At 40.3% G+C, this 144,179-nt stretch overlaps 1 protein-coding gene and 1 non-coding gene across 2 annotated transcripts; one reads left to right on the top strand and one right to left on the bottom strand.

Moving 5' to 3' along the window:
* Positions 1-27,199: 27,199 nt before the first annotated feature.
* Positions 27,200-125,843, bottom strand: ADGRA3 (adhesion G protein-coupled receptor A3). The gene is made up of 19 exons (XM_010991045.3): positions 125,593-125,843; positions 103,915-103,986; positions 91,617-91,688; positions 86,767-86,838; positions 81,565-81,636; positions 79,082-79,242; positions 78,333-78,546; positions 74,020-74,184; positions 71,194-71,395; positions 70,102-70,257; positions 61,715-61,876; positions 59,146-59,349; positions 51,157-51,370; positions 50,740-50,948; positions 41,448-41,572; positions 40,038-40,161; positions 32,140-32,285; positions 28,717-28,812; positions 27,200-28,574 (listed from the first exon to the last, which is right to left on the bottom strand). Exons 1-19 carry the CDS (start codon positions 125,841-125,843, stop codon positions 27,332-27,334), a joined length of 3,960 nt encoding a protein of 1,319 aa, XP_010989347.3. The 3' UTR covers positions 27,200-27,331.
* On the top strand, positions 108,500-108,572 carry TRNAS-AGA (transfer RNA serine (anticodon AGA)). The gene has a single exon. It is a non-coding gene; the product is annotated as a tRNA-Ser (tRNA).
* Positions 125,844-144,179: the final 18,336 nt, after the last annotated feature.

The following is a 144,179-nucleotide window of genomic DNA, read 5'->3' as shown; positions in this document are numbered from 1 at the left end:
GTATAGTTAGCTGTGTCCTTGACTTGTTGGTTAGTCAACAGCACATGACAATACAAGTACAAAGGATCTGTTGTTTTGCTTTATTTTCTCCCAGAGTCCATCATCTCCCTTTCCTCTCATACCTGCACTTAGATTTTCCTTTGGGAAACCACTTCTCCTAGGCTTTTAACCCATACAGTTTTGGGAGAGCACTCTTTTGATGCAAGGGATACATAAATAACCCAGGCCAACACACAGAAATTAGCTCAGGAAACAAATATGTCACCGAAGCCATGGTAATTAGAATACGTGAGCATCAATCTTGGAACTGTTTCTGGAAACACAGAGGAGGACAACCTCCTTACTAGTGGTGGTAAGCAGGCAGACTGTAATTCCAAAGCTGCGAGCAGTCTGGCCCACATTCAGAGGAACTTACTGAGAGTTAATCCAACAGCAGAAAGCAAATCCAGGATAAAGAAGGAAAAATATTCTTGATGACATCATTTGCATCCTGTTACAGACATGCCAGAAAATGAACTCTTGGGTTTTTCTGTTATATCACCAATGAAGTTGGTTTAGTTCACCTAAGTTTGAGATTTTTTTTGAATCCGTTAAGCTCTGTAACCTCTACAAATAGCCATCCACAACATTCTCTCCCAGCTCCAGGCCCCTAGGCATCATTTACAGACCCTGAATCCAGACTTCCTGGGATTTAAATCATGGCTCTGCCTTTTACCTGCTGAGTGACACTGAGCAAAGTGTTGCACATTTTTGTGTTTTCTGATTCATCATCCATAAGATGGGAATGAGAACAGTGGCACCTGAAAAACAAAAACAAAACAAGCAAAGGAATGGAAACACCATATAGAGTAGCTGTAAGGAGTTAATGCATGTAAAGCCCTTAGAAAAGTATCTGGCACATCACACACACCATACAAGGAAGCCCGATGGGAGTTCGAGCTATTTTTGTTACTATTATTATCACAATGGTGATGATTATCATTATTATTATTTGTAATCCTGTTGCCTACTGCAGTGCCCCTCAATTATAAAGAGTGAATCACTTAATTATTATATAAGAGGATTTTAATATAGTACTTGTTTGTCTCATCCTGCAGTTTTAACATGGATCAAAAAACCAAGGCATTACAAGGCAGCCCTGTCATCTCAGCTCAGAATACTGTGAAAGCCCCAAATCTTCCTGCCTCATTCCTGCTACTTCCTTCTCCTTCCCCTCCACACCTCCCTGTACTCAGTTCCTGCCCTGTTAGTGTCATCTTTCCTGCCCAGCATCCATCCAGCCGGTCCTAGAACTTGCTGACAGATTTCTCCTTGGTCATTTTTGGATTCCAACTTCTGTCTTTCCCCTACCTCTTCATCTTACGGTAGTTTCTCTGCATTACTGCCACTTACTAGAAGAACATCCACTCCACTTCAAGGCTTCAGAACACACTCTAATCAGGATCCAAAATATAACCTCCGAGACACAGGAAGTTGCTAATACTATGTATTCCAAATGGGTAAGAATACAAATCTATCTTCTCTTCAACTAAAAACTCTTCCCACGTCTCTCTTCCCTACAAGTTCAAGGAGAATCTCTAGATTGGGTAGGTCCATTTCATGTTAACAGCAGTCAGTCCCAAAGTAGGATTAGAATGAAGATGGGGCCACATTAGTCACTTACTACCTAAGGAAGATGACAAGAGGGAAGAGGGGCCAGTTAGTTTGCAAATCGTGGGGATTATTCAGCTCTATTTAAAGAATGCAAGAAGTGGTTATGACCTGGCCATTTTGAGAGCTCAACACCATCACCAGCCTGGATACAGGAGAAACCACCATCACTCAGAATGTTACCTGAAGCAAAGCGGGGGATGAAGTAGCAAAAGGCTCAAAACCCACCAAAAAATAAATCTATGATTTAAACATGAGACGTTTCCAATATACTAAATTAGGAATGATTTGCTTATCTGTGGTCCTGCTGGAGGAAATAAAATGTTCAGCTTGGGAAATGAAGAAAGGAAACATATCAGTGATTTGCTCATAATGCTGGAAGAAATGGAATTATCTCAACCATGTGGATTCAAAATGTTCCCACTCTAAAAAAGTGTACTTGCTATATTTGGAAGACAATTTAAGAACTTAGAATTTCAAACTCCTAGAAATTTAATAGCGAATTTTTAAGGCAATTTCTAGTTTTCATACAACAAATATCTATAAGCTGTACTTTTATACATGGACACACTCAGTAGGAAACTTTTTTTCTACATGGCTTGCTACAAAAATTCTCACAGGTCAAATAAAATCTTATGAAAAGTTATAGAACAGAAGGCATGACACTGCATGTAATGTTGGTCATTGATTTTTTTTCCCCACCTAAAATGAGGTAAGAAGGCACATACACCATGTTAAATATTGAAAAGAAACTAACATGTACTTTGAAGAGAGACATTAGCATATTCATTAGATTTTAATGTCTCATTTTTCCTAGGTCAATTTCCCCAGAAGCAGATCCTGAGATGAAGGCGCATATGCAATGATTTATCAAGGAAATCTCATTAGTGAAACCAATAAAAGGCTGAAGGAAGCAAGACAGTGAAGAGAATGAAGCTAAATAAGGGTGTGACCTCAAGCAACATCCCACACAGGGTAGCTCCAGCCTGATGCCACAGAAGACTGAAAAGAAAGTTATACCTTAGAATTATCTGAGTCAAAGGAACTTGGCTTAAAAACTTCTGCACCCATAGGAAAGGGTCATTGGCAAAAAGGTCAACCCAGAAGGACATAAATTCCCATGTGTTCAGTCAAAGGCAGCTCTAGTAGACTGAAGAAAGTTCTCTCCAAGGTTGATAAAGTTTATGAATGATTTAATATAAGCATATTAAAGTATAGGGAAAAGGGATATTAGGGAATGTGGATGTATTTTTGACATTATTTACTACTTGGTTCTTTGATGATATTCATTTATTCATTCATATTATTCATCGTTAATGATATTCATTTATTTATATAACACTTTATACCATTATTTTTATATTTTAAAACACAGGATAGACATACTTTGTATAATTCAAACACACGGTATCTTTCCAATATGAATGGATATTTAATTGCTTATATAAATGCTTAAATGAATGGATTTAATTGCTTACATAGATCAACTCAAAACAAGTCTTCATTCTGTGATCCATCATTTTTATTTATCTAGTCGTTCAAAATTATGCATTGATTGGCCACCGTGGAGAGTCCATTTAACATTGTTGTTAATAACCTTGGAGTCATCAAGAACTCGTTTTAAATCCTGGCTCCACTGGTTACCAACTGTATGCTTTAGAGCAAATAATTTAGTTCTCTAAGTTCCTGTTTACAGCCGTGTAAAATGGGGACAGTTATATTTAAGGATTAAGTGAGATAATGCATGTAACTGATTTTGCGCAATGTCTGGTACATGGTAAGTGCTCAATAAATGTTAGTTAATACAACAGTGAAAATTATGATGATAATGTACAAAGTGGGGCAGTAACATCTGTGTATGAGACAGTATACTTGAAAGAAAAGCAAGATGTGGCTCCTGCCTTCCAGGGCTTAAGATCTCAGAAGGCAAATCATGAATAAATATTTAGCATAGAAAAGATAATACAAGAGAGCAATGTGTGATTGATGCCGAATTAAATACTTAAAAAAGATACCCCACCTCTAGCCTTTCCTCCCCAGTACTGTGGTCCTCACACTGACACTGCAGTTCTCTAATACATAGCTCTAACAGTGACACCCTTCTCCCCCTAAATTGTCAAAGACTCCCTTTTACCTGTGTAAAAACAGCCAGGTTCTGTAGCGCTCACCTATGGCATGTGGGCTCCCCGTCCCCCACCACCTACTATAGTTCACATCTTCCACTTCATCCTAGTGATAGTTCATGCTAGGACTATGAAGAATATGTAATATTTTTCAACTTCTCTGTCATTGCTCAAGTAGTTCCATCCATGTGGAGTATCTTTTTTCTACTTCTTACCGATGAAATTTCTCCATCTTTTTATATCCCTCCCAAGAGTCACCCCCCACATAAAGTTCCCTGGCTCCTCCATTCATATTACCTCTCTCCTGTCCATGCTCTTTTGGTACAGTTTTACTGAGTAGTAAGTACTGCCTGGTTTTACCCGGAGTCATGCAGTAGTAGATGTATAAAGGAAAATGGCCAGGAAGAGGGGCTTGTGCAATGAGATTGCGTCCGCCATTCAGCAACGTCCACCAAAATGTGGGTCTTTACACTGGATTGGAAGTTTTTTTTTTTTAATGGAGGTACTGGGGACTGAACCCAGGACCTTGTGCATACTAAGCATGTGCTCTACCGCTAAGCTATACCTGTCCCAACTATAAGTTTCTTGAGGCCAAGGATGACCCTAAGATAGCACAAAGGAGTTATGAAGAAGTGAAGAAAAACATCACATTACAATATTATGGAAATTAAGGGAAGATAATCTAAAGAAAGTAGACCAGGTGTCAAATCCTTCTGAGAAATCAAGGAAGATAATGGACAAAAGAGACTTGAACAGGTGAAGGCTTAGTTATTTCAGAAAATGTTATTTTCCAAACATACCATCCTTATATATGAATATACTCCTACATTAATGTCTATGTATAGATATTGGTGGGGATAGTAAAAATATGAAACTAGCAGTGGTAAACCAGTCACTCACAGTGCAAACAGAAACTATGAGACATGGTAGCTGATGGTAGGAGGTTGAGGAGATTTATGTCATGAGAAAGTAATCTGCAAGGTTTTTCAAGAACCTATTTCTGTTGAAGGATAAAAGGAAATGATTCACTTAAGAGGGAAATATCAAAAGTGCTAGAGAGAAGAATTATTTGAGAAGGAACTGGTTTTTTTTTTTTAAAAAAAACTCTGCTCAAAACTTTACCCTGTAATTAATCAGTGTAGCTCCCTAATTCTTATCATTCTAGAATATGGAAATTAAAACCACCCAAAATCCAGCTCGACCTGTCTGCAATTTAGCGTTTCTCCATTACATAAGTAGATTCATGTATTGAATTACGACAGCAATGGTCTGTCCACTGCTCCATTCTGAGGGAAACCCCCAATTTGCTCAATACGGAAAATGAACTGGGTCTGTAAGGCTGGGGCTCTCCCTTCAAGCTCCCACACCCACACAGGATGACCAGACTTCCCAGACTGTCAGCAAAAGCCTCCGGGGGTTTGGAGCTGATGGGGAGCAGCTTGTCTGTCTGTGGGAGGTGGCTGGCGGTTGTCCAGGCAGCATGGTGTGTTCATTAGGACTCATTTCCGACGAAGGGGCTTTCCTTTCCCTCCCCACTTTGGGGATTCCTAGTCTTCTTCCAGTTCTTTCCCTCCAGAGTCATCACCCTGCCCTTCTTTTCCCTTTCCCCAGCCCCAAGCCCTCAATCCTCTCATCTATAAGAGAAAGAAAAAAAATTGACCCAAGTATCTTGATTTAGCATTCAAGTCAGTGGTCACCTTTCATTTTGCTTTCTATTGGTGTGGGCTGAGGATAAGGAAAAAAGAATCCTCAAAAGACACAGAGAACAGATTGCTGGTTGCCAGAGGTGGGGGGTGAGGGTGGGGGTGGGCAGAATGAGTGAAGGGGGTCGAAAGGTACAAATTTCCAGTTATAACATGAATAAGTCATGGTGACTATAGTTAACACTACTGTATCGCACACCTGAAACGAGTGTGGAGAGTGGCTCTGAGTGGTTCCCATCACAAGAAAATATTTTGTAACTGCATGATGTGAACTGACCTTATTGGGGTGCTCTTTTTGCAATGTATACAAATATCAAATCATTACATTATACATCTGAAATCAGTATAATGTTAATTATACCTCAATAATTTAAAAAAAAATCCCTCAAGATACTAGTGAGAGGAAAAGGGGGTAGAAAAATACACTGAAAACAGATTAATGACCTGAGGCATTTATCAAATAGCTTAATAATATTACTAATAATGGATAACTTTATTGAGTGCTTAATATGAGCTAGACATTGGTCTCACCATGTATATATATACATGTGAGCCATAAATATATACACACACACACACATATATACACATATATGTGCTCTCTCTGTCTCTATATATAGAATTTATGTAATCATCACAGAAAATCAATGAGAGAAATGTGATTATTTTTGCTATTTTACAAATAAGAAAACTGAAGCACAAAGAAGTTAAATATTTCACCCAAGGTTACTCAGCTAAGAGGTGGTACACCTGGCATTTTGAGTCTAGACTATCCAGTGCCAGAAACTACACTCCTAATCATCACACCATACTTCAGGGATATAATGTTCTTAGTTTTGCTGAAATACTGTTTCTCCTAACTAAAACAATACTTTTGGATTATATTTCAAAAAATATATATCATTTTATATTACCACCTTGTAGAGAAAGATTTCATGCAAGTCAGTGAATTAAAAAATCAAGATCTTTATACAAAACAGAAATAGACTCATAGACATAGAATACAAACTTGTGGTTGCCAAGGGGACAGAGGGAGGGAAGGGATAGACGGGATTTCAAAATTGTAGAATAGATAAACAAGATTATACTGTATAGCACAGGGAAATATATACAAGATCTTATGGTAGTTCATGGAGAAAAAAAAGTCACAATGAATATATATATGTTCACGTATAACTGAAAAATTGTGCTCTACACTGGAATTTGATACAACATTGTAAAATGATTATAAATCAATAACAAATGTTTAAAAAAAATCAAGATCTTTGGTTCTTATATTGGTCCAGCTACAAGAGTGCAAAATATAATTGTTGATGCTGAGTGAATGTAATCATACAGAGAGTATTTTCTATAAGATTCTTGAGTGGAACAACTCTAATTAGTACATTAATTACTCTGATTTACACTGATGATTTATAAAAACACATATAACTTGCCATGGAATTGTGGAGGGAGTGTTAAATATACAGAGAAATTTGTGAGCAGACAAAATAGATTTGTCTCGGTTGTATGATTTCAGTTTAGTTTTTAAGTAAGTGCTTTCCACATGGCTTGAGTAATTAGAAAATTATGTGCAGATATACAGCATGGTTCTGTCACATGGGTTCTCAGGTGGGTAATTAGAGTTTACCTCTATCAACATACTATGAGTATTCTCAGCATCCAAGTGAAGCCTTCCTGAGAGGATCGTCTATGGATACAAATGGAAGAGTAATCAGCTGTTAATATTTCCTCAGTATTCACAGAAACAGTAAACACAAAAAAATCTGTGTTTCCCACAGAATTTCTATATAGAATTCATTTCCCTTTATGTTGGCAGAATCTAAAACAGCAGTTCTCTGTCTCTTGTTTGCTCATTCAAAGTAGCTAATTGTGTCTTTAAAATGTAGATTTCTAGGGGAAGAGCACAGCTCAGGGGCAGAGCATACGCAGGAGGTCCTGGGTTCAATCCCTAGTACCTCCATTAAAATAAATAAATAAGTAAACCTAATTACTTCCCCCCAGAAAATAAATTAAAATAAACATTAAAAAATTAAAATAAAATAAAGTAGATTTCTTGACTCTTAATTCATTAGACCTGGGGTGGCGGTGGGGGTGGAGGTGGCGGGGGGTGCTTGGAGTCTGTTAAACAAGCCCCTCTGGGAATTCTGGTGATGATCAGCCCATCTCTCTCTCTGAGAAACAGATCAAAGGACATCAGGGCGGCGTCTGGCTGTGCCCTGATATGCATGCTTTTCTCACAGAGCTCCTGCACAGTTTATGTACCTGGTTCTGTCCACTCTGCAGACCAGCCATTGGGTAAATGGTGAGTTTGTGGGTACACAGTTAAAGTACTTCCCTCAAACACTGCTGAGGGATCCAATGATGGGATTTAAAAACCAACACAAGGATTAGTTAAAGACTAAACCTGGAATATAGAACAAACTATCTGCCATTTATTCAACAGTTAACGTAAGGAAACATATATACAGCAGACGTTCGGGGGCTATCATTAATATCTAATCCCTCCTCATCCAAGGACTAATGAAAGTGCATCCAGACGAGGCTGGAGTCATGTTTTTGTCCTGTTACTGCATGAGCCATCTTCTTTCTTTTTCTTGCTTATTCCCATCTTGTCTCCTAGATGTTAATGTTGATTCTGCCATTTGCTAATTTAAAAATACTTTTAGACTATCTTCATTGCTCATTAAGGTCTTAACCAATTATGTATATATAACTCTGGTTATTCATATCTTTCTTGGCTACTGCACAGATCCGTGTAGAGTGAAAATTTGTTTCTCTTCCAGCTTGTTGAACATGTTGACCATGTCCAGTTGTGACAGCCTGGAAAAGATATAACCTTTATTGTGACAAGGTGAGGAGGAGAGAGAGTCTTGCCTTGTCACAAGAGGAGAAGGGCTGCCAGACTGAGTGACGTCTGCAACAGTTTCCATCAGTGGGCAGAAGTTTTTCTTTATTATGTGCCACAGAATTCAGTGCCCAATTGGATGCTGCTATTTTAACGTACCATTCCCTCCCCTCATAGGTTTCATGATCTTAGTCTGGTTCTTGGGTGACACAATATTGCATCAAAATCTGCTTGTTGGGGGTGCAGTTTGTGGTGGGAAAGGTATTTTTAGTATTTGGGTAAGTTTGGGATTTTACAGATTTGATTTTTTAGGTGGGGGTATACCATCATACAGGTTAGGTTTTCAACGTGCCAAGACCTGTAGAGAGAGAGTTGACAATTTTTTTTTTCAATCACTTCTTCCAATGATAATCTCCTAGGAAAATAAATGAATCACAGGGTGAAATCTTTCTTTATATCCTTCATTGTATAGTTTTTAATGCTAAAAGTTCTTAATTCGTAAATGGTGCTAAGGAGAAGAGCCAGATGGCTACTCCTGTGCTTCGGCAACAAGCACCTCGGGTGTCTGCAGCATGTTGGGTCAGTGGTGCCCAGAGAAGGACCCTAAGTAACCTGTGTGGGTGTGATCAGGCACAAGGTCAAATAACTGCCCAAAATGTCTGCCCAGGAAGCTTCTGCAGTTAACCAGAAAGAATTTCTGTATTGCAGCTCCTTTAAAAAGTGGGAGGAGAAATCTGTTACACTAAGCACAAAGAAAGCAAAATAAAACCTGGCTTTCCCATGAAGGTTATGTTGTTTTTTAACAAGCAAAAAAAGGAGAGGAGCAACTCCCTGCATTCTGCATTAATTCATTCTAGTTACACTCTGATAACAGAGCTTCAAAAGCAGCTGTGTTTTGGGGGGGGGGTTCCCCTCAGGTATATATCAGATTTCTCAAGTTCTCCACAGTCTCCCTTTTGAGGTATCTACCAATTCTCAAGATTCTAAAGCTTAGTTCCTGCCCACTTGTGTGAAATTCTGGGATTAAGTTCTTGCTTTTTGCTTGAAATTTCTTTGCTCTGTTAAACTTCTCAGAAACAACCAACAATTTACGTTTTTTTATTGTTGCTTTTGAAGCAAAGAAATGCGTCGCTTTGATTAAATAAAAGATATAGGTAAATTTTTTTTCTAAAAAAAGAAAATTTGAAAGGTCAATGGGATATCAGTTCATTAACTGTGACAAATACCACAGCGATGTAAGGTAGTCACACAAGGAAAAACTGGGTTTGAGTATAAAGGAACTCTCCATACTATCCTTGCAATGTGTATTAATCTAAAAGTATTTTATCAAAATATATCTTTTTGACAAATCTCAATGGGTACGAAGAGCAGAGAGATGAGAGGTAAGAACTGTGAGACTTTTGAGGTTACCTAGTCCAACCAGCCGCTAAGCACCGAAATCTTTTCATCAGCATCACCCAGAAATGTTCATCCAAGCTAAACGCACTTGAATTGTTTTAGGCAGAAATACCTCTAAGCCAGTAAGGACATTTTTCAAGACACCTTAAAGAAAGTTCTCCTCTTTACCCAGTCAAAGCTGTCTCTCTGCAGATTCCATTCAGGAGCTCTCCTGGGGGTCCAGCCAGGTCACTAGGTCAAGGGCAGGGGCTCCTCTTACTGGTACTCTCCGCTCAGTACCTGATGAATATGAAACCAATCTTAGCCCTTGTCCTAGTTTTCCAGTTACCATAACAGAATGCCACAGATAGGTGGCTGCAACAATATCAACGTATTTTCTCACAGCTCTGGAGGCTGAGGTTCAAGATCAAGGTGTTGGCAGGTTTGGTTTCTCTTGAGGCCTCTCTCCTTGGCTTGTGATGTCCACCTCCTGGCCGTGTCCTCACATGGCCTCTTTTCTGTGTACACGCCCCACAGAGTCTCTTCTTACAAGGACACCAGTGCTGTTGGATTAGAGCCCCGTTCTGTGACCTCACTTCACGTTAATTACCTTTTTAAAGGCCTATTTCCAAACGCAGTCACATTGCGGGTTAGGGCTTCAACGCACCAATTTGGAGGGACACAATTCAGTTAACCTTCCTTTTAAGCATTAAAGCCGTTTAAATGTTGGGAAACTGCATGAGATATCACAGGATACCGGTTAGGGGTGTGGACCCGGGGTTATTCTGCCCGATTCAAATCCCAGCTCCAGTCCTCGTCAGCAACACGGCTGACCTTGGGCAGCCACTTAACCTCATGGAGTCCTCACTGTCTCACCTGGAAATGAGGATAATAATGCTAACTACTTAACTGGTATTGTAAGGCTTCCACTCACAATTCATGTAAAGCACTTCACGCAGTATCTAGCACATGGTAGGGCTTTGTTTAACACTCACCATGATGATCATCCCTCTTGAATCTCCTCTGGAGTAAGAAATCCGTACTTTCTATTCGATGTGGTTTGAGCCCCCTCAGCCTAAACTGTGTGTCCTCCAAGTGACCATCTAGGTGTGTCCTTGCACACGGGTCAGACGAAGCCTATTACGTCCTAGCACGAGAACCTAAGAGCTCATTTACTCTCTCCGCACTCAGACCACAACACCTTCATGTTAATTTGTCCAGTAAAACCCTCGAGTTTTGTTGACTCCTGAGTCTTTTTCTTTGGAGATTCCTGCTAAACCAGGTCTCATTCTCACCTATTTTGGAAGGTCCATTCCCTGTAACAAAACTCATAATTATACACTTAAATTTTACCTTGTTAGCATCTCATCTTCAGCTCATTTGTTTCGTGTTCACAAGTCATTTCACTTCTTATCAATAATACACCCTAGATTTTTCTCTAGATCCATCCGAGTTTGTCAATTTGCATAGAGGAACATCTCTGTACCAGTGACCCTGCAAATATCCGTGTGAACAAAGCTTGAACCACAGCTTACCTGAGTCCTGGCAGAACACCATCCTGGAATGTAGAGAGGATTGGAGGCCTCTAAGGAGCTGCTATGAAGCCATCTCCCACTCACTCATCTCCCTGAAAGGTTGCTATGAGATCGATTCTCATCATCTCCTGGGTTCTGATGAAGCACAGGCAACTTAGCAATGGGGTATCCCACAACTAGTGCTGCAATCATTGCCCCCTCCTGCTTTGGTATCATCCTGTTCAGTGTGTGGTACACGGACTTGGGAACCAGCCCATCGACTCACTCTTCTTCCTGCTGTCTGTAAGTAATAGACTGCCTAAACCTAAAAGTGCCTCATTGTATCTTGACGAGTTGATCAGTGAGGTCTTGGCTGTGCCTTGTCTTCTAAGTCTGGGTGAGCTTGACGGTGTGTAGAAGTTTCCTTTTTAAAAAATTAGAAATAAACCTATCCATCTCTGATTCTTCCTGAATTCTCTATTCCTTGGAATCTCTCAAACAGCAGTTTGATAGTTTCATTCTTAATTGCATTCAATAGAATGCGTTGCAAGTCGCTGCAGCCAGGAAGCAATAATTTATAGCAGCTGTTTGTCGCTAGTTGCTTTCTTATCTTTTCATCCATTTGAACTTCCTTTGACTCTCAACTAAGTTCATTTCACACTGGGTAGCCTTTGTTGCCTATGTAACCTTCACCCGCCATTATCCCATCGGACAAATACTTTAACTCTGGAGATTCCCAACCTCTGACTTCCAGATAAGTTTTTTTACACTGAAGCACACATTCATTCTTTTGTTCAAACACTTACCAAGTGGTGACTAATAAGGGGCACTAAGACACTAAGTAAGGATTAATGCTGATCTAAGGTCCTTAATAGGTGTCAGTTCTTTATACATGTGAACCTTTTTGATCCTCACACAGGCTTATTTGGTATGTTCCATTATTATTGGGTCCATTATAGAGATAAGTAAAATGACACTCCCAAAGGTCAAATACTTTCTAGTTGTCAAATCTGATTCTCAGGGTTCGCACCATGATTCTGGAAAAACTTATACTAACAATTTATTCATTCCAAATATTTACAAATACTGGAGCTTCCTGTTTCTTAAACCAAATTTTGCATGAGTGCAACCTCATGTTTATCTAGGGAAAAAAGTCCTGGATGCCTCAGAGTAATAGCTCTTCTCATTTCCTTCTGTTGTTGGAGAAATCCACACTCCCACATGCACTCTTGTTTATGGATATTTGTATTCATTAGCTTTCGCTATGTAACAAGTCACCCAAAACTTTATTATTCATGGTTCTCTAGGTTTGTTGGGGAGTTCCTCTGTTCTGTGCTGGCACTGATGGGGTCGGGTGGTCTAGGGTGGCCTCATTCATGTATCTCATGGTTGGTAGGCTACTGGTATGGCAGGGGCTCCAACTGGGAAAGCCTGCCTCTGGTCCAAATGATCTCTCCTCCTCCTATACTAGCCCATCCTTCTCTCCATGGTGGCCAGGGTTCCAAAGAGAAGCAAGAACAAGTAGACTTCTGCTTGTGTCACTTTTGCTAATTTCCCATTGGCCAAAGCAGGTCACATGATTAAGCTTAACTTCAAGAGGTAAAGACTCCTTTTTAAAAATAACATAAAGATGGAATTTCCTTTCAAAATGGCAGACTAAGCTGACGTAGCAAATCTCCCCTTCCACCTCAAATAATTAGATACATTTTTTAAAATGTCTCTTTCATGAAGATTCCAGTCCCAGACAGTTTTAGAAAGGGGTTTAACAAATGTTCAAAGAACATCTGGTGGAACTTGTTTCTGTTCCTGATTCTGATTTTGATCATTCTTGGATGACTGTGTCCTTAATACTAAAAGCACAGAAAGTGGGTTTTAATATTATGGTCAGTTCATTAAGAGCATGAGATGTCAGGAGTGGGTATGACAGGAAAGGTAAAATCTGATACACTCATTAGCTTTTTTAATGTTTATATTTGTTTAGTATCTTCAGTAACATGCGCTCTCTTAACTCTAAGGATTCTACTCGCTCCATCCAAAAACTCCAGTCTTTTATATTTTCACTTATTAGCGGTCCAATATTGTTAGAATTCGTGAAAATACAATTTCCAAACTAAAGATAAAAAGAAATTAAATCTCTCACAGGCTTTCTTTGATTTCTCTAAATGAATGAATAATTCCAAATTAATGTCCCTTCGGGGTTTTTAAATGAGGCTAAAGAAAAGAGAGAAGAAATTTATACCAATTCAAATTAGACAAATTTATCTAGAAAAACAAGTTTCTAAAGCCATGTAAACCAAGAATTACTGGGTCCCCAAAATACAACCAAGTCCAGCCTTTTTAAAATGATGAAAATCAACATTATTACAAGGTACATGGACAACAGAAAAAAATATTTTGCCAAATTCAGAAGAGAATAATGAAATTGCACAGATCCTCAACAACCATGCTCCTCTGACCAATCTAATGGTACTATTTTCTATGACTTTGTCTCATTAACTGAAAAATATTAATAGCTACTGAGACCTCCATTTCTACATTAAGACCCATAGCTTTATCGCAATTAGCGCCTGTAATTTTTTTTTAAGAGTTGATAAAATTTCCATTATAAATAGGAAATGCATTTTGGGCAAACAGTTTGATATACCTTGGTTACCTCTGGAGGAAATTAAAAAAGCATTATTTGTTGATACTGTCATTGCTCAATTAGTATCTTAAAATGTATGCTGCAGAAATAACTACATTTCCTTTGCATATGAACTCTCATTAGATCTTTAACCATGGTCATTTGTGGTCCTTTGTCATTCACAGTTACTGTTTTACACTAATTCTTCTCTGAAAGCATTTATAATTAGCTACACATGAGAATGCTTCATAATGGCATCACTTCAATAACTTTAAGACCATACCAAGGGACTAAAAGCTTCCAGAACTGATGAAGAAAGTGATGGATTCCTGTAACTCCCAGCCCAAGATCAAGCAGAATAGTATTTACATGAGACTAAATGAACTGATAAGGATGATCAGAATTTTTACAATATAACTTCTTGTTTGAAAAAAAAAAATCTAATGGAGTGGGGTCTTCAATTTTTGCTAAGCTAGAATTACTGGGACCAGACCTGCCCACCATCATAAAGAACTAGAAAAATGGACAAAATATGTGAAACAACTGTTTCTGGACTTTGGAGAAATGCAGCAAAGAACTAGGACTCCCCAAGAGAGAAACAATCAAAGTGAGCACCACAGTCACCCCAGCTTTCTGTCTGGAAGTACAGACGTGCGGGAAGGAAGCACAAGTAGAGCATGGGATTGCCACTGAGTTCATGGAGGGAAGACTGGAATTCAGGGAAGCTGAAGTGGTTGGAATTTGTGGGAAAGAACCAGAGATGAGGACACCATACAAAGAGCGAGCTACGGGAATCTGCACAGGAATCTGCTCCAGACTCTAACTGAACACTACACACATAGGGTGAATCAGGAAAGAACAACTGAGAAATTATCAGAGCTCATGTTAGACTGAGAGATGTCTGAGTTTAATGGCCAGTGTGGACATGCCGCTTTGCCCCTTGAGAGCAGTGCCCACTGTGAATAGAGACCTGAGAATATCACTGCTAAGGGGTAGGGGTTAACTAGTCTTACAGCAACAGCTACCCAACAGAAGCCTTTACAAACAAGCCTTCAAAGAATCGAACAAACCCACAAGTAATTTAACTAACTTCCAGGGGGAAAAAAAAGCTCCTTAAGACAAAAGAATCAAATACTCAAAGCAAAGAATCACAATGTGCAGGCTTCAGTTAAAATTAGTAGACCAAGAAGCTGAAAAATGTGGTCCAATAACTAGAAAAAAAAATCAGTCAATAGAAAAAAATCACTAGAAATTACTTAAATGATGGAATTACAGAGACTTAAAAGAGGTATTATAAATATCAATATTTTTTTAAAAAACATGCACATAATGAGAAATTACAAAGAAGGACTAAATAAAATCATGGAGATATAATATTCAATATCTGAAATGAATAACTCACTGGATGAACTTAAGAGAGACTAGAAATCTTAGAAGATCAGTGAACTTGAAAATACAGCAATAGAAATTATCCAAACTGAAGAACAGGGAAAAAAAAACAGACAAAAAAATGAACAAAACTTCGATGATTTGGAGGCAACTGTGGGCTAAATTATGTGTAACACAAAAAAATTTCAAAGGAATAGGCTGTGGATTTTGTAAATTTTGTGAAAATAAACACACAGATCCAAAAAATATATACACATTGAAAACCACACCAAACACATGACATTTCTGAAAATCAGTGATTTTTGAGGAAAATCTTAAAAGTAATCAGAAAGAAAAATATTTTACAATAAATTAATTCATCAAAGGACATAACAATCTTAAGTTTGTATGTACCTAATTATAGAATTTCAAATACATGGAAAGCAAAATGACAGAAAGGAAAGAAGTAGACAAATCCAAAATTATGGCTACAGACTTCAACATCCCTCTCTCAGCAAGTGACAGAATAATTAGAGAGAAACCAGTAATATAGACATCTCAAACACCACCATCAATCTAACCTAGTTTACATTTATAGAATGCTCTCTCCAGCAACAGTAGAATGCACATTCTTTACACATGCTTATAAAACATTCAACAAGATAGATCACATGCCGAGTATAAGTTAATTTTTTAAGGACTAAAGACATACGAAGTGTGTTCTTTGATGACAAAGGAATTAAATGAAGTCAATAAAAATAAAGATAACTGGAAAAATCTCCCAACGTCAAAGAATAAATGACGAGGAAAGTTTAAAATTATTTTTAAATGACTAAAAATGAAAAAAAAAATGGAATGAACAAGCTAAAGCAGAATTTAGAAGAAAATGTATAGCTCTAAAAGCTTACACTGGGAAAGAAGAAAAATCTAGTATCAATGGACAAAATTTCCATCTTAAGAACAGAGGGGAATAGTCTCAACTTGATGAAGGCATCTATAAAAGTTCTATACTTAACCCAGATTTAATGGTGAAAGACGAAACGCTTTTTCCTTAATATTGGAAATGAGGCAAGAAAAAGAAAACATATGCAAATTAGGATGAAAACTGTCTTTATGTACAGGCAACATGATCAGGTAGATAGAAAATTCTAAAGAATCTCAAAAAAGTTACTATAAAAGTAAATTTAGCAAGTTTGCAGGAATATAGTTTTTCTATATACTATCAATAAACAATTAGGAAGTGTTCCTTCTTTCCTTTCTTGTTAACCCTGTCTTGCTTTGTTCCACTGCCAGTTCTCAACTGTTAATTTGTTAACCAGCCTTAACACGTACTATATGCGGAACAAAACCCTCAGTTAACCATAGCTCAGGAAACGCCTGACATTATGGCGGTAGATTACAAAAATGGCCACAAACTCTTCCCAACTTGTATGTACACTCCTTTGACATACAGACATTGTAGCTCTTCCCATCAAGGGACAGAAGCTATTCTTCACCCCTTGAATTTGGGCTTGGCCACGTGAGTGACTTTAGGGGATGGGACATTAGTAAATGTATCAGAAGGAAAGGCTTAGGAAGTGCTTCTGCATTAGAGTTTACTTTCTCTTCATGCTCTTTGGAACTCTGGGACCACTCTATGAAGAATCCAAAGTTAGTGCACTGACCATCCCAGCTGAGGCCCTCCTACACCAGCCAGCCACACATACAGCTGCCAGCTGACCACAGAGATAAGCCAACCTGTCTCAAACCAGAGGAAATGCCCACTCAACCCATAGAATTCTGAAAAATAGTGCTTGTTAAGCCACTACATTCTGAGGTGGTTTGTTACACAGTAATAGCTACCTGATACATGTTACTTCTGTTTTCATTTCATTAGTAAAAACAAATCACACACCCACAGCTCACTTCAACTACCAGCACATGCAGCAGGTTTGGGAAGAGAGATCCTAATGGATGGTAATTATACCTCAATGGTCAGTTTGTAAAAATCACATTTATTCTTTAGAGATGTATGTGGATATGTTTAGAAGTACAAATCATATGTCTAAGTTTGACATGAAATAGTCTTCATAGATTGGGCAGAAGGGAGGAGGGTGAAGAAAAAGGGGAAAACAGATAAAGGAAGTGACATATTGAAGGTATCTGAGTACAGGAGAGGGACAGAGGGCGTATTCATCTGCTTGGGCTGCTGTAGTAACACACCACGGACTGGGGGGCTTCATGTGTCTTCTCACAGTTCTGGAGGCTGGAAGTCTGAGACCAGGATGCCAGCATGGTTGATTTCTGGTGACAGCTATCTTATGGGCCTGCAGGTGTCCATCTTCTGTGTCCTCCCACGACCTTCCTCAGTATGTGCATGTGTATGTGGTGGTGGTGAGGGGAGAGATTGCTTTCTCTTCTGATCCTAAGGGGTAAGACTTCATCCTTATGGCCTCAGTTAGCCTTAATTACCTCCCCAAAACCCTATTTTCAAATGCAGTCACACTGGGGGTTAGGGCTTCAACATATGAATTTGGCAGGGATGGAGGAGACACAATTCAACCCACTGCAGAGGGGAATTCACTCTTATTTCTAATTTTTTACATGTTTGGAAGCGTCCATAAAATTTAAAAGATTTAACAGTATTTTGTTCCCTATTGTCTGCTTAGACTTTATTTAGAGAGACATAAATACTCCCTGAAAGAAGATTCTGGAAGGTTCTACAGTCCCTTTGTACCATTGAAAATTCTTGACGAAGTGGTTAGAAAGTCCAGCGCAAGATAATCAAGCTGTGAATTTGCTTTGACATCCAGTCTTCTGCTCTCTTCCAGGTGGTTCTAATGACAATGGTTCCAAGCCGGCAACAGGAAAGGGAGGAGACTGGCTTCTCCATGTCTGCCCCTTATCTCCCCCATCTACCTGCTGGGGGCTGCTTTAGCTTCTATCAGAAGTGACATGCTGGGGGAAGGGCTGAGAATGTATTTACTTGATTGGAACTGTCGTAAGTTGGCCTTGAGCTCCCTGGGTCTTACTCTGCTGCAGCTTTGTTGACAGACAGATGCACATGGTCACCTGGAATTCCTTCCTTAGTGACGGGAAGTCAGTGGCATATTGCAGACTCCTCCTGCTGGGACCTCCTTGCTCCTACAGAGGGCACTACTGGGTAAGCCTAGTGAAAACCTCTTTCCTCTGAGGTGCATGTCTCCTCCGTGGGAAGTGCTCACGCATCTTCTCCCCACATTCTGTGCCCGCTGCCCTCACAGCAGCAGCACTGTCTGAACTCTGTCACCAAAGCATCAGCCGGTGTATTAGTTTCTGATCACCACAGGAACAACTTATCACACATTTATGACTTCACAGTTCTGGATATCAGTAATGTCCAACATCAGTTTCACTGGGCTAATCAAGGTGCTGGTGGGGCTGCTTTACTACTGAAGGCTCTCAAGAGAGAGAACTCGTTTCTTGCCTTTTCCAGCTTCTGGAGGCTGCCTGCATTTCTTGGCTCATGCCACGCTGTTTCCATCACCACATCTCTGACCCTCCTGCCTTCCTTTCAAAAGGATCCTTTTGGTTACACTGGGCTCACCTGGATTATCTGGGATAACTTCTCCACCTCAATTTCCTCAGCTCAACCACATCTGCAAAGACCTGTTTGCCAAGTAAGGTGGTAACATGTTCACTGGTTCAGGGGATTAGGATGTAGACATCTTTGGGGGGGGGCCCACAGTTCTGCTGTCTTCTACATTTCTTGGGGGTAGGGGTGAGCTGGACCCTAATTCATTATGCCGCAACTTCAAAGGACACATAAGTAACATTGTAACTGACTAAACTTCAATTGAAAAACAAAACACACACATAAGCAGTCTTTCCAGGTTTCCTCATGGAAATCCCTCCCACTAGGCTGGAGGTAAAGAAGGGAGTCCACCCCACTCCTTACCAAGAATGACAACAGGTCCTCCGAAGATCTCTTCTCCAGTCTCTTCACAAACGTCTACCTGACCTTTTCTTTGGTCCGTAAGCCCTAGACTTGTGGAACACGGTCGTTCACAGTTCTTCAGTAAACCTGACATGTGATGCTTTTCCTCAGTTTGGTGTCCTGATGTTCACCAGATTGGCATCTTAGCTGAAACTGAGGCAGAGAACGTTCGAGTCTAACGTCCTATATGGGACTACTGCCCTAAAGCAGAAACATGAAATTACAACTAGATCTTCATGAATTTTTGTTAAATTCTGAAAGCTTGTCTTATTCTGTGACAGAATGTATTTGATGAGTAAAAAGGAACTTCAGTATTCAAAGGTGAATATTAAATGAGCAACATTCTATAGAATGCAAAAATATTTTTAGAAGAGTGTTTTTGCTTCTGAATAGCTTTTCAGTCAGTTATACTGTTCCTTCTTGAATTAAGAACTATCACTCAACCAATCTTCTGTTCATATGAAAAAGAGTAACTTTAACTGGAGAGCAAATCTCACCTGCAAAATATTAAATGTGGTATGTGAGGTTGGCGTACTGTTTTGCCTGAAGAAATTTATTTTTTCATTTTTAAACCTCTTTCTATTAGCGTCATGGCTAAACTCATTTATAAGATCCACAAAATAATGGTGCCAATATTATGTTCACATTATTATGCATTTTTACTCAAATGATGAAAATGAATTAACATTTATCCAAAAATGGAATTGCAGCTTTTGCTTCTCAGATCTAAAGTATTTCTTTCATCAAACATCCCATCAAAAGAGATGTCTCATCTTTGGGAACATACCAAAAAATGAGATGGAGGTTCTATTGCTATATCAGCTTGAACTCTTTTGGGGTGTCTGTCAACAGAAATCAACTATAGCTTCAAAAAGGAAAAAAAAAAAAAAAGCTGGTGGGAAGGAACTCAGTGATAGAGGATTCAGTGACAGAACGTACATCACAGAACTCACAGGTAGGGAACACAGCTAGACTCTAAGGTAATTCTAAACCCAGGCACTCTAAAGCATCTGGGCATCTCTTTTTGGTCTCCACCCTCTAGTTTTCTGCATCATTCTTTCTGGCTGCAGGATTACGTGGCAGAATACATGGCAGCCAAAGGATCCTCAGTCTTCTAATTATCAATCAAGTGGCTGGAAAAGACGTCTTAATTCAAATTCCCAGGGAAGAGACTGCCTGCTCTGGCTTGGGCCATGCACTTGTTCCTGGAATAATTAACTATGGCTAGATCACGCTGCACCAAGACGGTATCAACATAAGGTGAGATGAGGGGTGCAAGACAGACAACAATAGCAGGTCATTCCAATAGCATTTGGATAGAATGATGCAAAATACCTAAGAGACGGTTCACATCTGTGCACATAAATCCTGTAGGTCATGGGAAGTGTGTACTTTCCACACTGTTATGTCTGCTTCTGCGTCTGCAGAAGTGGCACCTAGCAGGGCCATGTTTTATGCTACCACCTCTGGTTGGCAATAACCATAGAAGGATGAAGGCAATAAAGATGTCAACACTAAACCCACATGGTTATAAACTTGCAGAGGCAACAAGCCAGAACTCAAGCCATGGCTGACATACTCCCTTGTTCTCTCTCCCTGCATGTGGGTGGGATTTATTCTCCTGTGGGTGTAGCACACTGAAGGGCTCAGCTTTATGTGGGTCATCTTGGCTGCAAACCCCTGTCCTCTAGGCACCAGGCTTTGCGTCCTGTCCCTATATGATGTCAAGAGCCAGTCCTTTAGTCAACAAAACCAGCCGGACCTGCCAGGCCTGTCATGGCATCAGGCTGCCAATTTAACCCTGAAGGCAGTAAAATGTATGGAAACCTCATATAAACACGACTTATCAAATTGTTTGCATTCAATGTTAGGGACTCTTAAGTTGTAGTGAAAAACCCATGTATCTGACTCAAACTAGTCTTTCAAAGTTTCCTTTCGTTGTTGATTATAAAATTCTGAAGTTACAGGATTTTCTTCAATTTTTCCTAAGGCTAAACTGTGTCGGGGAGTATCCTATGTGAGATGATCTAAATGTCTTCGGAAACATGGTTAGAATTGCTCTACAGCAAGATCCTCTTAGTGTCCTGTCTGTACTCAGGGACACTCATGGAATGTATCCTCAGAAGGAGCACGTTCAGGCATCTTTACCCCCATGGAATTCACGCCCACAAAGTCCTAGTGGCATGGAAGGAAAACCACCAAAACAGGAGTCATGAAATTTAAGCAGGTAAGGGGATCCTTGGTGGGAGGGTTAAAAACAGAAGCAATGAATAAACTTCAAACAGTATAGTAAGTAGTTTCTCACCTCACTCTAGGATGGACAGAAATAGCATATGATTTCCTTCAAAATAAATAAAAAAGGTTTATATATATACCTTACAAGGTTTAGATGGATAATCTTACGGTCTTCATTGTTTCCAAACAACGTGCACAGAGAAACGTACAGCTCTCGATGTGTATTACATAAAAAGAAAAGGTTAATCCCATTTTAAAAGGCTACAGAAGGGACAGCAATGTAAACCCCCCAAAACATGGGAAGGAGTAAAGAACGAAGAGCAAAAGACAACAGCAGTAGACAGCAAGCACACAATGAAGAAAAGGGACGATGCCAACGCTGATTTTCTGAAAAGGTTAATACAAGTGACAAACCTCTGGGAATACTGAATTTTTTTAAATGGAGAAAACACAAAACAGCATTATTAGGAATTCTGCCAGACCAAAACGTTCTGGAGATTGACTGCACAACTGTGTATGTATTTAACCTTTAGGAAATGAGCCTTCCACTCCAATCATTTTTAAATAGGAATATTAAGGACGTAGTTCAGCAGAATGGGCACTGAATTTCCATATATTCATTGAACTCTTTTCAAAAGTGACAATCACATAATTTGCAAACGGACATAAAACCTAGCATTTTTGTTGGGAGCCCATAATGGATCAGTACTTAAAAGTAAGAGTTTTTAAAAATGTAATGAAGATGAGGTGGGAATTAAGCTCACTATTGTCTATACCAGGAACTTATCCGTGCGGTAGTCTGGTTACTTGTTCACCAAACCGTCTACCTTTCCTCCCTGGACACATAACTAGACTACATTTCCTAGATTCCTTGCAGTTAGGTGTGGCCCAAACTGTGTTTCGGCCAGTGGATTGTGAGTAGAAGTAATTTACACCATCTCCAGGCCTGATCCATACAACGCTCCCTTGAGCTTACCCTCCATCCCCCGAGGAAGTACCTAGAGAAGGGCGGAGTCACGGAACAGCAGGAAGCTGGGTGAGAACCCCTGGGGAGAGCTGCCATGCCAGGAATACACCCACCAGACCATCCCTCCAGCAAGAATCCTGTACTGTGTTGAGCCTCTAAAAGGTTGCATTTTTATAAAAGTTAAGTAAGAATCCTGTACTGTGTTGAGCCTCTAAAAGGTTGCATTTTTATAAAAGTTAAGTAAGAATCCTGTACTGTGTTGAGCCTCTAAAAGGCTGCATTTTTATAAAAGTTAAGTTTACCCAGACTCAACATGAAAGTTTAAAAACAAAAACAAACAAAAAACTAAGCAGTAAAAATTGTTCATCATGGTTAACTACCGAATTGACATTTTTACTCAGTTTCATAAAGGAACAGACTCTGACAACAAAAACGCCTGTTTAGTACTGGAGCTCATTCCTTTCACGTGCAGCACACACTTTCACGAGACACGGTACGCATGATGACACCTGGCCTGGCAGGCAAGCATAGCTTGCATATGTGCTTGCTCATTCGAACGCTCTAAATTTATCTGTACAAGCAAAACTTCATCAATATTATATGCCAAGACAGAATGAACACAATGATTGCAAAACTGAAAACGTGATTAGCTGGACTCTTTATATTGTTGGAATAACTCAGTTAAGGAATGTAACTGCAGGGCCCTCTGAAAATATTTTGAACTTTCTGAATAGACTTGGGATGCTCTGATCAGAGTCTTCATCAGTATCTTCTCAAACTAGGTGGCGGTAGCAGACAATGGAATTCAACACACTCTTTTTCTACACACTCTGTTTTATAAATATGACACGGTTAGAAGGACAATACGTGTTTCAAACAGAATAAAGCATAAGTCTGTGGAAAAAAAAGTTTAACAAGATTCTGGCTAGGAGTTAACTCTAAGCATTCCAACTCTACAAGAGCAAAGGTAGCGGTCCATTGCAGACTACATAAATGAGGGTTTCTTAAATAATACGGTCCTCTCCTTCAGTGTCCACCTGAGTCATTGATATCCCTGGTTAAAAGATGCTGAAAAAAAGCTATCACCAAAGGCTGCCTGGGACTTCATCACACACAGAGCTGGGTACACCAAGGAAGACATAAAGGACTCCTAAACCTACAATGATTACTCCACATGTATTTCTCAGTTGATGCCTCCAGTGTTCCAATATTACCACTGGCTAGGAGCCGCTAATGGCCAATGTAAGACATGGTTCTACACGGGAGACCCACAGGTAGGCGGGGAAGAAGATTTAAGACAATACCAAAACTAAAAAAATAGAACCTTTTTACTGACTGCAATCTCATCTTGGTCTAAAACCAAGCAACATTACAGTCAGATTTTTATTATAGACAGATTTATAAACAGTTACAAGTTTCTCTTGAAGAGTTTGCTATACTTATACAAATAAATCTACTGGTTTTATTATCACTTATATTTCAGTGGGGAGAAAAAAAGTGAGTTGATCCATATGACAGTATTAATATAAATTTAGGGAAAATACGGCAAAATTAGCAGAAGTGATGAAATGACTTAAGTCCAGGAAACATCATAATACTTATAAATAATCAAGTTCTCTTTCAAGCTAAGAGCATTGAAGTGAATATTAAAATAATTAAATGATTTGGGGAATCTGGAAAGAAACACAGAATTAACATTTGTTTTAAGGGGGGAGGGTACAGCTCAAGTGGTAGAGCACATGCTTAGCATGCACAAGGTCCTGGGTTCAATCCCCAGTACCCCCTCTAAAAATAAATAAATAAGTAAACCTAATTACCCCCCCAAATAAATAAATAGACATTAAAAATAAATAAATAATAAAATTTAAAAAACATTTGTTTTAAATTTCAGATTGCTGTTGTATGCATCACTTTCCTTGATGATTTAATTTAATTCCTGCATTAAATGCATTCAATTAATTTTTTTTTTTACTTCCTCATCTTTTATGGCCTCAATCAACTTCAGTCTGGGTATCTGAACTCAATGCCTGAAACATGCAGATCTAAATGCTTAAACACCTATGTCTCAATAATGAACACAATCTAAATGTTAGCATCTACACAGAAATTGCCATCTGTTTATAAGATTATATTTATTCCTATAAATAGACTGGACATGGATGTAGAATATAAGTTACATGTGCAAAAAAGCCTGGGATTTAGAAATTAGCTGACACCTACTAATGACCTGAAATAGTGACAAATGTTTACACATGTATATAAATCTAGTCAGAAAAATACTCATAAACCTAATTTCTATTTGTTACCTGAAAAATAGGTTAGCCTGTAACACTAGCACAAAACATCAAATTATATATATATAAAATGTGTACAGTACACACATTACATATAATATATAACAGCTTGATTTTAAAAAACTTTCATGGAATAAAATAAATCATGTGTGTTTCCTTAAGTAGAATATAACCAATTATACCTCATTATGAAATTAAAATTCAGATAACTGGGATGAGAATAAAGTTTGGGAAAATTAGAGGTAACAGTCACTGAAGAGCACAGGTGCTTACCTTTGGAGAAGCAACACATGTACAAAGCACATTGGCCGTGGTGCCAGGTAACACGGTCCTGGTCCCAGATGTGCCATCACCTACTGGTGTGTTCAGGTTCAGCAAGTCAGAAACTCTTTGAGCCTCAGTTGCCATAATTTTTTAAATGAGGAAAATGAATGAGCTGATTTTTAAGAAAACTGAAACATATCCTAAAAATTTATGATTCTATGAGAAATAGAGAAACCTCAACTAGCAACAAGTCACACATTATAAAAGACAGACATGGGGAAGATGCAATGTTTTATTCACTTCCTAGACACAATATCAAGTTTCAATTCAATCAAATGCTAAGAAGGTAATTCATCACCTATGCTTTATGTTTCAAAACACTGAGAATATTTTCAGTGGATCTTCATTTTATTCCAAATATTTGATTTTATTCCACTCCCCCATTCTCCCAGTCCCAGGTTTCTCTTCTTTCTGTTACCTGTAAGGAGCTATATTTAAATTAATAAATGCTTACTGAATGGTGAACATTTTCAGGAAGGGAAATCCCTCACTTCCTGTGGAGCTAGGGAAAAGTAGAAGAACAAAGTTCTTTTCCTACGTAGAGTTGACCTATGGGTCAAAGAAAACATATTAAATATGGGAATGATGTATTGCAAAAACACAGAGCAAAATTTAATAGCAATTTAAAAATAAGAGTTATTTACTTCATATCTTACTAGCTTATATCTTGGTCATTTCTAAACATCCTTCTCCACAAACACTTACTAGGAGACCCTGGGCCAGGTGGTACTTTAATGCATACATGGCAAACCTTTCTACTTACTTGCCTTGTTTCCCCAACTGTGCAGAATGCCTTTAAAACCAACACCTAACAGAAGGCTTAAATAGAACTACCAGTTTTATTATTGCGAAGTGAAATAATTTATTTCTAAAGCACTAACCCAGTGAAAAGTGGACATTTACACTATCCTGGGTGATCAGCTGGTGTCGTCTGAGAAGTACTCGATGTTAAGGAGTAAATCTCAGGTTTTGAGGTTTATCAAGCTTTACTCCAGCATTTCTTGAATCTGATCTCACTCAAACCTTGAGACTACTGCCTGAAACAGATCTAAACTAAGCCGTACCCATCTTTTCCGGCATTGTCTTGTGTATCAGAGGAAACTGAATGCACAAAGCAGTCAGGGCAGACCCAATCTAACTGTCCCAGAAAAGACCCAGTGAGACTGGAGACAGGAGACAGGTGAGGACTGCAGTGCATCGACGACCAGTGATTACTTTTGGATCTGACCTGCTTTTGCCCCTAGAATAGAATTTTAAAATTAGTACTTTAGCATGAATCTTGAGCAATTTTGCCTGTTTAATAACAAAGCAACAGCCAACAATAGCAAAGAATCCCCCCCAAAATAAAGGAATGTGAAACTTATATGAACTCTTCATTTACATTCATATATGTGAAGGGGATTAAGAGGTACAGACTTCCAGTTATAAAGTAAGTCATGGGGATATAATGTACAGCATAGGGAACAGAATTAGTAATATTTTAAGACCCGTGTATGAAGACAGATGGTAACTAGACTTACCGTGGTGATCACTTCATAATGTATAAAAATATCAAATCACTATGTGGCACACCTGAAACTAACAAAGTATTGTAAGTCAAATATACTTCCATTTAAAAAGAAATAACATATGGGCTGGAAAAAAAAAAAAAGAATGAATAAGAAAACTAAACCCAAATATAAACCACTGAAAAGCCACTCAAAAATAGTATTAGTGAGACAAAAGTGGTATGGCAAAAGCAGTGCAATTTAGGAAAAGCTTTTTAGGCATTTCCATTTTCAAAAAAAGAGTTCTGTGAGATCGTCTTAAAAATGCGTAGCACTTAAAACCATATTTATAAAATACATCAATCCATAAGCCCTTTGGTGTATATGCCATAATCAGTGGAGCTAATCATGTAAAAAACTGGTAACTGATTTACGTATAATTCTCATTAAGCTGTCCCAATGCACAAACTTCATTAAAACAGAATCAAATGCTTCTATTGTAAAGTATAAAAATGTAACATTGACATAATGACAAACATCTGTTTATTGTATTAAATACAAGCCTGAAATGTTAAGTAGACGTTACAGATTCTGAGAAAATTACATTTCGGATTCCAAAAATGTCCTGCTGGTGCTTTGACCACTTAAAACAATGCTTTAGAGGTTTGTTTTTTCTTCTTTTTTCTAAATTCATAAAAAAGCAACACTTAGGGGATATACAATACACAGAATCCCAAACTTAGAAGTTTATTCAAAATTCCTTTGAATCCCTAAGGCGGCTGTAAACTGTTTTCACACGTTCATAGCTGAAAGGAATGTGACTATCAGTTTGCATGGACTTCTGCCTTGCAAGCCCACCAGCGCTACACAGTCGTTTCGTGTTTCCATAATCCAGTCCTGACATTGCCAGTGCTATCCGTACCCAGCAGGGGTCCGTCCTGACCGTTGCTTTTGACTGGTCCGTTCTGAATGGCCAAGTTGAGGCCATAAGACTTCTGCTGACCTTCCAGCTCAACCACAGTTGGCTTCCTTGATGCATCTTTTTTACTGCTAGTGGAAACGGGCTTGTCAAAATTCCTGCCGCTTTTGGGAAGTGTGCTACCAGCATCACTGCTGTCTTGCTGGGGTGGGTTGCACTGTCTCTCTCTGTAGGCTAAATAAGCCCTTCGGCTCCGGGAGTGTCCTTCCCCGCTGGCCGGTCGGCTTTTGGGCAAGCCGTTCTGCACGCTGCCTTCCACGCTGGTGGGGACGTCGTAGGCGTACTCCCGCAGGACCGTCAGGCGGCTGGCCCGGTGCGCTTTGCTTCTGTTTTTATGGTGGCGGCTTGGGTGCACGTTCGTTCGAAACTGCACTTCTAGGGGCGCCACGTGCATTTTAATATCATTGTCCATCGAGTGTTCCGTCAGACTGTTGTCCAGCTGAGGCGTGGCGTTCAAGGGCAGGGAGTTGGTTTGGCACTGAGCAGCAGCCGCCTGCAGGTTCGTTAATTTGCAGCCCTGGGAGGAGTTTTTGAAGCTCGACGCACTCTTGTTGGTGCAGGAAGACTCCGCACTGCTGTTGGTGCACTTGGGAGCCTCCCCGCTCGGCCCACTGGAGCTGGGGGGCTGCACGTTGACCTGGACTGAGTACGAGCTGCGGCCCGGGCAGCAAGTCATGATCCACGCGAGCCGGACGTCCTCCCGACTGACACAGTGGTGAACCACGACGAACGCACTGAGGCTCAGACACGTGGCTCCAAAGAAGAAGCTGAAAACCAGGTCCAAAGGGTAATACAGAGAGACAGCCAAGGCCCCAAACATCCACAAAGCCACATATAAGAGCAAAGTAAGGCTGGCCCCCAAGAGTTGAGCATGGAAAGTGTGCTCATTTTCCAAGGCTGATGTCGAAATCAGGGACAGGGACATGGAGTCCTGATGACTGACTTCGCCATTCTCATTGGCGGCCAGCCTCTGCTGCTCCTCCGTGGGCTCCTTCAGCTCGTATTTCCGCTCAGGGTGTCTTTTCAACTGAATAAATATGCTCAGAAAGTACATACAGTTTACGAAAGTGATGAAGCTGGCAGGGCCGTAGAAGGCTCCCAAGGAGGGTTCCCACGCCATCCAGCAACTAGGAAGAGAAAACGGGGAACCAGCTCAGACGCAACACATGTCAGCAAAGTGCTTAAGAAACTGCAGGAAACTTTAGTGCCTGGGAAACAGTTTAAAGAGAAGCAACTGACTCAGGTACACAGAGAACGTTAAATACTCACTAGGGTGCGTTTGGCCGACTGCCGTAATTCTTGATGTTCGCGGCCGCTGTAATGCCGCAGACTATGATAGGTATCCCGCCGCCGATCAGGTAAAACCTAGGAGGAATGACGGAAATAACAGTTCATCGTTCCAATTTATTAAGGTGTACACGTTGCAGTCTCTCAGTACTGCAAAAGCTATTTATTCCTGAAAGATTCATTACTATTCCTATTCCAATAGCAGAACAAAGGTTAACTTTTGGAGGCTGCTTTGCTAACTATAACATTTAAAACAATTTTTAAACTTACGTTGGATTTCTTTTTTAAAGCATAAAGTCTACTGAGTTTCTGAGTTTAGGAAAGCTGATCAGCTTCTGCCACCTTGTGGACAGGCGAAGGAACAGCTTCTGCAAGTAGGGGTTTTAGTTTAAACTTTGTTTCTGCTCAGGGAGGAGGGAAATGGGCTTCTTGCAGATGTAGCTGATAAATCAGAAAAGCAGTCCATTACAAAAACGACTTTAAGATCTCACTGTGCCACAGCTCAGACTAAATATGCAATGGTGTTACTTATATATTAATGTCCGGCTACACCTGCATATTCCGGGATGTCCTACCGCTGTGCTGTGTCTGTTTACCCTCAGGAACTGGGGGCTGGGCGGGGGGTGGGGGTGGGGTACCCGGATCCCAGCAGCTCCCTGCACTGCCCAGGCCCTTTCTGACCCCCTTCCCACAGACCAGCAGTGGGGTGGGACCTGAGGGAGACAGAGTGGTGGCTGGTCCTATGGGAAAAAAAAAAACAAAAACTTTTTTTTCTTTTTTTTTTGGCTGCAGCTTCTTTGAGGTCTCTGAAGAGGAAAGGGGAACTTTCTACCCTGGCTAGTTACTACGGGGTAGAGTCCATCTTAATTCTGCATTTGCCAGTTTCAGAGACAAAGTCCAAGTGCTGAATTGGCTGGATAAAGGCAATATTCATAACACACCTTTACACACATTTTTTTCTTAAGTCCTGTTCACAGGTACTAAAATCCTTTAATATGATATTATTGCTTTAAAAGACAGCTAATGACCCTATAACACCACAGGCCTGTCTTGTATCTCACAGATTAACGGGAGGCCAACATACGTGACGCTTCCCTTCCTCCTGCTAGACTAATTCGTAGCTGCGTTCTACCTGGAAAGGTATCATTTCACCCAAATTCATCTTGGGCTCCGCACTCCTCCATCACTCCTCCCCGGTCCCTCCTCCGGGACTGCCTGTTATTAGCCCTTATTTTTCAGCTTTCATCTACTTTCCCACTGCTTCTGACTTTCAGCCTACAAATATGTTCCCATTCTCCCCATCTTCTGAAGCCTTCCTTCAACTACCACCTACTTTCCTTCCCCTTCGGTGACAAACTCCTGGAAACACCAGCACCATCACCTGCCTCGCCTTTACCAGATTATTGTGAGGTGAGGCTGCTTCCAGCTCCCATGCTCTCTGGGGCCAGCAAAGACTCAAGGAAGGGCCCCTGCCAACCCTCCAGGTATCCCTGATGCTAGGGGTTCCTTAAGCTCAGGGACATGGAGGAGGGAGGGTGCCCTAAAGGGCAAACCTGCACTGTCTAAAGCGGGTCACTGGGAACTGCATACGGTCTGGAGCCCAAGCTGACTTTCACTAATTTTGTGGTTTTAATCATCACCTAACAGAAAGGAACAGCTGCACGAGGCTTGGATTTCCAAGTCTCTAGGCCAAACCATCTCTTGGTTCCTTTCATACCACTGACAGAGGCGTCATATCTCCTGTAATCTGACAGTGGCCGAGTGCTCCAGGGAACCACTCTCCACTGAATCTCTAATGTTCTCTTTCAAATCTCTTTATTTGCTATGGCCCATCTATGCGACTCTGGTATGGCCCACGGATCACTCTTAACTAACTTCCCCCTGGGAGAGCTTGTTCATTATCATGGCTTCAACGAACACATGTGAAAAAGTCTCCTGTCTCGTCCAGAGTACAGGTAGCTCGCCCTCTCTGCTGAGCATCAGGCTCCCAACATGTAAACTTTCCACAACAAAGTACTGGCGAGCCTGCCTCCCCTGTGCTTACTTGCCCGGAGCCCACCCCGCCCCATCTTCTTTTCCTCTATGCTTTTCTCAGTGGATAGAAGCATCGTCTGCAGAGGGGCCCTAGCTAACTAGAGCAGACGGTCTGCAGCCGCCTTCGAATTCTCTCCCATGTCTCTTAAAGCCAGCAGGTCATCCACCGGGGAGAAACTGTCTCAAGTCTCTGACCCTGTATCCCCTCTATTCTTTATGCCCCTGTTCTACTTTCATTCCTCACAGGGGACCATCAGTGACCCCCACAGAATTATTCTTATATGCCCCCTACTCTTGGGTATTCCAATTTATAGCTCACATTTTTTTAATTGACGTATAGTCGACTTACAATGTTGTGTCAATTTCTGGTGTACAGAATAGTGATTCAGTTATACATATATATATATATATATATATTCCTTTTCATATTCTTTGTCATTATAGGCTATTACAAAGTACTGAATATAGTTCCCTGTGCTGTACAGTCGGACCTTCTTATGTATCTATTTTCTATATATACAGCCCACATTATAATGCAGCCTCCCAAGGCCCAAAAATCATCTTTCACCCTTAATTCCTGCTACTCTTACTCTTAGGTTGTAGCCACAGCCAAAATGTATTTCTCCAAGTGCACTCAGCTCAGCACATAACCCCGTCCCTGGAGTACTACCTCTGCCTTTTACACTGGTCATCAAGCAGTTCCTAGGAACCCCCCATCGCCCCCCCAGAATGGATGACTCCTCCACTGGTGCTTTCACACAACGCACCTGCACAACAGCTCGTACCCAGCTGCAGTCAGCTCTTCATACCCTGGCTTGTAAAGCCCTCAAGGACGCAGGTCTGCCTTCAGTCCCTGCCCTAGTGCCAGGTACACACCCAGCGTTCAACACAGAGACACTGATCATTTCTACTCATCCAGCACAATTATCCACTGACGATTGTTAAAATTATAATGCTAGGAACAGCGTGACCCCAAAACTGTTTTGTCTTTTGTAGAGAATAACTACACTGAGCAGATTAGTATCTATCACATGACCTCAAGGAAATTACAGTTATTTTCAGAGCCTATTCTATGGCCAGCACCATCTTAGCTGCTTTATACACTAAGTCACTTATTCCCCACCACAACTGTATGAAGGAGAATCATTCCCGCTTTGTAGATGAGTCAGGCACCAAGAGGATACAAAACTTCAAGAACACTATCAGCCGGCAGGGTGCACAGCCAGTGTTCAAAACCAGGCGGCCCGGCTTACAAGCCCATTCTTTTATTTTCTAAAATTCCCTCAGCAATTTTCTGTTACGATCATGCTTCATTCAATGTAATATCTGACGAACGTTTAACATAAGACAGTACATGATGGTATCAGATACCTGAGCATCGGTCTTGGTGGAGGTGGCAGTTCATCAGGATCCTGGCATCTCTTAGCCTTTTTAGTGACTTGTTTATAGATATTTCGAGCTGTCACTCCCACCCATAGTACTGTAGCAAGGGTGGAATAATGAAGAATTATTCCAACCTAGAAAGAAGATTGAAGAATATGTAAACTAAGAGGGGGAAAAACAATTACCCTTAACAGTCATCAAGTGTAGCAGCTGCCAGTAAGCTTTATCAGAAAGACTGGGAAGTTACTTTCAAAAATCTGATTCAAAAACAGTATGGAGTATTCTCATGATCAACCCCTCTGCCTGCTAATGAAACACAGAAAGCAATCTAACAGGTGTGCAAACAGGCAAGCAGGTCCTCTAACAGACTAGCCGACAGCTGGATCCAGGAGGCCCACGGACTACAACTTACACCGAGATGACTCAATACACCACAGAATTCGCTTTGAAAAATAATAAACCAAAGGCATGTTTCTCCAAGATGCTATGCTATAAATTAGAGTTGAGTTCCTCCTTTTAAGGAGGAATGTAGAGGTCAAGGGTGACTGGGGTGTGAAAGTCACAGCACACAGAGGATAGGCTTTAGAGTCAAAGACCTGAACAGTTCTAATTCAGAGCTTTCACATACTGAAATGGTAAGCGAGTCACATAACAGATTGGTGATTAAATGAGTGAGCTAAGGAGTCAACAATTTTGCCTGGTTTTAAAATCAGAATCCACCCCTTGTGATACCTGAGCAAACCTGCATAGCATCTCAGGCACTGCCTTCCTCATGTGTAAACTGAGAAGAATGTGAAACCATTGTTGAGGTTTTCAGTAAGATCGTCTATATAAAGCATTTAGCACATTGCCTGGTACATGATAAGCAATTAATTGAAAAATACAGCAACACTTTTATTATTACTTATTAGGAGTATGGTTTTAAGGAAACAGTGTCAACCTTTTTGAAATTAATGTTCCTCATTTGCCTAGTGGATTATCAACCATCTCCCGTGGTTTCTGTAGGGACTGAATGGACACAATACTTGGGACATAATAAGTGCTCGATTAACGACGGTTAATTGCAACACACGTAAATGGTCACACCGAGTTTCCTCCTGGAGGGGTGATGGGGGCATGTTTATCATGTGATTTCTGTTTGAAGCAACACCAGTTAAAGATAAAATTCCAGATGAAGGCAAGCAGTGGGCAAAGAGACGTTTAAAATTTATTTTAAGAAAAAATAAATACCTGTGTGTCATCAAGGGAATAATTTAGCTTTCTTATCTAATTACTATCTTCTTATTGTTTCTTATACAATTATCACAGGTAAACTCCTATTAATAAAAATGTCCAAGAAAAAAGAAATATCATTCTAAAAGGATGGCTCTCTAATCTCAAGAAAATGAAATGGACTGACATTATCAAACGTAGGTCAGTCACAGAAGCATTCAGACTGCTGCCAGAGGTTCATCTTAATGAGAGCCAATCTGCAGTTCAACTTAGTGACATGAAGGCGCAGGGATTACTTTGCAGGGCAGAAAGCTAGGGTGGTCACGGTCCCTGCAATGACTGGAAGCGCTAAGAGGGTGGCTCCAGCCTGGCCAAGCCAGAGCAGTCAGAGTTTTCTTCTTCTTAAGAAGAAAAGTGGCTCCTTGGTTCCCACTAGGTTTTGCTGACTGCACTAGAAAAGTAAAAATTACAAATGTTTAAGTGGAACAAAAAGCATAAAATAACCCTTTGAACTATCCGGTGTCACACCGAATACTGTAAATAAAAATAGTATAATTGGATTTGGTGCACAGAAACCAAAACATTCAAAACAAATCACTGCTACTGACTCAAAATGGCAGGCTCTGCGGTTCCTGGAGTTCTAACGCAGAGGTCAAAAGTCAGAGGTCAAAAGAACAAGACGGGGTTGCAAATGAGTTTAAAAACAGAAGCTGAAAATTCTCTGAACACAGGAGGTGCAAGGTGGAGAATTTTCTTGTTTTGGATCCAAGTAAAATTCAACCTTTAGATTCTGAAGTGTTTTCCATGGCATTTCAAAGCTCGCAGAGAAGTATTCACACTTGAAAGACACCGAACCCCTCTAGTTAGACAATTATTACCAATCGTGGAATTTTAGGAGACTGATGTCACCTGGTAACAGTCACACAGGCAAGTCACCAAATATTCCACAAGAGCCAGAATAAAGGAGGCCCTGAGGTCTAGGAGTGAGGGTGCTCCTGTATTTTGGAATGAGGTTCTTCCTATTTTATTCTCCATCAGACACTTGGGCTATACATGAAATACAGCCTCACTGTCACAATGTCTTCCAAATAAATCAGAAATACATGTGGGAAGTTTGTAAATAAGTAAGATAATTCCTAAGGCAAGTAAATGATTTATTAAATGCAACGATTATAACTTGAGAAAGTCACCTTACTTAGGACATCAATTTCCAAAGCTGCAAAATGGATTCAAAATAATGATCCTAAAGAGTTGTACTTACATGTTAACCTAACCATACACAGTCACATACCAGAGACTAGACATCATGACAATTGGATTTTTAACCACCAGTAAACCTACAATAGTGCAGCATTCACATCAAAGTGTTCAAAAAATCTTTAACACTCGCATAATCATATATGCATACAAAAACCATACAAGAGCTTCCACTGCTGAATGCCTGTGATGGACCCCAAAATGGATAACACAATTTTGTATGTGCTTCCATTTTAGCCTCTTAGCATCACCATCTGGTTAGTGTTACAGTAGAGGAGACTTAAGCTGAAAGAGGTCCACCAGAGGTCACATGGTCAGTGGCAGGGCTGCAGCTCAAACCCAAAGCCTGTGACCCTTCTATTATGCCCTGCTGGTCCTCACTAAACAGCAAAGCACCGTTACTAGGGAGGGCTGGAGAGGAACACTCAAGAGTCAAAAAAGACTGGCATTTGAATCATGCCTCTGCCACCCAAAAGCCCGAGTGATTTGGGGCAAGTTATTTCAACTCTCTAAGACTCAATTTCTGTACTTATAAAATATATGAGTAAGAAATACCTCCTGGGGTTAATATGAAAGTTAACACACTTGCAGTAGTTGGCAAGTGGAAAGCTCTTCATATCCATGGATTGAACCTTTCCCAATGCATCTCATGTGCCCCTGCAGCAGTCCCCTGGATAACAGAGGACACCTGAGAAGGTCACTGGGCACTACATTTAATAGATTCAATCACGGAGTGGTAGAGCAACAAGGTAGCTTAAGTAAGATGAGCCAAATCCCATCACTGCGTAGCTAAGGAAACCAAGACCCAGAAAATTAACAATCAATTACTTGGCAGCACATCGTGCTAGATGTGCTAGAATCCAGATCCCTTCCAACCTTGAGTCAACGTCCCTTCTCCTCTGTCACCCAGCTTCTCAATTCTCCTCTGGCTCCTTTTGCAAAAGGGAGTGAAAGGCTACAGAATGCAGCCATGGTACCACCTGGAATGGACAACGTAACAAGCAGAGTGGGCAGGACCTGGCTGGTGGGGTCTTTAATAACCTCCACCAGTCACTGCAGGGTGGGAACCTGCTCACACTCTTCCTAAAATACGTGAGCCCTAACAGTGAGGTCATGTCACACCGATTATGTGCACTTAAAAGACTGCATGTAAAATATGCACGCTTCAAGGTTCAGTTTTAGAGATGGAAGAACAGCCCATCCCATTATTTATAGAAGAAACAGTAAGCCCCTAGTAGGTTAAATGGCTGGTCATACGGGCTGTTCCGGCAGACCCCGCTGGCTGCTAACTGAATTAAGTAAGAAGCAAGTTATGTCTGAGTCAGAGATAACAAGAATGATGTTATGTCTTCCATAGGGGAAGGAAAGAACATGGTCAAAAAAAAAAAAAAAACCAGAAGAAAACAACATACAAAAAACATCTAGAGACCTGCCCGCCCCGCTCTCTGGGCAAATCTTTAACTAACAGATACTCGTTCTAGAGGCCCTGAAAACTCAGTGCAATGCCTGTCCTTTTCATTCTAGAAATGGCATAAAATACCATTCAGGATGATGAAAGGCAGTCATCTTTACTATGGCCTCTTTCTATTCATTTCCTTAGTGAAATAAATTTATGTGCCTACTCTAAGGAATCAATGAATATTTTTAGACAGAATTGAGACGATTACTACCATTGTGTCCTGGGTATGCTCTTAATAGTCTACGCTCAAAAAATGGCTCCAGGGTTGAATGATTTCTGCTATTTGCAACAGAGGCCTTTTTTGTTCATTTACCCAATATTTGCTGAGCACCTACTACGTGTCAGGCCTTCTACTGATCCCTGGATAAACATCGGTGAATCAGATCAACATAATTCCTGTCCCTGTGCAGAGTCCAGGGACAATAAATAGTAAATGACAGTCAATTACAAAGTTCTGAAGGTACCATGGAATTTTAATAAGCACCACAGGATAATGAGGGGAGGGGAGGCGAGGGGAGGAACTGTTTCTCTGAAACCATAACAGTAAACTGAGACCATGTGAAGAAGGGGCGAAAGGCTGAGAAAAGAGAAGCAGTATCTTGTGTGCATCTGTCAAGCTGATTTTGTAGACTCCAAACCAGTTTGTTTTCAGATGTATAGTAACGGCCTAAATATTCTGCACAGTTAAGAGGTAACTGTGTCAATAACAGTAGCAGAAATAGCTAACATCGTTGGGCGCCTACTGTATGCCAGGTACCCTGGAGTCATTTAATCCTCTCAACAATTCTTAAATACACACACACGTATTTTTAACTGGATCTCCTGAATACAATATTGGATTGATCCTCAGCCTTAGGTTAATGACATACTGTAATGATTGGCCCAAGCACAGCCTGTCTTTATTTAGTTATTTAATAAGTTTTTGTTAACAATAAGTGTCCAAGAATCTATCGGTAAGACAGAAGACCTTGACAAAAACCTTCATCAAACTTTAAGATCCCCATCAGCCAAGATAATCATCATCCTATCTCCTGCACTGATCATCTCTCTGCTTTCCTTTTTTACAGTTTTATTGCACCTGTATATTTTTGTGAAAAGTGTGCTGCTTCATTTCAGTTACGTTTATCTTTATGAAAAAAGCTAGCGGGGCAGGGGGTGGGGGTGAATGTAATTTACAAGACTTATTTTTTTCACTTATATTCCTGGGACTGACTCGTACCACTGTGAATGCCTTGTTGTAATTCATTAATTTTGACTCTTGTATAATGCCACAGTTTACTCATTCACTCTCTCAGTGATGGGCATCTGGGTTGCTTCCAGGTTTCTGCTACTGTGCGGAGTGCTGCTGTGAATATTCATAGGCACATGTCTGCTCCAGATGGGTAAGCTTGCTCCAAGCCCATGAGCGGGGCTGTGGGTCCCAGGGTATGTGAATGTTCAACTTTAGAAGGTAAAGCCTTGCAGAACAATCCACTTACATTCCCACCCACTATGTATAAAACATGTGGCTCCATATGTCCTTCAATACTTGGCATTGCCAGGCTTAATTTTTGCTGCCAGAAAAGGCATAAAATGGTAACTCTCTTAACCTGCATGTCCATGACCACCAACGCTGAGCATCTCGTCAGGGGTCTACTGGCCCCCTGGGTTTCCTCTGCTATGAAATGCTTGTCACCCTCACCACCAGAAGAAATTCTGGGCTGTCTGAGGCATTCTCACTGATTCTCACAGGTTTTAATCTATTTGTTTATTCTAATGCTCTGTCAGTGGTATGTATTGAGAATAGCTTCTTCTAACTTGGAACTTGTCTTTTCATTTCCTTAGCAATCTTAATTTTTTAAAAAAGATCTTACCTTTAATTTAGTCAAATATATCTCCTTCCTTTTCTAGCCAGTGCCTTTTAGTGTCATATTTGAGAAATCCCTCCTTATCCCAAGGATTATGATATTTTCTAATAAAAATTTTAACACTTTGGTTTGGACATCTGTTCAATCTACCCAGAGTTGACTGTTTTAATATGGCATGTGGTAGAGATCCATTTTAATCTTTTTCCAAATGGATTTTCCCCAGTTCCCTTAGCTGTACAGTGGTCTCTCTCCACCCAGAGGATGAGACGTGCGACCTTGGGTCTTACACCAAATCTCTGCAAGGGTCTGCTTCCCAGCAAGCTATTCTGTTGTGTTGGTTGATTTACCTATCCCTACACCAAATGCCACACTTTTAATTACAACAGCTTCCAAAGTTTGGATGATTAGAAATCTTCCCACTCTACCATTTTTCAGAAGCATTCTAGCTATCTTCGGCCCTTCTTTGCTTTCATATAAATTTAAAGGCCATTTTATTGTGTTTCATGAAAAATTCCCTTACCTACAGATTAATTTAGGAGGAACTGGCCACCCTTCTGATTTTAATTCTTCCTATCCTTGGACCCAGTGTATCTTGCCACTTTATTTAGGTCTTCTTTAAGACATATTAAATTTTTACCTGCAAATCGTGAACATTTTAAAATTATTTCTAAGTACTGGGTATTCTCTGATACTACATAAATGAGATCTTTGCATTCATTTTTTTTCTCATAGTTGCACTTCTGCATACTAGTAGCAAACTTTTGCATCTTAAACTACATTCTAAACAATGTTACATTCACTTTTGCTAAACTCTCCTACTGTTTCTAACAGCTTATCTGTCAATTACTTCAGGTTTTAATATAATAATCACATCACCTGACAACTCAATTATTATTCCCAGTTTACAGGTAAGAAAACTGAGACACAGAACTGTTAAATATTGAAATCAAGATCTTGAAAGGATGATCGTCTTCCCATGTTCACTGCAGTGTTATCCTAGCCAAAGGCTGGGAACAACGAATGAATAAAGAAAATGTGGTGTACACACACAACAGAGTATTTATTCAGCCATAAATAAAAGAAGGAAATCCTGTCACATATTACAACGCGGATGACCCGTGAGGATATTACGCTAAATAAATACGTCAGTCGCAGAAGGACAAACACTGCATGATTCCACTTATACGAGGTATTTAAGGAGTCGGGCTCACAGAAGCAGAGGAATGGAGGCTGCTGGGGGCTGGGGCAGAGGGAGATGATGGGAGAGGGTGTGGCTTCAGTCATGTGAGATGAAAATGTTCCAGAGATCTGCTGTGCAACAGTATACTAGAGTTAACAACCATACCACACACTTAAAACTTGGTGAAGAAGGTAGATTTCTTGTTATGTGTTCTTTTGCAATTAAAAAAAGTTAAATAAGTTGCCCATAAAAACACATTAAACAAGACCGAGAGCCAAACCCATGCAGTCTGAACTCTTAAATTACTACGTGACACTGCTTGCTGTGTGCGTGAGGAAAACAACATGCAAGTGAAGAAATAAACCTTTACATATTCCCTATTCATACATGGAATAGTATTTGGTTTTTTTGTAGTGCAAGAATACTGTTCACTAAGGCTACACATGCAGTAACTTATCTGAAATTAAATAGTTGACATTTTTAATTCATATTTACCACAAAGTTTCTCATTTTTATTTCTTACAGTTAAATTTTTTTCTAATTCCTATTAGAAATTTTTTTCTAATTCCTATTTTTATAAAAGGATAAAAAAGTTTTTAATATCCTACTGTCAGAAAATGTCACTTCTCTTTCAGCCACAGTAAAGATTTCATAAATTTTTAAAAATTAATTATAATAGACATAACAAGTAGCACAAAATTCCCAAAAATAAAAAAAAAAAGCCCTATTAAGTCATATAGTCAGTTGTGAAATGATAATTCAAAACTTGAAATATACTGGGTAAAGTGTTTAAGTGACATTCAGTTTAAATTTAATTAGCTAAAGAAAAAACTTTAAAGAAACGTTGCTTCCTTTATAGCGAATGAAACATATGAAATTACTTTCTATCAATGTATTTTTTTTTTCATTCCAGTTCTTCACTTTGACTTACTGCTTGGCAGACGCTGGCATTTCTAGTTTGGGTTATTCCTCCCACAAAGACCACACAGGTCAGGAAAATATGAAAGCACAAGTTCACAAGCATGTGCCAGCCTTTGAGACTGATTCTAATCAAGCTGTTAAAAGAAAAAGAGAAAAAATTAATATGCAGGTTAGTAAGTATGAAGCTGGACACTACAATATTCATCTCCACATTAACATTTCCAACTCATAAAAGGCCAAATGTAAACGTTCACACATTTGATTTTAAAAACACACTATTGGACACACACACAGAGAACGTTTGAGAAATCACTCAACTCAATGTAGTTTCTTAACATTTAACTTTATACAGTAAAAAAGACAAGTTAAAAGGAATGACTGGATGCACTAAAGGCAAAACAAATTCTCCATAATAAGAAATATGTGAGCTTTTGTTAGTTACAATGTCTTATGACAGATGGATTACTTGTTTGCTTTCTGGGAGGTTCTGTAAGATGCCAGTCTATATTTTTCCTGACCTACTAGGATAACGTGGTCTAAATGCCCAACATATTTCTCCCTGGCCTTTCACAGTGAAATGCTGAAGTCTGTCTTTTTTATATCAAAATCTCTGTTTCTTAACTAAATGCCAAGAAATGTCATGTATGTCCAGCTTACAGAGGAAAATACATTCTAGCAAAACCTCTTGTACAGTGAGTTTCTGCTTAGCAAATGCTTTCAGTTCATTATTTCTTACCATAAAACAAAAGTTTCTCTAGCTTTCTTTGCCTCCAATTAACAAAAATCATATTCCACACTTAAATGCCACAAACTTTCTTTAATGCTGTCTATAAAAGAATATTACACACAACAGGCACAAATTCATGAAACAGGAATAACACCACAGTCTAGTTCTGGAAAACACCTCTGCAGGTAACAAGGCTCCACTTTACCTCACCCCCGGTGCCCCAGCCCCAGCCGCCAACACACACTCCCTAGATTCTTCCCCAGAAACAAAGCCAGCAAATTGAATGAATGCTGTAGAAGGTGAATTCACCATCACACATACTAATTATTTACATCTTTTAAAAAAATATTTTTTAATATTTTATTTAGTTTTTGCTTGGGTTTTTTGTTTGTTTTTGTTTTGGGGAAGGTAATTAGGCCTATTTACTTACTTATTTTAATGCAGGTACTGGGGACTGAACCCAGGACCTCCCTCGTGCATGCTAAGCATGTGCTCTACCACTGAGCTATACCCTCCTGCCATCTACGTCTTGAATTGCATGGAATGAAGAAGGCTTGTAGGCATTATGAAGTAATCGTCCTTACTTTGGAAGGGTAGCATGGTCTTAAACTCAGTTCCACCCTAATTAAATGTGACATAAACTCCTCCGACTCCAAGTCCACAGATCTCCATTTGCAAAGTTTTATTTCTCACCTGTGATGGAATATGTAACTGACAAGGACTACGGAGAGGCTCAAAAGAAGAATGACGGCAGTGGTGTAAACCACAGGGTGCAGGAGACTGGCTGCCTGCGTGTAGAGATCAGACCCCGTCAAATCCTGGGGGGGAAAAGAAAGCGTTATTCTAGGAGCATGTTTCTGGACATGTAACTACCAAGAGTTTCTTGGTAACTAAAACACACTGATAAACAGAGCTCTGGCCCTTAACACCTCTTCCTTTCGAAGACTGTGTTTCATGCTATTTTCCTCACACAAGACTGCCTTCCTAACTTCCACTGTGTTAACTACTTACACACTGTGTACACACACACACACACACAGTTTCACTGTGGACCATCTGCTTTACAAATGTGAATACTGCCTCTCCCATGAGGGTAACAGAGAGAGAGCAGCAGTGATTTAGAACAGCAACCATGGACTTCACCCTTTTTAATGCTGTTTCACCCCACTTACCACTTGGCACGCTCTCCAGCTGATAAGGCTCAAGACAGCAGCATCTCCACGTCAATAAACCCTAAACAGACCTCTCTAGCTGCCTGTGGTCAAGCCCAACAAATACGAATGGACCACACGCTGGGCAAGGCTCAGGGACATAATGGTAAACTGTGGTTCTTGTCCTTGAAAGCTGCGAGTCACAGGGCACTCAGACGCACAATCAGACCACAACGACATGTGATGAGCACAAGGGCAGCCCGGTGATGTGAGCAACGAGGTCAAAGATGAGTAACAGCAAATAGTAACAGCCAGTCACTCACAGAGGTTAACCATAATCCTGGCACTGTGCCAGCACCTTACACGGAGGAACCCTATGAGCCAGGTATTATTAGCCCCATTTCATGGCCTGAAAAACTGAGGCACAAAGACATTAAGTGCCGGAAGGACTAGCTCCAAAAGAGCTTGGCTGCCAAGGCTGTGCCTCCAAAAACGAGGCAGACAGTGCTTCCTAAAATGAAAACAGTGGACATCTGTAGGCTTCCTTCCTTCCTAACGAAGGAGCCAAGTGGGCTGGGCAGACACCTCACCCGGGCCGCAGCCGCCATGCCAGACAAGCACGGTTTAGGAGTCACGGCTACAGGCTTACCAGGTCCTATCACTGAACTGTCTTTCTAAACCGATTCTGAAAGCTACACAGTGACAGCTAGATGTGGGAAGGCGTTCACAGCGATGTATGTCTAGTCAGGAAGCTCTTGAGACAATTCCTGAAACTTGAAACACTAGATGGAAGGAAGGAGGAAGTGGACGGGGGACAGACAGACGAGGACACGGGACACGGCCTCAACAGAGGATGGAAGGAGGCAGCACATGTTCCCACAGAAGGATCAGAGGTTGACAATGTATGCTGACAGGTCTACAAAGACCACATCGGGATGCCCTGACAAGCCCCTCACCAGAACCAGTGATGAATGGAGGCCTGGAGCGCGACAAGACTCAGACCTAACTCTGTTCCAGCCCGAGTGCTCACCACGCTGTGACGGGTCCCACACCTGCAATGCACCTACTTACCCAGTAAATGTTAGCTGGGTGCCCACCGTGGCCAGGCGCTATGCCAAGCACTGGATATTGAAGGGAATGCAGGGCCCCTCAAGCGCTGACAGCCTATAAACCGAGATCCAGAAGGGAAAATACAAGACAAGAGCCTACCACCCTCAATTCTGAACCACCTGCCAGGTGAGATGAGACACCCACGGCATTTGTCTGTGGTACACGGCTTCAACGTACTTGCACTCGGCTAAAAGTCAGAATGTTAGAGAGAAAATTCAAAAACTACCGGGGCCATGAGAAACAGTGGACACTCACTGGAGTGGACACATTTCCCCTTGTTTCTATGAAAAGTTACTCTTCCAATGCAGAGTCAATAGCTGAGGATAAACTTTCAGTGTCTAGGATGTGGTCTCTTGACTCTTTCCCTTCCTCTAGGAAATGTTCCAGAACACATCGCCACCTGCTTACAAGCTGTGTGGTTTGGGACAGTCACCTCACTGTACGCTGGAGACACCACAATCATCTCATCTGGCAGGGTTTGGGGACGGAGCAGAAGGGTGTCCCCACGCTTTCCACAGGCCTTTGCAAAGAATAACGAAACACAGGTAGCTGGATGTCATCTAATAAAACATCAAAGTGCCAACTCTGCTCTCAAAGTATGTCCTCTAAAATATTCACGTTTAAAGGAATCAGTTTTTTTCAAAAACCAAATAAATGCAACAGAGTATGAGAGAGAAGCTGGGTGTTGAAACAGAGGGCACTGACTCTAACGATTCCAAGTCAGGACTGGAGAAAGGAGCAAGGACTACTGACTGCTCACACAGGGCACTGCTTCCTGGGGGCATCTGTGGTTGTCACAACAAACTGACCTTCCCCAAAATGAAAGAGAACCCCTGCTGAGAAAAGCCTGGGAAGGTGCGAGGAGCCAGAGAGCAAACAGTTTAAGCTTCGCTGGCCAGGAGCAAAATTGAGGCTGTTACGCAGGCACTTACTAACCACTTAAAACGGAACCATTAAATCATTTAAAAATCACCCTTAGCTTTCCAGCATTCAAAACATCAAACAAATAAATAATCAGCAGCTGCCTGGAACTGGCCTGTGGGTCAGGTGTTTGCCAGGGTTAGCAGACCGCCCCCCTTTTTAATAAAGGAAATAAATTCAGTTAAGGAAAACCTCCTAAAAAAAAGTTTCTTCTGTATAGCTCAGGGACTCTGTTTAGTATCTTGTAATAACCTCTAATGGGAAAAAAAATATGTAAATGAATATATGCATGGCTGGGACATTGTGCTGTACACCAGAGATTGACACATTGTAACTGATGGTACTTCAATTTTAAAATAAAATAAAATAAAATAAAATAAAATAAAATAAAATAAAATAAAATAAAATAAAAATTCTATTGAATACTTGAAAAAAAAAAAGAATGACCTTCTATCTTGATAACAAAATACAAGAGAATATAAGACTATTTAAGACAATTGAGAAGATCAGGATAAGAAAGAAGTTAAGAGAAGTTAAAGATTGAAACAAAAGAGGTAAAGCTGAAATCTGAATAAAAATTATTTTCAATTATATTAGTAAACAAACAGAGGCTTTGTGATACTATAACAAAAACACAGGTGAAGGGGTCAAAAGGTACAGGTTTCCAGTTATAAAATAAATAAAGTCCTGGCAATACAATGTGCTTTATTAATAATATTATACTGTGTATCTGAAGAAAGTTTTCATCACAAGAGAAAAAAATGGTAAGTGTGTTTGGTGATAGATGTTAACTAGATTTACTGTGGTGAACATTTTGCAATATACACATACACAAATATCGAACCATCACATTCTATGCCTGAATTAATACAATGTATGACACTTATACCTCTATTAAAAACAAAACCTACCCATACAGGGAGAGAAGGTGACATCTCAAAAGCCCTCAAACCCTATAATTTCACTGCTACCCATAATTCTGGCTTTCACTCTCTCTTTTTATAAATCAAATCACTTAGATTCAAAAAAAAATTACTAAATAAATTGTCCATAAATGGCCACTAGGAGACACCCGTGAGAAAAAAAGTAAAAGTGTCATTCACGTTTGCAATATAGTAGTAAGAAAGGAAATGTCCCTGCCTGTGGCGCTTACTTGACCACGGGCTATCACTTAATGGTGATCTTAGTCACTCTTTCACATGGCGCAAAGTTTAAGAAAATACTAAGCTAGAAAATGAAAGTAAAGTTTTCCACCAATGCAGAGAACATCAGAACACCCGAAAGTATGTTAAAAAATTACAGAGATAATTGTTACTAAGAAACCAAATAAATGAAAGAAGTGTTTGAAATTCTTTGTTTACTTGACAGAGGTTCATATATTTGCAAGAGTTATTTCTAGCCTGAGAATTACTAAATAGAAAATCACTGGTAGTTTTAAATAATCCATTATTATTGTATCAATAATAATTATAACTCAGTAATTGTTTAAACTCACCAGGATCTGAATAATGGAAGGAAGTCCAGAGAAAAACACCTCAGGGAGCCCTCTGTTTGTCAGAGTACAAAGTATTATAAAGAGTTTGCCAATAAAATAAAATTTTTAAATAGATCTTAAATCAAGAATGTAAGACAAAACAAAACAAAACAAAAACCCAAGACATAAAAAACAAGTTGATGTCTATGTTGGTTTTTATTTTTCCCCTAAGAAACAAAGAATAATTTCAAGAATTTGCTCCTCCTACCACATATCATACACAAAAGTCAAGTCCAGTCACATCACAGCATCACGGACCTAAATATGAAAGGTAAAACACATTTAAAGCTTCTTAAAAAAAACAAAGGAGAATCTCTTAATGATCTTAGGGTAAGCAAAGATTTTTCTTTTGTTTTTTTCTTTTTTTAAAATTGAAGTATAGTTGATTTACAATGTTGTGCTAGTTTCTGGTGTATAGCATGGTGATTCACTTATACATATACATTCTTTTTCATATTCTCATTATATGCCATTGCAAGATACTGAATATAGTTCCCTGTGCTATACAGTAGGAACTTGTTGTTGCAAAGATTTCTTTAAAAGGACATAAATAACACTATTTTAAAAAATTAGAAAAATTAGGAACTCTGTTCATAAAAAGGCAACATTAAGAGCAAAAGGAAAAAGGCTTGGCTTTAGACTGAATGTTTGTACCCCCCTCATCAAAATTCCTGAAATCAAATCTCCAATGTAATATTTGGAGGCGATATCTTTGAGAGGTGATTAGGTTCTGAGGGTGGAGTCTTTGTGAACAGGATTAGTGTCCTTTTATAAAAGAGACACCACAGAGCTGCCCTGACCCTTCCATCAGGAGAGGGCACAGAGAGAAGGCAGCACCTATGAAGCAGGAAACTGCTCCTCACTGGACACCAGGGCTGCCAGCACCTCGATCGTGGACTTCCCAGCCTCCAAAACTGTGAGAAATAAAGGCCTGTTTGTAAACCATTTAGTCTGTGGCATTCTGTTACAGCAGCTTGAACTGATTAAAACAGGCATGAATTGGGAGAAGATATTTGCAAAACATAAATCCAACAGAGAGCTCCTATTCAGAACTCTTATCTAGAATTCCCATAAATCAATGAGAAAACAATGGACAACCAAATACAAAACAGGCAAGATTTGAGCAGTAACTTCACCAAAGGGCACACCCAAAGTGCCAAAAAGGAAATGAAAGGAAGGCAAATCAAAGCCACAATGATACGTCAGAGTATAGCCACAGGAAGACCAAAATTTAAGACTGACAATACCAAGCATCAGCAAGGAAGTGGAGCAATGAAAACTCATTACTGGTGAGGCTATAAATCAAAAAAAAAAAAAAACAAAAAACAAAAAACAAAAAAAACCACTCTGGTCAACTGTATTGCATTATCTACCAAAACACACAGATGCCTACAACCCAGCAGTTCCACTCCTGAACACACATGTCCATCAAAACACATGTGCATGAGTATTCATTGTAGCTTTTTCTTCATATCCAGAACCTTCCAACAACCCAAATACCCATCAACAGTAGAATGAACAAATTTTGATATATTTGCACAATGGACTACTATGCAGCAATAAAAAAGAATAAACTGCTACTACACGCAAAAACAAAGATAAATTTCACAGATGCAGTGACAGGAAAGAAATCCGACACAAAATAGTGCATGCTACACAATTCCAACTATATAGAATTAAAGAGCAGACAAAACTTTTTATGGTGATAGACATCAAAGGGTATCTCTTGGGACAATGGTGGGAATTAACTAGAAAGAAACATACCAGAGCTTCTGAGTGCTCAAGTAAAAATATTGATCTTAAAGGCAGCTAAATATGTGTATTCATAGCTATATATACTTATGATCTGTGCACATCACTCAATAGCTCAATTTAATGAAAAAGGGGAAAAGCGCCGGTCCCCCTCAGATCATCAATTCTACTTCAGAGAAGTTATCCTGCAGATTTTCCATTAAATGTGCAAAATAATTTTGTACAAACTACTGGAAATGAAACAGAAGAATGCCCTAATAAATTATGGTGAGGACATAAAATAATATTCAGAGGTGAAAAAGAATAAGAAAGCTTTCTGGCATTGATACAGAAGTTTTCAGGAAGGAGATTTAGCAGTAGAGAGATTAAGAAGACATTTCTGGAGTCCAAATTCAAATAATTCCAATTCCAACACTAACTACCTTTGTAAATGTGGTCATGGTGCTTAAGCTCTCTATGCCCTGGTTTCTCCATCTGTCAACAGGGGGTTATAATAATAGCACTGTACTTCATGAGGTTGTTATGATGAACAAATGCATTAACGCACGTCAAGACTTCAGAGCCACCACCATCACCACCATCATACCATCCTAAGAATATCACCTTATGTTGATGAGCATAATTTATATGTCATCAGCAGAAGATATATCACTCCATGGAAAAAAGCATGGTTTAGAACAATGTTTGTAGCATGTAGCCTTTGTGTAAAAATGGAAGAAAAGGGAACCATTTATTCATTCTGTTGTAACATACATGAAAGTCTCTTCAATAATACATGAGAAACTAATATTAGTGGTTACCTATTTTGTGAAGCATGATTGATAGGATGGAGTGGTGGGAGTTCAAGTTTTCCACTGTATTCTAGTGTCAGAAATAATGGAAACATTAGACCCATGAGACTGTAGTACTTACTTAAGAATTTTATAAATAAAAATATTGCTAGCATTCATGTTCAATTATAATGTATATGAAACCAAAGTTTGCCTTCATTCAGCATGTTTCATATAAACAAAATTCAAAAGCAATTCTAGAGATGTAAAAACAAACGTGTGCTCCGGTTTCATGTATTTCTAAGTGGATACAGTAACAAAAGGGGAATCAAGGTATTTTATCTTCACCACGATTATCAATTAAAGTAGTAAGTGCTATCGTAAATAGTTTGGCCCTACTCATTACCTACTTGCTATTCAGTTTTTTGTTTCCTACTAACCCCAGCTCCTAGGAAGCCCTCTGCCCCAATTGGCTATTTCTGATCACACAATTCAAACAAAACCACTGTCTGCTTCACTTTTTTTCTGGGTCCCATGGAGAACTCAGAATATAAATGGTTATAGCAGGATGTTTACTGAGCCAAACTATGGAATCAATTCAAGATTTACAAATATAATCTTTCTAGTATTATTTTTTAAATACAAAATTCTTTAAAACCAGAGCAGAAAAAGTTCTATGGGCTAGCTGCCAAAGTAGGAACTTATACTTGCTATAAATTCCTGCCTATCTTAAGGCAGTTTTCAAGAACAATAGGATTTTTCTCTATTATTCAAAATAGTGCCAGGTAAGGGGAAAAAAAGATGTTGACTTTCGATTTTTTAAATTTCTTCTATCTTAGACATGACTTTATTTAAGGGTAAGTATGATTTCATTAACTTTGTCATCTTGCTTCACTAGCAACCCTAAAAATTCCACATATTAACCTTATTGTAATTTTGTCAACAATTTCAGACACATGTCACCTTGCTGCCTCTAGGTGGCACAGTTATATTTAAGAAAAGTGAAAGGATAATCTTTGAAAATAGAAAAAAACTTGGTGCTGTATTTTAGCTTTAAAGAATTGTGTATTACATTTTTAAAAAGATTAGAAGTATGAAAGATAAAAGAATAGCTTATTCCTTCAAGAAAAGGATTATACTAATTTAAATTTTGGGGAAGAACAGCTAGGAAGTTCGGAAATAGTTGTTTAAACTGGTATTAAATTAAATAAAAATAAAAGTTTCACCTGGTGCAATATCATGTCCTTAACAGTGAAGCTTATAAAATGCCTTTTTTGTGTGTTTCTATTTCATTTCTCTTGCCCAACTTTTTCTAGTTAACTATTATAAAAATTTCAGATAATGCTGCATCTCTTTTATTTCTCCCTCAGTACTTCATCGTTACATGTTATTTTATAATCAAAACCCGAATGAGAAAGCACTTCCAAACTGAAACAGGAAAGGCTTCATATTTTAATTACCGCTTCAGGCTTTCTTTGAAAGGTGAGTACAAAACAGTAAAATGTGAACTTACAGAAACCATACTCAGACCTACAGAAATCAAACATCTATTTGTGAAGAGAATGGTAAACGATCCAAAAGGCTAAACGACTTACACCAACAGCAGAATCTCAACTAGCGCAGATCCGCCCACTGTCAGCCCGGGCCGACTGACACACAGCAATCCTTCCGCCCTGCCAGACCATCTACTTACTCCCCCCGTCGGGTGCAGCCAGGGAAGGTATCCCAGGTTGGGGGGGCAAAGAGAAAACCAAAACACAGGGTAGAGAAAAATCTATTCTAATTCACGCCTGCTTCAAGATCATCTAGTGACAAATGCTCTTTTGTCTTTTTAAGAAAAGAATAATTCACTTAAAGTAAAATATATCATGTCTCAAGATTATTTGGTTCTTTGATAAAATATTGTCTAGGTAGCATACTCAGAGCCGGAGGCAGAAATAAAAACGTAGGCGTCCTCACTCCTGGGCTAGCCTCAAGCCGTTTCTGGGAAGTGTCTTTCCTATCCATCAGTAATTCCTTCCACTATACTCCAAATGCACACATACATACTCTGGAATGTAAGTGTCTTATAATAACCACAATATGAAATAAAAACTAGCACGGTTAATTTCATAATTATCAACTCAGCAATAAGATTCACTTAAAATCACTAATTAAAAAATTCTGTTCCTATACATTAATAACTAGTTATTTTACCAAAGATTAATAGACATGAACAATAGTAAATAACGAAAAACATTCACTTGATTAGCATTAAAGCTGAAAAAGACATTTGCGCAATACCATTGCTTGCAGCGACTAGACTGAAATTATCTCCATTACTCTAAATTCAAATAAGGAGTCTAAAAATTATGACATGTAGTGGGAAAAGGCATTATATGACAAAGAAGGAAAATCTCTCACTATTCATCCTGTATATTTGGACAAATGAGTCACTCTTCCTCGGTTGAGAGTTGGACTGTATATACTCCCAAGATGTCCCCAGATTTTAAGGTCAAGGTTTAGTTGAACTGATTCACTTATAAAGTTTACTGGAAATTCCTATACCAAATTGAATCCCATACATTCACTTTGTAATAACTCAATTTCCCTTTAAACTCAGAATTACACCAAATGTCACCTCCTACTTAATTAAAGGGAGCAATTTATGTTAAAAGTTTTTTTTTAATCTTCATTTGAGCTTAACTATGCATAGGGAAAAAATTAAAATACTTAGTGTTTATGCATAAATTTAACAACGGCCATACCATCAAAACCGCGTAGTTACTGAGGGAGTAGCACTGCATGGTAGTGATATTTTCATCCGAATAGAGTATATGGCACCCATCTGACTTCCAGCCTCCTTGTCCGTTCAGCAAATCGAAGTCCCACTGGGCGGCCACAGCATCTGCTCCGTGCGCAATTCGACGTAGCGTCACATTAACAGGGATGTGGTGGGTATCGACGTTCACACCATCTGGAGAAGATGGGAGATAAAAATATTTCTGAAACAAACTTCAGAAACAATTAAATGTCAACGTCGACACTAATGAGTACTCTGAGAATATCTTCCTCACCACTGACTCGTTAAAACGAGAAGGAACAAAAATAAGCATTTTTAGGAACAGTGACTTATAAAGTCGTACTGTCCAGCGGCGGCGGGATGACATATGCCACGTACAGACCTATTTTGGTGAGGATCACGGGGGTAACCACTGTGCGCCGTTTCCCATCATCAGCCAACTTCGTCGAGTTCCCGGTGGCCGGGAAAAGCTTCCCGTTGCGGAAAGCGATGAGCTGAAGCTTACAGAGGGAGTCATCGCTGGGTCTGACTTCTCTCTTGTGCTTTGGTAAGAAGAGGGAAGGCGGCAGCTGAATAGAAGCTTCCACAATCGTGTTCTGAAAATGTATGCACAGAACAGACACAAGGAAGAGTCTCTGTGTTAGTAGGTAAAAACCACAGATGTTTTTAGATAGGAATGTTTCCTAACTGTATGCTGAAGACATCTTTTTAAATGCATATATATGAAATGTAATAGTTACAACAATGTGTCAGGTAAGGGGAATGTCTTAACATCATGTAGCAGCACAGAACAAAAGAAGTACAAAGTAAAGAGAAATGCAAACTCTGTTTCAAAGAGTTAAAGTCATAAACAAGGGATAGTTTCAAACTGTAAAGTGAATTTTCCCCTGATAACATGTAGAGCTGAAGCAGGTAGCATTAAACAGAACAGGGATGTCAGCGGTCACTCTTTACATGAATTTTACAATGACAAAACACGGTAAATGAGCACACAGGGAGCAGATCGCAAATGTGAGTATCATTAATTTGGGCTTATGAAACTTTAAGGTGATTTATGATGGATTCCTACTGTCAAACAACAGAAAAAATTATACAAACATAATAAAAGTTCAGATTCTGCAAACTCTTAGCAGACAACTGAGACTAAGAAACACATTAGGTTTAGAAAAATGTAACAAAGAGGAACAATGGAAAATGCAGGCTGGGCACCGAATGCTCTTCAGATTTCTTTAGTAGGGATTTTTAAATTATAAATTATTCAGCATTCAATAAAAAATAAATGATACACCAAGGAGGCAAATGATTATCTAAAAAAATTTCTATTTTTAAGAACTTATCACAAAACCTCTCTCTTGGCACCAACCTCTGCACAATTTGATGTTCATGATGCTGACAGCATTTCTTAAAAAAATCTGATGTTATTTCAATTCAAATAACACCTTGGTTTCTAAATGTCAAGTCAAAAAAATCCTAAGTATGCCATATAATTTGGCAAAAATCTGTTTCAAATTCACTTTCTAACACTCTGTACATCACAACCTATAACCTGACCACACTGAGTTTACAACTTTTTGAGATCTCTTTTTTTTTTAATGTCACCATGCACATGCCAGTTATCTCCAGATGAAACAATCCACTCTTCTTATGTCTGGTAAACTCTTAAACTGGTCAGATTTGATTTTTCGTAAGTTAATTACGCTGGCAATGCAAATGATTGGTCGGGATGAGGAAGGTTGGCAGCTGAGGACTTTGCAGAGTCCTGTGCACAGGGCTTTTGAGGGATGACTAATTACATGACCCCTGGGGATACTACTTTTACAGGTAGGTGGTCCCTCTTCTGGATTCACGCTGCACTCTGCACGTGGCTCTGTCATGACGGATCTCTGCAGCATCACCATGTAATTCACTGCCTGTTCCACTAACTAGAGTAGGGGAATTTCTCAGGACAGCTAATCTCATTTCTTTTTGGACCTCCTAAGTTAATAACAGTTCCTGGCACTAGTATTTGATAAAAGTATCCCATTACTTATGAAATTAATGAAAATCTGTGTAGTATTTTTTTAAGGTTCTATTGAAGCAAATGATTGACTTTAGAATTTGTCTTTAACTGCTGTGCTTAGAACAGTGTTGTAACACAGCGATAGCTATGAGTATCTGTTGACAGTATTTTGGAAGTTTGAATATTGACAGCTTGAATATTACTTTCAAATTGAAGATGCCAGGAAAATATTCAGTAGAACTATTCCACCTAAAAAAACACATAAAAAGGTCCCTATTATTCTTGTAAATATAACCTGATAGGAAAACAAAATTTATTAGAAATTCTTTCACTAATACAGTAAATTTCTATTAAGTATATAAATTTCTCCTAAGTATATAAGGATGCATGCAACACAGGAAAGACATCAATAGATCGATTAACTAGAAGGTCAAAATCCTGATGAAATATTACATACTGGACATTTATAAAAACTTAAGTATTTTAAAAATTCATAAAATAATGTTGTTGTGAACACAAAATAACTTAAAAATAAAGCATAATTCTCTGAGAAAATATCACTTATAACAAACTGAATTCATTTTTTAAAAAAGGAGTCAAACTATACTTTCTAAAAGAGAGCTGAAAAGGAAGTGACAACTATTAATTTCTACAAGTTCAAAATTTTCTCTACACAAATTTAAACTTGTAAAACCATCCCAACAACAAATAAGAAAACTCGGGTTTATGGACAAATTGCTGAGAGATGAGAGCTATGTGTTCAAGGCTGTTACATACTCATGACTTCTAAACTATCCTCCAAAGTCTGATAAAGAAAATTACTAAATAATAATCACAGGTCTCCTACGGTGGCCTAGGGGTGCTGGAAAAGCCAACCTCACCTGTATCAATAATTTAATTTTTATAGTAAAAATGTAACATATGCATATTTAATCTCTTTAAAAGAAGTGCTGATCATTCATTAGAGAAAGGTTATGAATCTAACAACAACAAAAAAATCACCAAGGAACATATTTGTTTCATTCATTGTGTCTATATTTTTTGCCACTTGGCCTGAAGGCAAGAACACAGAGGTTATAATTTCACTTAACCATGTATTTATTTTTAAATGTATGGATTACAGCAACAGAAATAGGTATAGACATATGAATCATAGTTAATAAATTAGAAAAGTCTCTCTTAAAACCCTTCGGGAAATACTTGTTTCTGGTGTCTCGTATGTATTACTGAAGATCGTATGTCACCCACGGGGGGAAGGAACGTGGGGTCTGAAACCAGGAATCAGGATTTGGGTTCCCGCGTCACCATGGAGTAGCTGCTTCACCCTGTGCGACTTTGTCTACCCCCTGAGTCCACCCCGTCACGTGCATCTAACGATCTTCCTAACAAATGGTCTGAGGACCAAATGGGATCAAGACTAAGACAAGCACAATAAGGCTATGGAACTGTGGGTGGCATTTTTATTACTATTTCAGGGAGACCCCATGTTACTGCACTTCACAGATAACTGCTTCTTTAGGTTTTGGTTTTAACAAACTGAAGGTTTGTGGCAACTCTACATGGCTAGCACTTTTTAGCAATAAAGTGTGTTTTATTTAAGGAGTGCACATTGTTTTCTAGGCACAATGCTATCTCACAGTTACCAGATTACAGTGTAGTGTAAATGTGACTTCTATATGCACTGGGAAACCGAAAACTCAGTGACTCACTTATTACAACACTTGCTTTATTGTGGTTATGTGGAACAGAACCCGCAGCATCTCCGAGGTCGGCCTGCATCGCTGCGGTGCGGCAGGTGGTTACCTGGAGGCTGGGCAGAGAGGAAACTGCCTAAACTGACTGACTGACCAGCCTTCATGTAGAACCTCACCATGTTTTGACTTCTACAGTTCAGCTTTAGTTTTAACCTCGATTCTAAATACTGACAAATTATAAACATGTGAAATTAATGTCATCGTGGAATTCATAAATTTATTTGCTAAATTCATATATATATTTCCGTATTTACTTGACATAAAACTAAGGAGAAAATGGTTAAGTACCATAAGGGATGTTAAAATCCAGTGGAAATACTTGAGTTAACACCATTTCTTATGGAACAATCTGGACTTCTGACACTACGTAATTAATACTTCAAAATTTTCTGAAATCCTAATTTGAAGTCTATAGAATTCAAACACTAAAATCAGAACCTGTCACTAAATCACTAAAAGAGCCACCTAATTTAAAACAGTAATTTTTTTCATGCTTTCTTGGCTATCTACTCACTTGATTTTTAAACAGACTGATGTTATGATACATCCCAGTTATTTTCTTGTGTATAATTAATTATTAACTACATACCATCTCTTGATTATCTCGCTGCTGAACTTAACAGGGATTATGTTTGCTTTTAGAATTTTTTTTAACTTTCTTTGCTAATTAAGTTTGGCTTACTCAACAGCATTTATTGGATGTTTCACTGCTCTATGCATGGCACTGTGTAGAATCTGGAAATATACAATGAAATAAGACATGGTCCCTGCCTTCAAACATTCAAAATCTAATAAGGGAGAGACAACAATAGTAAAACAACAATAAGAGATAAAATGCATTAAGTGCTTACTCTGTAGCAGACACTGTTGTAAATGTAATGTGTCACATTAAACCCTCTCAATGACCCTTTGAGTTTAATACCATTTCATGACTCCTCTATAATGGAAAGGACTGACACATTCCGAGAGGTTAAGGAACTAGCTCAAGTTTGCACAGCTTTTAAGTTGGGGAGCAGAACATGAACACATTCTTAGTAACCACAGCCTCTGGCCTCTTAACTATAGCTCAACTCACCAGCATATCAGCTTCTAATTATTCTGGAAAATGAACACAGCCCTATGGGACTAATAGGCAATGATGAATTCTGTCTGAGGAAGAGAAGGAAGCTGTCAGCTGAACGCAGTCTTAGAAGAGAAGCAGGGATCTCACCAAGCACGGGTGAGGCTGAGGGCACAGAAAAGGGCAGAAGTGAAGGCAGGAAGCGTAAAGATGCACACAGCTGGCCTGGAAAATAAAAAGACTTCCATTGGGCAAAGCCCTAGATGGGATGAGAGAAATGCAGGATGTATAGAGGAAACCGGATTTCAAATTCCAGTCAAGAAAATTTTAAAAAACCAATTCTCTCTGGCCACGTTAACAGCTGAATTCAGAACACCAAGAGCTGCTAAAAGCTCTCAGTAGTTAATTGAAAATAGGTAATATTTTGTGATGCTATCAAATCTGAATTACGGTACCAAGAGTGGAAGGAAGCATTGGTTAAGAAAAAAATTAGACTAGGTGCTGTAAGAGTCAGATGACGGATGATTCAACCCCAACTGGCCAGGCACTGGAACTCACCGGTGACTCAAGCACCAGCTCTGACCTCAGGCAACCCTCAGCCCAGCGCAGGAGTTCTAAGACAACCCTCTGGCTCCTGTGTGTAACACTCAAGGACAGGCAGATGAGCAGAGGGTTACGGGAAAGTGAGGGAGAGAACTGACGATGAGGATGGGAGAGGCAAGGACTGACCGGTGGTATCAGGTAAGATTCCTGGAGGTGACCTTTCTGCTGGGTGTTATCATCAAACCAAGGAGCTGGGGAGGGGAGGGGAGGGAAGGGGAGGAGCAGGGATTCCAGGAGAAGAATTAGCATGAGCCTGGCCTAACAAGGCCAGTGGTCGAAAGAGACACCAAGGGAAGTTTTGTTACTAGAGGGCGGCAGTGGGGAGAGGGCAGGTAAACGGTAACCACCACATGATGAAGGTCACTGACAGCCAGCCTCCAGACACCAAGCATCTACCACCGGATGGGCAATGTCAGTGTCCACGTTGGGTAGATCCACGGATAACGTTCACAATCTGAACAGCCTCCCCAGACGAAAGGCTCCGGCAGGTCCTCTGCTCTGCAGGTACCAGCCCTTCTGCTGAAGGGTGGAGAGCTGGGGGATGATCCTAGGAGAAGGCCCAGGAGGTCAGCTGAGGAGGCACTCAGGGGACAGGGGCAGCAACTATTCACTAAGCGCTAAGGAAGCACTTCAGCATTTTACTAACTGGCATGGTTGCACTGCTGCGTGTTGGCTGAATGCGAGCCCTGGGCAAACCAATCCGTATGGGAAAGGATGGATTTTTAAGAAGAGCCTGGAGACAGAGAGACTATATATAGGAGCTCCAAAGATTTGAGCAATAAAAATGGAGGTCCAATCCGGCTGTGATAGTCATAAAGACAGAACAACCGAGACTCAAGAAATTGTGCAGAAAGCAGCTCAGGTAAGGCTCCTACTGCTGAGAACTGCCTTTTTAGGGGTTTAACTTCATATGCTAGCATATTCTCCCATCCAAGGGAAATGCAATCAATTATGAGACGTTCAAGATGTCCAATTGGTATATTCAAGGCATTTTTTTTAAAAGTAGAGGCAAAAAGAGTAAAAATTGCCAGTTTAAAATCTAGAAGGTAAAGAAAATTTTCTGTTAAAATGCTAATGCATTTTGCACTGACAACATCAAAAATTTTAACTACTTCTGTGCCACAAAGGAGATGCTCCTTTTCCCCTAGGTTTTAAGCATGTCCATCTATGAAGCATGAATAATGGTGTGATGTGTCCTTGGTTTCTGGCCACGAGATGACCTTAAAATGATAGAATAGTATGAAACTGACAAATCTGGGAGCGCTCCTTTAAAGCTTCCTACTTTATTTAGCAGGTAGAAACTCTCCTTACCCTGAGGGGGTAGGTTGTGAAATTGATGAAATGTTGGGTTTCATCATTTTTAATCCCTTTCTACCAACTATGATCATCGAAGACAGAAGCGTTCATCAATTTTAAGTGCTCCTCAAAGACACGCACCTCCCTCTCTCATGGGCTTGTGTGTGATGCTGTTTTGATGCCTTCTGTGGTATGGTTTTACCAATAAAAAACTTGCTGAGGAAAGGAGCAGGCATTAAGGAGTAAGTAGCATTGCTAAGTGCATCAAATACTCTCATAGAGCCAAGAGTAATAGATAAATCTTTCCAGCGTTCCTCTGAATATATGGTATCTAGTAAATATATTATCATTAGACATTTTGACACAGCTGGGATTATCTTGGGCAGTGGGGGAAGTTGGACGATTTCTAAATTTGGCAAACTGGTTTGGAGGTCAGTAGGATCAAGTATGGAGAAGTCACTAGGGTCAAGTATGACAAAATACATGAATTCTTCATGTATTCGTTCACTCATTCATTACTTACTGAGCGTCCACAGTGTTCCAGCACACCTAACACCTATTTGACTGATTACTATGCGGCCATTAAAATGACTGGAATACTGTTGGTGATGTAATTCAGGGACAACCCAGAAACAAAGAAAGTACTGTGAAATGAAAAACCACAGAGAACACAGTTACACATGGCCACACAAAGTGAAATGATAAAACGTGGTTCCATCAGGGTGCTGAAATTGTACTTTTAACATTTGCTTCGATGTAGTTTAATGAAATGCATCTAAACCCCAAATTTTAAAAGTGCCTTTAATTTTGCTTGCCGCCACAAAACACAAACTGGTGAACACACATCACATGTTTGCACTTCTGTGCCCCAAATCTTCATATACAGCTTGCCTGGTTAAATGTCTGGACTGTCCCATTAGGCCCAGAGCCAAGGGCACAGAAGACTTACAGGAGGTCTACAAAAATGTTTTCATGTCTTTAAAATCAGCAACATAAAAAATTAACTTTAAAGTCAAAGAACATGTCTTAACATGTAATATTCATCTTTTTTACCACTGCAGTCATAAGATATAACTTTGATGTATTTGTGTGGAGAAAGGGGTCCAGAGCAAAAAATTCCTAGGCTCAGGAAAGTCATGATGCATCCCTTTCTGGTCTGAATTTCTTTCAAACAACAGCGAAGGCAATACCAATACCACCCCCCTAATAACTTTTCATAACGTTTATTTTTGCAAAACAAAATATTTTGAATACAGTCATCCCCCTACCCACAGAGGACTGATTCCAGGACCCCCTTGGATACCAAAATCTGTGGATGTTCAAGTCTCCTACGTAACATGGTGTAGTTTTTGCATAAAACCTAGGCACATGCTCCTGTACATTCATTTTCAGTCACCTCTAGGTTATTTACAATACCTAATACAAGGTAAATTCTATGTAAACTGTTGTAAAGACGATGCAAATCCTATGTAAATAGTTGGCAGCGTGAAGCAAATTACGTTTTGCTTTTTGGAACTTTCTAGAATTTTTTTTTTTTAACTGAGTATCTTTCAGCCATGGTTGGCTGAATCGACAGATGTGGAACCTGCAAATACAGAGGGCCGAGGCTGTGTTCTAATCTAACTGTAAAGTCTTAAATGATTACAGAATGCAACATACCTTCAACGCCAGGCTTGAAAAAGTATTTGAAACATTGCACTTAAAGCTCAGTTGTTTATCCAGGTTTCCATCCAGATCCCGCCTCCCGTAGTCAGAAAGGCCTGTGCGGTCAGCAGCTGCCACTTTCTGGAACACGGTACACGTCATCCCAGTGAAGCCAGTAGCCTTGATGACATAAGCTTCCAGAGCAATATTGGGTGAATACTTCAAAAGTCAATCAAACAGGAGTTATAAAAAGATTTATAATACGGGGAAAAAGCACTTTCAAAGAGTTTCAAACACAAAACACTATACCTAAGCTAGAAGAGAAAGCTCAGGTTTTGTTCAGTAAAAACTGTGTAGGTAACTAACAGAATAAAAAAAAGACGCTGGAAATAAAAGGATGTCCTAAAATGGAAAGACACCGATGAAGAGGAAAAGAACAAGTCATGAAGTACGGAGGATCAGATACAAATGATTAGAAGACTCTGAAGAGTGCTTTGCAGTAAACTTTAAGCTGAACGTGGAAGTATCTTATTAAAAAAAAAAACAAAACACAGCTAGAGAAATCCGTGGAACCCCTCAATGATCATAATAAAGAGGATCGGGGTTGGGAAATACATTGAAAAGTTGCCCCGTTCAATGCTTCACACCATATTCAGTTTTTCCTTTCACAAGGCCATCAAGTTAACTCATAGTATTGAGTTTCACCGATAAAATCTTTATAGAGACTCACTCCAAAGCTGCTTCCTCTAAAAAGGAAGGGAGGTGTTGGTCCAAAGAGTAATAAATGAACAGATTTTAAAAGCAAATTAAGTCAGAAAAGTTACCTGAGAAAGACAGCACCTGCCCCAACAATTGTTTTAAATGCAAGCGTGAGACTGAACTCAGGGGGTCCACCAGAACTTCCGGCCCGTCGATACAAATAGCCAGTGCGCCCACATCTAGGGGCTGCTGCACCCCTCCCATCTTTCAGAACCACAATGGACGGGGCACGGGAGGTGACAGGCTGCCCAGTCTCTTTCACATCCAGCAAGAGAACAGGATTTGCTATAAAATCTCGGGACAAGATGGTATCTCCTCTTCCTTAAGGATGATAAATTCTATGCCCACTATATAGCAAGGCACCATTCTCAGTACCCTATGTGGACAGAGCCCTCTTTTTAAATTTTCTTTAAAGCATAGGACTTTCATGCAAGGTGTCTAAAATCTATTAGGAAGATAAAAAATTTAAAACAGAACAAGGCAGAATTTTCCAAGTACCATATGTACAGTAGAAAAGAATTTGTGATTCTCCCAATTTTTAAGACTCAGAAATCTTTACATTAACTTTTGCCCAACAGATGACACACTCTGCAAAATCACTGAATGCAATTATACTTAAAAATTATATTTGAAATTTTTTATTAGTCAAAGATATGTAATTACTACAAACACGTGACTCTTTAGTTAAGAGAAAGAAAACTGCCCTCCTGAGGTGGCTTTGAAACTGTATCATAAGTAGAGTTTCCCAGAAACTTCTTTTATATTTTGAAACAGTGTGTAAATTACCCACGACGCCCTTTAATATATACATCCTTGGGTTCTCAGAACAACCAAGGAAATTCTATGCACTGAGGAATAAGCAAGGGTGAGGCATGGGATTGAAAAGGGGCCTGAATGACCAGGGAGGCCCAGGTGTGGCCCTAAAACTAGCAAGCTCACTTCAAGGAAGGTCACGGGTCTGAGGGGCAACTACCCTGAACTATGCTGTCCAGACAGGAGCCATGCTGGGCCTCCATTTTTATCATTCAGGAAAGTAATCCCAAACTGAACTGAGCAAAAGGAGCAATAAAACACAGTTATTATCAAAAAGGACCCACTGGTCCAGGGGAAGACGGTAATCTTGAATTGTGTAAAATCACAGGAGGAGGTCTAGAACATTATTAGATGAACCCACTAAAATAGTTAGAAAGTGAAACTCAGGGGCCAGATCAGAATATGACTGCTACAAGAGAACAAAGCTTTATTTATCTTATTTACCACATGTTAAAACAAAAAAAAGCTAGCAATACACCAAGAAATTTAGAATGGTTCAATTTAGCACAAATAAAATATGATATGATGTAACACAGTAATTATTAAGCATAAATAACTCATTATGCCAAGAGTGGGATCGCCTGGAAAATGCCAATAGGTTCACAAGGGCTGGGAGAATCCCAGTTCTCTTCTGAAACTGAAACCTGGACAAGCAATCAAGCACTGTCTCAAAATTTCCTTCGGGGCCCAGAACACAATAGTGGCCAGGGAAGACGGCGGGTAGATGCCAGCAGGGCAATTCTGCAGTGTTCTCATTTGTGTTGTAGAAAGTTTCAAAGGAGGAGATGGTGGTAACTGTTCAAATTACAAATTAAGAAAGCATTTTCCAGTTACCAAGCAAACAGATTATTCAGACACAAAATTGCTTTATAAAATGTTTTGAGAAGAGGAAATTCTCTAATAATCAGAAGTAACAAAACACCCCATCGTGGGGAGGAGACCTATCTCTTTTGAGTTACAGTTCCCTCGACTGAGTTTTTCCCTTAGAATGGTGGGATAACGTCACACTTACTGTTGAATACACATGAGCTCCATTAGCGAGTCGGTACGTGGCGATGCGCTGTAGGCACTGGACGATCCTACTGCAGGCCCTCGCCTCCCTCTGGGCCAGCCCCAGGACGCGCTCGTCAGCCAGCATGATGTTACTTGCGATGTCAACCATCACGTCACCAAGCTGGCAGGTGTGCAGGAGACAAAAGGAAGATCTTTAAAGCCAATATAGGCAGCTTTACAACAAAATCCTAGTGAGACACCAGGATTGGCCTTCAGTCTAAATTTTCCCATGAAAACCCAATAGGCACTTGACTTGTTTTTCATTAAAACATCTCCAGATATGAAGAGCACAGTCAAATTATGACCAGTTGGTAACATTTAGCTCAAAGCAGTGCACTTAAGTAACCACCAAATTACTGGTGAGAAGACTGACGTGTAGTACTCAAACCGATGGGGGCGTGGGGGGAGGCAATTATATGAATCAGGGGAACGGAAGAGACATCACGTGATTCCCAGCATAAAAAGATCTCAGCTGTGATGGAAAAACACTTATAAACATATCTTTTTGCCTAAGTCTTACTTAATATTATTATTGAGAAATATACACGGGCTACACCTTCGGTACACCGTCATGGTCAAATCCCTAGGCATGTCCAAGTACTGAGAGTTCCCTGTACGCACTGGGCCATCACATGTGTCTGTGTACGTACAGTTCCCTCTACCTTGAATGAGCTTCTTCCCATCCTCCCAACTCAACGAATGCTTTAAGACCCGGAACCATGAAATAAATGGACCCTAAGAAGTGCTCACTTTCCCCCCTACCTTTTTATTTATTTCATTTACTGAATTCTTTTCAGTAGCTCAGTTCATCACTTACAGATGTAAACATCTGTCAGGCAACACCAGTGGCATGTCGATTTGCCACTGCTGATGGTGACTTGTCTGTCCTATATCAGAGAAGTGCGCCCGACAGTCCAGGGTGATGAGACATGTGGTTGTTGAGAGGGTCTGCTATTGAGCAAGCTATTCCTGAGAGGGAGAGCCACGGCAGAAAGAACACAAGCATTCCAGAGGCATCTTTTAAATCAGAGGATTTACAAGCTGGCTGGTTCTCTAACCAAGAAGTAAGCATCAAAGCCCCAAAGCCAAGCCAGAGAGCCAAGGCTGTTTCAGCAGATGCCTTTTGATCATCCCAGAAGATCCAGGCTGAGCTTTTTCACCCTGTCCTGCCTCCAACACTCTTCCCAGGGTGTATAATTATGAGGGCTGAGGAGGGTTTGGAAAAAGTTCAGTCCATTGCACCCATGGTTCTCTTCAGGAAGAAGACAAGCCTGCGGAAATCCACCAAATCCCAGCCCCGGAGCCGTGGAGTGAAGCAACCACAGGATGTGAGGGGAAAACACACAACTGCACATCCTGACCACGAGCAGGGGTGGCCATGGACCCTCGCATCTTCCTTTATTTCAAAAATGGGGATGATAACCCCTGCCTTTTCTGAATGTTTCAACAATTGGCTTGCACTAATAACTATAAGGTTCCTGAAACCATGCCTGAACACGGCAGGCACTCAAAGCATAGCTCTTTTCGTTATTTTATTGCTCCCCCCACTTCTTTTTTTTTTAAACCATTTCAATCCCAAAATAAGCCTCTCTTTGAGGATGACAGGCTCTAAAAGAAGTGTTAAGAGAAGTACATTTTTAAAGTCTTTATTTCACATATAAACAGGATCAAGGAATCCAGCAAAACTGCCTCTTCCCCCTCTGTCAAGCCCCACCACCTCATCCAATTAAAATACAGTTAACTGACTACATACTGCCCTCACCATCGTGTGTCACAATTCTGTCCTTATTTTAACTCCAATGTAAACATATGGAGGGCAGGGACAGCACAATATGCTACTTATATTCATACCTTTTTTCATTAGTGTAACTCCTCCTATAAAAGCCAACAGCTATACAGTATCTATTTACTAACTAAATATTTATTGAGAACCAAGGTGAGCCAGACACCGTCCCAAGTGAAAAAAAACATAAAAGATCATATTTTGGACTTTGTGTTGAGTAAAGAAAATATGTAACCAATAAGTAAATACTTTTTTCTTTAAAGTGACTAGGTTGTGATACCTGCAATAAAAAAGTCATATATAACAGATAATAATGGAATTTAATCCAAACACCCTATTTTAATAGACTCACATATTCTCAAGACGCATTGCACCCAAACCCAAGACATTAACAAGACCAACTGACAAAGAATTAGGAAGAGCCTATAATCAAACTTTGTAGAATCCTGTGTCTGCTCATTTGACACAATTCATGCAAACATCAGCACCCTAGAACACATTCCTAAAAACAAATAGGTAAGGGGATAAATTTCATTTTAACAGAAGCCCTTATGTGATAGAAAAGAACAAATCTGACTCCACATTAGATTTGTTCCTTTGGCTGTAACTTTGTGCTTTGTTTCCCAGGCTTAGTCTTGTTGGTTCTGAACCTTTTGTAAAAGAATGTTGCCTAGAGCCTGAAACACACAGGAGAGCCCGTTCTCAAGGCTCTGACTTTTAAGGGCATTAACATTTTCCCATTCACATAAAGATAAAAGTTGCAGAGGAGAAAACAACACTTGTTTTGTTGGAGGTTTACAGGGACACCGTGACCCGACCCACGTGGACAGCTGCAAGAACAAAGGATTCCGACACCAAGAAGTGCGCAACAAGCACAGCCCCTCCCCTTTTTAGTAGCATAAAAGGAGCCTGAATCCTAACTGGGGGGCAGATGGTTCTCTAGGACATTAGTCAGCCATCTTCTCGGTCTGCCGGCTTTCCGAATAAAGTCGCTATTCCTTGCCCCAACACCTCGTCTCCTGATTTACTGGCCTATGGTGTGGCGAGCAGAACGAGTTCAGACTAGGTAGCAGTTACCTCTCAGTTACGGAGGCAGGCAGTGACCCCTGAAGGTGTCAATCAGCCACTTAGACACCAACTAGAATAATGACTGCCACCTCTTAACGGGAATCCAGAGCAGCTGGAATCATCCGGTTACATTTTCATCTCTTATTCTTACTGATCGTTATCTCAAGTTTATGTACAAAAACAAACAGGTGAAAGACTGATGCAGTAAGACATGCTCTAAGGTATCAGAAAAGAAATGACCACTGGTTGCAAAAAGCTTAAAAGATAAACTACAGGAAGATACCGATTCTACTCTAAGGCACTACTGAAATATTTATGAAGCGTTTAAAAAAAATAGTTTCATAATATTTTTTGAAGTTTTATATGTACGGACTTTATGAAGACCCAACATAAGACCTGACTGACACATCACCTCTGCTGAAAAACTATGGTTATTTTTTGATAAAAGAATTATTGCTATGGGTCACTAGAGAATGCCAGTAATGGAATTTCACATGTGTTAATAACCGTAAAGAAAAGAAGTGTCTCTAAGAAGGGAGAGAGCTAGCAAGAGTGATTGTCTTAGCTGAGAACAAGCTATTTTTCTCATTATTTCATTACAAATGGCTAAGAACCAAGGAAAGGGATTTGTGGCCAAAATATTCCCTAGAGCAGCTAATCGTGAAATATTACATGCTTCTGTGGCCTGGTTACGGAAGTTGTTCTGAATCCTTCACAGTGGCCAAAAAAAAAAAAAAAAAAAAGGACACAAAAAGGATAACAGTGCATGAAAAATTACACTGGTTAAAAACGTATTCCTGAAATTTGACACACAAATATGGTTTAATAACTGCAACCAGCCTTAGGAAGCACCGTATTTCTCTCTGACTGCACACCCTGAAGGCCAGTCCAGCCACAGAAGGGTCAGAAGGAGTGATGTACCTGCTCCTGCATCAGTCACACTGAACACTGAGCGATCAAATGAAAACACACGTGAATGCACTTTATCCGAGATAAAACGGGAAAGAAACAAAAATACCACGTTAACAACAATGGAACCGTTAAATGTCATCTGTTGTAAGAGACAAAATATTTCATGTTCTTTTCAATATTTATGTTTGGAATTCAGGTCAAAATTAGATCAAAATCATCTGTAAATTTCATGAATTTCTGATGTTAGTTTATGAAATACACAAGATAATACATCAATTAAACTTGATATTTAATTTTAATGTAATAGGAGTATAATACAACACTGCAGGCAGAATACTTATGTGCCCTGGAGTTAAATACACCTGGGATAAGGTTTCTCCCCTCCCTTACAAGTTAGATATCCATGGCAAATAATTTTCTCCAAGACTCAGTTTGCCCACTCATAAAATGAGACCAAGAACTCTATGAGAAGGTGCTCCAAATGTCTCACTTCATGGTAAATTATGGGGCAAAAAAATCAGAAGGCAAATATCTTAAGTAATTCATGCAGTTTTTGAGAAAAGCCAAGAGCTCTAGGCCCCTCCCCACCTTTATGTTTTCAAGCACAAATCATCAGAGGGTACCCCTGGCAATTCTAATCACCAGAAAAGCAAAAAAACCAAAACCAAACAAACAAAAAGACCCCTGAAAACCTCAGGCTGAGAACTAATTTCAAAGTGACCCCCTTACCCTGGTGTTGTCCCTCAACCCTTAGCAGAAGCACAAAAATATCACATTTCTTGGTGACATAATAGACCATGCTCACAAAGACCCTTCATCACTAACATTAACCAACGTTCTTCTGCAGGTCCTCCCCAATGCAGAACTAAGAAAAAAGGATATATTTCACACAGGAACAAACCAACTGTTATTTACTGGTGACATAATTGTCTGTCTGGAAAATCCCACATAACCAACTGCAAAATTATGTGAATGAATTCCATAAGGTAACCAGACTCAAGGTCCACATTTTTTAAAAAAACTATAATCAAAGAAAACTGCATATGGACTAGGTATTTAACGTTATTAAGCACTTAGAGCTCATTTGGGTGATATAACAGTATCATGGTCCTATTTTAAAGTTCCTCATAATTTAAAAAAATTACAGATGAAATATGACATCTAAAATTTGCTACTCAATGTTCCAGCATTGAAAAAGAGAGACAGAAAGACAGACAGACTTTCAGAAAGAGAGAGAGAGGAGGAGGGAGGGACAGTAGACAAAGGAAATAATAGGACAGGACAGATGAAACAAGACTGGGAAATCCTGAAAACTGCTGAAAGCTGGTGAAAGATGTAACACAGGTATTACTAGTAACATTTCTTCCCCTATGCTTTTGGAATTTTCCAATTAAAAAAAAAAAGTTTTTGAAAAGTTTTTAAAAAGTTAAACCCAAAGAGAACTTTTTTTTAAAAAGCAAGAGAAGGATAGAAAATGAAGATACTACCGTGGTTCTCAAAGCCTGTGCCAAAGACACGCTGCCTAGTTATCACCTGGAACTTGGCAGAAATGCAAATTCTCAGACCCCAACACAGACCGACTGAATCCGAAACATGGGAGGGTGGGCAATCAATCTAACAAAACTTCCGGGTGACCCTGATGTACACAAGTTTGAGAAAATCACGTTCTAGAAAGGATACAATAACCAGAAGCTGAGTATTTAAAAAGTGAAACAATAAGCTGACAAGTAAGATCAAGGAAGAAAAACATTAAGAATACTGAAAATAAAAAACATAACTGTCAATACAGAAGTCATTGTGTTTTAAAAACAAGCAAATAAAAGAATTTTACATTAAAAAAAAACAAAAAACCACTGTAGATAACAATGTAGTAAACTAGCCTGAAAGGTGCATGCCTCACTCACATATTTTAAAACCAAAGCACAGTAAGGAGACTGGAACACATAACCAACTCTAATCTTCATATACTTTCTCATCTTCTGAAATGAATATATGACTATCGTTTTCATAAGAGAAATCACTATCACAAACATGGAACAATACTTAAGGTGCCTGACCAACAACCTTCAGCTTTTTTTTTTTAAAGACCCCAGTAAACACATCACTTAGATCTGGCAGTTTGATGCCTTTCAGCACCCACCCTAAGACAACAGAGTACTAGCTTGTGTTGGCTAGATTCAATCACAGGTTATCTTAGTTATGAAAAAAATCCATAGCAGAGTAACTTTTTGGACGTAATAAAACTCAATTTAATTATTTGTCCTATTAAGCTATACCCATTTTAGGATACCTAAGCATAATTTTATGCAGTGGTAGTTAACTTAAAATGAAGCCCTTAAGTCTCAAGACGTCTTGATACAGCAATAAACAGTGAAAGCTGCAGCCTGCAGTTCAAGTTTCCAAAGAAGTAGAGATGTCTAGTACTGCATTGTAGGTGATACTCCATTTATATCTCAATTGTTCAATCCCAAATAACTTTCCTCTGTTTCTCCAATTTATACCTAATAAGTTGCCATCATTTGTTTCCAAAGATAATTAAAACTTCATCTCCTATATCAGCCAGTGAAAGTGACCACAATGTCCTTCAAACTAAGTTTTTAGGTTAGTAACTAAATTACTCAGGTGATTTTTATTCTTTTTAAGGACCTCTTCCTTAGCTTCTGAGATCATAAGAATGTTACATTTCCTAGTTCTGTAACAGTATACCCTAGCTTTGCAACGATTGTGCAACAGTTTCATCTCTATTTTCTCACTTGTGCACACAAACTTTGCAGGTTCAACAGGGCAAGTATCATCCTCCAGTTTAATGAAAAAGAGCCTGCGATTAATAACTCATGAACCATGTCCACTTCCAGTCCGCAACAAGATGCTCCCCCCTCAGAATATACCAAAGCGGCAGACCACTCCTCCCACACGGCGGCAAACACGGTGAAACGCACACCTCTGGGCACCACACTGCTCCTCCCGAGCCGAGATGTGTGCAGAAGTCCCTCACACAAAACAGAGCAGCATGGGAATAAAAACGAATTACATGATGGCAAAACCTTTTTCAGTGTCCACATTCCAAACGTCATTCCAATTACTCCAGTGACCTGAAACATCCACCTTCCATGGATGACTCCTAATCATGTGGGCACCTAACCTGTGATTATAAATCAACAAGGGACAGCAGCATTACCACACAGCCGGGATTCAGACAGCCTCTCCCAGGGCTAGAAAAATTCATCATGGGAAGCAGGCTGTGGCCCAAAGACACAATCAAGCAGGAAGACAGTTCATTAGAAATTGTGGTCTGAAGTTCAGATATCATCAGCTGCTCCGCTGACCTGAATCCCATACGTATATACACACAGCTGATTTTCTTTCTTTCAACAGCTACATCTTATCAAGTAAAGTACCTAACGTACAGGGCTGCAGTTTTAAAACTTATCACCAAAATGTAAGATATTAATAGATATTATACAAAAAAAAAATCCCTTGGTTTAATGGTTTAGGAAAACAAGGCATATTATTTACCTTTTAGCACATTAATGTATCTGAGATGTCTCACATAAAGAAATATATTAGACTTTGTTTAATCCAGTCTTTCCCCCAGTTACATACTGAGTACTTTTGAAATAACCATGACCGGGCAACACTGTGCTGGAAAGTAAATGTAATAGAGCAGAAAACTTCTGGGTTAGACACCCAAGGTGCTCGGGTTCTGTTTTCAGCCCTCCACTAACCCAACGAATAACCTTAGGTTAAATCGCTTCATTCTCTCTTTGGGCTTCAGTTTAAGACCTGATCTAGGTTTCTTCTGACTTCTAAAGTTCATTTTTTTATGTAGCTGATTTTATCACAAGGGAAACTGTCTACATAAAGCCCTCACATAGCTTGAAAATTAAAAGTTTAATAAGAACACAGTAATCTGCACTGAAAAGCTTATTCAAAACATTATTTGCTGCCTCATTCATTCTGAAAACTGTGGTTGTCAATGTTTTCCCCTAAAGAGTATCACGTGGATAAGCATAGCAGAATTTAATGTGGCCCCTTGTCGAAGTCACTAAATGTTGGTAACTTGTATATGTTAATCATTTGGAAATTTTTTTTAAAAATTCCTAAAATAGTCATTTCCCTAGGACACTCCAAAAGCAATTAGGCAATTGAACATAAGATCTGGGTGGCTAAACTCTCATTAAGAAGGATGAGCATATGGTAGTATGCAGAAGAGAAGTCCCAAGCAGTCTGAGGGAAGGCGTGAGGGAACCCTGGGGTATTGGGAGAATTTAATTAAAAATGTGCATGAATGCAATTTGGAAAAAAAAAATGTGGATGCAGTAAGTCACACTCCTGTGGGCTGGCTCCGCCTTATCACAATCTCCGAGAACTGAGAGTTCACCCCCACTCCTCCCAACAACAAATCACTCTACTAGATGGAGCAGAGGTTTCCTTCTCACGACAACTTCGGAAATGAAAAGATACACTAATTTCAAAAACAGCAAACATAAACCGCTTTTAACATACAGAGTCAACCCTCACGTGACCATCGACTGACCCCCCCCCACCCCCACCCCGCACCACAAATCTGAACCAGAAAATACCTCTTTTGATTTTTCCTCTTTGGTAAATCTTCCAAATTTTTCTATCATTTCAGCCACAAAGATAACATCCATCTTGTCAGAAAAGTTGGCTGCTTCCACAGTGTAAGCCAGTAATTGTCGGGCGGTGGCCACAGCATTGGTAAGGTTGAGGGGCATCTATGTGAAAAAGAGGCAGAAAGAAGCACTTGGCAAAGTGATCGGCAAAACTGGGACATCTTACTTCCATTTCAGAACATGGCAAGAAATGCAAACCCCATCATTTACTCACCATGACCTTCTTAAAATGCTTTTCCAGAACTGAGAAAATGGGAACTTTACTGGAAACTAACCTGAAGGAATTTTTGTTTAACTTGGATTGAAATATAACAATACATAAAAACACATCGGGTAAACACACTGCACTGGCTCTTCCTCTCTACCTATCCCAATTCTAGACATACTCAATTCCAATTCCTTAGCACCGCCTTCCCTGAATATTCCAGCTGGGAGGGATCAATATCTCCCCTGGAGCTTCTGCCACACGCGAGAACGAACCACTTTTTTTACCACTTATCTGTACTGCCATGCAGTGCCAGTAATGTTTTACATTTGTTTCTATGTTGACTTAAACACGACTCAGCACCAACCATTACAAAAAGGGCATGTCAGGCGCAAAGAAGCATTCAAAGATGGGTAACACAGAAACCACCTGCTAACTGCTTATAATCTAGGGTTTAAAGAAGACACACAGAAGCAGAGATAAGAAAAGGCACGTGAACAGTACAACAAGGGATCACTGGTGACAGAGCCCTTATAAAAAAAAACCCAAGAGGAGGCTTCCCCAGTGCACTTGAAGGATGGCTGGGATTTTGTCTGGGACACAGATGATGAAACTATTCAAAGACAGAAAGTCCGGCAGTGACTAGAAAGAAAGAGTCATGCCACAGAGGGCCTGGAATATTGGTTAAAAAGAGCGGGTCTGGTCCCAAAGGCACAGTCAACTGAAGTATAAACACCAAATCCTCATGCTTTACTAGTATTAAAAAAATCTTATCTGATGTGAATACCATGTCTTATTGGCAACCTCAGCAGATCCGAAGACGTTCGAGTTACCTGATTGAACATGTAAAGAACTCTAGTGACGTCGTTGGCGTACTGGCAGCGAGAATAGTCGTCATCTGCCCAAAAGCCCCCTCTGTCACACCGGCGCCAGGCCTTCCTCTCGTCCTGCGCGTTCCCGGGATAGATCCCACTGCCGTGGGTGTTCCGCGCACACTGCACATACGCGGTGATGCCTGCCAGCGTCCGGGGCCACCTAGAGGGACGACGACAAGAGGGCATAAGGAAACCCACACGGACACAGTAGCAGCAGAGGAGAAGCAAGGGTCAGGGCACGTCACTCACGCATAATCAGAGAAAACCAAGGAGAAGAAACAAACTCCTTTAACAATAAAGGCCAAAAGTATTTTTCAAAAAGTTAAAATGACTAAGCCATTTTAAGCTATCAGCCGAGTATATTTTAATACCATAACGGAATATTTTCATAATCTATTCTAAATATGAATTGACAGGGAAATTGTATCTTTATCCAGTGGGGGGAAAAAAAAACAGTGCAACAAATGGTTTTGTGTCTCTTTCTACCTCCTGTTACTATATTACTGGCTTATGTAACCATTCGGCATATATGGTCAGAACCTTGTCCAATATAAGCAGAATTTGCCTTTTCCAGAAGCAGAGTTACTACACGTGCAGAAAAGAGTTAACCACAGCAGGTCCCAGGTGGCTATCCTTACAGAGGCCTGCTTGCAATGCTGGCCCCTCAGTGGCATCTAGGAATCTGGGACTTGGGGTGTGCCCAGTTAACTGGTACGGGCGAGTCACTGTACCGAGACTGTTTAGACAAGCAATATGGTTCATGCTGAACACCTGCTTTACCCCTGGGGGTCTGAAATGCTGATATGATGTAGGCAGAGGATGTCTGTATGAACAGCTCCCAGTAAGAACTTTGGGTGCTGAGTCTCCAAAGGGCTTCCCTAGGCACAAATGCTCCATAGAGGTTGCTGCCTTTTCAAGGCTGAAGGAGGAGCAGGCTCTGTGTGATCCTCTTGGGAGGGAGACACAATCAAGAACCTTGAACTTGGATCTCTCCAGAACCCACCTGTGTCTTTTCCCCTTATGATCCAGCTATGTGTATTACTATATCGCTGTAACTACAAATATATGCTAAGTCCCGTGAGCCCTTTCAGGAGCCTCTGCACTTGGGGTGGTCCTGCACACATCCAATACCACATACAACTGAATTTACCTGGGAGAAGCCCAGATAAATTGTATAGTCACTGTGCAAGTGACAATGCCAACCTGCTGGATGAAGCAGCACTAACTGGATTGGGAGAAATCTTTGTAATTTTGGTTCCATTTCTCCAAAACTAGGAATGAAAATGAACATATTTAATAAAAGTTATAGCTGACTCATAACATTTGAACTGCTAGATTATAGTGTCAGCCACATGAAAATAGAATGCATTATCAAAAACTATATAAATAGATCAAGCAACACAAAACTAAACCTTATTAATGCAGTGGAAGTTTAACTGTATAATATCCTAAGGAGAGTCAAAAGATAAATAATTCATTCATCAGTTAAATAAATCAGATTCTCCTTCTATTTTTAAAAACAGAAAATACCCCAAAACTACAAGTAAAAACAGTAAGTTCACCATAAGCAAAAAACATACTATGATTATTTAATAAAGGTGTTAACATAATAAAATGAACAATTATTCATTTCACTTTAAAGTAGACAATAAAAATATTATAGATTAACAGTTAATCCACATAAAAGACTTATCCACTGGCAATAATAAATTGATTTCCATAGACTCATATCAAGGAGAATTTTTAAAAGAAGAAGGAGAGGACAAAAGACAAAAAAAAAAAAAATCAATGATGAACTAGCTGAGCTAAAGTTGTTATTGCTTCTCCACCTTGGACTTGAAAGATGAACACCAAAGGGTTTTTTTTTTTCTTATCCTGCACAATTGGGCTTAGAGCTACCAGGCAGTAATACCACCAGTCAGACAGTGTAAACTGGGTATCCCGTAATCTTTCCACTACTTTAAAGAGCTACCAATTTCCCTTCATTTATATCAACTATTAAGTCATTACTAAAACTCTGAACATGAAGAACTTTAGCTAAATAATATATTTAAAGATAGTGTTTAACAGCACCTTTGAAGTTAAGGGGAATCTATGCTAAAAGGCGTTACCTCTCACAAACTCTAAACTCTCAACTAAAAAAAAAAAAAAAAAAAAATCATAGTATTTAACTCATTCTGCTGATCTTAACAGTGTCCAGCACCAATGGCTCCCCAACTTTCAGGCCACCCAACAGCTCTCATTTCCCAAAGTCCCCTTATTTAACTACCAGAAGAACCAGATGGGGGAGGAAAACTGGACATGTTTCTGCTAATTGTGATGTCTACTCAACTGTCCAAGGTGAAAAGTGAACTGGCACTACAAATCCTTCCAAAGGTCACCCAAAAAAGCCCTCGAAAAAACAGGAAATGCCATTAGCCTGTCTCAGTTTCACACTGTTTTAGTAGAATTTCCAAAGTGTTTCCCCAAAGTAGTGGTTCTTAACTTTTACAACAAAATCACTTGATAAAAATCTACACTTCTGGGTTCATTTTCAGAGACTCATGAATCAACAGATCTGAGATAAAGTTAAGGCACCTGTATTTATTTTTAATCTCCAAAATGATTCTGAAATCACTGTTCTAAAGGGTAGTCTTTAGATATATAAGGGTACCTATGTGAATAAACATACATTTCTTAGATTCTCTTACTGAGGACAGGAGGCAAATTATATATGTCCATGCCTTTGAGAATAAAAAGACGTGGGGCCAATCAGCCCCTTTCAGCACACGCCATGTCACTGACCTGAAATCCCCTTTATTATTTACCACCCTCTCAGGAGGACAGTACTGTGCAGAGCTTTCTAAGACCACAATATCGACCGTCCTGGTATTGTTCCCGCGTTTGGTCTGGACGTGACAGCCCCAATTTCCAGTCGATCCAGCCTGAATATTAGAAATGGTCAAGGCACTGCATGAAGAAAGAGTTCAAAGAGAGAGAAAAGATGGTTAGGCACGAAGGGAGACAACATGGGCTTCGACCATTCATTTAGCAAACATGTCTGAGCGTGTGCTGTGGGCCAAGAGCTTGCTAGATAAAAACGAGCAAAAGCATGACCCTCCATTTAAGTACTTCAGCATCAAGTCAAGACAGGCAGGTAAAGAGAGACCTGAAATACCATGGTCAGAGCTGTGGCAAGAGTGAACGAGGGGCACTGGGACTTCTCCAGAGAACCGGAGAGCAGGACACCGGAGGAAGGGGGACCAAGTGCCAAGGCAGAAACATCACGGCACTTCCCCCAGCAAAACTAATGGAGACGTTTCCAACTTACACCTAGCTTTTCGGATTCTAGGGAAAACATTCAAGCATGAAGGAGATTAATGTTATGAAGTGCATAACTCATATTTAAGATGAAATATTTTGTGGAAAGGGGGTTATGCTAGTAACAACCTGTTAGGTCCCTCAAAAGATTTAGTAAATTGCCAATTAATGCTTTAACCAAAGTAGTTTTCCACTTCAACTTATAGCACAGCTGTGTTTCTAAATAGCTGTCAGAAAATTCAGCTTTCAAGATGAAACCGTAATTCTCCAATAGGAAACCTAGTAATTAAAGAGCAAATGTCAGAACCTTCAATTAACCTTTATTATCCTGACATGATCTACTATACTTTGCTTTTATGAAGATACAAATAAGAAATCATTAGACATAAAGCATCCATCATTTTAATTAGCGTATAAAATTATGTCTTGAGGTCAATATACATATTTCCAGGTTCCTAAATCATTAATGGCTACACAACAATGTTCTGATAAAAGACTCTGAGGCACTGCGATTCTGAATCAAAGAAAGTGTTCATCACTTTCACGAAGGCAGTAAACAAACTAATACATTGTAATAAATATGTTCAAGATAAAATGACAAGAAGAGTTTGACATTAGATTTAAATTACCAGAAAGACTGTCAAACATTCTACTTTATATGACTCTACTGAACTAGGAAGAAGTAGATAAATAAATTTTGACAATAAAAAGCATTTTCCAATCCAGGTCCTCACACTTTCTTGGTTCACAGGACCTTCCCTGACTAGATAAACTTTTCACGGTGCCTCAGGCCTAAAAATACCTATGGTGGGTCCACTGACTAAATGAAATCCCCAAACTGTGTATACATGTCCTAATGACTTATTAACCAAAAAATAACACACATCAATGTAAAAATAAATACTTCATTCTTAACCATGACTACTTCTTAATGGGTTGTGTGTGCCTGTTGGGCACTCCAAAACTAATTAAGCATTGGGTACAGATCAGACGACGATATCCGTATTTCTTGCTTCACACTGATTTTCACAGTGCTCTGAACCACGGTAATTGCCAAAGTCCCATCAGCGTAAAGTACGGCACCAGCAAAAAGGATGTAGCACGATCTAACATCAACACCCTAACTGCCCGGAGCTGGGAGCTGTATGTTATCTGACCAATGTCAGTATCACACTCAAACACTTGAAGTACCCAACGCACCTCTGTGTACTCCCAGTGGTGCCCTGGGGCACATTAGCATATCCTTTGGGAAAAATAATCCTAATATATTTTGCAAATTTTTTTTAAAGATAACTTTTAGCAATACCTTCAATATCTAAAACCAATGAGCAAAATAAAAATTTTTCAGGAATCTCCAACACAACATACTCGAAGATTTAAGAAGAAAAGACGTTGCTCAGTTTTACCTTTTAGGAAAACTACAAACTTTGATTCTTACTAATGTAGGATCAGTGACATAAAGAGACCAATGAAGAAACATGAGAAATATGTGGTCAACCAATTCAATAACCACGTATTTCCTTCTTCTACAACTTCTTTATTTTGGGGGGCTAACTCTGGTTAAAGAACTTCTCAGCTTTCCATATGTAAGATGTTCACTTTTGTTAAGTGTCCCCACCAACAACAACAAAACATATTAGTCAAAGTTGCGATCCTTAGAATTTTTTGTCATGCTAAAAAAATACAGGCTAAAAATGACTTACAGAAATAAATTTATAAAGTAAATTTAGTAACCTTACAGTTACAAAATTTAAGAGTTCTAAATTGAAGCTCTTTTATTCAGAAAAAGGCTCTATTGTATTTTCAAAGCTTTATTGTTGTGTTATATGGCATTTATTGTCTCCTTAGGCAATAAATTGCTTAAAGTGTACAATCTGGTAAGTTTTGACACTGTATACACTTGTGAAATTATCACCACAGTAAAAATAATGTAACAATTAGAATCTTCTCACTGGGACTTAAATGTTTTAAGTGCAAAAAGCATATAAAAATCTCTCCTAACAATCTTGTCCCCTAAGAAAGGAACTCTGCTTCTGATAACAGCAGAACAACTCCTATCAAACCGCCCTCCCAGCAGTTAACAATTAGAAGCTGTGGACAAACTACAACATGACAACTATCCAAACACACGGAGAGTGTGATCCAAAGCAAGCAGGAACTAAAGAGGAGCTGACACTAAGAAGTTATTGGCACTGGGGAGTAACCGGGGAATTTTTTTTGATGGCTTTTGCCCAAGGGCAGGAACTATTCAAATAGAAACTCACAGTCTTACTGGTTGAAAAATCAGAGGACAGAGGTAGAAAGGAACCTGGCTGGAAGCCTAAACTTCTGCATATAAAATTCACCCAGCTCTCTAACTGACCCCTGAACTACATGCAGACAGGGCAAACACCAAGCAGACTTCAGCTGCTGCCTACTACAGACAAGCCAGATCTAGTAGTTAGAGTTTAACCAAGCTAACTGCTTGATGAAACAAAAATCACCTCTCCTGAGGAGACTATAACAGAATCCAGAGTTAGGAGTCAGTAAACTTTTTCTTCAGAAGGCAGCTAGTAAATATTTCAGCCTTTGCAGACGAAGAAGCATCACTGAGAACACTATGTAGGTATTTATATAACCATTTGAAATCTAACCATTTAAAACTGTAAAGAGAACATTTATAGGCCAGATTTGGCCCGTAAGCTGTTCTTTGCCAACTTCTCTACAGCAAGTCATTCACAATGTCTAGGATACAGTCCAACATTAGCAGACATAGAAACATTTTTCTATATAGGAAAATATAAACCATACTCATAAGAAAATGATCAGGGTGATTGATCCCACGATCACCCAGATACTGGAATAAGCTGGCAAGGATTTAAGGAGTACCTATTATAAATGTTCAAAGACATAAATGAAAATATGCTTATAATAAACAGATAAGAAATCTCAAAAGAGAACGAGAAATTATAAAATAGAATAATCAACCCCCCAAATTTCCAGGAACAAGTCTTAACTCAGAGAACTTTCCATTTCTTGGTAAATTTTTTCATGGTACTTCTGTGAATTTGCTGTACTACTTCCCCAAGGTGCCCCAGCAGAGAGCTGGGAAACTACGGATTTATTCTTAAATATTCCAGCTGAGGTATATCTTTAAGAAATTGGTAAGAAGGAAAGAGAGAGAGACAGCCAGAAAAAGGTATGGAGACACACACAGAGGCAGAGAGAAGGAAAGAGATAATTCAATGCCTATAAATTAATATTTTACCAAAATTAAATATGGTGAATGATAATATCATACATAAAATTTTAATCCTGTTCTTTGTACTTTAAGTTCATTTGAATTAACCATTTTGGTGCTCACACCAATCACGAAGTTGACAAACAGTTATTATTATATTCTTTTATACCAGTGGTATGAATAAAGGAAGTATCTTAAATTGTAACATTAATCACAGAACAGTGAAAATCAGGTGATTTTCTAAAAGTGAAATTCTGAGCTTATTAAGTGGTAGGAAGTTGTTAGAAATTAAGTTTGGCACTAAATGTTTATATTTTTTCCTCCTAAATCTTTAAACAAAGTCTCCAGTTGTTAACAGAGTTTCCCTTTTATCCTGTGGCTTTTTCCTTACAAAACTGGATATAAAAGATAGCTATTTAATTTTAGAAAATAAGCAACAACCAGGAAAAGGAATGTAAGATGTCTGTTTTTTAAATGCAAGAAGATAAAATATTAATTCAAACTGCAGCTAAGTATTACAATTCTGGGATGATAAATAAAATCCACAGAGACAACTCCTCGTCTAAAAAAGGTTTACCTTGCAATCAACGAGCAGTTGTGAATCATGTTCTTTTCAACAAAGATACCTTGAGATTCATCAGTTTCAACTATTCGCCCATCCTGATACCATAACACCTGCATGTCTTGATCAATATATGAAGCCATGCACTGGAAAGGAAGGCTGTCTCCTTCAAACACAACTTGACGATGAGATGGAGTCATGTAGAAAGATGGTAATTCAAGGGGAGGATCTAGAGGCAGTTAAACAAAGACTCGGTCAACAAACGTAATACTATATTCACACTCTAGAATTAAAAGTTACAAGAATTCTAATTACAATTTTTTAAGTGGAAAGAACCAGCATTACCAGCATCTACAAAACTGTTGCTGAACTAAGTGGGTCCAAGATGAAAACAAAATTGAGTAAAACTGAAACGAAACCATTTCATATCATTTCTGACACTTAGCTGTCCCCTTCTGGCGGTATCATAAGACTATCAGATGATCACAGAAGCAACACTTGAAGAACAAATTATAAAATGATACTTAAATCTGGAGAAAGGAACTGGTGATATGTAAATGCTGAACTATTTACATATTACATTTTGGAGGCTTTTTTTATTCCAGCTGACTTAACTGTTGGCAGCACTAAATATTATCAGCTCCATGAAGACTGACAGTTGTCACTGGTGCCAGTGTATAAAGAGAATTCTAAAGGTGGTCAGGAGAAACACGGCAGCAAAGTGAACAGAGTTAACGCTTTCTCGGTTTTTCCTTCTACCTTACCGCATGTCAGCAACTCCTGCTTCACACCTGTGACCGGCTGGGCCTGCAGAGACTTAGGGTAAACACACCGTGTGTCCCGCACTGTGATGTTTCTCTCCTTCACCCAGCGATGCATCCACAGTATGTTACAATCACACAACAGATACTCAGTCTGAAACTCTCTGCAGCATACAAAATACAACGTAGAGGTTATGGTGAATGAATTAACCAGCATTTTCGCCTTACACTGGTTTTCCCTTTGTGGGGCAAGCGTATTGCTGCTCACCCTCACCATGCTAGGGCACGTCCTGCACCATCAGCTGGTTACGTCTCCTTTTCAATGAGATGATGTGGCATGTCTGACTCCAGGACTCTTCCCCATTGATCCTGGGACTGACTCTGCTTTCAATCAAAGTTGGTATGTGAACAAATCTGTTTCTCATCCCTCTTCTATGCCACAAACTCCTGATGCCCAGGGTACGGGAATACCAAATCTCCACCCTTTTTGTCTATCAAACGTCTACCTATTCATCATAAAGTCCGTGCCACTAACAGTGGATCCTGAAGCCTTCCCAGTTTTTCCAGCCTTACTGCCATGTTCTTGGCTTAAATGCCTGCAAGCTCTATTAACTGTGGCAACATAAAGAAACATATGACTGTTTTGCATGGTTATAGTCTGTCTGTCTGAGTAGAGAATAAATTCCTTAGGGTGGGGACTATTTCTGACACTTCTACTATGCACCAAGGGATAACCATAAATGTTAACTAACTTAAGGGACATAGACTCAATCAAAATATAAACATAAGAACACCTTACACTTGATATGAAAGAAAATAGAGAATTATCTTTACATGAGGCAGGAGGTTTTAAGATGTGGCATTCAGATGTAAGAAACAGTGAGGATATTTCTTGAATACTTGCTTTACGAAGCACTAGCTATTCATGTGCCACGTTACCCTAAATCCAGCTAATAAAAATAAATACAGACGCTGTCCTCTGTCAACCTGGAGGGCATTACGTAATAGGAGGAACAAAATGTAAATACAACCAAAATAGAATGCAATGCATTCTATATAAATAAATAAACCAAGTGCAAAGAGTATATATAACCACGTGTGCTTCTAACACAGACTGTGCACATCTAACACAGGCTCCATCTCATCAGCTTGGGCAAAAAAAGGTCGAGTGGGGATCCCAGTGGGACACAACAAGGAGAAAATAAAATTCAAAACCAATACCAGGAGGATGACTGACTGACTCCTCGTCCCTAAGCACCACCTTCTGGTCAGTTTCCAGCACTATCCATCATAAACACTAGCAATTTTGCCCAATTTGGGGATGAAAATAGTTCCTATGTTCCTGCTACCCAAAGTCTCAAAAGCCAGATAATTTCTTACAGTCTTTACTTCCTAAACTTCACAGAAACGGCTGACTTGAGCCCACTAGATATGCCAAAGGGAGACGTTTTCACTAAAAAGCAGCCTTCTGGATAACAATGGTAGATGCACCAAAAAGACCAGAAAGAGTCTGATGCAGTGTGACTCTAGACGTGTGTATATTGCATCTGCCACGATGGTGAGGAGCCAGACAAACGCCTAACCTATCAACTACATCCCAGTGAGAACTGCTCAAGGAGACTGAAATGATAGATTTAGAAAAGGAAAAGTAAGGAGGCAGGGAGGGAAGGGGAAAATGAAAGAGGAGGGGAAGGGAGGAGAGGAAAGAAGTCAGCATACATCAAACAGAGGCATCTGGCAGAGAAGACATTTTTCACTGGAAAAGGAGACTCAAGCCCATAAGTTATACTCAATAAAAATTTGAAAAACATTATCCTTAACTGTAATTCCAATAGGAATTAGTGTAACTTATACTCAGAAATAGATTAAAGTTTATCTGAGAATACAGTTACCTTCAAAAGGAACTCATACAATCTCTTACATAACAAAACCGTGTCTTGAGGTCGGGTTAGGGGTGGGGAGCATATTAGCCAATTGTAAAGCTAAAGAGAACTGTGTAAATACGACCTTACACTGACTTCATATAGCAGGCATTCTACATCGGCATGCCTAGAAATGTCAGTAATAAGTTATGAATTCAGTTTGGGGAAGGGGTTACAGGATTAAAATTAAGTCCCTAAAGCATAACATAGTCTTAACTATAAATTCTTCACAAGGAGAATGCTTTGGTGATTTAATTAGGCAAACAAAATATTTTCTAACTTGTAAACACAGTCGAAGAGAAAGAATTTCCAATTGATTTACTCTAAATATAAATCAAGGAGAGACAGTATTCTAAGGAGAAAACGGTTGTCCCAGCCTGAGAAGCATCATTAAGGGTTACAGTATGTTTCTCAGTGTGCATGCAAGCTCTCCAGGGAGATTCTAATTTTTGCAGAATCACAAGATTTTCCCCATGAGGTCTCTTAAGCCACATAATAACTGTTTTTAATTTTCAAAAACGAAGATAATATTTATCAAAACAAGAGGAAAAAAATCTTACTTACAAAGACCGTAATGAACCAAGATAATCAAAAGTTCCTTGAGATAATGAAGAAAACAAATTCCCTGAAAGGTTTCTGGAAAAAAAGGAAATCATTTCACTTTAAGAGATACTAACAATTTATATATCATTTTATACTTTTTCTTATATCCTAAAATGTCCTACCATTAAACACTGTTATAAAAAATTTATGTAAGTTGTTTGAAATCTTATGAAGAGAAACAACCAGTAAATATTTTCTCCAGAGTTGAAGGAAATTGTTCTTAACTTTATTTAAAGCAGTAAACAAAATTATCTAAAGTTGCTGCCAGGTAAGGATTTTTCTATAAAGTATCATGTGAAACTCAAAGTTACCTTCCTGAATTCGATCTTTAGTCATGCTCTGATTGCAACTAGAATTACCCTACATGTGTTCACTGCATCATTTATTTTTATTTTTTTAACTTTTTTTTATTGAGTAACAGTCATTTTACAATGTTGTGTCAAATTCCAGTGTCACTCCATCACTTAAGAAAGCAAAAATTAAAAAACAAGGAAAAGGATGGTCTGAATGACCAGCAGCACCCAACAGTAACCCGATAAGATATGTAGGCAGTGAAATGAGTCCAGCATTTAAAATCAAAGACTTGGGATATAATTCAGCGTTGGCCTTGGGCAAATTACTTACCTTCTCTCATTTCCCCTTGTATCATGGCTTTAATCAATATCTAAACCCATGCAGAGTTTTGTATGAGTTAAACCCTGAACACTACACTACCATTTGAGTAGTCTGTCACACCCACTGTGATATGATCAAATCATTTTTTGTGATTTTCTTCCATGCCTGACTATAAGCTCCAGGAGGAGAGGCACTTGTGTGTCTTATTTACTGGGGTACCTCTGGTAGCTAATAACAAGCTGGGGTATACAGTAGGTTCTCAATCATTGTAGCTGATTATTCAGGATGTGGACTCCACCTTTATAGCTTCTCACACTAAAACAGGGCCAAGGGCTCCCGGAAGACGGCAGCATGATCCAAGCACCACTGTGTCTGTTGTAGGATCAAAAATAGATATCATTTGGACCTAGAATTCTCAAGGAAGAAGTCCTGAGACCTGCAAGGAGGCCTGCCTCTCCTCCAGAGCTGGAGCAAAATCCTTCAAAGTGCGGAAGAAAGCGACAGGCAGGTGGATGGACTCCCCGGTGCAGAGAGGAGGAGAACTGATCTGGGAGAGGTCAGTCAGCTGTTCCTCTGACACCTGGAGCAACATATTCCTTGGTGGGAAGACTTACTACACAACTACCAATTCCTCACAAATTAATATATAATGAACTTCAGAAAGGACATCTCTGGATTCATTTTTATCTGTCTTGGGATTTTTTTTTTTGATAGAGTGCAAAAAGGGTGCAAAAAATAATTATGAACTTCATGAAAGAATTGCCTAGGAACTTAATAAACAAAAGGAACACTTTGCAAATTAAAACAACCGTGAAAGCAATGCCCTTTTCTTTTTTGGCCTATCAGAATGAAACCTGAATGTGGATTTTGAAAAGGGTACTGCTGATGGAGTGTAAACCATAGTAACACTGTAAGAAAGTAACCAAGACACAATTAAAATGAACAACCGTACTTGTAAGAAGCTATCCTATGTGGAATTATATGATTACCGGGATTTGTTTAAAATAATGTAGGCAGGAAGACAAGAGATGTGGGGTATAACTAAAACAAGACCAGCTATGACTGCTAAGTGTTGAAACTAAGTGATGGCTACATGGAGATTCCTTAAATACACGTATCTCTAACTTATTTTTTAGATGTTTGAAAGAGTCTGTAAATAATAAGTTGTAAATAAAAATCTATCCTACATATTTAGGATTATATAAACAAAATAACTGCATCTTACAAGGACCATTCGATTCTAATTATTAGGTAACTTTATTTTCATTATTAGGCATTATTATTTTCTTCCCCTTGGAAATCACAGAAGAAATCACACTGGAGACAGCCGTGCCTTCCTCCCCGTAAGTCCCAACACAGGCCAACTTCTCTTCCAGCGCTGGAACACATTGCTACTTGTTTGGCTGAATACCAAACGAAGTAATTGGCTTCGGCTGATGGCCATAAAAACTTACACATATTTTAAAACATTAAAATCACATTCCAATTTTGAGATGCTTACACAGAAAAAGCACAGAGGAACTGAGCGTGACTACAGACACAGCCAAGTCCCTGCTCTCATGTCCTGACACGGTTCACTGAATGCCGTGGCCGGTGAATCAGCCACCCACTCCCACTCATGGTGTTTCTTACTCTCTCAGTTTCTCTTCCTTTACTTACTTTTTGCTAAACAGACATATCTGTATTCCTGTGAGTTAAATGTGCGCTGTGAAGCATCTGTGTACACAAGGGGTGTTTTCCAGGGCAAATGTGTTAAAAGAGGGGAAATGAATCAAACTATCTCCTTCAAGAGAGTGAATAATTGACTCAATTATGACCTGTTCTAGACTTTGAATATTCTGTAGCTATTTACAAGCATGAACTAAATCGTTATGTATTCTCTTGAAAAGGTATTAATGGCATGTCGGTATTTTTTAAGTAAATTGTTGAGTAGAGCACATTTTTAAGGCCCCGAGTGGATGCCTTTACATTTGTGGAGGTAATAGAACATCTGAGAATTTACACCAGGCAGAATTAGTACCTGCTGTCTCAGAAGGATGTGTCTGAAGTGATGAAAGGGAGATTTAGCTTTCCCTTCATCTCTCTATATGGTTTTATTACTTAATAGCACAAACAGTTTTTAATTGTAAAAAGGAGGTTCTTATAAACATCACTCAACTATTATTTCTGATAGAAAAATATTAAAGGTATTATTCCTAGGGGAAAAATATAGGGTTATAACTGATCAAAATTCATAAAGGAAAAAAAAGGGAAAGCTTTGGTTTCTTGACCTCCTGACAGTTTCTGGGTAAATTAACGTCCTAAGTGTAGGACAGAGACTTCACTGAAGCCCACGACTGGTCCTCATCTCTGCTCCACCAGTTACTTCTGGAGTTAGGGTGGTTTGGGGTGGGGGCCTCTGGAAGTACGGCTTCACTTTGCAGAACTTTCCCATCAATAAAGGCAGAGATCAATACACGGCGTTAATCAATTTTACCCACCACACACTGCCTCCTCTGACATATTTTTGATGTTATTTTTGAATTCTGACACTAAGCCTCCAAAGCCAAGACTTGTTTCAAGATGATGAGAAGTCTGGTTGCAAACGCCACAGGTTGTCTGCAAGGTGCAGGCCCAGGGTGGGGGCAGGGAGGTGGGGAGACTCGATTCCAGCCTCCGTGGCTAAGAGACCAAGTCAGTCCAAGATCCCAAGTTCCAGGGTAACCCAGGGAGTTCAGCTAAAGAGCTGGCAGAGGAAGGAGCTATCCCCTCTAAACACACACTATTTTGGGTGGGAATTAGAATTGGGAGCTCTCTGAGTTCTAATCTAAGAAATGTACTGCATGTCCCACTACTAATCAGATTCTCTTTTCCACTCGTTAGATTGTGAAAATGCTCTTCTCTGTGTCTGAAATACAAATGGCTACCAGTCTTCAGAATCAGCATACAGCCTGGCTCAGGGAGCCCAGAAATCTGGGGACTGCAGAAGCCCACACAGAACACCTACCCAAAGTTTCCTGAGCCACAACTCCAGAACTATGTCAACCCAAATTATCAAAAGCAACTCAATTGCAGTGCATTCCTGAATGTTAAGAGGCTACCTTAACTGTCAACTTTTCTTAGATCAGTATTTAAAGAATACATATACGTCAGGTGTAGTTCTGTATACGCCATAGACTGTTGCATTAAAAAAAAGTCACAATCATCTATTATTACATGGGTTACGAAACCATCTCAAATCTCAAAGTAGGAAACCTGGTAGTGCTCTTTGTGTTTCAATGATTCACCTGGATATATATCCATTGTGTTCCATGACCTGTAAAGTCTCACAACAGGTATCAGAGAATTGGTAAAAACGTAGGAGGAGACAATTCAAGCTCTAAAACTTCCAAAAATGTTAGCTTTAGAGGCAGGAGGCAAAAAAAAAAAAAAAAAAAAAAAACCTAAGAAAATAGTAACTTGCCTTATTGTAAGCACTGGCCCACACAACTCTTTTCCTAAAGAACATCTGCTATTGGGTCAAAAATCCCTAGGCCAAAGCTATAAATCCACTGGAACTAAAGTCAGGAAGATGGTAGACTCCAGGCTCTATTTTTCTTTACTTGATTCATAGCTATCCAAAAATGTAACAATTTTTTTCCTTCACAAATGCCCCATTTTGCCAATTCTTATGCATCCCTCAAAACCAAAAATACAGAAGTCTCAATAAAAGCACTGAAATAAAATTGTTTGCAATCCAGTTATAAAAAAGAAAAATGCAACTGATTTTAATTAATTTCCAGTTATGAGTAAAGCTATATACCAAGTCAATCTTTTGTTTAAAAACATAAATGTGGCCATCTATCTTTCCCCCCAAGTTAAAGGGCACACTGAAAAATACAAGTGCGCTAAGAAGCAGGAGTACTTTGCCCTGTTCTGCCAGGTGATTTGGAGTCCCTCCCTTCCTGTACAGAGGAAATAATCTCACAATTTAAGCCCCTGTAGCTTTTTCAAAGTTAACTTAAACGAAACAGAAGAAACATTCTAAAAAGCTACAAAGATAAAGAACCAGGCATAGATGATCTCTATACTAGACCTTCTGCCCCTAAATCCTGCATTTCAACCTGCATCCTATTTCCAAATTGCTCTCCTCTACGTCATCTTACTCATAAGACTACTGGCTTTCCCCTCGAAACTGGCCTCGCTCTTATGTCTACCTCCACGCATCATCTGCTCAATATCTCTTCCTTTCTAATGACCTAAATCTTTGCAATCTTCTGGACCATCAGCTCAAGTATCACCTCTTCCAAGATGTTTTCCCAAACTGGCAAAGCTTCTGATCATGTCTCTCAATATGGACATGTTCTCTAGGGCACTGCATGAGTATGCATGTGTTCTGGGGTAGGGGATGTAATGCAATATTATGTTCTCATGACACTGTATCTCCATGCTTAAATTGCCAGCTCCTTATCCCCTACCACTTCTATCATCTCTACAGTTGCTACTTAAATACTGAACACATAGGTGTTCATAAGTACTTGGATACTCGTCCAAATGCTTCTTTATAATACGAAAGAAAGAGGTACTTACAGCCTAACCAGATTGGTGAGTCCTCGGAATATGTCTGCATTCAGACACCCTATTCGATTGTTTGTCAGATCCCTAAGGAGAAAGGGAAAAGTATCTTCAATTAGTGCTCTTCATTGACGAAGGTTTCATATGTTCAACATTCAAGAATGGCACCCAGGTATCATACAAGACCCTTTTTTTTAAGCATCTCTGAAATATTCACCTACTTCAAGTGCATCACTGAGAAAAGAAATAATCCTTGCTTTCACTTGCCTCTGGCTCATACAGACTAAATGCGGTTTAATGACAGGGCCCTCTATATTTCAAGCATTTACTCCTGTAAAGTGACTCAACATAAAACCAGGGTAGTAAAAACAAGACTCTATCTATCTTACTGTCTGTGATAAAATTCCTTAGATGGTCTACACAGTTAGTCACGCTGGGGAAGTTAGCAAACAGATCCTGATCTCAGCCAACATCCCACAGACAATGGGTAAAAGGGCAAGTTATCAAAATGCTGCAACTTTTATTTCCTCAAGAACATCTGAAATTTAATGCTTCCTAACTTCACTCCTAAATACTCAGAAGTTTTGACTGTAATGAAAAAACAGCTGAGTTAGCTTTTACTTTACAGATCTGTCATCTAGTCTCCAAGCCAAATTACTTTATAACAATATCTAGGTAATGGCCCATTTTCCCCAATCACTCCTAACTTCTTATAATTCCTAAGAAATTTTTTCTTCTCCTCAATTCATGCAACTTTTCCCCTTTTATCTATGTGATAAGTTTAGTACGTGTTTTGTTCTACCTTTCTACACTAGTTTTCACTGGCACAGTGGGGGCGGGCTTCACTTCAGAAACAGGGGCTGGTGGCTTGCTCCTCCCTGGGCACCAAGGCTGAAGGTCTGTGTCTGAACACACACATGCCAACACACACACTATTTTTCTTCACACCAAGCACAGTGTTACATTTCCATCATGAGGACCACATTTTAATCGGGAGATAATTGACAATTTCTGTAACCTTCAAGTGAGAGAGCACGGCTTCCATCATTTTTCAAGAGTGGATTTGGTAAACTATACGGAAGAAAGCCCTAAAACAATGAATCTTAATTTTTCTCAGTTGTTAGATTTGTAATTATTGATCACTTTGAATTTCAACACAAGAATCAGAACAAGCTTTCTAAACCAAACTTTAATATTTTTATCACATATTCTTTAACTTCCAAATTATTTTCTGTACTAGAGAAGCACATTTTTTTTTTTGGACTTCAAAAAAAAACTTTATTCCAAACAGAAGTACCAAAAGCAGCATGTTAATTCTGAAACATTGAACAGATATCATTTAAACTCATACAGTTATAATAAACTCAAAACATCAAACAAAAACAGCTTTGTGGAGAAGCACATATTCTTGAATTTCACTCCGAGTCACTCTTTAGAGAACAGATTTGTACCATTCATTTCTAAAAAGACTGTCGGATTCTAAATTGTACATTTGGTAATGGTAAAAAAAAAAAAAAAAAAAAAAAATTAGTCTGATAGAAATTACCAAGAGTCCACATTTGAATCTGGCACCTACTCATCAAGTATTTCCTTGAGCTATTTCAAAAGCTAGTTTAGGTAATCCTGGTGTGCAAAAATTTCACAGCTTTGCCTTCCCTTTCTTACAGCAACTTTAGATTAAAAAAAAAAATCTTAAGCTATACAAGTCTTTATCTGCACTCTCTGTGCTCCAGCACCAGCTCCTCAGAATATTAAAGCTAAGTATTTAATCGTGCAGGACTTTTTTTTTCTATTCCAGCTGATTTTCCTTCTATTTCTGGGTTTTACTGTTTAAGAAAATTAGGCATCATCTTGTGAAGTGCTGCTTAAACAAGCATTTCTGGTCTCTATTCATTATCTTGTCTCAGTTCTGAGCTTTAAATGGTATAATTATCATTGGTTCTTTGGGAAACAATTTCATTACAGCTATACCTATTTAAAATGGTATTTAGGTATTGATAATGGGTTTTCATTTGAATTGAGAATCAGCTTGAATTTGTTGATAAAGCAAAAGAGAAACTAAATGGGTCTAGGTTTTACCTACTTCTGGTACTTTATTCTTCAGAAAGCCACTTAATCTTCCTGATTCAAATTATCTATAAAATAAAGGCAAAGGCATGGTATGCTCACAAAAACACTTTACGTGTGGCTGTTGAGTGAGACGAACAATTGAAATGAATGATTTAAGGCCTCGTAAGAAAAAGTGCCTGTATCCAGAAACAATTAGCAAACATTACTCCCACAAAGTATCTTTATATCTCACTGAGTTTACATATAGGACCCTCTCAGCTTGCAAGCATACCGTAAGTTCAATTACAAGTTAGCCATTTGGAATTAAGAATGAATTTTCGGGGGGTGGGGGTAGGGACAGACTGGGATTTCAAAATTTGTAGATACTGACAGGCATATGCAGAATAGATAAACAAGATTATACTGTATAGCACAGGGAAATATGTACAAGATCTTGTGGTAGCTCACTGTGAAAAAAAATGTGACAATGAATGTATGTATGTTCATATATAACTGAAAAATTGTGCTCTACACTGGAATTTGACACAACACTGTAAAATGACTATAATTCAATAAAAAATGTTAAAAATAAAAATAAAAAAATTAAAAATAATTTTTAAAAAATCTGTGTAAACCAAAAAAGAAAAAAAAATGAATTTTCTAGTGGGAAGAACATTATAAATGACAATTACCTTCCTTGGCAAGAACACAGGAGACTAATGCAATGAAAAAAATGCTAAGGCAACATCTGGGACCATAGCAGTAATTACATTAAGTGCTACTGAACAAAATATTTATTGATTTATTTATTTTGGATAGCAGTACTCAAAAAATTATTTACTGAATGATAAAGAACTAGATGGAGAACCTAAGACAGTCTGCAGTGTCCCTGAGACATCCTGAATTTTTGTGTAGCTGAAATGATGCTGATCTCTGTCTTCTCAGTTCGATTATGTTGCTACTACCTTTAATGAATCCTAAACCCAGCTTGATCCACTGCAACTCTGATGCCACAAGTTTGATCACATCAACTCTACACTGAAGAAGTTCTGCCAGTCCCCTCCTTGACTAAAGAACAGATTCGGAATTCTTCAACGTGGCAGGAAGTGATCAAAAGCCTAGTTCTTCCCTGACCGGCCTTATCTCCCAACATTCTTCTCCCACTTTCTACTTGACGCTCTGGCCAAAGACCTAAACTACTGTCCCACGAGACCTGTTCTTTCATACCTACTCCACTCTGCTTAGAACGCTCTGTTATTCTTCAGTATGTATTCACCTCTCAGGAGCAAGGTCCAATCTAAAGACTGGTTGCTCTCATGGCAAGCCATCCCCTCTCAGGTGGTCCTTCCTCTCCTGGTGGATTCCTATCATTATTATTGGGTGCATTTTCACTATCTATTTGCTCCCAAGAGTCTGAGCTCTTCCAGAGAAGCCAGAGTATAGTAAGCAGCCAGCACTTAATAAATACATTTAGAAGGAGTAAAAGGTGGTGTCACAGTCCACATGGCCTGAGCATACGGTTCCCTCTCAGATAGGAGCATTCCCTCACGGCACCCATGACAAGAGCACAGTAAGGGGAGCAGGGCTGTTTAGCTTCAGAGGTCATAAAAACTGGGCTTTTAAGTTTTGAAATAATAGATAGACATGCACCCCAATGTTCATAGCAGCGTTATATACAATAGCCAAGACATGGAAACAACCTAAATGTCCATCGACAGCTGACTGGATAAAGAAGTTGTGATATATTTATACAATGGAATACTACTTAGCCATAAAAAGAATAAAATAATGTCATTTGCTGCAACATGGATGGACTTGAAAAATGTCATTCTAAGTGAAGTAAGCCAAAAAGAGAAAGAAAAATACCACATGATATCACTTACATGCGGAATGGAAAGAAAGAAAAGAAAGGAAAGAAAGAAAGAAAGGAAAGAAAGGAAAGGAAGGAAGGAAGGAAGGAAGAAAGAAAAAGAAAGAAAGAAAAAGAAAGAAAAAGAAAGAAAGAAAAAGAAAGAAAGAAAGAAAGAAAGAAAGAAAGAAAGAAAGAAAGAAAGAAAGAAAGAAAGAAAGAAAGAAATCAAACTTACTTATAAAACAGAAACAGACTCACAGACATAGAAAACAAACTTATAGTTACCAGAGGAGGGGAAGATGTGGGAAGGGATAAATTGGGAACTCAAGATTTGCAGATACTAATACATACATAATAGATAAACAACAAGTTTATTCTATATAGCACAGGGAACTGTATAAAATATCTTGTAGCAACCTATAATGAAGAATATGAAAAGGAATATATATATGTACATGTATGACTGAAACATTAATGTTGTACACCAGAAAGTGACACAACATTGTCAACTGACTATACTTCAATTAAAAAAAAAAAAAGAAAAAATGAAAAATGAAAAAAAAATTGTTTAAATACACAGATAAGACAGGAAAATGGCAAGATTTTAAATCATTCATAGAAAGGGGCCTCAATTTTTAGGGTATTTATAATACATAGTGTGAACGTATTCATAACTTGGAAATCATCTATAGATTATGACAGCTGGCAAAGCCAACAGTACTGATGTTATTAACATAAGAGGGTTGCAACCATCTACTACTAAGCAAATCAAATTACTCTACAATAAACTGCCTTCTAAGCCATTTATATTAAATATTCTATTTTTCTACCATGGACCTGGCTAGATAAACTTCTGATAGTTATTAGAAAGCCAATTTTTTATCGTGTTAAATTTTAAAGTAGGTTAACAGTTGCTCATAAAAGGAATAGTGCAAACTCATAAGCCAGGAATTCAAATACTTACAATCTTTTTAGTGATGACAGTCCCCAAAAGGCACCTGGATCTATACTACTAATAAGATTGTTTCGGAGGTCCCTGTTAAAAATTAAATAAAAGTTATCTGCATGTCAACACTGTAAGAAATATTTAGGTATACTGCACTTACCTGCTATATAGAAAACAACACAGTAATAATGGGAGACTGGAGCCAAAAGGTTAAGCCAAAATCACCCCAGCAGTTAAGTGGCAGAGCAAGAATTCAAAATCAAGAAATCTGGTTCCAAAGTCACTTGTTTTGGTCAATATGGAAAGAATACAGGTATGAAACAACAAGGTCCTACTGTACAGCACAGGGAACTATATTCAGTACCTTCTAATTGCCTTCTTTAATAGCCATTCTTTAATGAAAAAGAATATAAAAATGAATATATATGCGTACAACTGAATCACCATGCTGTACACCAGAAATTAACACACTGTAAACTGACTATACTTCAATTAAAAAAAGTAAAATAAAGATATGTCAAAAAAGATATGTATCCTAGTATTATTCCAATTCAAAGTTATGACTAAGCTACAATCTTATAGATTATTTCTACAATCTCTTCCTTAGTTTGCTACACTTTTACTTATCAAAAAAAATCAGACACAGTGTAACTGACTATAGATACATTATAACTGACTATACATCGATAAAAAATAATAAAACATCAATGACCAACTGGAAAAAAAAATCAGACTATTTGTGACAGGCATAATGAAATTGAATTTTTTAAACCATTTTCAAAAATACACACTCAAAAATTCATGGCACTTGGTTGTTCTTATTTTTTCTTCCCTGAGCTTCTACAGCTAGGTTTTCTATATAACAACAACATGATAATTCACTTTATAGCTCAAAGCAAAGATCCACCAGCCCCCTATGCAATGGCATCTGATAGTGGTCACAACTGACAGCAGCCCCCTTTATCCACCAGGGATATATTCCAAGATCCCCAGTGGATGCCTGAAATGGAAAATAGTACCAAACCCTATACATACTGTTTTTTTCCCATACATATGTACCTATGATAAAGTGTAATCTATAAATGAGGCACAGTAAGAGACCATCAACAGTAACTAACTAAACAGAACAATTGTAACAATATACTGTAATAAAAGTTATATAAAATTGGTCTCTCTCAAAATATCTTATTGTACAAATGTAATGCCTTTTCCATCTTAACTAAGCACTTATCACCCACCGTGGCCATAACTTTTGCAGTCCGAGGTACGACAGCAAAACTAGCACGGATTTTTTCATTTTTCGCAATTTCACGGAGAGAAGATTCATTCATACCATGGGTCTTAGCAACCTCAGCACACAATTTTTTTCTATCCTTATTAAGAACTTTCACCTTTTTATTAAAGGAGGCACCTCACACAGCTTCTCTTTAGCATATCTGAATTGCCGGCATCTTGTGTGGTGCTTTGGGGCCATAATCAAGTAAAATGAGGGTGACTTGAACACAAGCACTTCACTCCGTGGACAGTCGATCTGATAACTGGCTTGGCTACTAAGTGACTAACAGGCAGAATACGCTGGACAAAGGGCTGACTCATGTCCTGGCTGGGCTGACGTCAGATTCCCTCACACTATTCAGAATGGTGTGTAATTTTAAATGTATCAATTTTTCACTTCTGGAATATTCCATTTAATATTTTCCGACTGCCGCTGACCATGGGTAAATGAAACCGTGGACAGGGTGGCAGGATGACTGTGTTCTCATTCTTCCCGTGTGCAGCCCTTCCATGTTAGCACACCACCACTGGGGGCAGCAGTGAGCACCACAGTCAGGTCCCTCCATCAGCGGGGATTGGGGCCACCTGCGAAGAGGCTGCTGTCCTCTGGGCACCTGGGCTCAGCTGAGGACTCTCAAGTTGCCCCATGCCAAGTGTCCAGCTGACCTCTGTAGAGAGCTGACCATCAGCCACAAGAGCGCTTAGAAGCACAACAGGGGCTCACTTTCCACATTCCTGGCCCACACTTCAGCTCTGCTAGACACCCAGGGTGGGCCCGTGTGTCAGGACTCACTCACAACCTCGCCCACTGAAGGCCTGAGTGGGCTCTGGTCATTTCTCAGAGAGCCTCAGGTCAGACTCTGAACAGAAACTGCTTCCAGCTTCCCTTCTCCTGGGAGTCCTTCCTGAACAGGGGAAACATTGCCCCTTCCACGTGTGAGCTTGTGGAGCCAATCCTCTTAATTATCCATCATTATTCTCATAATTATTCGGCTTAGGGATACACCAAGTTGGTAAAACAACAGAGAAACGCAGAGCAGCGCAATACAAGCCCGAGGTAGCAGGTACCTCACAGGGTCCTTTCGTAGCTCACTTACTTTAGCTGAGAATTACAAGGCCCTCCTGAAAGTAGATCCTGGACCAGTGGGGCGCCTGTTACCACAACATGAGGGGACACGTCTCTGGGGTCTTTTATAACTGCTGCCCCATCACGGGCATTCTAGTCCGTGAGAAGCAACCTGAATTACTGAAGAGAAAAATCCTCAGTTCACTTTCTCAAGCATCCAACTTGCCTACTTGTGCTTAAGAAAAGGACCCAGAGGAAGCCTTACTGCCGTGAGCACAGGTCCACACGCGTTTCCTCCCATCGAGTTGGGGAGGCGGGTTCAATTCTACTGACCACCGGCTAATGAAAATGAGCTGCTTGCTGTTCGGCCTGCTCTGCCACATGCTATTTTTTCTCGCAGCTCAGTTTGTCAAAATAGACAAGCTGCAACGTTGGGGTTGGTTTCTGGACAGTTTCCTGGCAATTTCACAAGAACGTCCTGATGAAACTGGCCCTCTGCTCATCACAGTGCCCGTCAGTCACTGACTGGAAACCCAGCCCTCCTGATGTCCCACTGACACGGGCTTCCCACACCATCCACGCCGCTTCACACAGGCCGACAGAGGCTGATCAGAAATTCTCGTCTCTGGAGGTGCAGCCACTGAATCCTGTGCACGTAAACGTCACACCTGCCAGCAAATCCTGTTCTGCCTTCTTCATGTCTCGCTCTCGTCCTAATATGTCAGGCATTCTTCCATTAACTAGTGGTGGAATTCCACTCCCCACTCCCCAAATAGTCAGGTTCTTCTACATAAAACTGAACCCCCTGGTACCTTGCAATTCTTTAAACAAAGGAAATGATCATTAAACACGGTATAAAGTCTATGCTCCGATTATCATGACTAAATAGGTATTTCATTGATCAGAACTCAGATTTTATATTCCACACAGAAGATGTGTGTGGGGCCTTTGGGAAGTGATCAGGTCATGAGAGCAGAGACTTAATGGATGAGGTTAATGCCCCTGTAAAAGAGACCCCAGAGAGCCCCGCCTCCCCACCCCTTCCACCATGTAAATGAGGTTGCAGCAAAAACACTGCCAACTAGGTGGGCCCTCACCAGACACCAAATCTGCCAGAGCCTTGACTTAGCACTTCCCAGCCTCCAGAACTGTGAGAAATAAATGTCCCTTGTTTATAAGCCACTCAGCTTATAGTATCTTGTTATAGCAGCCAGAATGGGCTTGACAGATGATAAATGCATGAAAAAGTCAACCGTGGCTGAGAGGCAGAATTACGTTACCTGACCTTTACTATAAAAATCTTTTTAGTAAATTATAGTTAACAAAATCATTAGGATATTCATAGCCAGACAGTGTAGAGACTGCTGCATCTCATTCATAACCACTTACATTTCTCAGTAAAGATAGAGGGTCATGATGTCTGCAACTGACCTTCAAATGATGTAGCAAACATGTGTATGTGTAAGCTTATTCCAATATAAAGAAGAAATAATGGCAAATTGCTACAAATTATTAGGTAAGTAAATTGTTTTTTCCATTTTTCTGTATGCTGAAATTTTTAATAAAAATTATTTTTGTTCCCAACTTTTTTAAGTCCCAGGAATTACAACTAATCACCAGGCCCAATTTATTAGTTCCCATCTCCTCTCCCCAAGTGACCCCAATCCTATCCCTCAAAGAGATAAGATGATTTAAGGAGAAAATTCAATGTGTCTTTGATCGATACTACATAAGCAAAAAAGTTTTGCAAAAAGAAATATATAATGTCAGTTCCATTTTTTAAAAACATATGTTTCCCTTTTCAGATTTTAAACAGAATCTACAAGAAGTGATTTAGCTAAAACAGTACATAAATTTGTGGTCAATGATGTACTGCATGTGTTTCTACAAAATACCTCTCATGAATAACCGAGGACTGTAATATGATTTAAAGATACACTTTTCCTTCAGTAATAAAAAATCCTTGACATATTATATAATATTTAATAATAGCCATATTAATCAGGCATTGCCAAAAGATATTTATAGTCAGATTCTCTCATTTAATATCCCCTCCGCCTTCCCTTCACCAACCCAAAGCTTCCCTAGTGAGCATGAGTCTAATGTCAGGATATATAGCTAAATCTGAATATGCTGCCTCATTAAAATACAAATGAACTGCTTAAACAAAATTAAAGGACTATCTTAACAGTTGATGAAAAGGGCTAAGTTCTTCAGGAAAGAATGCAAAGTCTATCAGCTAAGATGCTCTTCAACTGCAAGTATCAGAAATCTTTACTTCAAAGGGCTTTAACAATAAAGAAAGTAGTCTCAGGCATTAGACAAAATTGAGACGCTTAAGTGGGTGGTTCCATCCATCTCTCAGATCCACCCTCTCAGATCCACCTTTCTCAGAATGCCAAATCTGCCTTCAGGCTGACCCTTAATCACGCTATGACATCCCAGGTTCAAAAATCACCTCAAAGCACAAAGTCATGAAAAAGAACGGACACTCTCTTCGTATCTCCTGAGGAGCTAAGAAATCTTTCTCTGAGCCTCACAGCTAACTACTGCCCATCTCTTCTTGGCAATAACCCTGTCAATAGCTAAAGAGATACTGGGGTGACCGAGACCCACCATTTGGAGAGGAAAGAAGATTGAGAAATCAAACACATTAACCACGATGCAATTCTAGTGTCAGGAATTAGAGCATGTAATAGGGGAGGTGCATCACTAAATACTGACAAATACATAACACAAGCCAAGAACGACAATAAAAAATGAAGAGGGAGGAAGGATAAATGGGTGGATGGATTCATGAACAAGGCTGAGGACTGGAAACCCCATGTCTGGCTTCCTGAACAATGCCTAAGAGACAGCAACTTTTAAAGGCTATTTGTTAGATAAAGGATCCTCCCCTTATTTATCCAAGCAGTAACATGTGATGCTCAGCCCAAACCCACCTCTTCTCCTTCTCACACTACACTTGCTCTGAGGCAGCCTTATCACCACCCAGTCTCTAGGCTCAAAATTGTATCTCTAGCCCAAACTGACCACTCCTTTGAGCTCCCTATTGCACACACAGCTGTCTAACTCAACATCTACATCTGGACGTCTCACAGCCACCTCAAAAATCAACACAGTCCAAGTTCAATACAGTATCAGAAACTCTCATCTGTGCTTCATCAACAGCCCCCCGCCTCCACCCCCAGCCAGTGATACTGATGCACATCAAGTTGGATAACTGCCCATCCAGGCAAGGACACTCTGGTTTCCTAGACAGAAGTTACGGATTTTAATCTTAGATGTGGCACATACATATACAATGGAATATTACTCTGTCAGAAAAAATGAAATTTTGCCATTTGCAGCAACATGGATGGATTTGGAAGGTATTATGCTAGTGAAATAAGTCAGACAGAGAAAGACAAATACTGTATGATGTCACTTATATGTAGAATGTGAAAAATACAACAAATTAGTCAATATAACAACAACAACAAAAATAGACTCATGGGTAAAGAGAACAAACCAATGGTTGCCACTGGGGAGAGGGGAGGCGGAGGGGCAAGATGGGGTGTGGGAGTAGGAGGTACAAACTGCTGGGTATAAGACAGGCTCACAGATGCATGTACAACACAGGGAACAGAGCCAATATCTTGGAATAACTGTCAGTGGAGGGTGACCTTTAAAAGTTATATAAAAATAAACAGACAAACCATCTTAGATTTAACAAAACTCCCTACTTCTCCTTGTCCCAGCACCTCATAACAGTAGCCAGAGTGCCTTCTGCTCACAGGTCCTTACGATGACCTGCTGCCTGCCTGCCTCATTCCGGCCTCCTTGCTGTTTCTCAAACACAAGGAGCATGAGTCACAGCACAGGCTTTGCGCCTGCTACCCCCTCTGCCTGTAATGTTCTCCCCCTAGATAACTCGCTCAAGGCTCAACCATCTGCTCTAAGTCTTTGCAGGATCACCGTACAAAGCTCACATACACATGCAGTGTGGACACCCCAAACCCCACTCCCTGCTAGACATTTTCTTTATCCAGAGTATGGTCATCCCTCAGTCGCACAGGAGGATGGTTCCAGGACTCCCAACAAATACCAAAATCCAGATGCTCAAGTTGTTTACTTGAAATGTCCCAGTACCCTGGGTCCTCTATACCCACTTTACAGAGGGTGGAACCGGCAGAGGGGTGGGGTGAAGGGGCTGTACGGCTGTACTTGTGCTATAAACTTGCCTGCTATGTTTATTGTGTTTCTCCCCATTACAACATAAGCTCCATGAAGACAGGACCTTTGTTGTGTTCATTAATAAATCCCAAGCCTAGGACAGCGTGGGCAATTAATAATTACCTGCTGAACAAATTTAAATTAGCTACTCAGCAAAGCCTTAATAACAGTTGAGGCAATATTTGTTGCCTTGATATTAGGCCAATTATCTTTCTAATGGTTTTAATTAACGTGACACAATAAATCTACATCAGTTACCTGCCCCATGCACTTCTAAAAGAACACAAAACTAATCTTTTAAAAAGGTGGACCATAACTAGGAAACTGGTTTCCAAAATGTCATAAATATTTAGGTATTATATCCTAAAAATAAAAATTCCAAATCCTAAATTAAAGAAAAATTAAATCTAAATATTCCAATTTAAAAAAAAGCACACACACTCTGCTACTTTCTTATAAGGGACAAAAGCAAATACAAATGATGGAAAACAAGGCAGCTCCCCAATGAGAACCAAACATTTAGGAGAACAAATTGGTAAGCCTAAGGAAAAAGGATCCTTGGAGGGGTGGAGGGTATAGCTCAGTGGGAGAACACGTGCTTGGCGTACACAAGGTCTTGGGTTCAATCCCCAGTGCCTCCGTCAAGGGGGGAAAAGAAAGAAAGAACAAGGATCCATTCTAGATGGAGTCTGTAGGAATGTGTGCACCCAGATCTGTTTTATTTTGTGAAACAATAGATTCAGAAAAAGAGAGAAAGAGAAAAATTAATCCTGTTAAGAAGTTTATTTTTCAACTCAGAAGAACTGGAGGCAGCCTGGCCTACAGATTTCCTCAATCTCTGGGGCATGTTTGCTGGCCGGCTCAAGCCAGCCCTTACCATTCTGCCTGGTCCCCATTTTCCACTATTAAGCCTACCTCGTATTCTGCATGGCCTGGCTACAGTTATTTTAAGTCCAGGGCTCTAAAGTTTGAATAATTCCTTGATCTACCACTCACTTTTTACACCCATTCCGCTGTATTTTGAAGTTGTTTGCTTTGTTCATTTCCGCTTTCAGGAATCTCTGACTAGCCAAAGCTGGGCTGCAAACATCTAGCTGGTCGTGTCTCTTAGGTGGAATTCTTCCAGACAGGGTGCCAATGCAAGTGGCTTTATTTGGGAGGGGACCTCGGGACGCATCAGTGGGAAAGTGGGGAAGGGCGACCAGACAGAGAAGGGGACTGACTAAGGGGGATCTGTTGAGGCGATCTCCACGGTGGTCAGCTGGGACTCAGCCCCCGGGGACCTGTGGAAGGCAGCCTAAAACTCGCTCCGGGGCGCCCCTCCTGAGAGGTGAGGGAGTCGGGGTGGGGACCTGCCATCTGCTCTCAGTCACCGTCTGAGGGCTGCCGAGGCCAGGCTGGGGGAGCGGGGTGGCCTTCATTCCAGTGCTGGAGCAGAGAAAGCTCTCATGTTTCACATTTGGGAGATTTAAGGAAAGACACACAGGAAAGGCGAGTGTGGAAGGAATACCGTCTGCTACGCTGTTTTCAAGTAATTTTGAAAAATTTGAAAATGATGTCATTTAAAACAACATTAAGTCATTTATTTGGCTAGCTATGTCTTGAGCTGGGTTCCCCACAAGCAGCCCAGGTCACTTCTCAGGCACCCACTGGCCCCAGCAGGCTCCTGGAGAAAGAGCCCTGTCCCCGCTGACAAAGCCAGGGGCTGTTCTGCTGCTCCCCTGGGAAACTGCGCCAGACGGTCCTCACCCTTACGTCTCAACGGCTACATGGCCAGTTCTTCTCCTTCTGTATCATGCTGGGTCTTGAAAAATTTGATTTTGGTTCCCTAGGAAAGAGGCCTCAGATGCTCCTTGTCCTTGGATCAAGAACCTTATATGGGCTCTAAATGGTCTTCTCCCTGTTTCCCCCTCATCCCGTGCAGGGATGGGAAGGCGGGCAAAGACGGAGCCCGTTGCTGGGGACCCACCATCTTGTAAGCTCTTCCTACGCTGCCTCTGACTCTGCAGTGAGCCCACAGAATGTGCATCTAGGTGGGCAGGAATCCTCTTTTCTTTTTTTTTTCAAACCTCCTTTCTACACTTGGACTAGGACTTTAGGAACTCACTCGTCAAAAAAAAACCTGAGTGCTTTTCTTCTGTTTTTCCATCCCTTCTCCTAAGGCAGAGTAATTAGAGAACAGGCGGGGAAAACACACATTGGTTCATCAAAATGCTACAGCAGGCACAGGAATCGTGTCCCTCCCCAAATTCCCACGTTGAAGTCCTCGCCTCCAACACCCCAAAACGTGACTGTATTTGGAGCCAGAGGCTTTCAAGAGGTAATTAAGTTAAAATGAAGTCATATGGGTGGGCCTTAATCCAGTAGGACCAGTGTCCTTATAAGAAGAGGAGATTAGGACACAGACACACAGATTCAGTGAAGACACCAGGGGAAGACAAATGGCATTCCTATAAGCCAAGGAGAGAAGCCTGAAACAGATCCTTCTCTCACATTCCTCGGAAGACACCAGCCCTGCCAGAGCCCTGACCCTGAACTTCTAGCCTCCAGAAGGGCGAGGAAACGAACGTTTGTTATGTAAGCCAGCCAGTCTGTGGTCCTCTTTATGGCAGCCCTAGCAGACCAGCACAACCCCTGGACTCACACAGACTGTGCCTGAGACAGACAGCGTCCCACATGGTCCTCAACTCCCTGCAGTCCTGGAAGAGAAGCCACCTGGGTACAGCATGGATGGTATGAGATCCAGAAGCCAATGAGAGCCCACGAGGAGACCTTTTCATGACGAAGATCACAGAAGAGTACAATCCAGAGTCGACACAAGGAAGAGAGATCCTCCGGGTTCAGTCACAGGACGAGGACAGCAGTGCCCGGAGGCAGAGCAGGTCAGATAGCGTGGTAACCAGGGAGGGAGGGAAGATGAGACGCACGATGAAAACAGAAGCAGGAGCTGAGAGACTATTCAAGGAGCTGGCATGGGAAGCACTAAACCTACAGAAGCTTTAAAATGAGCAAACCAAATCAGAGTGCGGCAGCATGGTAGAACTACAAACGCGAGAAAGCAGTGCTGGGCCCGAGGGGAAGGAAAGCCCCGGCCCCCTCCACCCCTTCCTCTCCAACACCCCACTTCCATGCCCAGGAGGGAGAATGGGGCAGTGCCAGCGAAGGGCTAGAGGCCGTTAACCAGCCCTTGGCATTGAGCTCCCAGCAAAAGGGTCAAGCAACTGGTTATGGGATCTCTTGGGTCCACCTGTGCTCTGAGAATGAAGTGAAGCAAAGGCCAGGGACGTTTCCACACGAGGCCGCTGGGACCTTTCCAGCCTCTGGTCCCAGCAGGAACCCGGGGGAGTAAGGCTCATGCCCCCAGAGGAGGGCCCTACCGAGAAGGTGTGTCCTCTGTGACGCCTGCCCCCTCTCCTTCCTTCTCGGGGCCAAGTCCTCCAAGACTGCAGTAAGAGCCTCACCGTTTCATCCCTTTTCCTTCTTTGTGACATGTGCTGTTCTCCTGCGAAGACAGTGTGGGAGGCAGCTCCCTCCGGGCGTGCACGGCCTCCCTCACGCTGCAGGAGTCAGGCCGAGATTCAGGTCTGGGCTTTGAAGTGGACTTAGAAACTGCTGAGCTTAGGGCCTGCTTAGGTGAAGATGTTCCCCAACAGAGGAGGCCCAGTCCCAAGGTCATCAGTGGGGTTTTAGGCTGAAGCCCCTATCAATACAGTCGTCTTTCAAAGTCCCCTGTGTGTGTGGATATATTATGTACTTGCACATATACACACTCTGTACCTGTATGTGTGTGTCTTTCTCTAGTCCTACAAAAGAGAGGTGGTGTTCTGGGATTCAGGTCTAAACAGGCCCCTGGCTTAAGAACAACGGCAGCATCTTAGTGTCATCTAACATGTTTGTGGCAACCTCATATGTTACTAACACGTACAGGGATTTATTTTCAACAAACGGCTGAAAATCAGGTCAAAGACAAAGGAAATCAAAAAGAAAACGTAAAAGGACACTAACTCCCACCACGGCACAGAACGTTAGCCATGCTGTCCACACTTTTGATGAATGTGAACCACCATGGCAATCCTAGTGCCCAAGCAGCTCGTGTTTCTAAACACAGCAGATGCCATTCAACCCCTTGGAGTGCTTGTCATCCTTCCTTTGGAAAGTGAACCCCCTAGTGATCCTGCAATTATTCTGAGCACCTCCTCTAGGCCTGACAATGTACTCCATCCTAAGGATACCCGTCAGGCAGGATGACTTTTCCTACAAGGAACAGAACCCCGAATGGGAACGGGCTGCCTCAGTCAACTACAAAAGTCCAGAGGGGGTCGTGCCTCATCCAGGTCCTCCCAGGGGCCTACCCCACTCTCCTTCCTCAGTGTGTCAGCTCCCGTCCAAGCCAGAAGCAGGGTGGCTTCTGTATCAGAAGTGCAACTATCTTTTCTGATGACGGGAGAGGCAATTCCTCTCCCCAAAGCCCCAAGCAAGTCTCGACTCAGTTAAATGGAGTCAAATGCCCATGCCTGAACCAGTGACCATGGAATGTGTGGACAGTCCTATCAAGGTAAGGTCTGGCAATGAGGTGTAGCCAGCAACCTAGACAGTGCAGAACACAACAGGAATACTTGAATGAAAACAGGAAAATAAATCTAAGAGTTAAGCACTGCTGTGCCAAGATCATTTTATGTGTGTGTGTGTGTGTGTGTGTGTGTGTGTATGCATATATATGTGCATATATATGTGTGGGTATACATATAAATATGAAAATGTGAATGTACTGCTGTATGTGCAAATGCATATATATAATCTAACTTAAAGACATTTGATCCCAACGAAAAGAACGGAGACATGTACAAAAGGATGAAGAACTCTACATGCCATATGCTTAAATAACACCTCTGTGATCAAAGCAATCAAGTCCTGTGGGAGTTGAACTGTGGGAGAAGATGCTAAGTGAAATGGTCAAGGAAAGGCCACAGAAGAGTAGAGAAAGCAAAGCAGAGCAAAGGGAAATAAGGAAATGAGGAAATTCTGTCATTCAACAGAAATGAAGATACGCGCTGTGTGGGCTGGCTCCCTGATGTATCTGAAATGTTATCCTCAATGCCTGAGTAATATGGGAAGTGGAAACAGGATCTTAGAACAGCATTCAGAATATAGCCAAATTAAATATCCAGCGTGTAAAATTCACCAAGGCAAAAAGTAAGTGCTACTTGTCACCCACCTGATCAGAAGCAGAACCAGACCTCACTGCTAAGCAAAACAAAACTATCACATTCAAAGACGGCTGAATAAAATACCAAAGTTTATCTAGAAGTTTCCCCCGGACATGTTTTTTAAATTCTACTTGACTATCTTATAAGGCATACACATTTCACAACAGAATTTCAAAACAGCATTGAGGTTTTAAAAGCCACTCGTCACCAAAGTATGGAGCATAGCCTGTTTTGTAAATGAAGTCACATCCACACTGACTCTTTTACGTATTGTCTACGGCTGCTTTCTCAAGACAACATAATTGAGTCACTATGACAAAGACCATATGGCCCACAAAGCCTAAATTATTTCATATCTAGTCCTCTACATAAAAGTCTGCTGATCTCTGCTTTAACAAATTATTTTTTTAAATTCAACTCTTGAGATGTTTCACAATAAAACATAGGGAAAAATCAATTTTTATTTTGAAAAGTTGGGAGTTTATTAAAAGACTTACAATGAAAATTCATTAAATAAAATAACAGTAAGAGATGATAACAAAAGAATACTCACAATCTTTCAAGGAGACTTAACCCAGAAAATGAGCCATTCTTCAGCTCGGATATTTTATTGTTACTCAGAATCCTAAAAAAGACAAAAAAAAAAAAAAAAAAAGTAAGTTACCTAATATATGTACACCGTTGATATCAAAGTAATTTAGCTTGTTATGTTTATTCCTATGACGTATTCTAAGATGTCATTTATTACCCTAAGAATTTTTGAGATGCCCGACGAAAAAGGGAGCTTCTTTCTCTGAGAAACAACCCGAAACAGCTAACTCACACATCTTGTCACATCTTAAATCGTTCCTGTCACACTGAACCAAAATTTTTGAAATTAAAAGGGAGAGAAGTCAACACAAAATAGCTCTAAGTTCTGTGTCAGAGTAAGAAAATGCCATGTACATTTATGTAATTAATCAACTTACATAAGTTGAATATTTAAAAACTAGAAACTTAACAGAAAAAGTGCAAAACAAGTACCTTACAAAAAACTGACTTTTAAAGAAATACAGTATCTTCTAGATACCATTTCAATAATGCTGAATACTATTTGTAATTTACACAAATCTCTATGTGTGAAAATATGCTTTTTGCACACACAGACACAGTATTACTGAGGTGGGAAGCCCCATAAAGACCAGCAGGACCCCGATGCAGGACCACTACTTTCCCACCGGCACCATCTGGTTCCCTGGCCTGGCAGCAGCATTATCTCGCTTTTGTGCTTCTGTAAAACAGCTTGCTTCTAGGAAACTGGAACTTACCCCTAAGATTCTATTAGTTCTCAAAGCTCACTCCTGATTGGTCCATTTGTAACACCTCATTTGCATAAAGCTCACTCCTGATTGGTCCATTTCTAACACCTACTCTGCATATGATGTTGCAAAATGTTGCAAAGACTTGACTGGTAGCCTATAAAAGCTTGTGTAAACCTACAAACCGGGTCCAGAGCTTGGAGTGTTAACTCCTCTGGGCCTGTTGGTGTAATAAACCTGAGTTCTCCAACCCTCCGAGTGTTGCTTGGTCTCTCGCCTGGATCCAGGTTGCTGTAACACTGTGCTGTAACACACTTTGCTGTAACATTACAATATTGTACCTCATGTATTAGGATGACATTCTTAAAAAAAAAAATGAACTGGAAACAAACAAAAATGATTTTTAAAAAGTCCTAGTCAAGTTACCCACATTAAGACTTGCCTAAGAGACCATGGGTACTAGATCTTGCTTTCTCTCTAGGCTTTGTAACTATGCTCCCTTTGCAGCTTGAATGCCAATAAAAAATTTCCACACAGAAGGCAAAAATGCTACAGTTCCCTAATTTGGGGGAATGAGGAGATCAAGACAAGGTAAATGAAAAAACCAAGGCATAGAAGAGTTAAATGAATGACCCTAGATTACACTAGCAAATAGCAGAGCCAGATGTGAACGCAGGCCCTCTCCACTCCAACCCCCTATTTCTCAACACACACCAGCACTAGTCAAGAGACACACTTACTGGCAATTTAGATAGAAAATTCTCCATCACACAGGGTATTGCACAAGTTCAGGGGCCCTCTTCACACTGGGTACAAGGCTGAGTGCTGCCCCCCTGCCCCCACTGGGAGGGTGCAACACTGTATATACAAATGTTACCAGAGGATACCCCTGCGTCATAAGATTTCAGGTATTCATTATCATTCTGTCTACTCACATCTCTCTTTTTTAAAAAGTCCATTATGTGTATGAAAACAATCAAGAAGTAGACATTGATTGATTTTCTTTGGCTATAAGTGGATTTTTTTTTTTTAATCCCGCTAATATAGATTAACATTTCACAGCATTTTTGCCGGATGAATAGGACCTTCTAAAGTCAAGCATCCTTGTGCTTGGAGCCCAGCTCTCATTACTTTTAAGTTACACTGATCTTGGGCATGTCCCCCCACCTCTCTATGACAGAGCTCCTCATTCATAAAATGGGAACAAGAGCATACAACATCCAGGAGAGCACAAATGCCTAACGCGCTCAGTGAGTATTAAGCTCTGAAGTTCTATTCTAGGATACACATCTTCCCTCATTTTAATGTTTCTAAAGGCAACGTGTATCTTGCAATCAAAGTATATTACTCTGCAGTATTTTGTCTCTCCTCCAAGCTGTTGCTAAGGCAAGGATGAGTCTTCAACTATCGGGACCAAGAAAACATGGTGATCAAGAACATTCCAATTAAAATATCATTTTCTCTAGTCAAAATTGCAAAAGGTTTTTTTTAAAAGTGAGGCAGTAGACAGAGGCAAAAGCAAACCTCGACTTGGACATGGCCGCAAAGGTCACTAGAACCGTATTTCCCAAGCAGCCTAGCAGTCTGCAATCCAGAGCCACCAGCCTTGCTTTCCTAAGTTAACAAGTTACCAAATCTGACAAGAAATATATTCAATGACCTTATTTAAGCATGATTTATAACAGACAAAAATTGGAAGCTACTATAGAGGTCAGTTTTTGTAAGGTACACCGAACAACAAAATTTTATACATCTATTAAAAAAGGATGCTTTGAAAGAAAATGTGATAAAGGAAAATGCTTACAATCAGTTAAAAAGCCAACAGTAAAACTGATACCATTGACTGAAAAGAATCTATGCAGAGACAAAAAAAAAAAAAAAAAAAAGACTTAGAAGAAATACATCATAATGATCACTATCTTAGTAATGAGGTTTCTATGTCTCTATTCTTTTTTTTTCTTTAATTTTTTTCCTTAACGGAAGCACTGGTGATTGAACCCAGGACCTCATGCATACCAAGTATGTGCTCTACCACTGAGCTATACCCACCGCACTCTCTTTCCTTCTTTATAATCTTGCAGTATCTTTTCAAATATTTAGAATAAGATTCACTTTTAAAATATACTTTCTGATAATAAACAAGAATTTTAACTACTAAGTATAGCTTGAAATTGAGTTAATTGTGATATAATTATATCTTAGAAATAGACAATGAAGTAAAGAATATCTTATTTATACTTTAAGACACTTATTTACATCCAAAGATTTATGTAGTGACTGTAACTTAACAGACACCAAAAGTAGCTCAAAGAATAGTACTGATATCTAGAGCCCAAGGTTTTCACTGAGACCCCACCAGAAACAAATGATTTAATTTGTGACAGTCACTTCACTTTTCTAGGCAGACTTCTGTTTCATTATTTTTAAGACGGAAAAGATGAGGCCAGAATGACCACCAAGACCCTTCTAGCTTCTTTTAATTTTCTATAATTATTCATGCTTTAATGAGCAAAGCTGACAAACTTTACGATGGAGAATTTACAACCAATAAACCAAAAATAAGGAAATAAAGGAAGACTACACAAGCTACCAAGCTCCATGACATTATCTCGTTTTTGAATAAAGAATGAAACCCAAATAGGGAAGTAGCTTGGGGAAAAACTGCCAGGCTGGTGACTGAATTACATTCATTGAGACTCAGTATTGCTTCAGCAAAAGGACTGTCATTTGCTCAGTCATAAAGGCTTTAGTACAATAAATGATAAATTTTACTGAGGCGAGTAAAAGGGAAGGCATTTCATCACACTTAAAAAGTTATAACTGTAACCTTAAAAATACAGTTTACAACTTCATGTTAATATATTCAGTCTACATATTATTTGATGTGTTTAAGTTAGATTTTGTGCAAGAAAACAGGATCAGTATGAATAAATCTACTCTGCAGACAGCTTTTATACTCAATTTTGAGACGTGGGCACTGTGGAACTAGCAAATGCATAATATCATGTATCATCATAAACCGAAAACCCATTCATAATCAATATTTTTGCTGACATCTTTGAAATTTCCAACTTTCTAGGAGGTAACTAAATGAAAAATGTAAAACCTGACCAAAGTTATAAAGCTCATATATACCCATTTCTGTTCCATACTAATGACGTTACCACCCCATGATCTATAGACAATGCTTAGGAATGCTGTTAGGGGCTCATGCCCCTTGAATTTAAACACGAGAAGAGTCTGATGTCCACTGCTACCATTTAGCACAGTACCAAGTTAGTTCAGCACATCATTTATGCTGAAACATGGAAAAAGGAGTAAGACTTAATGTAGACATGTTTAAAAAAAATCAAAAGTTTATGGAGCAGAAAGAAATAAAAATTTAGCATTACGATTTCTCAGTTGTTTGCCATTCCAGCTCCCAGAACGGAATGCTGTTAACACCACCCACACCCTGCGAGGCAGAAGGCCTTCTGAGAGGAACTGAAAATATATTTCAAGAATATTCAGAGCAAACTTAGGAACATAATTCTTGAAGTCACTATCATTTCCTGAAGGAAAAAAAAGTCAGATAAACAATCAAATAAGGTTATAGTGGGATGAATGGTGCCCCTTAAAAAGATATGTTCCCCCAGAACCTATAAATGTGACCTTAACTAGAAAAAGGTGTGTGTGATAGAAAGGTTTTGAGATGAGATCCTCCTGGATTAGGGTGGGCTCTACACCCACGTGTCCTAGAAGAGAAGGAAATCCTCAGAGGATCAGGTGAAAACAAGGACAGTCTCAGAAAAAGAAAAAGAGAAAATGGAAAGCAGGCAGATTTAGAACCATGACTAGAGGGGAGGGTATAGCTCAGGGGTAGAGAACTTGCCTAGAAAGCATGGGGTCCTGGGTTCAATCCCCAGTACCTCCATTAAAATAACTAAATCAATGAATAAACCTAATTACCTGTCCCCACAAAAAAGAAGCATAATAACCAAAGATCTTCCAGAACTAGCGAAAGGCGCAAATGGGACTAAAGTTTTAAAATGTTGTGTATTTTAAAAGCTTCTTTTTGATTTTTTTAAATCCACCACAATGTTAAAAGATAAACAACAAATATTTACAACGAATATCAAAGACAAAGGACTAATTTCCCAAATATATCAAGAGCTCTTAAAAAAAAAAAAAATCCAGCAAAGGCCACGAACAGATAGTTCAACAAAAGTAAACACTAACGGATCATAATCACATGAAGGGATATACAACTTCAGTCACAAGAGAAATGTAAGTTACTAAAATAAGACACCATAAATCACTTACCAGAATCAGGGAAAATGTGGTAACACATTTTCTATTCAGAGAGAAACAGCCACTCATATTTTGCTGTCAATTAGTACAATCACTGTGGAAGGTAAAAGTACAAGTGCAGGTATAATATCTGATCCAGTAATTCTCCTTCTGGAAGTTTCTCCGAAAGACGTACTTGTACTTGTGCAGAATATAGTACATGTTACATAATTATATATTTATATAACACAACTATCCATTGCATTATTGTTTATAAGAGCTAATTACCGGATGTTTAGATTGGTTCCAGGAATACAGGTTTGAGTCAAGTCATCCATAAAACGGTACCATGCAGAATGGGGGGGAGAGGAAGCTCTTCAGGTATTCACACAGCAGGACCAGAGGCATACTGAGGGAATGCATTTACCTATTAAAAGTGTCTATCCCTTGACACTTCTGATTTGCTCAAATAATACCGCAAACTGATTCTGTACTGTATTTCTCACGTAGAATAAAGCCTGTTATTGCTACATCTTTATCGGGTACAAAAAAAAAATAAGACAGTACAGCGAGGCTATGCTTTTGAGTCACTAACCTCAACGGGCACACGGCCTAAATCTTTAGGGCCACCCATTAGAAGCGACAACCAGAAACGTCAGCCCCTCAGAAGTGAATGTTTAGTGCTTCGCTTCATTTATCCCACTAATGAAAACTGGTTCCTCCTCCATGTTCCCTGGGGGCAGCCAAATCCCACCCACCACCTGTCCTCCTGACAGCCCACGGGCTCTAACAATGGTTTTTATGTTCCTTGATGGTTGATAGAAAACCAAAAGAATAATATTTTATGACACATGAAAAGTCTATGAAATTCAAATTTCAACATTCCTGAAGTTTCACTGGAACACAACCATGCCCATTTGTTCCCACATTGTCTACGACGGCTTTGATGCTCTGAGGGCAGACGTGAGCAGTGCCAACGCAGACTGTCTGGCCGAGGAAGTCTAAAATATTTACTATCTGGCTCTTTATAGAAAAAGTTGGCTGACTCCTATTTTACTATACTCTGCCCTAGCCTGTTCTCTGTTTTCAGACAAATGAAAATCAAGTGCTAATTTCTAAATTAATTCTTCCCAGCAAGAAAGAGCTAAGAGTTATCTAGAGGGTTTCAGAACACCCTGTCGGTTTGAATCATCTTTATTTTAAAATCACATTTAATTCCGCATGCCGTCAGCAATGACACACATCAGCAAGTCCCAAGTATTACCAGGCTGTTTGCCAATGTGCCCTTCTGTTCATGGGATGCATTCATTCATTCCTGCAGAAAAAATTCTGGATGATATGCTTCAGTCCGTGTGTGTCAAAAAAAATGTACCCTCACTCTGTCTGCTATATTTTGTTTTAACAGCACTTTTCATTATCTGAAATTACTGTGGTATTTGTCTATTTACCGTGTCTCCCATGACCAGGTAGAAACCATAAAGTGTGGAGATCTTTTCCATCTTGACTGCCACCGCATTGCCACAAAAAAAGAACGTGGTGGTGAATGTGTGAGCCGTTCTTCATGTGATAGACACTCGTTCACTGCTCACAAGAACACTGTGAAACTGGTACTACTATTTTCTCTAAAACAATAACAACAAAAATTTACAAGTTCGGTAACTTGCCCAGGTTCACACTGGAACCAGGTAGTGAGTGAGGATTCAAACAGCACCTGATGCATGAGTGACCCTTGTGGCTGCGGAGGTGCACCACCACGCCACTCACATCTCCCTTCCGGAAAGACCCTGCGCAGGAGAGCAGGGAGCTGAACGCTCCAGCTGCAGCTGTCCAGAGGACCAGCCTCAGTTTCCAAACAGAGGCCACCCACTTTCCAGGGAATGCCAGCCCATGACTGAGCACAGCAGGGATGAGGGGGTTCTCCTTTCCCGGACAGGACAGACTCCCCGATGGTCTGTCTCTGCACCAGAGCTTCCTGCTGGGCTGGCCAAGACTTTCATACAGCTTTGCCGCAGTCTGAGGCCTGTCCTACCCTCAGCGTCCTTCCTCCACCCCCCTCTTTCACAGGCACCACACCTGCATCCCAACCGAAATGCTCTCCACATTCCCTTCTGCTTTGTCTCCCTGTATTTTTCACAGCTGTTTCCCCAAATAAACATCTTACTAACTCCACTCTGGCATGTGCTTCCCAGACGATCCAGCTGACAAGATGCCCACATATCTGTTCAACAAACGAATGAAATAAAAATACGGCTGGGTTGAAGGTTCTATGTTCAAAGATCCCTCCCTCAGGAATTAATGATACAGCATCTCCAGTGTCCTGGCATCCAGTGGTTCACATGAGAAGTATAAATCTCAGTTCCACACTCATTTCTTCTTTCTGAGGCTTGTAGGGGGGCAACAAAAAAGAAGCTGGGGGGAATCAAAAAATTTACCAGAATATGTCTAGTTTTCTTCACTATTGTAATAAAACTTAAGATATTTTTTCCACATTTTAACCCTTCTAAAATTAGGACCATCTTAAAATGGATCTCAAAAGACACATCCAGCTGCTAAGAAAAGGAATAAGTCATGAATTTGTCAGTAGTTGTCACTGCTGGCAAATACACAAACTGTGGATGAATGTTAAATCTGGATCCTTAATTACGGCTTAATGTTTATACATTAAGGTTTCACTATGATACAGCACTGAAATAAAAAGTTGTGTAATAGAAGACTGCATATTATATGGCAGTCAGCGGAATTAAAAGCAGTAGAAATGTTAAATCTCTCAGAATTTAACATTTAGGAGAGGCTGGTGGGATTCATTCATGTGTCATGGAGAATTAGCACTGAAGCAGCTCCCATCTCTCATAAGCTGCCAGCTAATTTATAAGAGAGGCTGTTAAACTTCCAGTGACACGTGATGAAATGGGGGGGGGGATAGGGGATTGTTAGGTTAACCAAGTAAAAAGTAAAAACAAAACCCTAATATTCTTTATAGAGATCCAAATCATATTGCCAAGACTAAAGATGCAAAAGAAAAACTCAAATTCACTTTTATAAAAAGCTCAGTGGTTTATATGCATCACGCTGTTAAATGTCTTAAAATACATTTATCGTATACACACAGAAAAACTGATAAAGGGGTAAAATGTTATTAATAGCAAAATCTGGCAAATCCTGGTATAAAATATACGAGAGTTCCACCCATTATTCTTATTCTTTTAACTGTCATGTAAGTTTGAAACTATATTCCAATAAAAAGCTTTGTATTACAATGACACTCTGCCTAACGAGAATGGTCAAGTGATTCAGAAGAACTCTAAAGGAGAAGGCTGGGTGTTGACTTAAGAGGAAGTGATATTTCATGGAGTGGGAAAAATAAATGTGCATTATTAGAGACACCAGCGCCCTCACTGAAAAGCTGTTTGGAAACAGGCATCTGACCCTTGATGGCATCGAAGAATCAAACACCCGGATTTTTCCTTCTCCATCCACTTCTTAGTTGGATACTAGGTCTCCACCATCTCTTAATTATGCTTCAAAATTCTTAAACCGTTTGCTTTCAATTTTGGAAGAACTCCTCGGCTCCATTTTCTAGACCACGAATTTTCTCGGTCCGTAGCGTTCCCATTTTGCTGTGGACCCCAAGCTCAAAGAGCCCTTAGCTGGCATGGTCCACCAGACTGCCTCCTCTGCTCACCAGCTCCTTCCCCTCGCCAGCCCCTGCTTTGTGGATTTGCTGTGCTCTTGGGTCTGAGACCAGGAATGAGCTGTTTCCTGTATTATCTTTCCTTCATCATTCTGTGGATCTCCTCTCGCACGCTGACGACCCACGGCTGCCTGCTCATACTGACAGACGGGGGTCTGGACTGATGAAAAAGGTTTCTCTTGCCCACATGAAAATGATGGGGAGTGGGTAGGAAAGGGAGGCGAACAAAGTGCCCTTATTTTGAGGTACAGAAGCCCCACATCCTCAGAAGGTAGGGACACGAGAGAAACCTCCAGTCCCCGACAACTTCTCCTTCCGGCTACAGTCGCCCACCGGTATTCTGCCCGGCAAGTCCCCCAACTTATTTAAAACTAAGCTAAGGGCTTTGTCGCAGAGGCAGCCCTACCACCAAGCCCTCTGAGCCCAACTCAAGGGAAGCGGAGCTGCAGCAGCTGTTCCAGGGCTATTGGTCACGGCGAAGCATTCTCTCACCCGCCCCCTGCCTCTCCCTATAGTTTCAATTCTTGGGACTCTTCCAGGACCCTGTTAAGAAAATGCATTAGTTGAGTTATCCCTGCTCTTGTCTCTATGGAGTTGTAAGTTCCTTTGCTGGGCAGTTTCCCCAACAACCTGATCCCATCTGTTTTATTTATTCCACAGCATCCTCCATGCTTCTGGAACACGGCAGCACCTTTGTCATTTTCCAGCCCCATTAGTTACGGGTCTGTTCATATTTTTATGTTTCTTCTGTCGTTTTTCCGCAGAAATTTGGAAGGGAAGGAGAAAAAGTAAACAAGTGTGGTTCAATGTATATCCACTGAGGGGGTTGCAAAGGAGCCATTTCCTAAAAGTGGAGGCCTCCTTCCTCTCCTGCCTCCCCTCTGGATGCTGAATGCCTGGGGGGCCGGGTTTGGTGTCTAGCCCACCCCATCCCTCATGCAGGGAGGCTAGCCTTTCCCTTTACGAAGTTGCCAAAACCCAGAGAAAAGTCTCAAACCACCTCTCACTTAACAGGATGATGACGTCTAACCACAAGGGTGCCTGCTGAAACAGAATGTGTCATAGGTCAACCCAAGTTAAAGCTGCAGGCTCCCTGTAAAACAATCAGGTGTCCCTGAGCACACCCACTCCTAAGTGCTGTAGTCATCCTGGCCCAACATCCAACCCCCAAACGCAAAACAAGGGATGCACGCTGGGCCTGCCGGCAGGAAGTTGTGGTTCTGTTCTCTGGCCTGGGACTATAAAAACAACAAAATCCAACTGACAACATTTTAAAGCTCTTAACTGGCTTTATTCAATAATGCATGGATTTGGTGAATTGGGGGAGAGTTCAGTATACTTAGCCTGCCTTCGTGAAGCTGTAAGCGAGAGTACTTCCAACTTCAATCTCTGCACAGTGTACAATTTTTTTAAATTAGACAGCAAGCCAAAGATATCAACAGCTAACACACTATTACACGGTCACAATATAATTTGTCACCAGACACTTGATGCTTACATTCGCATTAATAATTACACCAAGACAACAGGTGTCAACCTGGGCATATGGTCACCCTTAGCTACTCAAATTGTTCATTAAATAATCATTCAAGTTCCCAGGCATTTTTATCAAAGACCTGACTTTTTTTTTTTTAGAAGGTCTGCTTTTTTGTATAATTATTTCAGATTCTTTATTCAGTAGCTTTATAAATAAAAAGGAAATTATCTATTTTTCTGCTTTAGAATTAGTTCACATATAATCAAATAGCATTTGGTTAAGAAAAGCTAAATTTTTTTTAATGTCATACTATCTTTTGAAAACACCTAAAAATGAAAAATTGTTTATTAAAGAACACTTCATGTTATCTAATGAACACATCAGCTCAATGAGAAAAGGGAGCCCCTTTTTCAAGGTGTCTGTAAGATCATAAAAAAAACTCGACACAATATTTATGAATACAATTAAAGCAAGTTTATTTGTTTTTTTAATCAAATAGAGAGCTTTCTCCTGGGACCATACCGAGGTTCTTCTAGGATTTTGAGTCTGATTTTTAAGCTGATATTCATGACAAACCTACTACGCATTGAGAATATATCTGAACACCTACTATGTGCTGAGAGTGCCATTAAAGGACACAAAAATAGACCTTAAGAACTAATACAACAGACGGCTCTCAGTATTGAAGTGCTACAAGACGGGTGCATAACTGATTCCAAGGGAGCACAGAGTTTTAAATGTTGCTAAAATAAGGGTGATGAAGGGAAACATTTCTAATCTTTGTTGTTAAAAAAAAATGAATAGGAATTTAAAGGGCAGACAGGAAGGGGAAATCCTTTAAACAGAGACAATCTCTCAAAGGTCTGTATTAGTTTTCTTTTGCTGCATAACAAAGTACCACAACCTGAGTGCTTTAAATCAACATCAATTCACACCATTCTGCAGGTCAGAAATCCAGGCACCGAGTGAGCGGGTCCTCTGCTCAGGGTGCCAGCTGGCTGCAGAGAACTTGGATACCAATAGTGGGGATGCTCCTAAGTTCACGAATGGGGTGGACAGAGGAAGGGAGTGAGCAGACACATCACCTGTGAGGTATTCCTGCCAGAGTCACGCTGGAATCTGAGCAGTGAAAAGTGGTATCCCGTGATTTTACTTTGCATTCCCCATTGTGAATTTGTGCTCCCTTTCTGTGAAGGTCTGGAATGCCCTTTGACCATTACAACACACCGGTTTTAAGTCTGAGTTCTCGAGCCAGACTGTCGGCTCAAACCCTGGTTCCATCACTTACTGCCCGGGTGACCTCAGGGAAATTAATGAGCTCTCTGCCCCACCTGCTCAGGCACAAAAGAGGGATCATAATAATAATGGCCTCATCAGGGAACTACAACAATCAACTAACACTTAAGCCACTTACAACAGGACCTGGCACATTCAGCAAACATTACCTATTACTGTTGGCCCGTATTTCTAAATAGATCACCTGTCTTTTCTCACCAAGTCGTAGGAGGTTCTTACTACATGGGAACCAGCATTTTCCAATACAATCTCCCCCAAATCCTTAGGCAGCTGGTCCAAGTGCTAGGTGCCAGTGCTATCAAAAGATACTCAGCACATTCTGGAAATTATCACCGAAGAGTGAAATCATTATTTCTGACAAGGATTGTGCTTACTACTAAGCACAGAATTGAAATAATCCTACTGGTAAGAAATCTCCTGAGACCTTTGTAAATGTAGGTGACTGAGCCACTCTTCTAAAGTATATTGCACAGAGAAGAACCCTGATATGAACAAAAAGCCACGTAACCCTAAGATTGTAAGAAACCAAACAATTAATCCAGTGATTAACAGAATTTCGGGCTTCCAGGGCTGTTGGCATACAGCAGCCCGTGTGCCCCCGCCTCCCCATCCCATGCCAGGTCAGGAGTCAGTTCTGGTACTTTCCTGACAAGCTCAGGCAACACTCCTGTGGCTCCTCCCCATTCATAGGTGCCATCATTCAAGAAATCTATTTGCCACGCTGGTTCTATTGCAGAAATTCTCTCATAGGCAGTTACTACCTCAATGTATTTTTTAACAGCTGATGGAGGAATCATGACCAGGAACTGGCCTGCCCACTAGAGTGTGTTATGTGTAGAGAGTCAACAGGGAAGTGCTGTGAAACAGAATCAGCCAGAACAGTGGCACCAAGGATTTGTAATAAACATGTGGTCAGATGGTCAAAGCAGTCAAGGGTGGGGGAGCACGCAGGCAGCCGAAATGACTGCACAACACAGAATCCGTAGGGTATCCATAAGGTCTGCAAATAGACGGGAAAATGCACTGTGTTTGTATCTGTAAAGTCATGAAAGGCAACTTCACTTTGCTAAAAAAAAAAAAAAAAAAAAAGTCTATGTTCCTAAACTTTATGAACACCCTGTACATTCCTGTGATAACTCAGATAAGCAGGCTGGTGGCCTCACTGAGCTGGGGTCTAATACTCTATACTCTTGGGACAGAGGAAAGAATGGGCTATTCAAAGAGACAACCAGGGTTTAGTACAAGAGCTCATCAAGGGGTCAGATCTCACACAGGAACTCAGGGACCAAAAAAAAAAAAAAAAAAAAAAAAAAAATCCAGTTAACAGGATGAAAGCACAAGGTCCTGCGGATGCTGGGATGAGCCCTAGGGAATGAGGGCATGGCCCAGCCAGTAACTGAGGGGCAGTTAGCCTAAGATGGGTGGGAAGAGGTCTGCGGGCTGGAGAACCAGGCAGGCCAGGTGCTAAGGACTGAACAGACCCAACACCCACCCAGCAAACAGCCCTGGCACTGAGTTACTATTATATTGCGATGAGTGCCCTCTAATACAACAATCTGAGCTTCATTAAATGTGCATATAAGCTCTGGATTTTTAAAAATTATCTCAGTAACCTTGAATTTCAGCAGCTAAAAAAAACCTTAAAGATAATTTAATGCAAAGCCCTATTTTACTCTTCAGGAAAGCGAGAGCCATAAAAATTATGATTTGCCAAGGGTCACCATTCTACTTGGCAGCAAAGCTGATGTGAGCCTCCGTATCCATTCAGACTCATTGCTATTTCCCCTGTATCCTCCTTTCCGGTCATCTGTATCAAATAAGGGGTAGGAATGCCAGTTCCCTGCCTACCCAGACTCAGCTTTGACAGGCAGGTGTCAGTGGTCCCTAAAAAGAGCTTTATGGGTTCTTTCCACTTCCCATGCAGACCTACCAAAAACGCACCTGCGCCCTATGATGTCCTTATTCCTTTCATCTTAATACGGCAGCTATGACTGAGAAAGGTCATTGATTACTCCAGGACCAAAATTTCAATCTCAAGAATGCAGGTAAGAGGACTCCGGAATAATCAATACCACACTGAGGTCCTAAGTATGACGCCCAGGTCCCCTGGTAACAGCAAAACAAGATGTTAAACTTCCTCCCTGAGTTAGCTGAACAGCAAAACAAGTACCAGGTAAAGATTCCAAGTTCCTTTGTTTCCACATCCATCAGCCAGCTCTAAAGAAATGGTTTAAACAAGTCCCCTGTATCTTTTGTTCTTCAAAGTCTTACCCCCACCCCTACTGCCAAAATGAGCATTCACGTTGTGACTTTTATGGACCTAGTAACAGTGAGACTTACAGGCCTAAAGGCCACAGTCCTGGGCCAGAAGCCTCAAGTGTGCAACTGGAGAGAACCAATTTACCTGTCCACACTCAGTTGGCACACCTGAAAAAATAGAGACACCACCAACCTGGAGAAGTTGCTTTAACAACTGAGATGCGTATGCAGAGCACTTGGCACAGTATGGCACATGATATATGTCACAACGCTGGTTGCCATCAGAACTTGTAGATCAGTTAAGGGCACTTATATACAGTTGACCACTGAACAACATGGGGGTTAGGGCCCTCCACCAAGTCGAGAATCCGAGCATAATTTATAGTCAGCCTTCAGCATACAAGTTAATCCAGATCTACGATTCACCAACCTCAGTCTATAGCATTTACCACTGATAAAATTTCATGCATAAGTGCACCCCTGCACATGACTCAAATCCATGTTGTTCAAGGGTCAACTCTATCAAGTTGTGAAGGCTTTATGGACACCTTAGTTTGTACTACTCATGGTAGTTTAAGATAATTACCAAACTAGTTTTAGCAGAAAGTCGAACTAGCATTAGAAAGAAAGTTTTTAACTATGTACATTAGCCAACTCAATCACGGACCCTTTAAGGTTACATCAGAAGTAGAAACAGCAGATTTACCAAATTAACTTCAGCAGAAAGCTAAGGAGTGTTTTGTGAAACCCCACTCTCTTCAAAGAACAATGAGAAGACCAGGATCTTCACGTTGACTTTACTATCGACACCCCAACAGAAAAATGAACACTTTCCTTTCCACTTACAAGCTGCTACCATCCACTCTCACTCTATGTACTAAGACTTGGTGTAGAAGGTCTTCACAATTCCTCTCTCATCTCTGCTGCATGCAGTGACAATAAGGCACCTGCAATTTTAAGTTTCTTTCAACACTAAAATGAAAAATGATGGAAACACTAACACAAGGACCTGAGAACATAAAGCTTAAAAAGGGGAAGTCTGACAAAATTCTTACATCATGGCCCCCGTCTATGGTTGCTAAAAGCTATTTTAGCTAAGTTGATGGACAAGTTTTTCAACTTTATCCCTGAGGGAAGAACTTAAATACCTTTTTTTTTTCCCCAGCAAGGAGCTCTGAAAAATCAAGTCATAGTAGACAGTTAACTAGGTTCTTTAAGTCGGCAATAATCTCAAGTAGACAATCTGTGTTTATCCTGGTTCAGAGTGGACGACACCCATTCCTTAGCGCTTTGCCTTAAAAAGCACACCACGCCCCTGGAGGCACTGTTCTTCATGGTCTATTTTGGCAGGAGATCATGCAGCCAAGCTAGCCATTTCCTCACAGGAGTTTCTGAGCCCAAACCATGTGAAACTGCCTAAATTGAGTAATTAAGTGAGCATGATAACTGATGTGGTGACCACCAAGCTGAAGGACCAGAAGACAACCACACATGCAGTGGAGGAATGGAAGATCTTTGAATCCAGGCAGATTCCAGGCAAGGCACAGTGCAAAAACCAGACAACAATGGACTGAAACTGAAATAAGAGATAAGGAAATGCAGAGGATGGATTCACACTACTTTCTAAGAAGCTTAATTGTGAAGGAAGAGCAGCTGCTCCCAAGTGCTGCTGCTACAGGGTGGTTTGGGGAAGGGGAGTTTTTTTTGTTTTTGTTTTTATTTTTAAACAGAGGCTAAATACACCAAGGAGAAATATCACAAATTAGGGGAGAAACTTAAAACACTGAAAAGATAAGTGACAGTTTCTCAAGAAGTAGGAGGGAAGTGGATCAAGAAATGAGGAATAAAAAAAACAAATTAATCTGGGAAAGAGAGAGACACTTTTCACTACCAAATGCAGAGTGGGAATTTAGGCCTTCACCTTGTAGACTGGATATTCTTCTTTGAAGGCTCTCAAAGCTTATCGATGATACAGCCACCATCCCATGTTAAAAATAATGCAAGATTCTTCCCCTAGCCCTACTTGAGGGGAAAAAAAAATAATGGGGAAAATGGGACTTCTTTGTACAAAGATTTACTGAGTGTTCATGTGATAAACACTGAGGATACAGACATAAATATCACCATCAAGAGTTCACAATCTGGTGCAGCCACTATGGAAAACAGTGTGGAGGTTCCTCAGAAAACTAAAAATAGAACTACCATATGATCCAGAAACTCCACTGCTAGGTATATACCTGAAGAAAACAAAAATATATCTGAAGAAAACAAAAGCACTAATTCAAAAAGATGCATACACCTCAATGTTCATAGCAGCACTATTTACAATAGCCTAGATATGAAAGCAACCTAAGTGCCCATCAACAGATGAATGAACAAAGAAAATGTAGTACATATTTACAATGGAATATTACTCAGACATAAAAAAGAAATTTTGCCTTTGCAATAAGGTGGATGGACCTACAAAGTATTATGCTTAGAGAAATGTCAGACAGAGAAAAATACTCGGTCATCACTTAATATGTGGATATAAAAAACAAAACAAAGGAATGTAAATAAAACAAAAAGAGACTCTCAGATACAGAGAACAAACTAATGGCTATGGGTAGGGAGAGGGAATGGGGAGATGGGCAAGATAAGGTTAGGGGATTGGGAGATACAAACTACTGTGTAAAAAATAAGTAAGCAACAAGGATATATGACACATCACAGAGAAATATAGCCATTCTTTTGTTATAGATTATACTCCATTTAAAGTTATAAAAATATTGAATTACTGTGTTGTATATCCAACTAAATCAACTATACTTCAATTTAAAAAAAAATTTACAATCTGGTAAGAGAGTGAGGACTATCAATTAAATAATTCCAAACAGTATGACAGCTGCAGTAATGTAAGCAAACATGAGGTGGGATGCAGTCACAAGAAACGGGGGAGTCAGCCTAGCACTGATTGCCAAGGTGGACTGCAAGTTCCATGGTACCTGAAAGACTTTATCTCTGAATCCTTAGCACTCAGCACTGTGCTTACAATATTAATAGTGCCTCAATCGACGTGCGTAGGGAAGAAAAGTTGTGCTGAGTATTGGGAAATACGGCTCCAGAGGAAAAGAAGACCTTGAATTCAAAGATAAAAACCTTATCCTTGACCCACAGGAATTCAGGCTAACTTTCGAGTCTATTCATTAAAATCACCTTGCTCCTTCTCTCCCTCTGTTGCGCTCACCTGGCAATGAAGCCAACTGGCTAATCCCACCCGTTCTCATCTCTAAACTGAAAGTGGCGGGAGAGAAATCACTGTGCCAACCATCTCCCTTTGGATTTGATCACAAGCAAAAATGGACACAACTCCACCCCGGTGACATTCCGCAATCCCCAGGATGGTCACTCACCGCTCCCCCTTTTCAGAAGGACTTCACTCCTCTTTACCTCGCCCTTCACACCACCTACGCACCCCCCCCCCCCACTCTGCCTCCAGGTCTTTGAGAAAATAAAAGCCATGGGGCAGGAAGGCCATCTTCACCCCACCTGTCTGCCTGTCTGCCCACGCTCCCTCCTGTCACCACGTGGGGATGGAATGTCCCTGCTCTGTCAAAAGCCAGCCCCCTCATGGTGCTTCAGCTCCCATCCCATCTTGCCTTCTAGCATCCATTTCTCCCTCCCCCCAACTATCCCCAACCATATTCAGGTGTGACTAATAGTCTCTTCCCTTCACAGCAAACTTCCTCCTCATCAGGGTGCTGTTACCACCATCCTCACCCTGTTCCCTGCTCAATCCACCCCAACCTGCCTTCTGCGGCCTCTGGTCCCTGGAGGGTACCGAAGTGGCAGGCTGTCAGGTCCAGCTTGGTCTTACTGTTCCTGATTCTCAGCATCTCTCAACTGAGGCGCCCACTCCTGTCTTCAGACCTGAACTTCTCTTGGCTTTATGACGACCAGATACTGCCCAGCTGCTGCCCCCACCTCACCAGAAGCTTCCTCTTCTCAGGCTCCGCCACTGCTCCAGGGAGCTTCGGTCTGGCCCCCTCCTCCTCCCATCGGTATATTCTTCCCTCCCTGACCTCGGCCAGACCCATGCTTTAAATACTGTGGACAGACCAGTGGTTCCAAAAACCCTCTCTCCACTGCAGTAGGGCCAGTCTATCACCACCCATCACTGTAACTCTGGAATGCCCTCTCCCCCGACTCAACCCCATCTTTTCCTCCCCTCAGGCCATGCTCAAATCCTAACTTCTTCAGGAAAATTTAAAAATCTTCCAATGCACCCCCAGCCCCACTGCTCTTTTCAGACTTCCTAAAGTATTTAAATAATCAGCAGTACAGGATTTATTACTTAGTTACAGAATTCTGTAACTGTTCCCTAGATGTCTGCTTCGCTTTGGTGCAAATCTCTCCAACCAGGTTTAGGTTTCGGAACCATACAAGCACTTCTTTTTGTGTACTTGGCGCTGAGCTGGTAATATCCAATTATCAGTTCTCTGCTATCAGCAATATTTTATAAAGTAAAAACCAAAACTCATACATATTTTAGTTTGTTAAATAGTCTGAGAAAAATCTGGACTTTGTCCCAAAGTTACTTAACAAATCAAAAAATCATTTTTAAAACCCCTTTATCTGGAATCACCATATAGCATCGTGGGGTAAACACTAACATCTGGAAAAGCAGGACTAAACCTGTGAAACTTTCTACCACTGATGTCCTCAGAATTTTTAAAACTTCATATTGAGCATTTCATGTAAAACACAGGAATAGAGTAAATGTATTTCCAAGGAAAACATTAAATGCAGTTCAATATTTGTGCATAAAAATAATAAATGGAATTTAATCCTTTAATACAAAAGGCTACATGAGATTCAAGGACCAAGGGTGGTCAAGCTGTGGGTTTCTGCCAGACCTCTCTAGAAACATGGCTATGGAAATACGTGCTGTTCACTAAAATAGTTGAAGGATCTAAGCTTTAAGCTACATTGAAGTCCAGTTCATCTACTAAGTACAAAGAGGCTTATTTTTCATTATTAAAGAAAAAGGAAAAAGAAAAAAAAGAAAAGAAAACGCGTGGCCACACCTAAAGAATTAAAACTCAAACCACCAGACAGCTTGACTGTCCTTGACCTGCCCACATAGCCCTGTCCCCACTCCAGGCACTGGACACATGCCCTTGACTCTCCAGCCACATTAACTACATCGCAAGGCAATCATCTTCATGCCCATGGGCTTGCTGGGGGCTCCCAGCTTCCATCCCCTGACTTCTTCACCACTTTCTTTACCATTATCTTTCTCATTCTTCTCAAATTGGCTCTGGACCCTCCTCTGATCCTCGATGCCACCAACTATGCCCCCAAAGAGGCTGTGGTTGCCCTCCTCTGGGTTCCTGTTGCTATTTGTGCCTCTGATACTTGAGCGTTTACCATACTGTTCTGAGATGTATTCACGAATCTTTCTCCCCAAATACCTGTTAGTTCCTGGAGAAGACAGACCATGTTTTTAACCTATATTCTGTAGTGAAAATTGAGTGTCTCCCCAAACTGTATGTCCAAGTTCTAAACCCTAGTATCTCTGAAACTGACCTTGTTTGGAAAGAGTGTCTTTGCAGATGTAACTAAATTACAAATCTTTAGATGAGATCATCCTGGACTTCGGGTGGATCCTAAACTCAATGACTGGTGTCCTCTACAAGAAAGGAGAGTATTTGAAACACATACAGGGAAGGCCATGTGAAGACAGAGGCGGAGACTGGAGATGGGCTGCCACAAGCCAAGAATGTCAGAAGCAGAAAAAAGGAAGGATTCTGCCTTTAGAGGGAGCGTGGCCCTGCTGAAACCCTTGATTTCAGACTTCTTGCCTCCAGAATTGTGAGAGAAATCTGTTGCTTGAAGCCATCAGATTCGTGGTCATTTGCCACAGTCCTAGGAAACTAATACCCAGTCCAAACCTCAGCGTGCTGCCTACGACCTCGGAACCACTCAACAAAAACTGGGTTGAACTAAGACGGAAGATGAAAGCAAGGGTTCAGGATGAGAAAGCATCTGAATCACAGGGCAGGAATCTGAGACATGGGCCCTCCTCATGCCTTCACTATGGGAACTTGGGCAAATCTCTTATCCATCATGACCCTCTGATTTATTCCCTAGCAAAATGAGGAAACTGGCCCAGAACACCCTCCAACAGGACTGATATCCTTCAACTCACTTCATCTAGAACATTAGCTTTACTTGATTCTTAAATTATAATTTCTTCTCCTTTACTAAATAAATTTTATCAATTTTACTTTTATCTAAAGAGCTTTTAGGTGCAAAAAAAAACTGGATTAAAATGACATTTCAAAGGCACTTAAAATTTAAATAGCTCTTGAAAATTCAGAGATAGTTTGATAATATGCTGAAAAGTAATTTTCTACAATATCAACTCTTCCCTCTCCATAAAATCAACAATTTACAAATAGTTGGTTTAATCCAGCTAGAACTGTTGACAATTCAGAAAAACTCGACCTAAACTTGAATCAGCTGAACCGCCACTGGTCCAGAACTCAAATGTATGATGACTAATTTCTTCAGAGTTACAAGGGATATTGCCAACACAAAGGTTGTCTCCACTTGACTCCAGGCTGTAATTAAGGTCCCATACCCAAAATTTCCACTTCAAAGAACCTGGCTAAGAAATAAATACAGCTGCTGCCACTACCAAATGGTCAAGTGCTGGTAAAGGAGTCAAAGGAAACAAAAACTCTTTTACCATTTTCAGGCCTCCATAAACAGAAACACATAATTTTCCTGTGTCAAACCTTTCCTAATTCAAACAAATGGAAATAAAGAACAAAGGTGTTAGTAATTAAATGTATACTTATTTACCATTAAGTCCTGCTTAATTAGGGTTAAATTAAAAACCATATTTTAAGTTTTTTCACGGGTCATGCTGCCCCCCTGACTTTCATGTTTTCATAGCGGCAGCCTTGATTCTTTTTTAGGAAACCAACCAAAACATCACAGAGGAACACGGCGCCGAGGGGCTCATATTTCAGATCGACAAAATATCCACTAGAAACACTCTCAAACTTTTCCAAACCAATTCATCTTTCAGAGAATAAAATCAAGAGTCACTGGGGCCAAAGATTTAGCTACAGTTGGCAGAACCACGCTTGCAAAACTGGACGGTGAATCGTAGCAGAGTTAGAAGACCAAAAACTTTTTCTTCCAGGTGGAAACTCAATCCGCAAATTAAGTCCCTTGAGTTGGACGGCTCAACAAACTCCCAGTTTCCAATTCCGAGGTTCCCGAGTTTTAAAGACGAGCGCTCACACACAAGAACACAGGGCTAGGAGGTGCACGACTTCGTCTCAAATGTATTTCTGCCCCTTAAAAATAACTCGATTTTAAAAGGTGCTCTATAACTGTCATACAACTAAGAGTGCAAAAGCAAAGGAAACAGCCTTGGGGAATCGGGGATCCCACACAGGGCCGTTCAAGGTCCTCGTGTAGTATTCTGCAAACTAGCGCCTAAGTAACTTAACGTGCACGAAGCTGAAGCACCGGTGCTTCTAGCAGAGCACTGTTTCTGGACGCCCAAGCACGGGATGAATGAGCTTTAACTCCGTCGAGAGCATGTTTATTTGCATCCTCACGTGGCACCGCGCTGCGACCGCAACGCTGCGCCGGGACCGCACCAGGAAACCCTAAAACTTTTACTTTGCAAACTGGCGGAGCTGGGAGGGGGCTCGAGGGCACACTCGCTGGCCCGCCCCAGAAGTGCGCCCAGGCCGAGCCCACCGGGTCTTCCCCCACCACCATCCCCCGCCTGCAGCTTCCTTCCCACAAAGGCGCGGGGATGCCGGCGGGACCCTCTTCCAAGCGGCGCACAGGGAGAAGCGGCGCGACGGGAAAGCGCCAGGAGGGAGGAAGGGGGACCGGGCGCGAGGGCAGAGTGGCGCCCCGCGTGCTACTCACAGGGTGACCGTGCGGTTGGGCAGCGTGTCCGGGGGCAGGACCTGCGCGAGCTCCAAGCTGCTGCACACCACCTTGCCCTCGGCGGTGCCCGCCGCCCTGCCGGCCCCTCGGGGCCGCCCGTCGTGCTTGCAGCCCGGGGGCAGCGCCGCGGCCCCGCCGCCTCCTCCCAGCAGCGCGAGCAGCGCCAGTAGCGCCAGCGGCAGCAGCAGAGGCGGCGGCGCGCGGCCCCGCGGGCGCCCGGGCGGCTCCATGCTGCGGGCCGGGGCCTGCGGGCCGAGGGCGGAGCGCTGGCCTAGCGGGCCGCCCCGGCGCCCGGGCGGACGGGAGCGCGGTGCGGGCCCGGCGGCGCCCGGAGCCTCATGGCGGCCAGAGGACGCGCCCTCTTCGGCGCCGACATGCTCCTTTGTCCGCTGTGGCTGCGCTCGGCCACCGGGGAGTCGCGGGGTCACGGCCGCGCAGGTCCCAGCGCCGGTCTACGGACAGGCGGGAGCACCGCCTCCTCCTCCTCCGTCGCCGCCGCCGCCTCCCCCGGCCACTGCCCGCGGCGGTTCCTCCCAGCCCGCCGCTGCCGCCCGCCCCCGCCCCTTCCCTTCCCTTCCCCTCCTCCTCCTCCTCCTCCTCCTCCTCCTCCACCTCGGCGTCTCCTCTCCCCTCGCTGCCCGTGGCTCCGGGAAAGAGGCGCGCGCTCCCGGCCCTGCGCCGCCCGCCAGCCCAGGGGCCCGACCCCCGACCCCTTGCGCGCCCCGCCTCCGGGCAGGAGTTGTGGGGACCGCGGGGGTACGGTAACTCGTGCGGAGGGCGGAAGAAAGTTCTAGTCCAAACTCCAGCCACGGTGGCCACTATCCCGCACGCCAACCGCCCTCCAGACAAAGCCGTACTATGCGCCCCTGAGAGCCGCCCTAAGAGCCCTGGCCCCGGGCTTGGAGTGCGGGAGAAGAGCAGGGCTGAATTTCCTCGGAGAAAGGAAAGGAGAGGCAGAATGCCCCGGACCAGCTACCTTGAGAGGACGCGCCCTCTTTCCCACCTCTCTCCCCGGCTGGGTTATCGCGCCTCCTCTTGGCACACCGTTCTCTGATTTGTCCCTAATACAGCAGAACTAGGGACAGGTTCCTCTCCAGGAGAGAGGACTCTCCATAGCTGTTTCTGGCCTTCAGCGACTCCAGCTATGATCTCTGCAAAAGATGCACGGGGCTTGGATGGACCGGCAGGCTTTGGAGAAAGAAATTTCCCTCTGGGGTCCAAAGATACCCCAGATGTAACCAGTTAGAGCAATCGTGAGCAAACCAGCCAAGAAACCCCAGGTGAATGTATTATTCTATGTAAGGCTGCCAGCCCCAACATAACATTTGCAAGACCAGGGCTCACATACCCAATGTTTAAATATTTACAAGGAATATATCAAACTTTCAAATAAAATCTATTCTATGCTCCCACCTTGAGAAATAGAACACCAGGTTTGTGGACAGAGCTCTCCGATACCTTGGAGTTCCACCCCATACATGGCAGGGAGGGAAGAGGCAGACCCCAGCCCTTGGTGTCCACACTTTCATCACTTTTGCTTCTAGTGCCAGCTCCATTCATGAACAAGGGGGGTTTCCTGCTCATGTGTGGACACCCCAGCCCCTTGGTTGGACACACTCAACCAAGCTCCGTGCACACCCTGAAACAGCCACGCCTTGGCAGCCCCTCAGTCTTAGGAGTGTACACACGGGTGGTTTGGTCCTCCCTTGGGAGGACAGCTCTGGGAAGAGGCCTGCTCAGGCCCTGGAATTAGCCTTGGGAATTTTCAATCAGCGAATTCCAGGGTCCTGGGCTCCTTAGCCAAGGTCTAGAAGTACAAAGGGGATGCAAGCTCTTGGGGACACATCCCTTGGCCCTTGGGGAGGAGAGCTAGGATGGTGCCCTCTAAAATGCAGAGCCAGGATAGGGTTTTTCTTGCCTAAGTCTAAGGTCATTACTGCCTAGGGCCCCTACAGAGTCTATCTTAGGGACCAATTCCTAGGATCCTCTTTATATGACTAGAACTGTCTCAGTAGTAAATAAATTTCCTGTCCTTAACATACACTATTACGTTAAATTGAGTAGCACTTCATATGACCAACATTTTTTGAAATTGAACTATGTGAATCCAGGCATGTGCATAGTACATTCTGTGATAGAAATGTTCTGGATCTGCGCTATCCAGTATGGTGGCCACAGAGGGCTCTTTGATACTTGACATGTAGCTAGTGTGAGGTTAGAAGATACTTTCTCATTTTATTTAATTTTAATTAATTTAAATTCAAACTTAGTCCAAGGTGCCTAGTGGCTACCCCACTGAACAGTGCAGTTCTTGACACTGATGGATAGAAAAAGTAGATGAATTATCATCACCATTAAATAGCTTTATAAATGAGCTTAAGTGGATGAAACTGATCATATTTCTCTTGAATTTCTTTAAAGAATTCTTATTCCCTAACAAAATCATCATCATCATCATCATGTTTTCTTTATAAAGATAAAAACTTCTTACTAGAGCAAAATAGTTTATTAGCCATATGACTATTTTCATAGCTACAAACTGTAATGTGAACTCAGAATCTGAATATTTTCACATACCTTGTTTCAGCCTATAGTTGAAATGAATATGCATGTCTACTTTGAAATTTGTTTACCACAAGTACTAATATCAGCTTGATTATGTAACCTCTTTTTACTTCACTGTAGTTGAGAACATTTTATGAAGTACACAATCATCAAAGAGACAAGTAGTACAATGAATCCAAGAATAAATATGGAGGAAGTGTTTTATTACATGGATAATTTCAGCCATTCTTGCACAGAAATCACTCATTCTATCTTTGAAAATAAGAATCATTACAGATCACAAAATAGTAATACGGTATATTAAGGTGGAAAGGGCTTGGGAAAGTGTATCTTTCAACCCTGTAGTCCTTGGCATGCAGACAACCTTGAGTTATCATCATTCCGTACCGGCATGGGCTCATAAGGACACAGCAAGTGGTCCTTTCCCCACTTAACAAAGATCTCTGAGGATGATATTGTCTGAAACTTAACATCGTTTACCTTCAGTCACACCAAAAGCTTCACTTTAATTAAGCTACCCCAGCCTGACAGCCTCTTGTCAGACAGGTCTATCCACTGCTGATCCCCCCTCAGGCATCAAGAACATCATTTGAAGTTATAGGTCTTAATAAGTCCTTTCCAAGTTCTCACTGTGTTTGTGAGTATCACACTTTAGAACATCCTATAGGAACTGTTTGAGAAACCACTCATTAACCATATTCCTGTACACATAGTCCTGTAAAGCTGTATTGCATCAACTGTTGCTTTAAGGATGGTAGATGGACCACATTCCAAGGCTTCTATTCTGCGAATTCTGTCTTGCTGTTACGTAAGGCTTGTAGGAGACACCAGAGGAACACTCAAAGATGCTTTGTTTTTCCTCCTCATATAGACACTGTATTAAATATGTTTAAGCTTAAATATATATGTAATAAACATGTGGATGTATATACATATATAACATCCTATTTATTAAGTTTATTTTCAATGCCTGTCTTCTTCCCTCTCTACCAGACTATGAGCTCCTAATTTCCCCTAATTTAATCTTAAATTACTCCCTTCCACCTTCAGTCACTCCCTATTATATTACTCTAGAATCTAGAACTGTCATCTAGACTGACTGACATAACATGTCTTGTCCAAACCTGAAGATGGCTACCATTTTTAAATTTGTTTATAGTTTCATGTTGTTAGCCTCCCCCATTACAGTAACAGTTGTATGACACTTTAAGCAGTTTTTTGGGGTTTTTTTTGGCAGACACTTAGTTGCTGCCAGAGAGCCATCCCCCAATTTTTTCTCCCTTAGAAGCCAGCATCTCTGGCAACTGCCGGTGGTCACAATCTGGTTCTAGCCAAAAACAATCAAAGGCTGCTGTCCAATATGGTGGACGTTAGAAGCTTTGGGATAGAAATTTTTTGTGTGTGATAAAAGGAGACTTAAAAGATTTCTCTCACCACCCTCATCCTTCTTGCTTTGGAAATGGTATTGTGAGGACATGATACCTGGGGCTGAAGCAGGTATTTGGAGACATCAAGGCAAAAAGCCTAAAGGGAAATTCCAAAATAAAAGGAGGAAATGGAAAGACAAAAACCATTTGTGTCCCTGAGGTCATACTTGAACTGCCAATCAAGCCTCTGGACTTATTTTTATTGACTATGAATATTCTCTGGTTTAAGCCACTGTCATTATGGTTTTCTAGTGCCCACAGCAGTGTCTGACCCAGAGAAGAAAGTCCAAAGTACTTGCTGATTCTCATAGTTTAAATCTTACTCATTTTTATGTTCCAAACATCCAGTATAGTTCTTCATATGTATTAGCTGCTGAGTATTGAGAAGAGTGACTAATGTTCAGTCTTCTAGAATCAAGTGGAAATGTATAATGTCATGATTAAACTGACAACAGGAAAGAACAGCAATTTTTAGCACTTGAAATGTCTCAGTGACACCTCTATAAACCCGGTTAATAAACAGACATTCTCTGTTTATTTTTGCATCATTTAATGTTAATCTATTAATTGTGACAGCTGTAGTTTATATTTTTAGTCATTACACAGCATGTGCTAGAATGCATGCTTGGTCATTACCTAGGACCCAGATAGAAACAGCAATAGTGTCTCAAATAACCCCCTAGCCTTTTTAGACAGCATTGGCTCCTGTTCTGGTTTACTACTTACTAGAAATAGTGGCCTTCGGCAAGTCATTAAATCTCATCTTTCTAAATGAGACTCTGAACTGGAACCAGCTTTAAAGTGCTATGATTTTACACTCCTGAACCATGAATCCTTCTTTTGTTTGTCTGCTGCAGCCAGACTATTATTGGAATGTATCCTTGTGACAGTTAAATACCCTTTTTAGATGACCAAATATCTTTCTGAAATGGTATATTCTCTACCCACTGCAGTGTAATTACCATCAGTTGTAAATATGAAGAAGAAATATGAGGCAAAAACTGGCCAGCAGTGCCACGTGGGGAATTACTCTGATGTAACAGTAGTCTCCAAGTACATGACCCAGCAGGTGAGCACAGAGGTGTTAGAACAGGAAGGTTCACAGTGCAAATTAAGATGCTCAAACCACAGTTCATTACATCCATTTAAAACACACAGGGAAGAGTGAGAAGCAGGGAAAGAACTGGGGTAGGTGAACCCACCAGGGATAGGATGCAAACAGATGTAATATCTACCACTGGAACATACACAATATTCATGTGCACTGAGTTAGTCCATCTGTCTGTCTCTCTTCCAACTCAGACACATCAACATTCCCCAGTGCTGGGGTTTACAGAGAACAGAATTGAAATTTAACCAAGGCGATGTAAGACATCTGGGACCGACATCCCACTTGCGCTGTCAGAGACATACAGGGCACTTGTGCGTGGCCACAACTATATCTTGGCTGTGGACTTTATTTGTGCTTCTTGGACAGAGGGCACATGGGACCAGATTTGATGTCACCAATGGATAGCTGTTTTTCAACCCAATGTATAGAGTGCCTCATAAGCCTTATGCATATTTCATGAATCATAAATATTTATTTTTCCATCCTTTTCTAAATAAGTGATTTTTCTCTTTTGTCTCATATTTTTATCTGTTCACCAAACACATATTCTACCTTCTTTTTCTACGTCTACCATGTCACTCTGGCCATTGGCTTCTCTACTTAGTGTACTTTTTTCCTTCCTTTTTTCTATTATTTTTATAGCAGAACTAAATATTTTAAAATAACGCAGACAACATAGTACATAACAGAGGAAACAACAGACTTTGGGGAAATTTAGAAATATAGTCCACACCGGAGATGTAGATAGCTTCCCCAAATAGCACATTTCCTGAGTATTTATCTCCCAAATATAATATATATAAAACCTATCTTGTATCACTATCTACATTATTAAAATGTTACTCCTATGGGCTAATGTAATGATTAAAATCTATCAACCAACTAGTAATTATTAATGATAGGCACAGTGGCAGATATGCCAATCATGAAGTTTCCATCTAAATTTTTTTTTTAAAGCAGTAGCTTTCTTCCTCCTTAGTGTCAGTTAACATATTAAAACCCATTTGTTGAGCTGAACAGAATGGGAAGGTACATTTGAGATTATGCATTTCTTAACAAAGAAACTACTACTTTGAATCAACCTCTGAATCTGTATGTTAATAACACATTGAGTATCTTGTTTTTTGGAATTTTGTGATATATTTTAAAACACATTCCTATATCACTTGGAAGCCTCAAACATAATGAAGTCAAATAATTTGGTTATATAAACTTAGTCAAACTTTGAAATTTTAATTTAGATATATTGATTATTTTATTCATTATATTATATGTATTTCAAGTAATAGGGCTATTTTAGTTTATATGTTAATAAACCAAAAGTCATGTATATTTTTATATAACTTTATAGAATGCTAAAATACACAGGAAAGTGCTAAATTACAGAGGAAAAGGCATTGGATTTTTTTTTAAGTCGAGAGATTTGGATTAATATATTAATTCTACCTTAGGCAACTTACTCAACTTCTTGGTGCCTACGTTTCTTCACTTGTTAGATGGTTTAATTTAAATTTAATTTAAAATTTAATTTAAATTATTACGATCACATTGAAAGTTCCTAGCACATGACCTGAGCATAATAGGTGCCTACCGAAGGTTATTTGAATGTGAATCTAGCCCCTTGCCTCATACTCCAGATGAAGAAGATGAAATCTAAAGGGCAGTTGAATGGAATCTATCTATGGTCACATCCTTGGTTCATGTGAAAGCCTGAACCAGAGAGCTGGGAAAACGTTGTGGGGTAATTGGTTTCCCTTATAACCCTGTAATCAGCCTTTCTTATAAACCTGGTTATGAGTTATGATTTAAACCAATCACTTTCTGAGTATGTTTCCTCACCTGCAGAACTGAGGGACTAATAATCCACCCCCGCCACACACACACATTCTAGTTTTATTGGAAAGGTCAGGAAGTCATGTGTGGAAGAAGTCACTGGGAAAAACGTTCTAGGTCCATGATAACGTATCATTATAAACATTATAAGCTACAGAGCATTTCATCTTTATTAACACTACATGACAATTATATATATATATATATATATATATATATATATATATATATATATATATATCTCAGCTCCTTTCATCTCTACATCTCTGAATTCCTCTGAAATAGGTGGCATGAACATTCTTAGACACTGCTTCTTCTGGGAGGACACGATGGAGAATTGAGGCACTCACAGAAAATTCAGGAGAAAGCAAGCTGATGTTCTCCATCCTGCCTGACTTTCAGAGTTCTGTTTGGCTAGGTAATTACCTCAATCAACCCCACTCCTTTGCAAGTGAACAACCATCACCATGCAGATTAATATACACACATTCTAAGTTCAGTTCAGTATAACCCAGATGCTTCTCTAGGTACATCCATGAAGGGAAAGCTTTTCTCTTGTTTATTATTGTATCTCAGCACCTTGAACAGTGCCTGGCAGGCAATTGGCACTCCATAAATATTTGTTGACTGACGAATGAATGAATGATGAAAAGAATGGATATTTCTCCATTCATTAATTTGTCTTTTCATGACTGCCAGATAACAGTAACTTACTTGCTATATATGGTAACTCAAGCAAAACTTACCTTTATGAACTCAACTTACAGCTCAATTGACTGTGCATTGAAATTTCTCACATTTTCATTTACCCCTTTAGATTATTTGAATATTTGATGCTATCATTGCTAGATTATAACTGATAAAACCCCAACAGTCTGACTCCAAAGTCTCTCCCCGTCAGGAAACTTACTCATCTATTTGAGGCCTATTTGGCTCTAAAAGCTCTGTATATTAAATTCTAAACACACTTAATTAGCTTCTCTGATCTTCATTATATAAAACTTGGTCCCTTCTGATGGGAATATATATAATTAAAAAAAAAAACTCTCTGGCAACTAATAGTGCAAGATATAGATAGTCTTAGGAAGACAGTGAGATTCTACCTGGTGCTGTGTCTCACTTTGAGCCTCTCAGGGGTTACTTGTCACTCAGTTGGCTAAGAATATTTTCTGCTTTTATTTCTTTTTTTGTGTGTATTCACCCCCCTTCCTGTCCTCCTTGCAGTCGAACTCTGAAAGGTTCAGGAAGTGAAGAGTCCAGCATTCATAGATCCTGCCCCATAACACCATGAAATTCTATCAAAGCCATTCCTGTATTAGTCAAAACTATTTCAGCTGAAAGTGACAGAAACACAACTCCAACTAGTTTAAACACCAGAAGAAATATATTGACTCATATAAATAGAAAGTTGCTTCAGGCATAGCTGGATCTTGAAGCTGAAGCAACGTCCCCAGGCTTCCCTTTCCATCTCTTAGTACTTTGTTGGCTTTGTTCTCTGGCAAGAATTCCTCCGCCCGTAATTGGAGAGCCACTAGCAGCTTCATCTTTATGTTGCTTTCACATTGCAAAACCCCAGCAAAAAATAAAATCAATAACAAAGCAAAAACAACAGCCTCCCCACCCCCGCCCCAGTATTCCCAGTGAGAGAGATGATTGGCCCACCTTGTATCACACATCCCTGAAGGAAGGGTGGCGGCAATGAAGTCCTCTGACTGGCCTGACCTAGATTGAAAATACACCTTCTAGAACAGGTGTAGGATTGGCTGAGTTCTCCAAACACATTCTTCATCGTAGAAAGGACTGTCCACCAATGTTATCTTTACACCTCGTAATACAGTCCTCCCTCAGTATCCAAGGGGAATTGGTTCCATTGGTTCTAAGACCCCCATGTCATACCAAAATCTGAGACACTCAAGCTCCTTATGTAAAATGGTGTAATATTTGCATATAACCTGAGCACACCCTCCTATATACTTTAAATAATCTCTAGATTACTTACTATAATACAGTATGATTGATATATAAATAGTTATTAATACAACATAAATGGTATGTTGTACCAAAAAGAATTGCCAAAAATTCAAGTTTTGCTTTTTGGAACTTTCTGGACTTTTTTTTCAAATAGTTTTGGTCCATGTTCAGCCAAATCTGTGGATGCAAAACCGTGGTTATGGAGTGCCAGCTGTGTATTACAGAGACAAAGGGATAGGAAGAAAAAGTCACAAAATGTTAATCATGGTTATCTCTAGGATGGTAGGCTTACATGTGCATGTTAGTGCCTTCTTTACATTTTTCTTTATAGTGTTATTTTACATTTTATAATGTATATGAATTATTAGTATAATTTTTAAATTATTTTTTTAAAAGAACTTACTCATTATATCAAATAAATGAATGAATACTATTACTGAGTCTACTGTGCCCGCAAAGCACTCTTCTGAGCGCTACAAATTAAATAAATAAAATAGGCTGAGTCACTACCTTTGAAACCAAAGGTCATCATCAGTTACATCCATTAAACTATAACTTGTGTAATAAACAATACACTGTAACCTGCCTTTACTGATCAAACTTACTTTGTTTTTTTTACAAAACTTGCGTATCTTCCAAGCGTCAAGTAGCCAAAACAATAAGACGTTTGCCCAACTTATTTTTTCAGAAACTTGGCGTCAGCCGCGTGCAGCACAACCTCCCGAGCCAGTTAAGACTGGTTAGGACCACTGACCCTCCAGCTGGGCATGCGCGCGTCTTGGCGGCTCCGTCCCCTTTTGACGTCAGAAGCCCCAAAGCTCCGCCCTCAGAAGGCGCGAAAGCCACCGTTTTCCGAATGCGAGTCCCACGGAGAAGCACGCAGCTTAGCTGCACCTGCACGGAGTGGTGGGCTGCTCAGCTTTTTCTTAACTGTTAACACCTTTCCCCTCCTCCGCACACTTCTCCTTATCCTGAAAATACCCTAAGACTCTCTCGCCTTCGGGAAGGAGGATTTGAGACGTGCTTTCTGTTTTCTCGGCTGGCCGCCGCCTGCACCAACCGTTTGCTCTGCTGCGAACATTGGCGTCTCAGCGTTTGGCTGCTGAATGATGGGCAAAAGGAACTTTGCTAACACCTTCAAGGTATTTGCTGTCAGAGCGGGAGGAAAGCCACATACTCAATTAATTACTGTTGTAAAGGTCCTTAAATTCCTTCAGCAAAGGATAACTGCTATTTAAAAGTTACCAGGTACTAGTAAGTCACTGCTTATAGCCAAATTTCTCTCTTCTGTAACAGCGAGATCAAAGGTTTATATATAAAAAACATAATCATGAAATTGTCTTAAAATTATATTTATATGCATACATAATCATAGATGTATATGTGTGTGTACACATACATACCATATCAAGACACCTCAAATTGATAAATTTTCTCATAAAATTATAAGTTCTGCCTGAACAAATACCATAAAAAAATCAAAAGTCAAGTTGCTAAAATACTTTGCAACATATGGTAGAGGAATAATTTATTTATTATATTGAAAAAACATAAATCAGTGAGAAACCCTTCAACTACTTAAGAAAAACAGGCGAAATATATGAATAGCAAGCTCAGAGAAAGAAAAATGAAAGGTGTGCAGTGTGAGAGGATATTCAGCCTTACAAATAACTAAAGAAATGCAAGCAAGCAAACCAACCCACCAACAAAAACTGAAATACTAATTTTCACCCATCAAATTGGAAAAAGTTAAAGTTACGTAAGATTTGGTGACTTGCAGGTGTAAAGTCAACATTTCTCCTACATGGTTGGAGGCAATACAAATAAGATACAACTTTTTTTTTTTTGCCCTTGTCCTCCCAGCGTATTGATATATAATTGACACATAACATTGTTTAAGGTGTCAACATGTTGATTTGATACATTTTTAAATGGTGAAATGATTGTTACTATAGTATTAACTACCACCTCCACCTTGTCATATTGTTACCATTTCTTTTCTTTTTCTTAGTGAGAACATTAAAGATTTACTCACTTAGCAATTTTCAAGGGCACAATACATTAGTATTAGTTATAATCATCATGCTCTAAATTAGAGATACAACTTTTTTGGTGCTTTTTTTTTTTTTTTGTAATGGCAAAAAAGTGGAAATAACATGTCTATTAGCAAGTTGAGTAAAAGAGAATGGGTTCAATAAATGGTAGTAAACTAAAAATGGGGTGAGGCACTTCACCTCAAGCGAAGATTTGAGAAAAGAGAAAAAGGATCTCTGTGTGCGCATCTGTGATCTCCTAGTTAAGTGAAAAGTGAGAGATTGTTGATCTCCATTTCTGTAAATAGTGTGTATGTATGCATGTATGTGTATCTGTACCGTGAATACATGCGGTATTTCTAGAAGGATATGAAGGATCTGTTAATAATAGTTAACCTTACCTCTGGGAGAAGGACTGGTGGTGAGCAGACTTACATTTCATCGTGTACCTGTTTTCATTATTTGATTAAAATTCTGTACCTGTATTTACTTTTGAATAAAAAGCCAAAACAGTTTTTAAAATAGACTGAGAGCAAAAATTGTAAATATATTTTTCAACTTTTTGCTATCAGTAGACAGCAAATCAAATCATCAGATTATGTCCTATTTGTTCTTGAAGGAATCCTCTTAATTTTGTAAGTGTAAAAAATATGACTATGTAAGTGTAAAAACTATAAAGTAAGCAGGTACTCATTGCCCTAAGGGAGGCCTTTTTCTTTCTTTCTTTTTTTTTTTTTTATGTGTTGACCAAAATGGCTCTTTTTAATATTCCTTCAAATATAGATCGAGTCATTGAGGAGAAAGGTGAGTAAATCTGCATGGGGACAAAAGAGATTTCAGGGAACAAAGGGATGGCGGCTCTGAAGATCAGGACTCTTCCAGGGATAGTGGCTTTTTGTCACTGATGGACTTACGTAGTCTTGAGGGAATTCTGTTGTAAGTAATCTTTAGCTTAACTCGGGGACTGAGGCCTGCCTGCAGAAGACTCCTGCAGCTGGAAAGAAAAATGGAACCTTTGGGGAAATTTCAAAGACCAATTTGGCAGGGACTCAAATGGAGGGGAACAGTGCCAACCAATGAGACAGGTGAGGGAGGGAAAGGTAAGATCTGGCAGGGGCTGTGGCTTTGTTCATTGAGAGTGTTGTTTTTCACCTTAGTAACAGTTGGAAGCCATTGAAGGGTTTAAAGCAGAGGAAAGACACAGTACAAGTTGTAGTTTTATATGCTGCTTTTGGCTCCTACACCTCGTGGAGTGGAGGACTGAAGAAGAAGAGATTCTGGGAAATAATTAGGTGTCTATAGCCAGTGATGAGAGATTATTCCAGTAGCTTAAGCCAAGAATGTGGGATGGAGATAAAGAGAAGTGGGTATATATGAATGATAGAGTATTTAAGAAAACCACAGAGCTCATTTTTGTGTTTGTTTGATTGGGGACATGAGGGAGAGGGGGGATGTCAGCAATGCCTCCCAGGTTTTGCTTTGCCTGAGGGCATCAGGGTGCCATTCACCAAGACAGGGAAGCCTGGAGGAGGAGCAGCTTGCAGGAGAGGATCATGAGTGCTATTGGGACATGCTGAGACAGGTTTATTTTAAGCATTCAAGTGGTGCTGTTGAATGTGCACTGTTACAGTCAGGTTTTCAACACGGGCTGGAGACTAATTTTTTTTTTTTTTTAAGTCAGAGCATATAAATTGTACTTGAAAAATAAATGAGGATGAAATTTCCTAAGTGGAAAAGTTAGAGTGAGAAAAGAATAAATGAGCTAACATCTGTCCTAAAGAAAGTCAACTTTTAAACACTGGGAGAGGAGAAGGCAGTAGCGGAGAAGGAATAAGAGGAGTGGGAAGCAAGAAAGTAGTGTCTACTGAAAGAAAAAAAGCACAACCTTAAAGTTGAGAATTATACTTTATTTGGGGGCATTACTGAGAACTATAACCCGGGAAGGCATTCTCTCAGATAGCTCTGAGAGAGTGTTCCAAAGAGGTAGGGGAGGAGCCAGGATATATAGGAGTTTTGCTGGGAAAACAAACGGATATGTAGTTAAACACTGAAGATTACTGCTAATCATTAAGTTCATGAATTTAGGGCTTTTCTGTATATGGGAAGATGCAAGAGTCTGGGCTCTTTGAGATTATTCCTTGATATGCATCTTAACTATCTAAGTCCGATCCTGGTTTTCACCATCCTGAATGCCCCTCAGGGCACACCGTAGTGGGGTGGCTGCAGTGGCTGATGGCTTGATGGCTGCTGTAACATCCTTTGTTTACCGAAGTGGCAGGTGACATTCTTTGACCACAGTAAAATAAAGCCCCAGTGGGCCATTTCGGAAACTAATAATGCAATAATAAGTGACTGGTGATTAAATCCACATGATCATTTAATTTCTTCTTGTCCTCCGAAGTTAATGAGATCATTTAGTGACAAATAAGATTTGAAGAAAACTTATCAAGAACAGTATCTACTATTTTAAATTAACCTTCTTAAATTGCCTTCCAGAACACCGAAGGAAAAAAGACTAAAAGCACAAAGTCACCTGTCCTACACAACACACCCAGCAGCACTCCATCCTCCACTCCCAGCCCCTCCACTGAGCTAAGAGAATTGCCATTGGTGGCACAGCTTTTCATGAGATTGCCCTGAGTTTTAACTAATGACTATGGAAATTCCAGCTGACTTCTTTTCAGCTGTTGAAAGAATCAAGGGAATGCTTATTTTCTATTCTTTGTGTCTCTACTCAGTTTTTAGGAGACAGAGCTAAAAATTCCATGCCAGATGGTGTCTCTAAGGATTCTGTTGTCATCAAGTCAAAGTGGAAGAATCCTTTATCAATCAATCATTGAATTGGGGCCATCTTTTGCCAGTTTATGTCTTTCAAAGATAAATGTCTAGTCCAGTCCTTTACATAGTCTCCAGCAAAAATTTGCCCTTTGGGCAAAAATAGGTAAAACAATTAGGGCTGACTTCCAGAGGGAGTTTTTCTTTGTCTTCAGCACTCTAGAGCAGAGGTCAGCCAACGTTTTCTGTAAGGGCCAGATGGTGAGTATTTCAGCCTGTGCTAGTCTGTTACAACTACTATGGTGACAGTAGTGATAAATAATAATAATAATAATTATATAATAATATAAATAATAATAATAATAATAATAATAATACATAATTAAAGAGCACCACTGTCTTCCAATTAAACTTTATTTGTGGATGCTGAAATTGGAATTTCATGTAATTTTCATGTGTCATGAAGTGTTAGTTTTCTTTTTTTCCACCCATTTAAAAATGCAAAAACCATCTTAGCTTATGGGCCTTATAAAAGTAGATGGTGGGTTTGACCTGTGCTCTAGATGAGGACCATTGCAGCAGGACTTGACCTGAAACATCACCACCTCCTTCCCTCCTCGTAATAATTAATTCAGGAAATTCAACTCCAGTTGTTGGAAATGAAAATGTTAAACTCTGGGGACAAAAAAGAAAAAAAAAAAGGCAAGTATTGGAGTCTAGTTCTTCCAACATTCTTATTTAAGGCAGTCTTAGTAGTCTGTAAAATCCGGGGAAGGCCATTTGCTTGGGGTTGATAAGACATAGTGGTGACAGGTCAGATAAGGCTCCCAACTACAAATTCTCACCACTCAAGCTGAGGTTGAATCAGAACTATTGTCAGTAAGGATGGTGTCTGTCAATCTGTGTCTTGCAAAAAGTAGCTGATTGTTGCAGCAGATGTTTGAAATGTAATTATAAGCGCTTAGAGCCATTTTGGAATGGAGTCTAACCCCAGAAGTTCTTTTGGTATCAGCCTGCAAAATCAACATGAATTCTTGAAGTGCATTTTGAATGCTTCTGGAGCCGTTAACCTGAAGGGACCTTGGGCAAATATAAGGTCAAGTAGGCCAGAATGTGGTGCCCCTTTTTTTATAGTCTTTCTATTGTCTGTACTTGTTCCAGGCTACCTGACATAAATTTAAGCAAGAAGGTCATGCAAATTCCTTCTGAACATTTTACACCCAAAATGATCTGATGACCCCTTTTCAGAAAATCAGTATTATTTCTCTATAAAATTCATCCTTTATGTAAAAATAACTCATACTGATGGCTTGAGGTCAAGTCTTTATTTCCTATCCCCACTCTTTACCTTATTTGAGATATAGACTGAAGTGGGATCTTCTACAAAAGTGATTCTGAAATAGGATCAGCCAAAAGACAAACATTTAGAGGCCTTCAGACTTTGATGACAAGGGCATGATAAAAAAAATCTATAATTTCTAGGCTTTCTAAGAAAATTTCTCAAAATGGAACCTCAGACTAGTAGCCGAACTCCTGAAGCTAAACAAAACTCCTTGGTGGACAACATGCTAAGAGAGCTGCTTCCCAAGAAAACTTCCTTAACCACGTGGACTTCCCCTTGCTCAGCCCTCTTTAGAGGCCAAAACTCTGTTTAGGGAATTGAAGGCATAGTAGCTGCTAGCTGTGGAAGCTGAAAAGGCTAATTGGAAACAGGATGGATTTTTATCCATTCAAATTGATACAGGAAAATGGGGCATGAGAGGATGGCCATGTCCCAGGCCCCACCGAGTCCCTGGGATGCGCCCCATCAAGCGAGGGGCCTTGGCTTCGTGCAGGAAAGAATTCAAGAGTGAGCCATAGTAGAGTGAAGGTAGATTTGTTCAGAGAGATACGTACTTCATAGAGTGCAGGCCACCTCAGAAGGCAAGAGACGGTGACATAGGGGCCCAAGATATACTCAATATACACATTCCTTTGGCAGGATGCAGGCCATCTTACTCAGAAGGGAGAGCAGCCGCAAGATGCGGGGTTGTTAGTTTTTATTGGTTTGGTAACTTCATATGCTAACAAGTGGAAAGATTATTCCAACTACTTTGGGGAAGGGGCTGAGATACCCAGGAATTGGGTCACCACCATTTTTTTACCTTTTATGGTCACCCTCAGAACTGCCATGGTGCCTCTGGGTGTGTCATTTCCCATGCTAATGTATTACAGTGAGCGTTTAATGAAGCTCAAGGTCTACTGGGAGTTGAATATTCTGCCATCTTGGTGCTAATTGCTGTGTCATTGTTTCAGTGGTGTGCCCTGCCTCCTTCACTTCTGTCTCAAAATAAGCTTTAGGGACACAGGCTTGGTCTCTTTTCGTCCCTCACCTGAACTTTCTTCCATAGCCACGGTGAGATTACACAGCATGGCCAAGGAAATCTTAACAGTCTCCTGCACAAATGGTGATGAGATTGCATCAGCCCTCACATTGAGCAGATCATCTCAACTTGCACCATCCACCAGAAACACAAATTTGGTAAACATGTAAAGGAGAGGCAAAGATGAGAACCAGCGCCCTCTGGCAAGTTTCTCCTTTGGTAAATGGATTGTATTCAATTCTCAAAGTTTCACAGATAGGAATATATTCTAAACCACAGTCTGCATGTTTTCGGGGTGGCTAGAAGTTTTCTCCTGCAAACAGGGTATTACCACCACTGCAGCTAGGTGTTACCACTTGGTCATTCTCTTCTCCTTGGAGAGTCTCCTCTCTAGCAGTAGAGACACTCAGTTCACTGGCAAGTTTTTCAGGAAATTCAACAAATAATTCCACTCTCACAAAAATTGTACTCACCTTATCATTCTCAATCCTTTAGAAAAACAAAATATGCCAATTAGTCAAATTAATCAAATTCCCGGAGGACCTCAAATTGCCTTGGCTCCTTTAGCCTGATAATCATTTGCTCTTCCCCTGCAGGTACTTGTGAAATAATTACAGTAGGCCAGTGAAGATCTCTTACCCATCCTGGACCTTGGGAGACTCTTATCAGATTCAATCCAACATACCATTGACCCTTGAACAACACAGGTTTGAGCTGTGAAGGACCACTTAAACGTGAAACAAATTTTTTTCAGTGAATACCTAGATTTCAGTACTACATGGTTGGTTGAATCCATGGATGTGAAACGTTGATATGGAGAGCTGACTGTAAAGTTATATGGGGGTTTTTGACTGCATGGAGGGTCGATGCCCTTAATTCCCACATTGTTCAAGGGTCAACTGTACTTAAATACTGCCAAGGTCTTATTAAATACCCTCATAGTTGGGGGAGGGTATAGCTCAGTGGTAGAGTGCATGCCCAGTATGCACGAGGTCCTGGATTCAATCCCCAGTACTGTCATTAAAAGTAAATAAATAAGTACCCTAATTACTCCTCCCCTCAAATTAAAATAAATAAATAAGTAACTTAAAAAAATAGAAGAAAAAATACACTCATACTTTTCACCAGCAGATCAATACTGTCTTTCCCCCAGACATCCCACCCCAGCCCTTATATGACCTTCAGGTTGGAAATCTAGTCTTCTAGAAAGGATAGCCCTGACAGATTGATTCTGAATGACTGATTCTGAATCCAGATGGAAGGGACCCAGCTTTGTTCTCCTAGTTACCAGTGCTGCTGCAAAACTACAAGATGTACAACCTTGGGTTCATGTTGCACAATTAAAGTATGTAAGCCTTTTATCAGAGATAAATGTAGTGCTGTGTTTTTCTTACAGCTGATCCTGAAAAGGTAGAGTTGTGAAGCTTGGAGATGTCGAAAGAAGCATTAACTGTTTGGGGAATTAAGCTTCAGTTAGTGCCTGCTGAGAAGTTGAGGTTGATGATGTGGGGGTGGATGAAATGCCAATATGGATCATTAAGGGAAAAGTCTCCCTGGGATGTGTTGAGGGGAATGACAATTGGGTGTCCATCTTGTGATCAGGTGAGGGGTGGGTCTAGCGTGTATGAGTAGTTTGGAAAAAACCTAGCAAATTGAACAAGGGAGTTCGTCCTTCCTGCAGTGAGGATGCGAAGGAGGGAAAGGGCAGAAAAAAGAGGGGCAAAGTCATTATAAGGTGTTGGATAAGGGAGCAGTTGGATCAGAGGCTGATGGAAAGGAAGAAATAATATGACAGAGCAAACAAAGCAAAAAGAAGACAGATTACGCAGAGAGATCCTGGAGGATCTTGTTCTAGCATCTTGGGTAGAAACTGACCCTTTTGTGATGCCTGTTCTGTGGGTCTTGGGAAAGCATTCTACTTGGTACTGTTGCCTGCTTCATGGGGCTCTTGAAAGAACCTCAGTTTCAAGTCTTATGTTAGAGTGGATTTCTTGTTTGTTTTCTGAGGGGGAAGTAATTAGGTTTCTTCATTGATTTCCGCTTGGAAGAGGTACCCGGGATTGAACCTGGGACCTCTTGGGTACTGAGCATGGGCTCTACCACTTAAGCTATACTTTTCCCTGTTAGAGTGGGTTTCTATGGAGAGTAAGGATATCATTTTTTCCTCCAACTCTTTTCACCTAGCCTTACAAACCTTAAATCTAAGCAAGACTCTGCCTTCTGGAGAGAGACATCCATGGTTAACTCCAGATATAATTCCTACAGCCCCAAACTACCTGTCTTCCCCCAATCCCTACCACAGGTTATTACTATTTATTGTCATCAATAAGCCTCCATCTTCCTGCCTACACCCATTTTCCCTTGGTCTCTGGAGACCTTATATGGGCCTTCCTCTTACTGAAAATCACTTGCCCACCTGTTGACCATGTGTCCTCCTGGAGACTTAAATAATTACTTCCAAATGAGGCAATTACAGGATATTAAGGAA

Source organism: Camelus dromedarius, chromosome 1 (assembly GCF_036321535.1).
Source record: "Camelus dromedarius isolate mCamDro1 chromosome 1, mCamDro1.pat, whole genome shotgun sequence".
Lineage (NCBI taxonomy): Eukaryota > Metazoa > Chordata > Mammalia > Artiodactyla > Camelidae > Camelus > Camelus dromedarius.
The sequence above is the reverse complement of the archived record's forward strand: the minus strand, read 5'-3'. Positions and strand labels throughout refer to the sequence as shown.

Coding starts and splice junctions, on each gene's coding strand:
- ADGRA3 (XM_010991045.3), bottom strand. CDS start 125,843: ATGGAGCCGCCCGGGCGCCCGCGGGGCCGCGCGCCGCCGCCTCTGCTG. Junction 86,839..91,616: donor CTGTCATCACTAAAAAGATT/GTAAGTATTTGA, acceptor CTTTCTCCTTAG/GGATCTGACAAACAATCGAA. Junction 28,813..32,139: donor CCACCAAGACCGATGCTCAG/GTATCTGATACC, acceptor CATTCCTCCTAG/GTTTTACCTGATCGGCGGCG.